We start from the raw sequence: 133,351 nt of genomic DNA, 5'->3' as shown, positions 1-133,351 counted from the left end.
TCGGTAGCGAATCACTAACGTCTACCCTAGGCGAGGAACTAAGGGAGACCTAAATCTAAAGAAACTCGCCCGAGCCGAACGACGAACCACTCGAGGAAAACTACTAGTTCGTTAATAAGATAATCCGAAGACTCGAGCTTTAGGCTACGGAGTACGAAGTAAAAGCGGCTTTATAATAACGAATCCTTATAGCTAAAAAATTAGTTATAGAAAATAAGAAAAAGCTCTAAGAACTAGTAGGACTATCGAAACGACCTCGAAACGATCGCGGTTCCTCTATAGAGAGTGAGTAAAGCTAGAAAGGAGAGATTAAGTAGGATATCGGTAAGTTCGAAGAGAACTTTAGTATTAAGTAGAGAGAAGACTAGTTAAATAACCTTAATATACTCTTTAGAGGAGCCCCGAAGAAGTATATCTTAGGAGCCTAGAAAGTCCTTATAGCTACTAACTTCCTCTACACTATATATAAAGGTAAGTAGGCGATTTATAAACGAAAGTACCCTAAAGATATATTAAACTAGGAGGCCTTCCGAGAATAGACGAAAATATTACTTCGAAATTTATATAATATTATTACTAATATCCTTATCCTATTCTAAGAGATAATAATAAGGTCTTACTAAGACTCTCGGAATTTCGAAAACTATCTCGAATCGCTAGAGAATCACCTACCGAAATAGACCGAAGAGTAAAAAGCCTAGACACTTTTTATAAAGCTATAGAAACCCCTCTAAGATATTATAATTATAAATAGTAACGGATCACTTCCTATAAACCGAGATAAGATATTAAAATTAGTATCTATCCTTTACTATATCCACTTTATATATTAGAAAAAGAAAGACTACTTACCCTAATAATGTAATAAGCGTAAATAGGGAAACTATTATAGTTCGATACCGAATTATCCCCGCACCGAAATATTAAGGGGTCGCGGAAAAGGATAGCCTTATAGAAGAAGCTAATTTAGAGGTAGAGCTAGAGGACGTAGATGTTGGAGCCTGGGTCATGTGACCTGGCTGGCTGCCTGTTTGTTCAGGCTAGTCATGCCTGTCTGTTTGTTTGTCTCCAGCTCTCTCTCTGTCTGTCTTCCTCTCTTCCTTCTTCCTCCCCCAGTCATCTGTCAGATAGCGAATACAGTCTTTCTCTGTCCCTGTTCTCGTTGCCGCCATCAGGTTCTGAGCCCTCGTTTTTTCCTAACTGAGACTCTATCAGTTTTTATCTCTGGTTGATAAAGCTGATGCTTTTGCTGCTTTGGTGACGTCATTTGTGCGATACCCCACGTGGAAATCTGATCTGATCTGTAGAGTTTTCACGGCCCCACTTTTTCTCGGAGATTAGCTCGCGACTGTCCGCTGGAAGTAGCTCCACCCTCGTCGTCGACCCACTTTTTGCTCGCGATTGTTCGCTGGTAGCACCCTTGACCTTTCTCGCTCGCGATTTGTCCGCTGGAAGCGAACCCTCGAAACCTCGAAACCTTGATACCCTGATTTTTCCTGCTCGCGAGTGTTCGCTGGAAGCAAACCTGATTTGAAGATGTCTGATACTGGATCTGGATCTGGATCCCGCGGGGAGAGCTCTCGTCGGCTCCCTACACCCTAACCCTAACCTATTACGCAAGGAACCCGCCTTAGTGAGAAAACTGATGTGAAATGCATGAAAGCCTGCACCTTACGCGTTGATAGATCGAACTTTGTGCGCTAGAAGCGCGAAATCACGAATAGACTACGGATGACCCGGATCGAGAATGTTGTGAATTTTAACCTGCCGAAACCAAAGGAAGACGACCCGGAGTACGATACCTAGTATTACTAGTCTGTCTACACCCTCGGCTAGATCTCGTCGACACTAGACAATAAAATCACGACTATCCTCGAAGGTTCAATTTAACAATTCCCGGAGTACGCCGATGACTTGATAAAGGAGATCACCCGGATTGTGAGCGGTGATAATAAGGTTTTGAACGTCGGTGCGGAGGTCTTGAAATTCGATAAATTGAAACGAGAGAATTACACTACGGCGAAGGACTATATTATAGCTTATTAGAGGCAATTCAATATTCTCGGACGTTACGGTGTCGTACCGCACCCTTTTGCTACACTTTACACCATACTTCACGCACTTCGTGAAGAGCTCCCGAGCGTGAATTTCACTTTTGATACTCTAAAACGCTAAGTCCCGACCGAAACCACGATAAATGACTTTAGTGAATACTGCAAAGAGCTGATTATTGAGTCGAACATAATTACGGAGGAGACAAGCCCTAGTCTAGCGAAGATAACCCGTTCTTCGTCACCCTCGTCTTCTTCACGCGGCGGACGTGGATAGCGCGGTCGTGGAGGCCGTATTGGACGTGGAAATGACTAGCGGAAGCCGAAGGAAGATAACAAAGTTGATAATAAAGGCGAAGTAAAGGATGAACCGGAAGAGAAGCAGCTTCGTGGAGCACCCCCGAAAGGAGCTGACATTGACGAATGGGCTAAGCGCCAGCGTTGTTAGTAGCCTTAGTATATCAACGGAACTGAGTGCACACACTGCCGTCTCGATGGACACCCTGCAAAGGTATGCTTCCACCTGATGGAAGAATTCGTTTTTGATGGATGGGAGCCGTTCCCGGAGGTCTGGTGCTACGCTATAGCACGAATGGAGAAGAAGGATGCAAAGGATAGAAAGAAGTGATACTGGATGTGATACTGGTGGTGAATTTGATACTGGAGATAGTAGTTTTCTTTTTGTTATAGGGGGGCGAGGAGAGTGTTTGTTAGTGGATGTCTAGCCTGAGGGGGGGTGTTAGAGCCTGGGTCATGTGACCTGGCTGGCTGCCTGTTTGTTCAGGCTAGTCATGCCTGTCTGTTTGTTTGTCTCTAGCTCTCTCTCTGTCTGTCTTCCTCTCTTCCTTCTTCCTCCCCCAGTTATCTGTCAGATAGCGAATACAGTCTTTCTCTGTCCCTGTTCTCGTTGCCGCCATCAGTAGATCCGATAGAAGATTACAAAATTTAATAAACTCTAATATAAACTCCTAGACTACTAAAAAAGGAAATAGTACCGTTTCGGTACCGGAAGGTACCTATTTTATCTATTAAGATAAGAATCACTAGATAAACGAGTACCTATAGAGAGGAACCCTAATCTAAGTATTAAGAGTAAATTAAACTAGATAGTAGGGAAAAGTAGAGGAGCTAGATTAATTCCCGATACCCTAGCTTAATACCCGCTAATCGGGACTATAGTACGCCTTTATATACCGATTACCTTAGGAGATAGTCGCGAAATATATATAGATCTAGACACTAGCGCGGAATATAATATAGTTAGTAAGGAATTTACTATTAAAAATAAATTACTAGCTATACCTTTCTCGTTCCTAACGCTAAAAGGCGTCGCTCTAGATAGACTCTATATCTATAGTATATTCTAGGTACTATTTATAATAAGAGATTCTCGAGGCACCGAAAAGATAGTAAAACGACCCTATATCGGTATCGATAGGGACTTAAGGCTAAAAGGAAGCCCTATCCTTTTATTAAAGACCTTTATTAATAAATTCGACGTTATCCTATAATCTAGTGTCGATAAATAGTGGTTCGGAGTTAAAGGGTTCGAACTCTAGAAACCTTATAAGTTTATAAAGTAATCTAAGAATATAGCTATTATTTACGCCCTAATTAAGATACTAAAGGAGGTATAGCTACCCGATAAAGGTACCGACGTACTAGTAAAGAATTAAGACCGAATCCCCTCTAAATTAGAGGAGTATTAAGACGTATTCGACTATAAAAAAGCGGGTATACTACCGAGGATAAAAGCTTCTAACTATACTATCGAGCTCGAAGAAGGTAAAACTCTACCTTATAGTCCGATTTACCCCCTTTTATAAACGGAGCTTAAAGAACTATAGGCTTATCTTATAGATAATATTAAAAAGGGATAGATTAGACTATCGAAAAGTCTAGCGGGAGCGCTAATCCTATTTATCCCGAAGAAAGATAGAGGACTATATTTATATATAGATTACTAGGGACTTAACTATATTTCGGTTAAGAATCGCTACCCTTTACCTCTAATATCGGAAATCCTTAACCGACTTTCGGGAGTAAAATACTTTAGTAAGGTCGACGTTAAAGACGCTTACTACCGGATTCGACTATAAGAAGGTGACGAATAGAAGATAGCCTTTCGAACCTAATATAGCCACTTCGAATATATAGTTATACTATTCGGACTATCTAATACGCCGGCCACTTTCTAAAGTTATATCTATATAGCGCTAGTAAGGCTAGTTAACGTTATTTATATAGTATATCTAGATAATATCCTAGTTTTTACTAAGGACTATAAGTCCTATTCGATAGCGCTTCGCTAGATTTTCGAAAGGCTATAGAAGGTAGAGCTATATATAAAGCTTTCGAAGTGTATATTCTACTAAAAGGAGGTCGAATTCCTAGGGTTTATTATAGATAGTTCGGGAGTGAAAATAGACTAGAGCTATATCCGCGTGATCTAGGAATAGTAAGAACTAAAGAGCTACTATAACGTCTAGGTTTTTCTAGGATTTTATAATTTCTACCGCCGATTTATTAAAGGATATTCTTAGATTTCTTTACCACTTATATCTATAATAAAAGGGAGTAATAATAGGAAAAAGCCGGGTTAAGTAACACTAAATAAGACCGAATTAGTAGCGTTTTAAAACTTAAAAGGGGCTTTCTAGTCGGCGTCCCTATTACGCTATTTCGACCTAGAGAAATATATTAGATTAGAAATAGATACGTCGAACTAAGGAATAGGAGGAGTGCTTTCCTAACCTAATAAATGTTGGGGTGGTCACGTGCTTATCACGTGACTCCCGCTCCCAGGACTTTCCTCATGTGTATGCAGATAGCTTCCCCCTCTCTCTTCTTCTTTTCTCCTCTCCAGAGTCCATTTATCTATTTCTCTGAGTTACATATTCCACCTACGTAGCTTCTTCCTTCCATCAGGTTATGAAGCCCTTTGCTCGAGGACTCCGAGCATCATTAAAATCATCAATTTTCATCAAGTCTAACTGAGCGAATCAGAATTTTCAAATTTTCATTATGGGTCGCGCTTCGGCCCGTCCCGCACCCCACTAAGGATCATCGAATCCGTCATTAAGGTAGTGAAGATCATCAATATCATTATAGGCCGCATTTCCTTATCAGAGATTTCTTATCAAGAGAGCTCTATATTCACAAACAGAGATTTTTCTATCGTGAAAACTCTGCATTTCTCAGCGAGAGTCAGCGAAAACGCGTCTCTCTATTTCTAACCAGAGACTCTTCTAATATCGTGAAGACTCTATATTCTAGCTAGTCAATATGACTGATTTCGAGGATAACAATACCGGTGAGGGCTTATCACGCTCTCTCCCCGCACCTCGCACCTAAACCCAACCTTCTTCCTCCGCCGGCGTAGCGAAACGAGCGATTCGGACCTAGGGCATAAACCTCCCGGAGGAGAAGGAAATCAAATTAAATAAAGGTATCAAGTTATTGTTAGATAGTAGCAATCTTACTAGATAGAAACGCCAGATCGAGAACGGACTTAGTATAGTCCGTATCGATAAAGTGGCTAATTATAAACTACCCCGACCGTAGGAGACAGACCCCGAGTACGACATTTAGGAATACTAGTCAAAAATTGCCTATAGATAGATTGAGAGTCTACTAGATTAAGAGATTATCACTATTCTTAAAGGAGGAGTGGAAGCCTTTCCACGTCGTATAGATATTATAATACGGGAAGTGGAGACTCTCGTTCGTAGTGTAGAAATCATAGATAATATTAGACGTAAAGTTATTAAGTTTTATAAGATCCGGAGATTAGATTTCTCTAGCGCTAATACCTATATCACGGCGTATTAGACGTAGTATAACTAACTAGGCCTATATAAGGTAGAGCCGCACCCTTTCAGTGCAATATTTATTATACTTTATAATCTCGAAGGAGAACTAGATTCGGTAAAGTTCACCTACTAGATAATAAAGGATACTATTCTAGAGAGTGTTATAAAGGACGACTTTAATAGCTTATATAAAAAGCTAATTATAGAAGCTTGTGATACACCTACTTTATTAAGCACCTCTACTATAGCAAATATAGCGCGGAAGATAGAGAACTAGCGCGGTAGAAGGGGACGCGGTTATAGTAGATACGGTCGCGGCGGCGGATATAATACTTCGTCGGATACTAAGATAGATATAAAGATAGATAGAGAGACGTTATCTTTCTTTAAAAACGGTCTAGCAAAAGGTAAGACTATCGACTAGTGGGCGGAATAATAAAGAAACTAATAACCGTAGTACGTTAATAGCTACAAATATCCCTACTATAGTATCGAAGGTTATCTAGTAAAGATATACTACCACCTTATAGAAGACCTTATTTTCGAAGGGTAGAAACCGGTAAAGAATATCTAGTGTTATAGTATTATAAAGCGGTTAGCAAATAATAAGAAGAACGAAAATAAGGCTAGTGTAGCTTAGGTAAACTCCGTACGCTCCGCGGATAAGATATAGATACTAGATAGTAGTACTTCTAAAACTATCACTAGTCACTATAAAGATTTCTATAAATACACTAAGTATAAAGCTAGAGAAACGCTATATAGCTATACTAATACTAATAGTAATATTCAATTCGTAATAGTATATAGTAAGGCCCTAGTCTAGATCAAGACTTCGACTAGGAAAGTGAGAACAATCCTTATCTCTACCTACTATAACCTATTAACTAAAGACAGACTACTTTCTACGAATGCTCTAGAAGCAGATTATAGGATTTATTATAACCCGATCACGTTAAAGCTTATACGTGCAAACCGGGAGGAAGTCGGCCTAGTAAAGAAGATTAGCGGACTTCTATAGATTAATAGCCCGCTTTTTTATAGTGTAAAGAGCGAAGCCGAAGATATAAAGAAAGAGAACATAAAAACAGAGATTTTAATAAAGGTCTAAAAGACGCATTTTTACGAGCCCAATTCTAGCTCTAAGTCTAACGATAAAGACGAAGACCTTAACAGAGTTAGTAAGGTAGTCTCTATATACGAAATATATAGACGTCTAGGACATATCGGCAAACCGTATATTAAAGCTTCTTTAGCGGATACTATTCTTCTTAATAAGGATAACTAGGTTAAGCTTTATAACTTTAATTATAAAGTATATTAGCTCGGGAAAGCGAAGAAACGGATCTTAAGAGATAAATAACGATATATTAAAAAGCCTAGCATAAAATTTTATACTAACACCTAGACTATAAATCCCCCTAGACCTAGTAGTAAGAAATATTAGGTTCCTATTATAGATAACTATACCTAATACACCGAGGGCCCCTATTTTCGCACTAAAGATAAGATTGCGGAATATATAATCAAATTCTATAAGCGGTAGAAGCTTCTCCGCGGCAGATACCTAGCTATCCAGCGTATTAATAGAGGAAGCGAATTCTATAAGTTCTAGATATAGGGGGAGAGTGAGGGAATGATTTTTAAACTTATACCCGCGTATATACCTAAGCCTAATAGTATAGCGGAGCGTATAGGAGGCTATATCAATCAAATATAGAGGACGATAAATATAGATATAAAGCTTCTAGACTCTCTCTAGCCTTTTCGTATAAATACCGCTATTTATATTTATAACCGCCTAATAAACCCTAAAATAGGCAAAACCCTAATCATTACCTAGTAGCAAGACCTTAGTATAGAAGAAACGAAGGTCAATCTAAAGCACCTTCGTCTATAGGGAGCAATTGTTTTTATCTATATTCTAAGAGAGACTCGTGTTTAGTTAGAGAAGTTAGGAGCATAAGCATTCTAGGGATATCTAATTAGTTACGAAAGAGAAAATAGCTATATCTTTAAGGTATAGAATCCTATTATAAAAGAGATTATACGCTCCTAGGACGTCACTTTCCTAGATAAACTAGATAAGAACACTAGATCGGATAACGACTAGAAGGGGGGTCTAGCGCCGACTAGAAAGCTAGTGAGATTCGGAAAAGATCGCATGGTTTGTATTGAGTTAGCTTTGCCAACGGCTAAGTACTATGGAATACGGTAACGATAGTGTACATAAGTGCAGAAACGGGTCCATATAGATCCGGCTAATAAGGCATAAGATATGTTTATATAAGGAAATGGGCTTCTAGGATCATATCCTCCCCCACCGAATAGGAAAACGGTCCTCCGTTTCCCGAAGGTCACGTGAGAGAGCTCAAAAACTCCCCCTAGATCCCGGAAAGGTATCGTCAACAGACGTACGTACAAAATCGAATTCGTTAAAGGCAGTGTAGGTGTGTAGGGGTATAAATAAAGGAAATACGTTAGTAAGTCTCTAAGAATAGTAGCAATAAAGGTCTTTAAGCCTTTATAAGACTCGGGGTCTTCGATAGGGGCCTAAAATAGGTAGCGAGGGTGTAAAATTAGCTTGCTAGCGGTTATTAAAGGGAAATCTAAGAGGCGTTTGGATAAAGGAGGGTGCTTCTAAGGTATAGACTCTACCTATTAGTGTCCGTGGGTTGCCTAAAGGACTCTCACTTCCGACTTTATAAATAAGAGGACCCTCCCACTTCGAGATAGTGTAGTATTTCCTATATAGCTTCACTTCTACTCTCTTCCCTTCTTTACCACCCTACTTTCACCCCCTTTTATCCCCCTTTCTTATCAATTTTTATCGATTCTTATCCGTATAAACGCTTTTATATCGAAGATACTTCGTCGAAGTCCTTATAAGCGCCCTAGCGAGTCCTCGGGGACTACTAGGAGTTTCACTACTACCGCGCGGGATTCTATTAAGCCCGTAGATACTAAGCCTAGGCGTATATCACTTATTTTTCGTAAGTACTATAACGCGGAGCCGGGACCCTAGGACGTAGAGCTAACTAAGGCCGCGCGTATCGAGCGGTAGGCGAGAGAGTTATATGTAACCCTAGGGAACACTAAGGTGACTAGGTCCGGTAAGGTCGATATTAATAAGGTAAGCCTCGTTCTCGTGAACCTTCTAGAGGAAGGACACCGAGGCGACGACTTCTATTAAGCTAGTTGGATAGCCGCCCGGAAGCAATTAGGTGTTTTCGATAAGTTTCCCCCTCCTCTAAGCTCTCCTAAAGCTCTCGGAGGTATAGGCGGCGATAGTGATAGTGATAGCGATAGTGATAGTGATAGCAATAGTGGCGCAGCCGGTGGTAATAGCGGTGCGGCTAGTGGTGACGGTAGCGTAGGAGGTGATAACGGTGGCGTAGGAGTAGGTGCGGTTACGGCCGGACCCGCGGGTATAGGTAGAGGTGCTAGAGGTGTGGTTGCTACTCCGGTTATTACTAACTATAGCGGCGATAGGAGTTAGTTATATATTCTACTTCCTATCCCGGCTACTACTACTCGTTCGTAGGCCTAAACCGACGCTAGTAAGTTTTTCCCTACTCTAACCGTGCCTATTTAGAGGCTAACTGCTTCGTTCTAGGTAAAGGAGTGGACGCTACTAGGATACCTCTCTTTATACTTCTTATAAAGAGTTCGTAGGACCAATTATAGTACTATATAGACCCTAAGCGCACTAGAGTTAATTAGCGCGTCACTAAGGACTATACGGTATCCTCGGTTATAAACGTATATATAGCCCTAGGCCAAATAATTGGCTATAAAGCCCCTCTAGGTGAAGCTTACGCGTCTTATAAGAAAGGTAACGGTCCGTTTTCCTTTTACCGGATCGTTTTCCTCGCCGGGTTAGGTTTCTAGTGGTCGTTATTATATACTTACTACTAATAGTCTAGTGCGGCTAATAAATATACCCTTCGTGAGTACCTTTTCGGGTGGTTTTATCTTCGCTTCTTTTCTAACGTCTTCTAGGCCCGATCGGCGATCTTACTAATAATCCCGACAATAACTATAAGACTCTATTCTAGGTATATAACCTCGTTCGCCGCTTCTAGCCTAATAGTATCCTACTTAAGGCCCCGAATATACTCGTTTATACCGATAGACCTTCTCGTGCGGGTAAGAAAAAGGCTAGTAAGGAGAAGGGACGAGCTATTAGTCCTAGTAAGGCTCCTATTGATCCTATTGCTACACCTCCCGCTAAGGATAAGGGTAAGGGTAAAGCTATCCCGGCTTCCGCTAGTCTAGCTAAAGCCGGTAGTGCTATTACCACTCCCTCTAAGTCTATAAAGAAACGTACGGCTAGTGACGCCCCTAGCGGTAAGGATAAGGGTGGTTAGAAGAAAAAGCGCACTAAGGATACGCCTAATCCTCCTAATACTATATATACCACGCCCCGCTCCGGTCCGGCTTTCGATAGTGTGATATACGCGACTCCCTTAGACTAGCCTAATATCTACTATACGGAGGATAAGCTATAGTTCTATAACGTTTACGAACGTCTCTAGGAAGTGCGTAAGCGCGTCCGGTATAATTATACCGCTATATAGGATCTAGGGCTTAAGAAGGGTTAGCTAAAGGAGGGTGATATTACTAAAGCGGAAGGTGACGGGTCCGAGGATAGTAGTTCGGACTCCGGTGATATTCTGAACCATTAAGGATAAGGTAGACGGATCCTTATAGTTAGTTTTCGGGCCTTATACCCTCTTTCTGCTTATATTAGTTCTCGTTAAGGCCTTATACCTCTATTCGCGCGGTTTAGCGATAGTTTCTATTAAGTCCTACCCCTTCTAGGCGGCTCCTTCGGCGTTCTTAAGGCCGGTAATACGATTCTAATTTCCTAATTCTAGCTTTATATAGACGTAAGCTCTTAGATCTCTCTAGACGGGGGTAGAATAATAACTACGAAGGGGTGCGAGGTTCGGCCCGAGCCTTATTTAGACTCGCGATAAGCGTCCTCTACCGATTTATACCCGTCGGATTCGTTTTATTTAAAATCCTTAGATTCGTAGTCGTTTACTTCCGAGTCCCACTCGTTAGCACCTAGCGGGCCCTACTCTAGTGCCTTATTAATAGTTTTCGTCTATCTCTTACGCGCGGCTACTCGCGTCTTTACGATAACACGTTTAGCTATAACTTCCTCCCCTAGGAATTCTATACGGGCTCCTACGCGCCTAAATTCCTACTATTCCTCCCTTATAAACGTAGAGAGGTCCGCGTACGTCGGTAGAGGGGGTTCTACCTTATCGAGGATTCTATAGAGTTCTTCCGGGCGGCTAATCTTTTAGCCGGCTCGTTATAGAGCCGACCGGCCGGCCGGCGATACCTATAGGCTAGGATTATCGCCGACGTTTACGTCCGTTAGTCTCACACCGTTAATAAGGTTCCGGAGAATATATCCGTTTAGTTCGGCGAGGGCGTAAGTCCCTAATAGATAGGCTTATATAACCTTATATAGCCCGAACCATATACTCTCGAACTTCTACTTTACTTCATTCCTTACTAGGACCTAATCGTCGATTTTGAAGCTAGTCTTAGTGACTATAGAGTCCCGGATCTTTTGTTTCCGGATAGTATAGACGAGTAGGAGCTCGTTTGCCTTCGAGCGGGCGTCTATAAGCTACTAGATTTGCTTATCCCGGTTAGTTCCTTCCTAGGCGTCCGGCGGCTCACCTCCGTCTACGATAATACGGGGATATATACTATAGACTAGGAAGTAGGGGCTCTTTCGAGTGATAGCGTGCTCCTATATATAGGCGGCGAATAGCGCTTTCGTAAGATATTCGTCCTAAAGTCTTATAGGCTTACCTATAAGGTATTTCGTGAGTATACGAGTAATAAGGCCGTTAAAATTTTCTACCTTACTATTAGTGCGGGGATAGTAGGGTGTTATCGTATAGTAATAGGCTCTTAGTTGACTTATAAAGTGTCGTACGGCTCCCGATAAAAGGTTAGCACTATTATCCGAGAGTAATTTATTAAATACACCGTAGTGTGTATATATATCGCGGAATAAAAATTCTATAAGCGTCTCCTTAGTTATATCTAGGACCGTATAGGCGACCGGCTAGCTAGTTATATAGTCGATCGCTATAATAATCTATCGGTTCCTATTCGGCGTCATTAGGAGGGGGCCGATAAGGTCGATTCCCTAACGCTCGAACGGGCGGATACCGCTTATCACTATATATTACGTAGCTTCCTATTCGAGGTCCTTATAGGAACCCTATAAAACCTAGCAATTTAGGTAGTTCTTTATAGACTCCTCTATATCCGCTCGGATCGATAGCCACTAACCCCGGGGCCTAATAATACCGTTAAGGCCCGGGAAGCCGAGGTAGCCGAACTTATAATAGGCCGTCCGGAGTAGCTCGGAGCGAAATAGGGGATCTAGGTATAGAGAGATAACGCCGTCTTCGTATATAAAAACGAGTTATTGGTTTTCCTCTATAGGAGCCCGCGCGAATATATTAGTGTTTTATAAGCTAAGTCGGTCGGTATATTTCTTCACTACCCTTCTAATAGCCAGGTCCTCCGGCTCCGTACTATCTTATAAGAGCTAGATTATAGCCGCGAGCTATTCTTCTTCGGGGATACTATACACTATCGTTATAAGCGTAAGGTATCTAACTCTAATAGGCCTCTCGAGGCTTATATTAGCTCGGGTGGTTCCGACTAGGTCTAGCCGGCGGCTAATAGTATCCGCTATAACATTCTCCGAGCCCTTTCGGTATCGAATAGATAGCCGATACTACTAGAATTCGGCGATCTACCGCGCGAGGCGCTTACTATACTCCCTTATAGTATTTAGGTATTATAGGGACGTATTATCGGTAATAATAATAGTCTCGAACCGGTCTCCGTCGATATACCTATCTTATATACGGATAGCTTCCTTAATAGCTAGTAACTCTTTCTTATATACGGGGTAGTTTAGCTCAGCGCTATATAGCTTCCGCCCGTCGTATACCACTAGGTAGAGTTTTCCGTTATCGTCCTCCTATATAAGGACTATACCGAGGGCCTATTCGGAGGTATCTATTTCGATAACGTATAGTCGGTTCCGGTCTAGTTATTTAAGGACCGGGGCGGAAGCAAAGAGGTCCTTTACCTTCCGAAAGGCGCTCTCGTAGGCTTCTATCTAGATAATAGGGCGGAAACCTTATTTACGAAGTGTACTATCACTTTCTTTTAGGAGCTTATAGAGTAGTATATATACCTTTAAAAAGTCGTGAACGAATCGACGGTAATAAGTGGCTAAGCCGAGGAACTAACGGACGTTATAGACAGTTTTTAGTCGCGGCTAGGCCTATACGGCTTCGACTTTAGCCGGGAGAGGCCGTATCGTTCTATTTCTAACGATATAACTATAAAACTCTAGTTCCTAGGTCGCGAATGTACACTTAGTCGGTGACACGTATAGTTATTACTTCTATAAGAGCGCTAGGACTTCTTCTATATATTTCCGGTGCTCGTTAAGCGTAGCTAAGAAGATAAGGATATCGTCGAGATATACCACTATATTATAGCTAAAGAGGGGCCGTAGCGTTTTATTAACAATAGATTAGAAGGTAGTAGGCGCGTTATATAGTCTAAATAGTATAGCGAGCTATTCGTATTTTCCCTAGATAGTATTAAATACTATTTTCTCGATAGAACCCTCCCCTATACGGATCTACTAATATCCGGCTATAAGATCGATCTTAGAGAGGATCCGTGCGTTCCCGATAATATCTAATAACTCCTAGATTCGCGGGAGGGGGTATCCGTTCTTTACTATTATATTATTTAGGGCTCGATAGTCGATATATATTCGCCACTTCCTATTCGGTTTCCGGGCGAAAACGACCAGGAAGCCCTATACGCTATTAGACTCGCGGATTAAGCCCTTTTTAATAAGATCTTCGACTTATCTAGCTTACTCGTCGAGCTTCTCGGAGGAGAGTCTATACGCGTTAATATTAATAGGTATATACGTTCCTATATCGATTTCGTACGCCACGTTACGTTCCGGGGGAAGTGCGGTAGGTAATTCCGCTCGGAAGAGATCCTTATATCTCGTAAGGATCCGCTAAATTCCGGGGTCGTCGCTCTTAGGCGGCCCCGGTTCTTCGTTCTTATATCCGCGATAAGTCGGACGGACCGTGAAAAGGTAGGCTTCACTCCCTGATTTCCGGAGGAGTCGGCGTATTTATTTAGCCGATATTATATTAAGGTATATACTTCCCCTTGTGATAACGCGGGCGTTATTTATAGGGTGAATAGCGTATATACGATAGTTATAATCCGTAAGGGTTATAACGGATATACGCTAGTCGATATATAGGTTTTCTACCTAGAGGAAATCTCGGCCGAGGATTATATCGTACTCGGTCGGGAGGATCTAGGCCTTAATCCGTCCTATCTAGTTCCCGACCTTAACTAGGAGGATAGTATAACCACTCGTTTCTAGCCGCTCGCTATTTACGATAGTGACTAGTACCGGGGTCCTAGGTTTTCGCACCCGGATCTGTCTATCTAACTTCCCGAGGACCTATAGGGAGACGAATATATCGCTTACTCCGCTATCTAGGAGCATACGGATAGATATTAGGTCGGCGTCTCCTATATAGATCTTTCCCTAGTAAAACGTTAGGGAGTTAGTGAGGACGTTTAGGGACACGGATAGATACGGGGGTCTTTCCCTCCGCCCCTACCGAGATAGCGGAGGGGGCTCCGTTTAGGCCCGTTTATAGGAGTTTATAGGGTAATAAGGGTCGAGAATATTATCTATATCGAATAATAGTAGCTCGGGAGCCTATTATAGGCGGCCGACGAGGGCTTCTACGTTATACAGCCGCACTAGTTTTTTATAGGTTAGCGGGATCGTTCGTATACCGCCTTTTACTTCCGTTTTGTCTCCTTAGTTTTCGGCTTCCGATAGAAACGGGCTAGGTACCCCCGTTTCCCGTAGTTATAATATTCTCGGGTCTCCTTAAATAGTAGTGGCCCCCGTGCGGTATAAGCCTCTATAGAGCTAACGACAGTATTAATATCTATAGCGTCTAGGTATCTCGCCGAAGACCCTTTATATCTCTAGGCGATAACCCGCCCTTACTCGTACTAGGCGAAACGGAAGATAACGTCCTTAATCGTTTTAGGCTAGTCTCGTTCCTTAGCCTATTTAGTATAGTAGGTAGCTTTTGTGCCTATAACGAATCGCTAGATTAATATTAGGTCCGGAATATCCTAATTAAAGTCGGATATAACCTACTAGAGATTCGCGGCGTACTCTTACACGGATTAGTTCCCTTATTTAAGCGTTTCGTAGCGCTTATAGAGTTTCTCTATAGATAGGTGCTCCGCGAATTCCTATTTAAGCCATTCCTTAAATATAGCCTATATTAGGAAGTTATCCGTACCGAGTAAGTTATATTATCGCTCGCGCTATTCTAGACGCTACCGGGCGACCTTTACGAGCTTCCTAGAGGTATATAGTATCTTTACCTCGTTAGGAGAGTCGTGACCGGTAAGCTTTGCTAGCTCCGAGAAGTATCGATCGTAGTCGCGCGTCTATTTACGGGCGGCGTCGTTAAGGATAGCGCTATCGTAGTTAGCAATTGCCCGTAAGTCGTTTAGGAACCTCTTATAGGTGTCCTTGTCTATAGCTTAAAAGATTGTGGCTATAGACGATAGAGGCTTTTCGGAGGTGTTTAGTAGCGGCTATTCTCCCCTAGAAGGGAGGTCTAACCTATAGGATAGGTTTACGGCTATACTAAGGGCCGCCGTAAGTCGTTCGGTTTTAGACCGTTCCGCCTAGAGGGCCTAAGCCCTATTCGTAGCCCGTTCGACTAAGGGATTGACCTACTAGGGGTCTATAGTGGAATATATATACACGAAGATATTTCGTTCCTCCACTTCTAGAAGGTTAAGGGCCGTATTAACCTCTACCGGGAGGTTAGCTATAAATTCCGCTTCGGTGTTTCCTTAAGAGGGCTACGCGGATATAATTGTTTCCTAGCGGGGACGATAGGGGGTTCTTTTCTTTCTTAGAGGAAGTAAATAATAAGTTCTATATTCCTCTTATTAGGTTAGGAGGCCGTCTATCTTTTAACGGCGCCTAGATACGGATCTTACTAGGTAGCGGGACCTCTATTCCCGCGCGGATCGGTATTTCCCTCGGACGGACGTTCACAGATTCGAGATTTCTCTCGGAGCGACGTGTTCGCTTAGGGGCTAAGATTCCGTCCGGCCGCGCGGGTCCTTATAAATCTATATTTCTCCGTGGATTGCGCGATTTTTGTTAATAGACCCACTCCGGGTCTAGGAGGGGACATTATCTCCCGTGTTTTTCCGTTCTTCCCTCTCGTTCTCGGAATCTAGTGTACCGAGAGAGCCGGAGGGGGAGGGCAGAGGAAAGGAGGGAGAAAACGAGGTTTTGTGAGCCTCCCTACCTAGTATCTAGGTCCGTAGAATCGTTGTCGGGATAGGACGAGAGGGGTTAGCACCGTTTTCGCCCTACTAGACGTATACAGTGCCGTCTCGTGCCTCCCTAGGCCAACCGTAGAAGGTGGCCTATACCGATATGCTACCAGATAAGATTCGGAAAAGATCGCATGGTTTATATTGAGTTAGCTTTGCCAACGGCTAAGTACTATAGAATACGGTAACGATAGTGTATATAAGTGCAGAAACGGGTCCATATAGATCCGGCCAATAAGGCATAAGATATGTTTACATAAGGAAATGGGCTTCTGGGATCACACTAGCACTAAAAGACCCTAATTCGGACAATAACGATACCGGAGCACTCTATAAAGAGGGAGGACCCTAGATTGAAAAGGGTAAATAGCTATTTAAAAGACCTAGGATTCAACTAAAATTGGTTCCGTAGGTTATTATTACTAATAGGAAGCCAGAACCTATCATTTAAGGTCTAATAAAGCTAACAATTTAGTAAAAGCAACCCTTAGTGGGACCGAACACACCGGGAAGAGTATAGACTATACCACTAACACCCAAAGTGTTAACTAGGATCTAGGAAGTCGAGGATATATCTCCAATTCGATAGCCTATCTTCTAAAAGCTAGCAAAGAGATAGCCGAAATAGCAGTCTAAATAGCAGGCTACACCGCACGATACATAGTAGGCTATACAACGTCCTACACTCCAACCCTAAGCACGGGAATTAATCAGAAAGTATATAGATCAGCTTAGTGTGGAAGTGTTAGTTCTTCCTCCACCACCACCTCAGCCTAGAAAGTAAGCTACAAAGCCTCTAGTGCTAGAAGTGATCCCGGAATCCACTATTCACTAGTCGATCGAGCGTGACAATAGTAAGGAAGCTTATAAGCCCATTTCACACACACTAGAGAGACAGACAGTTTCTTAGCAAGAAGAGAGATAGGCAGTTTCTCAATAGGAAGAGAGACAGATATTTTCTTACTAAGAGGAAGAGACACCAATTCAGCGAGATCTCACACCGCTAGCAGCAGTTATTAAATCACTAACACTATATTTGCCAGATACATTCAGAGAGGATACACTATAGCATAAGACTCCGAGACCAGTTTTATAACTAGTACTACAACCAGTACTACAACCAGTACTACAACCAGTTCTACACACTTAGGAAGAGATTTCTTATAAAGCTCTCTCTCACAGAGAGGAAGAGCCTTCTTAGTCAATTTCTCAACAACATAAAGAGATTTCTCAGGACCCTTTTTAATAACCAGAAGAGGAGTTTTCACAGCCGCGAGAAGAGATTTCTTATGATATTTCCACGATCGAGACCGATCAGAGTATAATTCAATAGGATCGTCAGCCGTCTATCATCACAATCAGTAGCGACGAGACAATTCTATAGTTTATTCCCCGCCGTTTAAGCCGCACAAGACGCTCACTAGAGCGCTATAGCTTCCCCGAGAACCCCCTACGTCCCCCGAGACCGAACCCTCTACCGAAACCGAAGACGAAGATAATACACATAAGACCGGACATTCCGTAGGGTAATAATAGTGCTAGCGAGGGATCTAGATAGGGATAGGATAAGTAGGATATATAGAGAGGAAGGCTAGCAGTGTCGAAGGTTCTTACTAAGTAAAGCACTCCTTTTATTTATAACGGTAAGCCGCTTTATATCAAAGACGTCGATATCCCTTAGTCCTATAAGTAAGCTCTAAAGTCTAAATTTGCAAATAGATAGTAAGCTACTATAGAGAGTTAGATTGATAATCTCTATATAAAAGACACTTTCGATATTATTCGAAGTCCGCTAGAAATCACTCCGCTTCTAAGCCAATAGGTGTATAATCTTAAAGTCACTAAAGACAATAAGGTGTATAGTTTTAAAGTAAGATAGGTAGTATATAGGAACTTCTAGATAAAGAAGGAAGACTCTATTTTCTACGTACCTATCGTCTAAAACACACTTATTAAGATCATTTTCACTATTATTACGTAATAGAATTATAAATAGAAGCAATTTGATATAGTTGTAGCATATCTAAATATATTATAAGATAATTAGGAAATAGTCTACATATTTTAACCCCTTAGTTTCGAGTACTATAAACCGGATATTAGAATTAAAGGCTAGGTTTATCAATTGAAATAGGCTCTATACGGACTTCGTGATTTAGTAGCTTTATAGAACAAAGAGCTAGATACTAGATTGAATAAGATTAATTTTTACGCACTCGACGACGATCCTTATATATATATAAAAGGTTAAGGCGTAATAGTATAGTTTTTACTAGTTTATATAGATGATTTTATTACTACCGCACTAATAGATACGGAAGTGTAGCAGATTTACCACTAGACAAAGGAGTAGTTCGAAATCAAAGATATAGGAGAGCCTTTACGCTTTCTCGGTAGCGCTATTTCTTAGGACTATAGTAAGAAGACTATTATAATATCTTAGAAAGCTTACACCCTAGAAGCGTTACGTCTTATAGAAATATAGTTATACACACTAACCCCTATCCCGCTATCACTAAGCCGGAAATAGGAGGTTAACAATAATAACCCGGAGACCCGTTTACACGATAAAGATTATATATTATACAGATCTCTTATTAGGAGACTAAACTAGCTCACTATAGAGATAAGACCGGATATTAAGTTTACGGTTATAAAATTATAACACCGCTCTATAGCACCTACCACTAATAATATATAAACTATCCGATAGGTCTATAGATACCTAAAAGGGACAATAGAGCTTTATATAACGCTCGGGAGAATCTAGGATATAACTTTCTTTATATATATAGACGCCTTATATAGAGACTAGCCTAATACGAAGTCTATAGAGGGGGCTATCTAGTTCTTCGGCGGTACACTAATCAGGTGGTATTTAAGGAAGCAGACAATTATAGCACTATTATCGATAGTAGTAGAGTGGTGCGCTCTTAATAGACCGGTAAGGGATACCTAATAGCTAATAAAAATCGCCACCGTATTAAACCTACCGAATGTAACAAAACCTATCGTTATCTTAACGGATAATATTAACACCTAGCTTCTTATAGGAAAGCGCTCTTATAAAAATAGTATAAGATGGCTTAACATACGCTAGTTCTTTATTAAGGACGCAATCTTTAGAGAGAAGATCAATCTGCTACGTGTTGACACGATACATAATATAGCGGACGGGTTCACAAAAGCTCTCGATAAGGAAGCATATAACAGATTCGTGTATATGCTAGGTCTTTAGTGATCTACATACAATTTACTAATAGAGAAAGGAGTGTAATAATACGTAGGAAAGGTAGTAAAGACTATATGTTAAAAAAAAAAAAAAAAAGAGAGGTTTTTGTATAGAGAGCAGGAATAGGGGTATCTAGGTCAGTCCTAAAGGGGGGTGTTAGGGTGGTCACGTGCTTATCACGTGACTCCCCGCTCCCAGGACTTTCCTCATATATATGCAGATAGCTTCCCCCTCTCTCTTCTTCTTTTCTCCTCTCCAGAGTCCATTTATCTATTTCTCTGAGTTGCATATTCCACCTGCGTAGCTTCTTCCTTCTATCAATAAAGAAGGGCGTTAGTATCCTATCGCTTTCTAGTCCTAAAAGTTCTTAGGGCCCGAATTTAACTATATAATACCGGATTAGGAGCTATTCGCTATCGTTTATTCCTTCTAATATTAGAGACACTATCTAGATAGTAGTAAGTATCCTATTAAGGTGCTATTAGATTATACTAATCTACGTATATTTATAACGTAGTAAAAGCTTAATAGCCGATAGGCGTATTAGTATATATTTCTTACACCTTTTAACTTTATTATAAAGTATAGACCTAGAAAGACAAACCCTATAGATAGGCTTTCTAGGATTCCTAACTCCGAGCGAGTAATTATAGGAGAGGAATTAACAATCCCGATTTAAAACCGAATTATAGACGATTAACCCCTAGACCTAAGAGAGACTAAGGAGAAAACGGCTCTAACTATCTAAAGGATTTTAGAAGCTAAGGATCTAAATATAGATTATAAGTATAATTTAGATAAATATAACTTAGAATTCTAGTTTAGACTTAGTTAAGAGACTATATAGGGAGATCCTAGGTCTAGTATAACTACTAAGATAATAGTAAATTACGTAAGTATAGAAATAGATAACTAGTCTAAATAGCGAGAATTATATAACGAATTAAATATTCTATTCGATATTATAGATACTATAATAGTAGTAATCTAGTCTATTAGTATAGATATTATAGATATTCTCGAATAAGTAGGAAAACTCTAATCGGATAACCTAGAGATAAACCGCCGAAAAGGTAATATATCGATCTCGAAACCTAGTAGTAAAGGCTAGTTAGTCGACGCTTTAGGATTACTATAGTACCGAGGACGTCTATATATACTAGGAAAGGAAGGTATCTATATAAAATTAATATAATTATATTATAATAACCCTACTATAGGCTACTTTAGTAGAGTAAGAACCGAAGAACTCCTAAAGAGAGAATACTACTAGGTAAATCTATAGGCGGATATATAGAGATATATTAAATCCTATATAATATATTAAACCGCCTAAACGCTAAAGTATCGTCCTTTCGGTAAGCTCGAATCTCTACCGATTCTATCCTAGCCCTTTACCGAATTATTAATAGACTTTATTATAGGGTTACCTTAATCGATCTAGAAAGGAAGGATAGTAGATACTATTCTAGTGATTATAGACTATTTCTCGAAATAGTGCCTCTTCTTCCTAGTTTCGATAACGATAGATATTTCGGAATTAGCCGAGCTTTTCTATTATAATATCGAACTAAGGTTTAGCCTACTAAATAGTATTATATCTAACTAGGGATCCGTTTTTATAAGTAGATTTTAGTTAAAACTATATTATATATCCTAGATAAAATTAAGGTACTCGATAGCGTTTTACCCCTAGACCGATAGTTAAATAGAGAGGATAAATTAGACACTCGAATACTATCTTCGGTGTTTTATTAACGAGTAATAGAAAATATAGCCTATACTCCTATATATAGCGGAATTTATATATAATAATAGAGTTAATATAATAATTAGAATTTTACCCTTCTAGGCCTTATTAGGCTATAATCCTAATTTCTAAATACGCGCTAAGGATAGTAGCGTAGAGAGGGAGGTACCGGTAGTAGTATCGCGAATTAAGAAGCTTTAAGAGCTCTACGAAAAGCTATAGGAAGTATAGCGAAAAGCCACTAAGATATAGGCGAATTATTATAATAAACGCTATTAAAAGATAATATTTAAAAAGAACGACCTTATAGCCCTCTCGATAAAAAACCTATAATTAAAAGAAGGTATAATAAAGAAGCTATTACTAAGATAGATAGGACCTTTTAGGATCTTTAAATATATCGGAAAGTAAGCGTATCGCCTACTACTCCCTAGCTAGTATATAGCGATTTATAACGTATTTCCTATATCTTTACTATAATTATAGTATTAATATAAAGGTAAATCTAAGCAATTACCTTTACTAGAGCTAGTAGATAACGATAAATAGGAAGTCGAGGAGATAAAGGATAACTAGCGGTTCGAAGATAAACTACACTATCTAGTAAAATAGTATAGCTAGCCCTTAGAATACAATTAATAGGTACCTAAGAGTGTAATAGTGAATATACTAAAAGTTATCGCGAGATATAAAAGGTCCTAGAGAAAGTAAAATTGATTAGAAGTAGCCGATTATATACTATATTAGTAGCGAAACGATATATATATAATCTTAAATCGACCCTATCTTACCCTATAGCTAACGGAGAGATATAAAAGAAATTCACTAAGTAAAATAAAAGAAATCTAGGTCTAAGACCTCTCCGAAACGATACCGATAAACTACCGCTATACCTATAGATCGAGGGGGAAACTCTCTAAGTGTAACTTAAGGAAAGGACTAACCGCGGGCCCTAGCTTAGAGGAGCCGACTAGGTCTTATATATCTTAGCGGAAGGTAACGACGCTAGTGTACTAAGACCTAGCCGACTCCTCCGCGACGCGTAGATAGGGGTAATAGGAACCCTCTATAGTAAGCTTAGCCTAGTTAGAAGCAAAATCTATAGAAAGGTCGCTAGAGACTACTAAGGAAAAGCGAGAAAACACCTACCTAGTATATATATCTTTAGTTAACTATATAAATTAGTAATAATAAAACGACCCTAAATTATAAGCGAAACTTACCTAGGATAGCTTAGTACCGGTAAGCGAATATATATAGCGATACGCTTTAGTAAAGCTATTAAAGGACGCGACTAAATATCGCACACTTACTATAACGCTATCGATAAGGTCCTAAGAAAAGAGGAACTTAGACGCGCCTTCCTCGCTAGAGCTAAAACCTCCCTCGGTATTTAACTAAAATTGTTCGATCTAAGATAAATATATAAGTAACTCCACTTAGTTTCTTTCGATCCCCTCGGGGACCTAGGTAACGTTAGTCTAAAACGGTTATAAAATAGGATAGTAACGTATATAATAATATACCGTTTTATAGGGCTTATAGAGACTATTATAATATTAATAATTTTTGCTATTATATATAGTAGCGAAGTATTTCACTAAGAAAGGCTAGAGAGCTATAGGATCTCTTTCGCGCTAATTATAAATAGAGACGCGTAAATAAGTAAGGCACTAGGTTCGGACCTAAAGAATAGGGTTATATAACTTATAAAGAGAATTAGGGACTAAAGGTATTATAATAATCTTAATACAAAATATAACCGAAATAATACCGTTACGAAATAGATATAGAAGTAATAAGATAATAGAAAGGAAGAGAAAGAAAGATAAAGAGCGGAGGATAAATAAGTCTAGTTACCTATATAATAGGATAAATTATCCTAAAAAGGAAGCTATAATCGAGGATATAATTAAAGTAGACTCGCTTCTACTATTTCTATTAAACGGGTAAAAAACTTAGAGATACTACTAAATCGGTACCTTCCTACTATAGAAACTACTATATAATAGTTAAGTTAAGCTCTATCGGGTAATCCTCTATTAGAATAGGTATATCTTAACCTATCTAGAAGTTAATACGGTTAGTAACTATATTAGTAAACCGCCGTTTCGCCGCTCTCTAACTTATATACCTAGGGTCTTTAGGATAAAGGCCGATAAGACGATATCGTCCCCTAGCCGCTATTAGCGCTTATAAATCTATATAGATAGTATCCGCCCGATATTCGGTAATAATACGTATATACCTTATACGCCTAGCCTTATAAAAGATTAGTAACGAATTATAAACGAAACGGGGTAGTAACTGTTGGGGTGGTCACGTGCTTATCACGTGACTCCCGCTCTCCAGGACTTCCTCATGTTTGTAGATAGCTTCCCTCTCTCTCTTCTTCTTTTCTCCTCTCCAGAGTCCATCCATTTATTTCTCTGAGTTGCATATTCCACTGCGTAGCTTCTTCCTTCCATCAGGTTATAAAGCCCTTTGCTCGAGGACTCCGAGCATCATCAAAATCATCAATTTTCATCAAGTTTAACTGAGCGAATCAGAATTTTCAAATTTTCATTGTGGGTCGCGCTTCGGCCCGTCCCGCACCCCACCAAATCGGATTATCGAATCTATCATCATCAAGGTAGTGAAGGTCATCGATATCATCATAGGCCGCATTTCTTTATCAGAGATTTCTTATCAAGAGAGCTCTACATTCACAAACAGAGATTTTTCTATCGTGAAAACTCTACATTTCTTAGCGAGAGTCAGCGAAGACGCGTCTCTCTACTTCGAACCGGAGATCTTTCCATCGAGAAGACTCTACATTTTTCTTAGCTAGTTAATATAACTAATTCCGAGGATAATAACGCCGGTAAGGGCTTATCACGCTCTCTCCCCGCACCTCGCACCTAAACCCAACCTCCTTCCTCTGTAGCGAAACGAGCGATTCGGACCTAGGGCATAAACCTCCCGGAGGAGAAGGAAATCAAATTGAACAAAGGTATCAAGTTGTTATTAGATAGTAGCAATCTTGCTAGATAGAAACGCCAGATCGAGAACGGACTTAGTATAGTCCGTATCGACAAAGTGGCCAATTACAAACTACCCCGACCGTAGGAGACAGATCCCGAGTACAACATTTAGGAATACTAGTCAAAAATCGCCTATAGATAGATTGAGAGTCTACTAGATCAAGAGATTATCACTATTCTTAAAGGAGGAGTGGAAGCCTTTCTACGTTATATAGATATTATAATACGCGAAGTGGAGACTCTCGTTCGTAGTGCAGAAATCATAGATAATATCAGACGTGAAGTCATTAAGTTTTATAAGATCCGGAGATCAGATTTCTCTAGCGCTAATACCTATATTACGGCGTATTAGACGTAGTATAACTAACTAGGCCTATATAAGGTAGAGCCGCACCCTTTCGGTGCAATGTTTATTATACTTTATAATCTCGAAGGAGAACTAGATTCGGTAAAGTTCACCTACTAGACAATAAAGGATACTATTCTAGAGAGCGTTATAAAGGACGACTTTAATAGCTTATACAAAAAGCTAATTGTAGAAGCTCGTGATATACCTACTTTATTAAGCGCCTCCACTATAGCAAATATAGCGCGGAAGATAGAGAACCCGCGCGGTGGACAAGGACGCGGTCGTAGCGGACGCGGCCGCGGCGGCGGATATAATACTTTATCGGACACTAAGATAGATATAAAGATAGAGGGAGAGTTATTCTTTAAAAACGGTCTAGTAAAAGGCAAGACTATCGACTAGTGGGTAGAGCAATAAAGAAACTAATAACCGTAGTACGTCAATAGCTACGAATGTCCCCACTATAGCATCGAAGGTTATCTAGCAAAGATATACTACCACCTTATAGAAGACCTCATTTTCGAAAGGTGGAAACCGGTAAAGAATGTCTAGTGTTATAGTATTGCAAAGCGGTTAGCAAACAATAAGAAGAACGAAGGTAAGGCTAGTGTAGCTCGGGTAAACTCCGCACGCTCCGTAGATAAGATATAGATACTAGATAGTGGTACTTCTAAAACCATTACTAGTCACTATAAAGATTTTTACAAATATACTAAATATAAAGCTAGAGAAACGCTATATAGCTATACTAATACTAATAGTAATATTCAATTCGTAATAGTATATAGTAAGGCCCTAGTCTAGATCAAGACTTCGACTAGGAAAGTGAGAACAATCCTTGTCTCTACCTACTATAACCTATTAACTAAAGATAGACTACTTTCTATAAATACTTTAGAAGTAGATTATAGGATTTATCATAACCCGATCACGTTAAAGCTTATACGTATAAACCGGGAGGAAGTCGGCCTAGTGAAGAAGGTTAGCGGACTTCTATAGATTAACGGCCCGCTTTTTTATAGTGTAAAGAGCGAAGCCGAAGATATAAAGAAAGAGAATATAAAAATAGAGATTTCAACTAAGGTCTAAAAGACGCATTTTTACGAGCCTAATTCTAGCTCTAAGTCTAACGATAAAGATAAAGACCTTAACAGAGTTAGTAAGGTAGTCTCTACGTACGAAATATATAGACGTCTAGGATATATCGGTAAACCGCATATCAAAGCTTCTTTAGCGGATACTATTCTTCTTAATAAGGATAACTAGGTTAAGCTTTACGACTTTGATTGTGAAGTATATTAGCTTAGGAAAGCGAAGAAGCGGATCTCGAGAGACAAATAACGATATATTAAAAAGCCTAGTATGAAATTTTATACTAATACCTAGACTATAAATCCCCCCGGACCCGGTAGAGAGAAATATTAGGTTCCTATTATAGATAACTATACCCGATATACCGAGGGCCCCTATTTTCGCACTAAAGATAAGATTGCGGAATATATAATCAAATTTTACAAGCGATAGAAGCTTCTCCGCGGTAGATACCTAGCTATCTAGCGTATTAACGGAGGAAGCGAATTCCACAAGTTCTAGATATAGGGGGAGAGTGAGGGAATGATTTTTAAACTCACACCCGCGTACACACCTAAGCCTAATAGTGTAGCGGAGCGTATAGGAGGCTATATCAACCAAATATAGAGGACGATAAATATAGATACTAAGCTTCTAGACTCTCTCTAGCCTTTTCGTGTAAATACCGCTATTTATATTTATAACCGCCTAGTAAACCCTAAAATAGGCAAAACCCTAATCATTACCTAGTAGCAAGATCTCGGTATAGGAGAAACGAAGGTCAATCTAAAGTACCTTCGTCTATAGGGAGTAATTGTTTTTATCTACATTCTAAGAGAGACTTATATTTAGTCAGAGAAGTTAGGAGCACGAGTATTCTAGGGATATCTAATTAGTTATAAAGGAGAAAACGGCCATATCTTTAAGGTATAGAATCCTATTATAAAGGAAATTATACGCTCCTAGGATATCACTTTCCTAGACAAACTAGATAAGAAAGGTCCAGATAACAATAAGAAGGGGGGTCTAGCACCGGCTAAAAAGCTAGCACTAAAAGACCCTAATTCGGATAATAACGACACCGGAGCACTTTACGAATAAGGAGGACTAGTAATAACCTAGATTAAAAAGGGAAAACAGCTATTTAAAAGACCTAGGATTCAACTAAGGCTAGTTCCGTAGGTTATTATTACTAATAGGAAGCCAGAACCTACTATTCAAGGTCTAATAAAGCTAATAATTCAGTAAAAGCAACCCTTAGTGGGACCGAACACACTAGGAAGAGTATAGACTATACCACTAACACCTAAAGTGTCAACTAGGATCTAGGAAGTCGAGGATATATCTCCAATTCGATAGCCTATCTTCTAAAAGCTAGTAAAGAGACAGCCGATATAATAGGCTAAATAGCGGTCTAAATAGTAGGCTACACCGCACAATACACTATAGGCTATATAACGTCCTACGCTCTAACCCTAAGCTCGGGAATTAATCAGAAAGCATATAGATTAGCTTAGTGTAGAAGTGTTAGTTCTTCCTCTACCACTACCTTAGCCTAGAAAGTAAGCTACAAAGCCTCTAGTACTAGAAGTGATCCCGGAATCCCCTATTCACTAGTCGATCGAGCGTAACGATAGTGAGGATACTTATAAGACCTTTATATATAAACCAATTAAATAGGCAGTTTCTCTATAAGAAGAGAGATAGGTAGTCTCTTAGTAGGAAGAGAGATAGGTATTTTCTTACCGAGAGGAAGAGACACTAATTTAGCGAGATCTCACACCGCTAGTAGTAGTTGTTAAATCACTAACACTATATTTACTAGGTGCATTTAGAGAGGATATACCGTAGTAGGAGACTCTAAAACTAGTTCTACACACTTAGCAAGAGATTTCTTATAAAGCTCTCTCTTATAGAGAGGAAGAGCCTTCTTAGTCCACTTTTTATCAATAATAGGAAGAGATTTCTTAGGAGCCTTTTTAATAATAAGAAGAGGAGATTTTATAGCTATAAGAAGAGATTTCTTATAATATTTCTACAATCGAGACCGATTAGAGCATGATTTAATAGGATCGTTAGCCGTCCGTTATCACAATTAGTAGCGACGAGACAATTCCGTAGTTTATTCCCCGCCGTTTAAGCCGCACGAGACGCTCACCGGAGCGCTATAGCTTCCCCGAGAACCCCCTACGTCCCCCGAGACCGAATCCTCTACCGAAACCGAAGACGAAGATAATACGCGTGAGACCGGACGTTCCGTAGGGTAATAATAGTGCTAGCGAGGGATCTAGATAGGGATAGGATAAGTAGGATATATAGAGAGGAAGGCTAGTAGTGTCGAAGGTTCTTACTAAGTAAAGCACTCCCTTTATTTATAATAGTAAGCCGCTTTATATCAAAGACGTCGATATCCCTTAGTCCTATAAGTAAGCTCTAAAGTCTAAATTTATAGACAGATAGCAAGCTACTATAGAGAGTCAGATTGATAATCTCTATATAAAAGACACTTTCGATATTATTCGAAGACCGCTAGGAATCACTCCGCTTCTAAGCCAATAGGTGTATAATCTTAAAGTCACTAAAGACAATAAGGTATATAGTTTTAAAGTAAGATAGGTAGTGTACGGGAACTTCTAGATAAAGAAGGAAGACTCTATTTTCTACGCACCTATCGTCTAAAACACACTTATTAAGATCATTTTCACTATTATTGCGTAACGGAATTACAAATAGAAGCAATTTGATATAGTTATAGTATATCTAAATATATCACGAGATAATCAGGAAATAGTCTATATATTTCAACCCCTTAGTTTCGAGTACTATAAACCGGATATTAGAATCAAAGGCTAGGTTTATCAATTAAAACAGGCTCTATACGGACTTCGTGATTTAGCAGCTTTATAGAATAAAGAGCTAGATACTAGATTAAATAAGATTGATTTTTACGCACTCGACGACGATCCTTATATATATATAAAAGGTCAAGGCGTAATAGTATAGTTTTTACTAGTTTATATAGATGATTTTATTACTACCGCACTAACAGATACGGAAGTGTAGCAGATTTACCACTAGACGAAGGAGCAGTTCGAAATCAAAGATATAGGAGAGCCTTCACGCTTTCTCGGTAGCGCTATTTCTCGGGACTATAGTAAGAAGACTATTACAATATCTTAGAAAGCTTATACCCTAGAAGCGCTACGTCTTATAGAAATATAGTCATACACACTAACCCCTATCCCGCTATCACTAAGCCGGAAATAGGAGGTTGACAATAATAACCCGGAGACCCGTTTACACGATAAAGATTATATATTATATAGATCTCTTATTAGGAGACTAAACTAGCTCACTATAGAGATAAGACCGGATATCAAGTTTACGGTCATAAAATTATAACACCGCTCTATAGCTCCTACCACCAATAATATATAAGCTATCCGATAGGTCTACAGATACCTAAAAGGGACAATAGAGCTTTATATAACGCTCGGAAGAATCTAGGATACGACTTTCTTTACATATACAGACGCCTTATATAGAGACTAGCCTAATACGAAGTCTATAGAGGGGGCTATCTAGTTCTTCGGCGGTGCACCAATCAGGTGGTATTTAAGGAAGCAGACAATTATAGCACTATCTTCGACAGTAGCGGAGTGGTGCGCTCTTAACAGACCGGCAAGGGATACCCAATAGCTGATAAAAATCGCCACCGCATTGAACCTACCGAATATAGCAAAACCCATCGTTATCTTAACGGATAACATCAACACCTAGCTTCTTATAGGAAAGCGCTCTTATAAAAACAGCACAAGATAGCTTGATATACGCTAGTTTTTCGTCAAGGACGCAATCTTCAGAGAGAAGATCAATCTGCTACGTGTTGATACGATACACAATATAGCGGACGGGTTCACAAAAGCTCTCGATAAGGAAGCATATAACAGATTTGTGCACATACTAGGCCTTTAGTGGTCTACATAGAATTTACCAATAGAGAAAGGAGTGTAATGATACGCAGGAAAGGCAGTAAAGACTGTATGTTTGAAAAAAAAAAAAAAAAAGAGAGGTTTTTGTATAGAGAGCAGGAATAGGGGTATCTAGGTCAGTCCTGAAGGGGGGTGTTGGGGTAGTCACGTGCTTATCACGTGACTCCCGCTCTCCAGGACTTCCTTATGTTTGTAGATAGCTTCCCTCTCTCTCTTCTTCTTTTCTCCTCTCCAGAGTCCATCCATTTATTTCTCTGAGTTGCATATTCCACTGCGTAGCTTCTTCCTTCCATCAGTAACTCACCTCTTAGACCTTCTTCGACCCCGAGAGACTATAAAAGGAATAATATACCCTAAGAGAACTATCTAAAGCGGAGGCTAAATTATAACTAGCCTCCGAGATATTGAGATATAGTTCTTCGGGCTAGTCTATAAAGTCTATAAAGAAAAAGCTTACCTAATCTAAATATACACTAGATCCCTTATATCTCGTAATATCCTAATAGGAAACTATAATAAATTAGTACCGTATTATAGCTAAATTATAAGGTCCTTACTATTTCGTAAATAGCGTTTTTACTATTATAATAGTTATAGAGGACCGAGATTCTCTTATTAAACTTATAGTAAGCTAGGTTAAATAGTGTATCTATATCTATCTTATATATACTTAGTATATAACGGAAATAACCTAAATAGAAGAGGTAACGAGGCCGAATGATTTTATAAGCGATATTAGTAAGAGGAGCTATAGCTATAGTACCGGATCACTACCGATATAGGAGAGACTCGGGGCGTTAGGGGAGATTTATATCTAGCCTAGATAAAGAAAACGTTCCCTTTAACGGCCTCGGGCTTACTATAGGAAGAGACACCTATATTAGAGAGGGTTTACCTAGACAAAGAAGAGCGGTCTCCTTTAATAGTCTCCGTCTAACCCTAGGTAGGGACACCTACGTTAGAGGAGGGGGAATAATTGTAAAGGATAAAGGTCCTTTCAATCATAAAATAGGGAATGATAGGATATGCGTAGTATATATCGTAATCAATGCGTGCGGGGTTCGCTAGGTGATCGGCCCTACTTCTTAGCGCACTAGGATTTTCTTTTAATCCTAGGGCCCCCGGGGGCCCCCCTGATTTGGGACAAGAGTTAGTCTTGTCATATAGAGGCAATACACTTTCATTCCTATCCCCGCCATTCGTATCTTACCCGGTTGACAGGCCTTACACCTGATAACTGTATATCTTTACAGTATTGTGCGGTATAGCAATAAAGAAATCTCTCCGGGCAGTTATCGAGCTATTCCTTTTATATATAATCTAGTAGTGGGGTAAAGAGGCTAGAGGGATTAGTGTATCGTGCTTTGAAATTGTTCTATTGTCGATCCTTTTCTTTAAATATGATAGTATATATAACACGGTTCTACCTATAGAGCATCTTCTTCCACCTCTTCTCGGCTTTTTTACGGTCTTCTTAGGCTTTAGCGGGAGTAAGGCGTGTACGGGGGTCCTCTCTAAGAGCTTCTCGATAGTCTCGACGTGCTTGCGTAACTTGATTAGCGAGAAGAGGGCGTGCTTTCTTTAAAATATTTATATTAATATACTAAATATAAATCATGTTTTTTATATCGGGAAAAACAGTCTCAATTGCAGTTATTAACGCTCGCTCTTTATTAGTTAGGATTGTACGCGGGGGTGGAAGGCTAAGAGATTCGTAGGCTTCGGTAAGGTAGGTAAGTATAATCTAGTAGTAAAGTATTAATTAGTATTAGGATCATATAGTATTAGGATTATATAGGTTATACCTACCTCGTATGAATCATCCTTTTTATCTCGTATAAAGGCAAAACCTAGGTGGAATGTCGATCTAGTAGTAGCGAAGCCCACGATATCTAGTAAAGGAAGACCGTACCGGTTAGTCTTATACGTGTAGTCTATAGAGATCACCTAAGGGTTCTTCTAAAGTATTATAATACTTGATTTATATATATAAAATAAAGCAGACGTATAGGATTGTTTATCTAGCTTATATTTGAAGATCTAGCTACTATCCTTCGGAAGTTCTATTAATAACGCTTAAAGGGGCGTACGGCCGGTAAGAAAGACCTCGTTTAGCTTCCGACGAGCGTTGTAAATATCCTAGGGAACTAGGATAGTATTAGGATTGGTCTTATATAGCTTAGTTAAGATCTGCTTGGTTGTATAGCCTTGGGAAAGCGTATGCGCTAGCTCGCTCTTCTTATAGGTAAGATCAAGAGCTCGCTAGATCGGATAGGTTAATGCTAGTGAGGGTTTATGGTTATAGGTCGGGTTCTCGATTGTTAGATGCTAAAGGCCTGTCTTAAGATATAGACGAAGAGTTATCTTGAATGGATATCTAAGCCTTAGTGTAGTAGTCCTCCGGCGTTTATATAGCTTATCTAGATTAAGATTATCGTTATGAAGTGGATGGCTATAGTTATAAATGAGTGGGATAGTCTTCTTTACCCCTTTCTTTGTAAACTTTGAACGGATACTTATAACCGTATAGCTATAGGGCTTCGTAAAGGTATTTACTACTTCCCTCGCTTCCTTATATGTACTATATTACCGGTTTAGCGGGGGGAGCGGGAATGTAAAGCTTGGCGTAGACTCGGTGACTAGGCCTGGCTCGGGATTAGTGCTTGGCACTGCGGGTAGAGACTCGGGGACGATCTCTGGCTCGGAATCCGAGGATAGTAGGTATTCAATGTATTCAAGGCCTAGCGAGGCTATATTGAGGATGAAAACTGATAAAAATAGATGAAATTAGAGGGATTTAGACGAAAATGAATGTTAAAAATGAGGTGGAAGAAGGTAGGTTAATATATGTAAACCAGAATTAGAGTATCAATTTGTTTTGATCCTATGTATAGAGTGCTATATGATAAAAGTGACTTAATTTTGTTAGGGGTTTACATATAAATTGTAGGTACCTGCTATATCACTACAATTGTATGGGGACTTTGACACGAAGGCGGTGTAAAAATTGGAAGGCGGTGTGGAGCGCGGTAGACAGGTGCAGAGGTCGAGGCAGGTGTATTACCATATTAGGAAGGCGGTACTGAAAAATCAGGCATTTTCAGGCAGGGGGGGGTCAAGTAAAGATGGGGGGGGGGGGGGGGGGGTCATATTACCAATCCCCTATTGATATACCGTGACCTGAAATATCGCATTTAGTATGGTGTTTTGGGGCTAACCGGTTGATCGTGTTAACCGGTTGGCCGTGGATTACGTTACTTATATTATCTACCCAGGTATCCATGGATGTATTGAACTTCATTAGATTCAGTACTCGAGGAAGCAAGTCTATCGAAACCGTCCCACACAGCGTAATCTATATTCCAAAAAAAAAAGTTCTAAAAAAAAAGCACAGAAGTTAAGATGTGTGGATAGACACATCCTGAGCTAAAGCAATGGTTCACTCGCATGTCTGGAAAGTGAAAGGGGGTGGTAACGCCAAGAAGTTGGTGTTTAAATCAGCCAATCATATTAGATTGCGAATCGACCATCTTTACCCGGAAAATATATCATCCCCCGACCTGCGGCCCGACCCACCAAGTACTGTCGGCCTGACCTGCGTCCTTGCCGCGATAACAAACTACCTCACTTAGAAACGGATTTCATCCCCATACTGTTGCTTTCAGCTCCATACCGATTCGTGACAAATAGTGCAAATGCTGGACCACGACTGTGCTCATACGCCTTAGCAGCGCTGCGCGATCATGTTAACTCCCTCAGGGCCTTTCCCCGAGCGGTCGCCGTCGCCGTCGCCAAGGGTGGAAGACTCATTTCCGTGGTCCTCGCGAAGTCCTCAACTGCCAGCGAGAAGGGTTTCGATAAGCCCCACGACAAGCCCCAGCTCGGTTGGTGGGTCGCTGGATAGCGCGGATCACAGGCGAAGGACTGCGGTAGCAGAGTCGGGTCAGAATGGTAGGCAAGCACATAGACACAATACATGAAGATATATTGACGATTATGGAAGCGATATCTACACTCCTGCAGACCTCGCTTCTCCCTTAGACCGCGATCCATTCGACTTCACAGAAACCGCCCACCTCCCGAGACATACCTCCTGTCATTCTCTCCACTGTCCCCCATGTGGAACCATCGGCCTTTAAAGACTACCTCAGTGAGGTTGGAAGCCTATTTGATACTTTCCAACGCACGAATCCAGAGTCCAAAGAGATGTTTCGTCAAGACAGCTCCAGTACCAAAGGCGACGAAGCTGCACCGTGGGGAAGGCGGAAGACGAGCGTTTCGAAGCGCGGCCAGCTTGCGCCTACACCGCTGTCAACAATTCCTTCTGTGTATTTCGATGAAAACTTTCGCCTCGAGAATCCGCGCGTTTTCGATGTTGTCAGTGAGCATACCGAGGTTGTAAGGCAGCCAATGTCCACCATCGGAGGTGATAACATTGCTGCAAATAGCGACCCGCAGCCTACTAGGAAGACGCTTGCTACCTATACCATCTTGCAAGAGAAGCTATCGTGGTACATGGACACTGTAGAGATTCATTTGGTATTTTCAATTTCGCAAGCGTCACCCTCTTTTTTCGCCGCGCTCGGCTCCCTTCGTGAACTCCAGGCCGAGGCAACCGACTCTGTCGCAAAGATCCAGAATCTGAGGAATGACCTCGCGCATTTGGACAAAGAGATGGTTGTGCGCGGTTTGGAAATCATCAGATTGAAGCGAAGACGGGTCAATCTGACAAAGCTGGGTGAGGCTACCAAACAACTTCAATGTGTTCTCAGCGGCGCGAGCCATTGCGAGGAACTCGTAAACTCTGGGCAGCTGGAGATGGCAATGCAACACGTCTCATACGTCGAACAGCTTGCATCCGGAACGCTGGATCCGAAAATTGGCGGCGAATTGCATTGGTTGCTGCCGAACCAATTCATCCGGCTTACTGATCTACGTCGACTGCACGCTCTCGGAGGACTGCTGCGAGACATCGACCAGCTTCACCTGCGGATTGGAAAAGGCTATGAAGCCCGATTGCTGGACGTCCTTCTGGGCGACCTGCGCCGACATGTGTCCGACGCACCACCCAGAAACACTCTGGCGCGCTGGACAAAAAGCGCACAGGGCGCGACAGATGCATCTTCATTGACTTGTCTGATGATGGCAGAAAAGCTGCGCGAAGAACTCACTCCTGTCCTGCAGGGCCTTGGCCACTCGCACTATCTAGCTGCAGCAAGTACCACGTTTCGTGAAGCTCTTATCCGAGAAATGAAGTCTCTTATCCGCCAGCACTTGCCGAGCTCTACTGACGAAGAAAGTGAATCGTCTGCATCCACGTGGGCAGGTGGTCGACGGCCGACCAAGCAGGAAATGTCGAGCGTTCTGTCTCGCAACTTGCGTGCTCTCAGTCCCGATGACGCCGAGGCGTTCTTCGTCAAGGTCTACTGCGGGATAGGCGAAGCATTACGGAGGCTTAGTGTGCAGGTCAAGGTTCTCCTCGATATCACAAGCGGCATGAAGACTTCAAACAACGTACTTACTTCCGTCCAAAGCCCGGGAAGCAAGGGCAACCCGACTTCCCGTTCGCCTAGCCTTTCGATGGGATGTAATTTGCAGGAAGAGATAACTCATGCCCTTGACATGTCGAGCCTCCTCGAACAGGCAGTGGACAAGGCACAATCAGAGATCACAAAGGTGCTGCGAGTCAGAACCGAGCAAACTGTTCACCTTGGATTGACAGATTTCCTAAGCTACTTCACGCTGAATCGCTTGTTTGTCAATGAATGCGAGGCAGTCTCTGGTCACTCTGGCGAGACCCTTAAAGGTGTCGTGAACAACCAAATCCACACCTTTATCCCGATTCTGCACGAAGTGGAAAAGCAAAAGCTGGTGCAAAAGATAGAGTCTGAGAAGTGGGAACGTATCGACTTCAAGCCGCAGGACGCATTGACCCTTGCGCACGTCGTCCAGTCCATGACCACTGATCCACCGGCATGGCTCAGTTACACGGATCTCAGTGCCGCAGTCCTGGAAACAGGCGAACTAAAGTTGCAGAAAACCCACACCCCTGCAGAACCGACGACTGCTCCTAAGCAAAATAAGAAAGAACCGGCACTAGCGGTCATCGAGGGTGAGAAGTTCACGCTTGTCGATTCGGCAGTACTAGCGCTTCGCGGTATAGAACAATACACAATCCTCTTGGCATCGGTCCCCGGCATGGTCAACGACATCTCGACGCTCCTAATCGACTACCTCAAACTGTACAACTCTCGCGCACAACAGCTTATTCTCGGTGCAGGCGCTAAGATAACAGCTGGGCTGACCAATATCAATACCAAGCACCTTGCCCTTGCCTCGCAGTCGCTGTCCTTCTTCATTGCTCTAATACCCTACGTGCGCGAATGTGTTCGTCGTCGACCGTCCATGACAGGGTCCGGCATAGCACAATATGACCGGTTGAAACGCCTGTTCCAAGACCACCAGTCCACTATCCACGACAAGCTCGTCGACATAATGAGTTCTCGCGCGACCGTTTGCATCAGAGAGATGAATAAGATCAAGTGGGACGACGAAGATGAGGTGCGGAGGAACGTCAGCCTATATATGGAGACGCTCACGAAAGAGGCGCTCACGCTACAACGAGTGCTGAGCAAGTACCTATCCGCATTGAACGTGAGCATGATTGTCGGACAGGTCTTAACGAACTATAAGGAGCAATGGAGCAAAGCTTTCGAAGGTGCGGCGATACAGACCGAGGCCGGAAAAGCGAGGTGAGTATCTTTCTCGAGAACATGTCGTTTCTGGCTAACCAATGTGTAGGCTTCTGCGAGATGCGGAGCTTCTCGAATCAAAGCTCGGCAAGATTGACGGCGGACAAGAGCTCGGCGTGCACATAATCAATATTGTCAAGGCGAAGAAGGTCGCATCCCAGCCATAGGCAAGCACGAGAGAGGGCAGGCCCGCGCAAGAGCGAAACGCCATATGCCTGAAAACGCATATGTATATTAAATTAGATTACTTACCACCGACTTTCCTCTTTGCTTGATCTGGCATTCATCTCTCAAGTTTGGCATAAAGACTCGACGCATTCCGTCCTGATAGGCCACGCCTCCGTGTCAGACAGCGAACCCATATCATGTTGACTTTGGATTGTATCATTCTACTACCTGCTGAATACTGATTTCAACAATCGATGGACGAAACCATCGCAGAGCCACGACGTCAGCTTGAAGAGGAGAGACGGGCGCGAGAAGAGGCAGAGCGCCTCCAGGGAGAGGCAGGACGACGACTTCAACCAAATACCCTGCTTCGCCTTCTTGATCGCTGCCATGAATCTCTGTCTCAAGCGATCCGTCCGAGTCGCGACGGATGTTACCCTCACGACTCAGGGTGACGCGACCGACCCAGTGAACCGACTTTACCCTAGGCGCATAGTCCCTTAGCCTAACTTCCCCTAGCTCCCAACAGCAAGTCTAGAGCAAACTTGATCGCACCGCTACATTTACCTCGCGCCCGCTATTCCCTTCCGATACTCAAATCGATTACGTCGCCACGAATATCTAGAACAGCCCAATCTATTTAGAGACGTCGCTTTGGAACTTTGAGCGAGATATTGTAGATAACTTCGTCGAAAAGGTTATTAATGCTTTACGAGACAATAGAGCTCTTCGCTATAAGTTTAGGATCCAAGGCCGAGTTACTTTCTACGAACGCGCGAACCAATCGGAAACTTTGTAGAGAACCATGGTGCTTTGCTCTACATGTCCAGAATAGATCCTAAGCTGCCTTAGCCGAATAAGTATTGATGCTGCTACTGCTAATTTTGGTCAAAATTTGTCGACTTGAAATGTTTTGGCCATGACCCTGGCACTAGTTCTAATACATTTCCGTCTTCCATCATTGGAGGCCGGAGCAAGGGCCAGTTTGTAAGCAACGGGTGTGGCTGCTGGGTTAAATTGAGCGTCGTGAACGACCAATGTCTCAACAATCCATCACTTGCAGGGTAATTATTGAGGCAGTCAGCACCTACTCAGCAGTATAACATCATCATAGGTTATTCAGGCTGTTTCCATGGCGCCTCTGAAAAGTATGAGAAGAGTCATAAGAGCGACACTACCCCGATTTCATCGCATGCTCCTTTCCCCGTCGAGAACCTCCAAACCTCTCCATCACAGTAAGCTCGTCAAGATAAATTTGCTTGATTTTTACTGAATTTGTCTCTCTAAGGTACAATCAACTCAGATCAACGTGGCGACACACTCTTTTCTTATACCTCTGGGCGCTGGCTATGGGACGAGGCAGCCCAGCTTCGTAAACGGTACCAGCCCTTCAATGTCGAGGAACTCAAACAAACAGCGGCCAGATCAGTTAATGCTGAATTCTGCGTCAAAATAGTCAAATTACCCGAAGGCTCATACAACAAAGCCTTTCTATTGACAATGGATAATGACGTCCAGGTCATTGCGAAAATCCCCAATCCTTACATCCCTCAGAAATCCGTTACCGCCAGTGAAGTTGCCACGCTTGACTTTCTTCGTAACGAGCTAGGTATACCTGTCCCGCGAGTCCTTGCTTGGAGCAGCAAGAAAGACCAGCCTGTGGGAGTCGAATACATCATCATGGAAAAAGCTGCTGGCAATGAATTGAGCAAAAGTTGGCCCACTATGGATATATCGGATAAGGTGGACATTGTGTCTCAGTTGGCCAATATTCAAGCCAAAATAGCCGCCGTCGATTTCGGTTGTTATGGAAGCTTGTTCTATAAAGGAGATGTTGAGGGTGGCATTGATGTCCCTGGAATAGCTGATCAGTTTTGCATCGGTCCGAGCTGTGATATACGATTTTGGGAGGAGGAGAGGAGATTCATGAACGCTTTTAGGGGCCCTTGTAAGCCAACACCGAATCATACTTTTGGGGTCCAACTAATAACCGAGCAAACTTAGGGTCGTCGTCTGGGGCATATGCGATAGAGATCGCCAGGCGAGAGAAAGAATGGATCACCCGGTTTGCAAATCCTCGTCATCCGGCAGACCCCCTGAGACAGTCAGATAGCCAAGAGTCTCCTGATTGTCACATTAAACTTCTCGACAAGTATCTGGGAGTTGTGCCTCATTTGATACCATCACATCCAGGTCAAAATCGGTCTGTGCTTTGGCACTCTGATTTACACTTTGGGAATATATTTGTAAAGGAAAATCAGATTGTCAGCATCATTGATTGGCAGGGCTGCTCAGGTCTTCCCGTTTTTCAGGCCTGCAGGATACCGAAATTCCTGAAAATTCATGGGCCCTTGCTTTTCGACCTTCCGTCAGCCACGGGCCTCACGCCAAAAGAAAAAGAGGAAAATTTACGGAGATACCAGCTTACACAACTTCAGAGGCTCTATATTTCCAAATTCTGCGAAATTGACAATGACGTCTTCTCTGCTCTGTCATTCCCTCAAGCTTTAACGCGGCAGCAGCTCATCCATTTTTCGGGGTACACATGGGATGACGATGGATTGTTTTTGTTTCGAGAGATGATGATTCGAACATGGCGCGAATGGATGGAATTAACTGGCCAGCCACAGTCCGCTTGTCCTGTGACATTCGGCGCGGATGAGCTTGCGTCTCATGTTGCCGAAGGGAAGAGCTGGGAAGATCGCAGGGAGCTCTTCGATACCCTTGGGGTCCCCATTGACGGCTGGGTACATCTTGAAGATTTCGAGGCAAAAGTGGAAACAATGCGTAATCTGGTGAGTTCGGTCATCGACGCTACGGATGACAAGGATGGCGCAAAAGACGCACTAAGGGCTTGGAAACTGTCGGAGTCCGGACCTGCCAGCCTATCGGGTAGTCTGATGGATATCTAGAGGGCGTTTCCTGAAGTGCATCCCTGTAGGATATCGATGACAGGACGGTGTATTAGGGCGCTAGGCCAGGAACGGCAAAACTAACCCAGAGGAAATTCACAGGTGCCAACATTACAATGCAAATATCCCCTATAAGATTGCCGAGCACCTAATACGCTCAGGCTATAACGAGGAGGTGGTGTAAGTGTTGCCACTTAACTAAGTCAGTGAACAGTTTTCTGTCTTCTCTTAGGTTTAGGATCAATGGTGCTCTGGAGAATTAGTCGGTTGATCCGAATGCGCATAAGAACGAGACCGCTCGCACTACTTCCCTCAAGGGAAATTTGCTGGCGACGATGGGCAAGATGCAGGAAGCATTTATTGCCTTTAAAGTTTCTTGTCGCTTGAGGAAGGATATCACCAAGGAGGATCGAGATTTGAAGAGCTTGACCACGAAGGACTTCGACGACATCGTTGCTTTTTGGGCCCGCTAATGAATCCTCCTCCTACTCCTCCTTTTCTTTTTCTTCTTGTTTTTATACGTGGGAACAGATTCCTGGCGTTCTATAAGCACCAAATTGAATTGGAACCGTTCCATTAATGTATTCGAAATGCCACATCGAGACCGTACTTCCCGTAATCAAAGTGTTCTAGACTAGGTATACTCTCAGCCCAGCCATCATCAATCTCTCCAAGTTGCCAGTCGTCTCCGACCTTGAATCTTCCCGACCTCCCAGCCAGGATATCCTTGTGCATCGGTTGGTACTCATACGCCACGTCTGGATGTGGAACCCAAACGACTCTCATCCCAGCGCGTCTTCCAGCCTCTACACCAGCGACGCTATCTTCGAAGACCAGACATTCACTAGGTAGGATAGGGCTTTCCCCAGGCTCAATCCCTGAGTTCAACGACTCCAACGCGAGCAAATAAATATCGGGCGCTGGCTTCCCTCGACCTTTTTTCACTCGTGGGTCATCACCTAGGACCCTTCTATCCGACCGGAAGAAGCTCAACAGTTGTTTCGATTCTAGTCCCGAAGTCTTCAACTCATAACTACGGGTCTTGGTGCTAGAAGCCAAAGCTAGCTGGATCTTATCCCCAGACGAAGCGTTCCGTGCACAGCTCAGATTTGACAGAATCTTCTCCGCCCCAGGTAGGGGCCTGCAATCTGGAAAGAGCAGTCGCATGCCTTCGCTTGATTCGCGGGCGAATTGCTCGCGAGAGATGGGCAACTTGGCCCAATTGTGGAATATGTCGCCGTTTGTTGAGTCCGCGACACCCATTAGCTGGGCTTGAATCGACCTAGTCAAAGGAGGCCTTCCGTACTTTTGTAACAATTGATTCGTGGATAGACTGATTATGTCTTCGGAGTTGATGAGAAGGCCGTCCATGTCGAAAATACAGGCACGCACTGCGGGGAAGCTGGTGTTTGTTAGCTTTGGGTTTTACAGAAGTCGTATGTTGGCATTCGACAATGCTTTCGCTAGATGTTGCATTTACATAGATGTCTATGTTGGGGGACTCACTCTGTTTTAGGGGGAGCCATGAGCACCGAGCGAAGGCAAACTTTGGTCCCGATTGGTGGCAGTGGGAGTGATATGAGGGATGGAGGTATGGGCTGGGGTTGGATCAGGATCGCAAAGCCTAACTCTCCTTCGCGCCAATCTCTAAAGGGTTTGGGGCGCAGCCCTGGAGGGGTTAAACACCTATGTATTATTTAGGTATCTTTTGTATGCCATTCCCATACAAAAGGTATATAGTCTCCGCGATGATACTTACATTAGCATGTGGATACGGACTAATATTTAAGGATCAGGAGGTGGTAATTCTAAGGCTTTGATAAAGTTTATTGCATGGTTGATATACTCTATGATAATTAAAGGGCCTAAACCAAGCGGACTCTTGTATTTGGTGCCCTAATGTAGAATGAAGGGCACCAGAATAGAACTATCGGCCTGGATGGACCCTATCGCTGCAGCACCGTTGTGAACCTTTTCTTTGAGGAACATTGCCGTTCCAGGCTTGGGTAGCCGGGAATGTAAGAGGTCTTTGGCGCCGTAACATATACAAGTCCAATGCACATTGGCCACCAGCTCTATTGGATTTTTATTCTTTCTTTTTTGTTTCAATTGCTGTTTTGAACATAAAACGGAATGCTGGGAATGGTTTACCTTTATCAAAATTCCCCGTTAGGTTATGAGTGGCTAACATGAATCTGCGTTTGATTGAGATCGGCAGGTGTATGGCATACAGTGAAGAATTCGTCGTTCGTACCATTTACTTATTCTCCATGTGAAACTATTTTTAGGCTTCGTATCATCTACCACATGCTGGCTTGTGACTTGAGATTTCTTGTCTATTCATGGTCTGAGACAAGAAATAGAATGACCAATTCCAAGCTGTGATTCTACCGGCCGGCAATTGGAACCAGCAATATCGTAGTTTATCACATCGCTATACGCACTGACAGACGCCAATAAAGCAGAGTTTCGAGTGGTGAATTATGTCTCACGTAAAAGCCAATGGAATTCGAGTTGATCCAGTCGCTCGTGTTCGCCCTCGTATTCATATGACGTCGGGAGAACATCGACCGCGGTGAAGATGGAAAGTCTGGGGTAGTGGCGAATAACCTGAGCTTGAGACATCATTATCAAACGCTGTCAATGGATTCGTATCAGGTCATCTGGTCCGGGAGTTCCAAGGGTTGTTCGAAAGTTGATGCTTTAGGCATTCACATGTCTTAGTGCGGTGTATATATAGACACCGATGGAGGTGCTTCATTCCATATCTCTGAGATATTTGGATCAATCGATCACGATTTATCCTCACGTAACCAAGAGCTAGATATCGATATCACGAAGATGCTTCTCTATAAGGCTCTTGCTCTTGTCCTCGCCCACCTCACCCTGAGCCGTAAGTATTTAACCAACACCTACATCAAACCCAGTCGTATTAACTACATCTCCCTCCCAAACAGAAGCAGCAGCTTGTCCAGCAGGAGGATGTGGCAGTGCTGATGCCTGTGTCCTCACCGAAACATGCACAACAGCAACCTTTGTCTCGCCCTCGACAACGACTATCACAACCTGTGTCCCAACACCCACCTGCGCGGGGGTCTACTGTAAGAACCGGGAGATCACATCTAAGCACAACATTGAAAGTACCGCTCTCTAACTAATGGTAGCATCCTGTGAATTCGGCAACCCGAACAGCCGATGCTGCTCGGGCTACTGCGCTGCGAACAAGTGTCGATCGACGGATGATGATTGGCCACTTTGTAGCGAGGATAATGGTCCCTGCGTTGTCGATGAACACTGCTGTTATGGAAATACCTGCGTAAATGGGATCTGTAGCCGGACTTGATACGGGATCGTTATATATCAGAATGCCTAGGCGAGTGTAGTCGGAATTATTGATAATCAATTAATCAATGACTTTAGTTTTTACACTAAAGGCCAGACAATTTATTTTGGGCTGCAGGACATTTGCCATGAAAACGTAATGTAGACATAGATTTGCCTAGACAAGCATAGCCACATACGTCCTCACATCGCCAACACTTGCTCAGCCCTCTCAGTAAATGCCTTCATAGCAGCCCGCCACAACTCCGGCCCAACACTAATCCTCGCAACGCCCAACTCCCGAATCTCCTTCACCCCCAGAAAGCCCTCTCTCAAAGTCATTTTCACGTTAACCATGCCACCTAAGGCATCAACCAACTTCCTCACCTCCGCACTGGAAACACCCCTCCCACTAGGCCCACCCCAAACAAAAACCGTAGTAGCACCAGCATTCAAAAACGCCCTCCCACGCTCGATAGCCTGCTCAACAGTCCCATTCTCCGTCAGCAATACATCAGTCCTAGCATTAACCACAAAATCAGGAACCCCCGCCTCCCTAGCCGCCTGAACAGCAACCCCTACCCGCGCCGCTGCCTCATCCACCGACCACAGCACACCAGTCGCGTCCATATCTTCGAGATTACACCCCACAGCGCCTAGCGCGATGACCTGTCTAATGGTATCTGCTAGTTCCGAGACATCGCCGTGACCATCTTGCACATCGACGGTTAATGGTTTGGTCGGGTTCGTGGCGCGAACGGAGGCGGCGATTGCGGCTATCGCGGTGAGGTTTTGGGCTTTCGTCAGCGCGTTATCGTCCACGCCGATCGTTGCAGCGATCGCGTAGGACGCTGTTGCGATGGCCGGTGCTGTTGGTAATGCGGCGATTATCGAGGCTGTTGCGGCGTCGTAGACATTTGTTAGGATTAGGGGGTTGCCGGGTTGGTGGAGGGCGCGGAAGTGTTTGGCGATGTCGTTTTGGGATGGCATTTTGGATTATTTTTGGATGATTGGGATATTGGATATTAGAGATTTGGGGATTTTATTCTAGATACATAGACGGAGTACTTGGTGTTATCTACTTTGAACATGGGGACTGTTTGAGTCATTGAATACGAGGTACTCCGTAGAGAATGAGGATTTTCGGAACCGACGGTTCTGCACGGATCTACGCAGATCGGAGGAGCAAGGCAGACAATGGGGACTATTTCCCCTTGTCTCAGACTAGACAGCTGGAGAATAAGCTGAATGGCGCAAGGGAGTTCCCCTCTCCGGATGAATTCCCTCCACTTGCTCAAGTTGAGGAGACCATGCAGGTCATTACGCTGCTCTACAGCTGCTTATGGATTCTCCATGTAACTCGATCTCATTCAGGTTTGCCACTGTGTGTATATGTATTCGATTTTGGATGGGGATCGACGTGAATTGACCGGTCCAACACCCAATAACTATGGGGCGAAACTGCAAAGGAACAGAAAGAGTAAAATAATAAAAAAGAAATACCAAAAAAAAGAAGGGTGTAATACAACATACACCCCGGAGCCTGATGGCTTGCTCTCCATTGCTCCATTGGGATGCATAAATGGACCTTCCATGCAGCTGTGAAACCGAAGATCCAATAAGCCAAAGGAACTGCCCAGGTGCTTCAGGTGGAATTTATCCTTTACCCTGGAGATATCATAGGGACAATGCACAGAGACATCCTATTTGAACTTCTTTTACTCCATACAATCGAACTACCATTCCTCCCAAATGGTCCAAAACAATAAAGGCTACATATGTAATCAAAATAGGAGCCCGATGACATGTGGCACGAGGAATTGGCCCCGTTCCCTAGCCTATCGAAAGGAGTAAGAGTCCGTAGTAAGTCCACTAGTCCGATGTAGGGCGAAACATTGAACGGTAACACACCTGGGACCTTTCGGGTTGGATATCCGTGCCTGGGTGCATATGAACGAGGGGCAAAGCTGTGGCATTCCTCATGAGTACCCGGGTGATTGTCATTGGGGGAGAGAGGGAGAGAGAGAGACTGGAATGTTGGGTTTATTTCGTTTCAGATGTTCTTTTTATAAACCCTTTATAAAACCTTTATTAGACCAAGACATAGGACATAGGACATAGGACATAGGTACTATGTACTTCTTGTACTCCTATCCGTACGGAGTTCTTCCACTTCAAATACAATTTAATATACATTTAATATAGATCAAAGTCAAACAAAAACCCGACCGCACCCGCTTCGGTAAACTGGACACTCGGGAAGCCCCGTTGCTGATGGAGACTCTTTTTTTCTTTTCTCCTCACGGTAATTTGGTATTGGTATTGGTATTGTATTTGTAATCTGAGCCTAGATTCTGCGGTTCGAAGGTTCCAATGTTGTGTGTACATGGGGGGTGTACGGCATTACAATATCTTAATTATCTTTCGGGGAAGCAAAAAACAAGAAAACAAGGAAGGGGAAAAAAAGAAAGAAAAAGAAAAGTGACTTGAAGGGAAGTAACTTTACAAATAGCACTTGGGATAGGACAAAGGCCCTGAGACCAGAATGACTTTCCGATACGGGGACGATACTCCAAGTCCACTTCAGGGACGAGAGAAAGTCTATACATATATGGGGAGAGATGAATAGGAGACAATAGAACAATAGATCATTTACCATTATACATTTCGTAGAATTTCTATTCAATTATCTGTTCAATATTTTATTATAAGAAATACCAGAATTATAAAGAACATTGGATGTATCTATGTTCTATGTACATTATAACAATACAATGAAATTACTATAATTAATTAATTAATAAAAAAAAGGAAAAACCCCCATCGGGAATCCCCTGTAATTTTACAAGGAATCGCCGTCAGCTCTCCCCACTCTACGGCTTCGCCTTGCTCTCTTTCTGCTTCTCTTTCTGCTCCTCTTCTCTCTTCTCTGTACCATTTGCATCTTACATTCTGCATTGCTTCCTCTGTATCCCTTATTTCTAACGATCTTATGGCGTATGGTTTTACCTCACTCCCTCGTGCAGTTGGCCGCCTGACCTGCAGCCCTCACGCTGCCATCCGACCCTGCTCACATCCTCGAATCCCTCGCTCTTCCTCCCGACCTTGACCTCTCCTCAACTCCCATAATGTCGACCGGACTGAATATTCCTCAGACCGGGCTGTCTCTCCACCTCGGAGATCAGTCCGGTGATCCTTCCGTTAAGCCAAATCAGATCATGCGGTTGAATTTGGTGCAGAGCACCCTCGATGATCTGATTCAGAGCCTACGGAAGGATCAACCGGCTCGAGTCCGGCTGGGAAAACACCCTTCACTTCACTATGGGGGAAAGTCTCAAACGTTCCATGCCTACCCCGAAACCCACCGATCTGAGATCTACCATAGCTCATCCGATAAAGAGTCACTGTATTTCACAGGGGTTTTAAGCCATAGTCTCGAGGTTGAAAAGGCTAAAAATGCTACCGCCGCCACCGATCAGGCGCTGGCAGAGTTGGAGGAGAAATTAAATGCTCACGAGAGAGGGAAGGAGTCGAAGAAGACTCACCTAATCTCACATCCAGATGAGCTGAAGGCTCTCCGAGGCAGCAAGTCAGGCTACAAAGGTCCCACCACCAAAGTCGAACTTGAGAAAGATCGTTTCCTCAAAACTGCTGCCAATCGTTCTCTCACTGCAAGTCCGATCTTGGGTGCCCCCAAGTCTCCCTCTCTCGCAATGACTCCAACCTCTGCTCCAATGATGGAGAACAAAGACCGTGCGAGGCTCGAAGCCCTCAAGGTTCCCTTCATTCACCTTCTCGCCGTTCGCGCCGTATCGGCCAAGTTCCTTGCCCGCCAAACCCGCTCCACCATCGAAGACTGCACCGCCCTCGGCGAGAAATTCGGCGTTTTGAACCGAATCAACCCCGAGAAATATGATCTCAAGGACAAAGTCTACAAGGATCTTGATTTGTTTGGCTTCAATTACACGGAGGAGGACCGAAAGGAAGCCATTGAGAATTCTATCTCTGCCTTTGATCGCATGCGCATCTCTCGATCCGACAAACTTTGGCAAACACTTCTTCCCAAGTCTGAACGGGGCAAGGGAAAGTGCCTGTCGCGTTTGAACCTTCGCACTGGCCCGCCCCAGAAACCTGCCCCACTCGCCAAATCCAACGGAGAGGACTCGGGCAAGGACAATGAGACCGACCGCGCCACAAAGGGTTCCAAGACTACTTCGACCGCGCAAAAGGCTCGCGACAAGGACCCGACCAAGCGACCCACCAAAACCAAGAATACCAACAGCACCCTCACCGGACGGGTTACGAAGAAGACTGGTGGGAAGGCACCGGTCAAAGTGGACAGCAAGATCAAGTCTGCGGAATTCGTCCACAGTTCGGACGATGATGACGATACCGACATGCCTGATATCCCCCCTGCTGCCCCCACTCCTACTCCCGCGCCTGCAGCCAAGCCGCAACCGAAGGAACACAAGCGGACTCCATCCAATTCGAATCCCCCAGCACCGAAAATCAAGGCACCGGCCAAGCCTCGCACCACTGAGACAGTTCCTGCTCCTGCTCCCAAGGCCAAACCTGAGGCATCGAAGCCTAAGCTTGAACCATCCAAACCGGTCAGCAAGGTCACGTCTTCCAAGCGTCCTCCCTCTCGACCCTCTACTTCACCGCAGAAGCCGTCTCCACTCGGCTCCTCACCTCCTGCCAATGTTTCCGATGCTACCAGTAGCAACCGCAGCCGGGCTGACAGCCAGAACCAATCCTCTGGTTCATCCTCGTCTTCGCCTCTCATCTCCCAGCTAGCCAAACCCGCCAAGGTGCGGCGTGCAGCCCCTGCTGCTACCAAATCTGGCAAAAGTACTCCCCAGCCCAACGGTATTACGAAGGCCACCCCGGCTACCACCAACTCATTGAAGCGCAAGGCCGAGCCCGATTCATTATCCGTTCCCCAGGCAGGACGTCCTAGTGCAAACTTGGAAGCCAAGCGGCGTCGAGCGGTCAGCTCCTCTAGCGGTGGCAGCACCGGCAGCGCGTCTCCACCAATGAGCTACGAGATTCTGAGACAGCAGCTGCGGGAGAAGTCTCAGAAATTCAAGAACTTTTACACCAAATACCGCAACTTGCATGACTCCCTTGCAGCACTTCCCAACCCGCCCCAGGTGGACCTTGACAAGCTGCAAAAGCAGCACATTCATCTGCAACGCATGAAGAAGGAAATCTGGGAGGAAGATCGGCAGCTTCGCGATGGCCTTCATTCTTAATTTAATCTCGTTATTCTCTTTTATCACATCTGCATGGTGACCGTGTCGAGTGCCGAATCAACCAACAGCGCGGCGTTTGCATGTATATCGGTCATATTATCCTTACCATAGCAATTCATATCCTTATGATTCAATTTTCTTGGTTCGTAGAGTAGCACTTGCTTTCGGATAGTCAGGCCACCAATCAACACAAACAAATAAGTCGAGAATCACATTGACTTCTGGAATCAATGAAATGAATCTCACAAGTCAATGAAATATCAATAAAAACTCAGTCTCATTTCATTTCATAGTCAGTAAACAATGGAACCGGTTTCCGGTCGATCTTCACTTTTACCCCAGATCAACTAAAACGCCATCGGACAGCTGCTAGTCCCAATAAGGTATGGTGGCCCTGTCTTGTAGGGCGGTGTAACACGTGGCAATGTCACGGGATTGGCGATTCAATATACACGTGACTGTAACAGTAGACGTCATTTGGTCGCTCAATAAACTATTCCGAGTTAGGCTTAGCGTCGAGGCCATTCGAACTTGCTGGTTCGGAGCATCATATATAGCGATCGATACACCCACGGCCAGTTATTTCTTCTATGTTGCAAAGTGCCAGCAGATAAACACTAAAAGGGAGATACTCAAGCGCCAATTTTAGGCTCCTTTGACAATGACTCCCCCGGCCCGAGGACGGGGGACTAACCAGCGCAGCCCAACTGTCTTGGTGGGATCGACTATCAAATCACCATGCGAATCAATATGAACTGACGCATATCTTCAACACAGGTTACAGATTCCCGAGACCAGCAACAGCCCCAAACGCCCCGACGCCGCCGCTCGCCCGCAACTCGATTCATCACCGTCGACAATGTCCTCCAATATGCCTCCGACGTTCCTTCAATGCAGCAGCGCGGGCCACCAGCAACCTCACGGTCACGCCGTCTTGCCTCTGCAGCTGGAGGCTTAATAACCAGCTCGGGCAGCAGCAGTTCAAGCGCAGTGGCAGGGTCCGGCGGAACGATGGGCCGACTCGCCGCGCAACCGCGGCTCCCGCCTCGAACGACAAAAGTCAGTGAGAAGCTGGTTCTTCTTCCTGATACGGGAGAGCTGGAGGAGGGTTCACCCGTAGAAGACGAAGAAGATGAATCCGAGGGTGCGGACCTCGTGGACGAGGAGCTTGTCGCGCGTCTGGCCAAGGAGAAGAATGTCGACCCGGAAAGAATCAGACACCAATTGCTTGTGTCGAAGCGACTTGGGGGTGATTTCGGCATCGATAATGATCTTGCCCCTATGCTGGCCGAGGAAGAAATCTTGAAGAAACGTCGTGTTGCGCCTGAGCGCGCGAAGAGTTATGCTGAGCGGTTGCCGAAGGCGCGGCGGACGGAGAAGCTTGCGCGTGTTACGGCGTACTGTACGGCTCAGGCGTATAAGATGGGATCTCTCGCTGCTTTTGTTAAGGAGCAGCATGGTGGGCGGACGAAGCTTTATGATGATTGTCTTTACACGGCATATCATCTTCCTCTTTTGCCTGGCCATGAGGGGTATCGTCTGCGGAGTAGCCCTGTGTTGAAATATCCCGGTGGGAAGTCGCTGTTGGACGAGGAGATTGAACGAAATGAACTTCGTGACTATCATGATGAATACATGCTGGAGACAGAGGAGCATTCAGTTGGTGGACACAATCGTCCAGAGGACGAGCACCATTATGAAGCATCGCCGCGACAGCATGAGGGCCATGATCACCGGGAAGAAAATCGCGAGGAATTCCTTAGTCGCATCGCTGAGGAAGTTCATGGCCACCTCCCCAATGACCACGACCATGAGCATGCTGCCAGCTCTGGTGAAAGTGTCGATGGGCTGCAGCGTATCCCACCACTCCCGCAACCAGACAGCAATGCAGGAACTCGGCAATCTTCGCCTGAACCTGCACTCCGTCGCCGAAGGCACAGCACAGACGACAGCCACGCTTTGATTCGAGACCGTTCCCCTCTACCGGCCCCTGCGCCTTCGTCTTCAACACCGCAAGCCCCGGCTCGGACGTTATACAATGTTGCTGAGATGTTCGTTTTCAGTTACGGTGTCGTTGTCTTCTGGAACTTCACCGAGCGGCAGGAGAAAGACCTGCTGGCAGATCTGGCCTTTGCGACGTCGTCTGCGACTGGTATCCCTATTCCGCTGGCAACGATGCCCCTTGACGAGGAAGACTTTGAGACAGAGGAGTTCCACTTCGAGTATTCGACCGAGATCTCGCGTCCCCGAGTCTACAACGATATGATCACTCTTCGCAGTGGCGACCACATGATCAAGCTCGCTATTAGCCATGCTATCTCACAGAGCACTAAACTGTGTTTCTTTGAGGAAGTCATGGCCCGGCAGATGGCGGACGCTAAGGACGTCCCCAGACGTCTTGCGGTTACAGGCCAATTGGGAATGAAGCGCGAAGAGGTCTTCCGGATATTGGGTCGGTTGTTTAAGAGTCGTGTTGAGGTCAACCTTTGTGAGTTCCCAACCCACCCTACAGGCCATCTTGCATGCTATACTACCGAGGAGAGACGTTGTTCCATACTAACATTTCCCACCAGCATCTAATATGCTCGATGTCCCCAACTTCTTCTGGGAGAGCGAACCAACCCTTTACCCACTCTACATCGCCGTGCGCGAGTATTTGGAGATCAAACCACGAATTCAGGTTCTCAACGAGAGATGTCGCGTATTCCTCGATCTTGCAGAGATATTGTCCGACTCGATCGCCGACAACCGCACCTCCCGTATGTTTGGCCTTCTCGCTCCCCTAGCCTCCCAGCTAACCCCATTCTAGACCAAACCTGGATCATCATTGTCCTCATCATCATTTCAATCATCGTTACAATCTCCGAGGTCTTCCTCCGCTTCGCCCTTCTCCATGCAAGCCAGGGTCCCGCTGGTACACCTGCTAGTATCTTGGCCCGTGTCATGGGCCGATCCGTTACCCCTTCTCCGTCGGAGTGGTACTCTGCCGCCAATGCGCCGCCAGGCTGCATCTGTCCCTCACTCGGCCCTGCGGGTGCTGGTTTGGATATGGGCGGAAGCGAATGGTGAGATTCTAATTCATTTTATTAAAAGCTGGATATTATGGCGTAATCGGTGTTAGGGGAGGGGTCGCTGGACAAATTACTTTCAGGTTGCATATCGCCTCGAAAATGACAGATTCTTAATACATTGACTTTCTAAAATTGATTCTCTACCTGCCACTTCGCATACTACGCTTTGGATTGAGCAAGGCGTGTCGTCTGTCTATGCAGCAATAGGAATTTTATATGGCCACTATCGCAATATCTTCCCTCATCTTTCCCCATTCGCTTTCAGAACATTTCCGGACGTGCGAGATACTCGACACTCTCAACCATGTCTTTTCTTCTAAGTCCTGACAGACTGGCTTTACTCATCTCCAACTGGGCTTCGATAGCCAACACGACAGAAGCCTAGTATAACCTCATCACTGGTACAGCCCGGGAGATGGGCTTGTCATCTCTATTGACTGGGTCTTCGGACAGTTGCTCTAGTTACTTCAGCAACAGGCACAGAAAAGGATCGCAGAATACCAAATTCCTTGAGTTTTACTGCGTGGGTACCAGAAGGACAGCCGATTATGGCTTGCTGAAGTCTCAAATTCGGTATTAGACGAGCTCTGCGGTGTCTCCAAACTTATTCACCTGCACCTAGCAAGCCAAGTACTAACCTATTGCATGTTAAGGAATGGGTGCGCGAGTGATGTCCCTGGCTTTGGCCGAAGTCAAGGCAACGAGAATGCGTCCCTTCTAGCCAATGTCGAGATAGGGACGGTGCTCGACGCTTCCAGGTCGCTCGCCGTTTCACGCCCGTTGGGACAGATTTGGGAGTGGATGAGAGCACAGCATACCCAAGTTTATAGAGTACTTTGATACTGGAATAAGAAAATAAGTAGAAGATGAATCCAAAATCCCCGTTAAGACGGACAGAGCCGAACCATGCTAAATATGAAACAGAGACACCAGATATCAGTACAAAAGGGCCGGGATTTCAAAGAGAAACCCAGCCCGGTTTCTCTCGCTGCCCAACATTCGTTTTATCGTATATCCTTCAAAATTTCCTTTCTAGCTGATTTTAAATTTAACCGGTAACCTTGAAGATGGACTCGGCGAGTCTCTGAACGTTGGCGGAGGTGATACCAGCGACGGAGATACGGCCATCCTTGGTAGCGTAGACGGAGTGCTAGAGAAGAATGTTAGGAATCAGACTGGCGAAACTGTGCGGATGTAAATCTTACCTCCTTAGCAAGGGCGTCCATCTGCTCGGGCTTCAGGCCAGTGTAGGCGAACATGCCGATCTGGATATCACGTCAGTGATTTAGAACATACCACATACCCAGAGAGTTGAGTTTGTGATCTTACCTGGCTGGTGATGTGGGACCAGTCGTGCTTGCTGCCGAGCTTCTCGAGGTTGGTGCGGAGGAGAGAGCGCATCTCGATGATGCGGCTAGCCATGCCCTCGACCTCAGAGAGCCACTGCTTGTTAAGAGCAGGGTCGTTCATGATGGTGGAGGCGATGCGGGCACCGTGGATGGGAGGGTTAGAGTAGAAGGGACGGATGAGGATCTTGATCTGGGAATCGACACGCTTCTTCTCCTCGGCGTTCTCGCAAACCAGGGAGAAAGCACCGACACGCTCACCGTACAGACCCATGTTCTTGGCGAAACTCTGGCAAAGAGCGATGTTGTGGCCCTCCTTGACGAAGTGACGTGGAGCAAAGGCATCCTGGTCGGCATTACCGCTGGCAAAGCCCTGGTAGGCCATGTCGAAGAAGGCGAAGTGGCCCTTCTGCTTCATGACATCGCTGATCTGGCGCCACTGGGCCTGGGTAGGGTCGACACCGGTGGGGTTGTGGGCGCAAGCGTGGAGCAGGATGATACTGCCCTCGGGGGCGGCCTTGATGTCGGCAATCAGACCCTCGAAGTCGAGGCCGATGGTGTCCTTGTTGTAGTAGCGGTACTGGGCGACCTCGAGACCGGAGTCGGAGAAGACAGCCTTGTGGTTAGCCCAGCTGGGGTTGGGGAGGTAGATCTTCTTCGCGCCGGGGTAGAACTGCTTGAGGAAAGCACCGCCAATGCGGAGGGCACCGGTACCGGAGATGGTCTGGGTGATGACGAGGCGGTTGTCCTTGATGGCGGAGGAGTCGGCGCCGTAGGCGAGCTCGGCGGCGGCGGTGGTGAAGGTGGGCACACCGGTGATGCCAGCGTACTCCTTGTCCAAGCGCGATGCGACGACCTTGTCCTCAGCGGCGCGGACGGAGGGCAGGACGTAAGGCTTGCCCTTGTCGTCACCTGAAACAGCGGGGATGGCGCGTCAGCAATCCAGTATCCAATCCATTGCACAACACGGCGATTGTTTGGGGCAATGCTTACGGTAGGCACCCACGCCGAGGTTGATCTTCTCCTTGAAGGAGTCGGCCTTGAAAGCTTCGGTGATGCCGAGAATGGCGTCCTATTGACCGAGCTACGTTAGAATTGGCCTTTCAAGCTGCCATTGTGGCAATTGCAAGCTCAAAGCTTACAGGAGGACCCTGGGGAACGTTGGACCAGGCCGAGGCGTGTCTAGCTCCGGTCACGACGGTGCGCATGTTGGCCTCGCGGGAGGCAGCCGACCGGCTGGCGACTCTGAGAGTGGAAAGCATAATGGCAGAGATGAAGAAAAATTGAAGGAACAAGACCTAGATCTCCTGGATTTGGGATTGGAAGGGGAAAGGGAAGAATCGGAGGTGAGAAAGAATATAAAGGATCGGAGACGTAGTCCCGATGTTTTTCGCCCTGACTCATGTGATAGCGGTACCGGATACCTGCCAATTGGTATGCAGGTCCGCCTCGGTTTAGGTACCAGGTACAACTGACCCCGGCGAGATGTACGAATGGGATTGGCTGCATGCTCCGGGTAAATTGCAGGGGATCTGCTGTGTCTACAGGGATTTAGTTGCTGGATTTAGCTGCTGGGTTTAATTGCTGGATTTGGTTACTGGATGTGGTGAATTGTTGATATTTTGTGTATAGCTTTTTGTTGAATTCATTCTGGAATGTAGACTGAGACAACATTGAAAACATTATATCTACATTTATGTACCCATTGATATCAACATATCAACATATTAACATCAACATACATCAGCCCATCTCCAAATGGGATTTCTCGGCAAGTCGAATCTCCCGGTGAACTGATCGAGGCTGTCTTAACTCCACACCGTTTCCCCTCACATAGTTGGAGAAAGGGATTTCTCCTATTTTTCCCCGTGTCAGAGCTGACACTATTCTTACTCCCCACAGGAACTCGGTTAAATACAATAATGTTAATCCCTTAAACTTGTGTATGTATTCTAATACAGAATATTGAAATCGGTACCTTCTCCTCACACAAGATAACTACACTAGTTATGGATCCGTTGATCAAGGCTTAATACACACTACGAGGGTTCCGACTTGGGGATACAACATACATATGTAGACTTCGGATATCGTAAATTTGGTATTTGGCTAGTGAAATAGTGAAAAAAAAAAAAAAGTATCAGCCCAAGCGAACACCAGCCTGGCGATTCTTGCGCGCAGCAGTGCCCACAGCAGTGTTCATGCCGGTGTTCTGGCTGCTGTCCAGCGTGCTCATAGACTCGCGCTTCTTTTCTTCATCGATCTTCTTCAAACGCTTCTCAGTCTTCATCTTTCCACTGCCCTTACCATGGAACTGGTGACTGAGCTGCTTAAAGGCTTCCTTCTGGTTCATGTTGCGACCGAACTCATCCACATACCGCAGTTGGACGTCGGGCTTGTATTCGCGGTTGAACACATCGGCCATATGACGAGCTTCCTGCTGGTCACGCTGCTTGTTCTCCCAGCGCGCGTATTCTTCACGTTCACGGGCCGACATGCGCTCAAGCTTGCCCGAGGCGCGGTCCCGCTCACGCTGCTGCCGCGCGCGTCGCTCGATTTCGGTCTCGCGGTTCAGCTTGTCGGCCAAGAAACGCTGGCGATCGCGCATCAGTGCGTTTTGGCTGGTGCTGTCGGTCTCTTTGACCAGACCGCGCGATTTCAACATCGATAGAGTAGCAGCAAGACCTTGGTCCAAAGTTGATTCCTCTTCCAGGCCTGTGCCGCTGAGTTGTTGTGGCTCGGCCGCAGATACTTCATCGCGCTTGATGCGCGCGGCGAGCTCCTCTTCGTCTTCGATATCGCCATAACGGTCCATATCAATCTCCACACCCTCGCCTTCGGGCTCTGCGCTGGGACTTTCAGGCTCCCTGGCCGCCGTTGTGACGCGTTTAGCTTCCTGCTCAAGGAGTGTAGGCTTGTGTAGATTTGACACAAACTCTGAGGTTTCGTCGATAACAAGGCCAGGCTCTTCGCCTTCATTATCAGGCGTTTCGATCTCCATTGGAGTCTGAGTCTCCTCTTCTCGAAGCTGCTTGGCAAGCTCCTCGGGGCTGATCTTCTTGCGCTTCTTGAAGGCTGCGCGCCGCTGCAACGCAAGAGAGGCTTGAAGATCATCGTCGTCCACGAAAGAAACATCTTCATTGATGGGCTTGCGGGGAGCAGGGACTGGGACTCCGCCATTTGAGTCGATATCCATGGCCGAGGATCCTTGCGCATCGGTCGAATCCGCAACCGGAGGGGCCTCCTCGTCATCCATGAAAGTCCTCTGTTTTGTAGCTTTGGCCTTCTTTTTCTTAGGTTTTTTTATTTTAACCTCGCTGATGTCCATGTAATCGGAGGATGGCACTTCGGGCTCAAAGTCGAGGCTGATAATGTTCTTCCGCAACTGGTTGGAAACTTCCTGTCGCTTTGCTTCGCGTTCTTCGGTCGAGCCTTGGGCGTCGAGTGTAAATCTCTTCCGTTTTTTGCCTTCGATCTCCTCATCATACTGTGAAAGAATACCCTGGTTCTCCGCCGTAGGATCATAGACGGGCTTTTTCTTCTTGAGCTCCAGCTTCTCTTCGGTTCTTTCCTTCTCGACTAAATCGAGGTTTTGGAGCTCGTCGTCCTCTTCCTCATCGTCCACCGCCGTGTCCTTCAGCGTCAGGATGTGATCTTCGCCACCCCCAAAAGCACCCGCAGAGTGTCCGACCTTGATACCAGCCAGATCCGCTGCAGTGTACTCAGTTTCGGCAAGGCGCTCCCGCTCTGCGAGTTCCTCGGCCAGTCTCTGCGCGCGTTCCTTCTCGATCTTTTTTTGGCGTTTTTTGGATTGAGCCAGCCAGGCCTTAGTATCAAGTTGGTCGTCATTCGCTTCGCCTAGTGTAGATCCTTGAAGTTGCACATTCCTTTGGGCGATATCACGCGCCCGCTTGATAGCAGCATTCTTTTCATCTCGTTTCCGTTTCGCTTCGGCGGCGTCCTGGACCTTCTTCCAGTTTTCGTAGCTCTCTGCCTGTCGTGACTCGAGGGTGCTTGCTGGGTCTTCTTCCTCGCCGGACTCGCTGTCGTCGTCTTCTCTGAATTCTGGGCCGGCACCGGGGACTGGGAGTGGCTTGAGGCCGAGAGCCACTCGGATCTTGTTATTTTGCTCGATGGATAGAGCGTCCGCCATTTTGACGGTGTCTGGAGGAGGAGGGAAAGAGATGGAAAGGTATTGGCCTTCAGCGCGACGCCGTCTGGTTTCCTGATAACCGCAATCGGGTCACGTGATTTAGCCACATAGAACTATACCTATCCAGGCCTAGTGCCATAAAATCTTAGCGGCCCCACTTGTGACATAAATAAGAGCCTTCCCTCTTTTTCTTTCCTCTTTTCTTCTTCACCAAACACCGGATCTGTGTCCAGATTTCCTGTCCACGGACTCCAGTCTGACTGGTTTCTGTGTGACGGTTGAGAGCTGGGCATTTCGACGAGCTTGGAGCCATCATTTTCGTGGATGGCCTTTACGGTTTCCGGTCGACAGATCTCAGAATAAGTGTCTGCGCCTTGTGATGCGGGTCTTGAGCTCCCACTGGTGAGCTCGGCTTGACAGCTTGGTGTCGGACGGCGTCATATTTCATATCTCTTTGCCGATTGGCCGTTGGCCGCTGAGGTTAGGGAATAACCATGACTTGCCAACATATCCTACAAATAGAACTCGTATATTGTAAACATCTTGGATTGAAGAAAGTCTTCGTTTTGCGGGACTACGTTGTCTAGGAAACGTGAAACACGTATTTTGGTATGCGCGCATATGCAATACTAGCGTGTCGTATGCCGCATGTCGAACGCGATGGATTCAGTAATGTTTGAATATGTTCGTCGAGGTCATGATCATCATTGCCTATCTAAACGCAAGTAAAGCACATGTATAAGGTGTGTAATTTACAGCAGCTTCAAGTGTCCCGTCACGCCGTCAACCACACTCTTGGGGCCCAAGACTCCCAGCACGGTCTTGCTGCCACTTGCGATTTGAGTGCGCCCAGCATCCTGGATAACGCGCGTGCAAAGCCCAAGGCTAATAGCCTGAGCCTGCATGACCAGCAACTCCTCCTCAGACTTGACCTGCAACGCGATCTTGGCCTGGCCACCGCGCTCCCATTTCTTGAGGATAGGCGAGTTGGGCGCGTATTCAAGGAAGTATTTGTAGCAAGCAAGGGTAGCGTGACCGCATTGGGCGGCGATTTTGCCTAAGAAAAAGAGATCGTAAGCGCTTGCAACACAAAATGCGAATAACTGAAACGTTCGTAGAGTACATACCTTTGGTCATGCCCAGGTCCATGCGAACGACGAGCACCAGCTTCACCTCCTCGTTGTTGTCCTTGAAGCTCGACAGCTCTTCGCCGTTGCCCTCATCCTCGGTCTCTTCATCTTCAGAGTCTGATTCGTCCTCCTCATCGGAGGAGTGGCTGTGGACCTTCACATCGTAGCTGTTTGGCCACCCTTCCTTCTCTTTGAAGAGGTTGAGCGACGAGCCTTGGCCAATGAAATATCCGGTCACGCCTGCAATGATGGCTGTTGCGATCACGTAGGCGGCCGTTGTGGGAGGCACCCGGTCTAATGGTGCTGGGGCGGCCATTTTGAGTTGGTTGGTTGGTGGTTGAAGATCTCAGTTGCGGATAAAACTTTGAGGGAAACTCGACCGCCCTGGATATCTTCACGTTTTGTTCCACTGCGCTCACCTTGGGCTCACTTTCTTTTTCATTAGCTTGATAAATTCCAAATGAACCGCATTTTTAGAGGTCCAAAATGTCTCTTTGTATGTTATTTATTTGAGTATTGCCGGGTGTGTGACCTCGTTGGGCCCGTTCTGGCTTTGCTACTTGTACCTACACTTGGTCTTCAACATGTCAACAACCTTCCAATTCGAACCTATTTATCCGTTGCCGACATACGCTGGAAATCGTCTGAGAATGTCATTATCGTATGCTTTTGTCTCGGGGCTTAACAATCATTCGCTCCAGTAAAAAAAACTTGCCTTTGATTCAGGTAGAATGTTCGCTTGGTCCCTCTGCGGTTCGTCTATTCCGTCTCAGGAACTGGGATAACCCCCTAAATCGGGGTTATGTACATCGAAGCCTAATCCTTGTTCTCATGATCAGCCTTCCAGTTCTCGTTTCCACCCAAGTACCGGAACACGATCCGTGAGTCCAAGTCCTTGCATCGCTCATCCTCACTGGCTTCCTTGTAGATCTGCAATCCCACGCTCCCAAGCACATTAGTCGATCCCACGCGATGGGCCATGTCCAAAGCCAGCGAAATATCCTTCTTCATAAGATGGACCTTGAACCCCTTCTTATAACCGTTCGAGGACGGCGCATCGGGATCAACCCCAGGCACCGGGTTGAAGCGATCACAGATGGTGTTTTGAGCATTGCCGGCAGCGTAAACCTGGGCCAGGACTCGCGGGTCTAGTCCGGACTTCATTCCCATGTCCATGGCCTCCGAGCAGGCAATCGCGATGATACCGGAGAGGTAGTTGTTGGAAAGCTTGGCTGCGATTCCGAGAGACGGACCACCGCATGGAATGAGTTTGTTCCCCATCAGACTAAACAATTGTCTGAGCTCCTCGATGTCCTTGGTGTTGTCTTCGGCACAGCCGAGGAAGAACGCAATCATTCCTCGCTCCGCTCCGATAACACCGCCACTGACCGGGGCGTCGTAGAATGAGGCGCGGGGAAAGTTCTTGCTAATGTGGTCTTTGATCTCTAGGAAGCTCGCGGTGTCGATGGTCGAGCAGTCGACTAGAAGCTTCTGTCCGACGTCGCTGGAGCAGATTCCATCCGTTCCCATATAAACTGCCTTGACGTGCTTTCCTTCGGGTAACATGGTGATGATGATGTCCTAGTGGATATTACATCGCGTTAGTATTTTCTCTTCGAAAAGCAAGAAGATTAATGTGATTCGAGATACATACTGATCTGTCGGCAACATCCTTCGGACCAGAGCATGCCACGACTCTATCCGGATATTTCGCGCAGATATCATCCACTAGAGCCGGGATGATATCAAACACGTGGACACTGGAATTGACTGGAAGCTTCTCGGCCAAGTTGGTTGCCATCGAGAAACCCATGTTTCCAAGGCCAATGAAACCAATGGCCTTTGCCTGCATCATCTTGAGATTCCTGCAAGTGCAAGATTGGACGACAAGAGGCAGGTAGATCTCAAGCCAGACGGACTGGACTCATAAGTTCGATGGAAGATGAAAAGAATGTAGGAATAACCAATGTCTGAGTTCTTTAGGGGAGAAGAGGAAAGAGAGATACAAAGAATCAAGAATCAAGACGAAAGACGAAAGACGAAAGACGAAAGAGCGTATTCCATAGACGCCTCAATTTCCACGCACAGGCAACAGCGGTTGCAGTTGACCCTGAAATTGTCAATTGATCCTACAATTGAATTGTTCTTCGTCCAATGTTGGGGTAGGTTCGACCTCTTTAACCTCAACTTGTTAATTCCCCCACAAGAGGCAACAAGAATCGTCTCAAATGAAACGACCTAACTTCGGACTACGTCTTGCTCTTTTTTTTTTTTTTTTTTTGTCAGCAATTGACGCCCAAGTTGTCATTTACGTCTACTAATACCAAACTCCATGTCCAAGTTCACGCTCTTCAGGCCGGTCGCCTTGCGCTGTGTCCTGGTGGATATCCTTCAAGACAGCAGTATCTTGATAGTTGATGCACCAGTCAATCTCCCTGAATATATCAATTTCCTCGCTCGCGCGGCCAGGTCAGCATACTTACTACCTAGGGGTGCGTGCCATAATCGACGTGTTATGAGCAAAGAGGGGGAGATTGGACACTGGCAGATAAATGTGGCCACAATGGTTGCACATTGGTTGCATTGATACAAACAAGGATCAAGCTGAAGAATCGATTGAGTCGATTTTGCAGCTTCAGTCTGAAGGTGTTGAGGTTATATTAGCTCAGGATGTCTTGGGAAAGAAGTCACAGAATCAAGCTCGCGTTTCGGGGCCAGCTCCACTGAGAGAGCGATCTCTAAGAGGAAGTATCGGAACTATCTCGAGCTTATGACATGTTATAGTTGAATTGGATGCAATATGCAAGCGCGTCTGGAGATCTATCCACATCTATGAAATTGCTTTTATCCCCTGGTTCAACGAACTCTCTATCCTCTTTTATTGAGTGTTATGATGTACAATACATCTGCATCATCCTCGGATTAACCCAGGACCGTATTTCATTCCTTCGCCCAATTCAGAGAATATACCTCAATCTGTGAAGCCATACTGCATGCGAAGACATTACCACACACTGGCACTGACGCTATGGAAATCGCCAAGAGGATAGACATTAAACGAGATTGGGGAACTGGAAGGAGAACGGGACTTGGGAGCGAAGCTCAAGCATGGAAAACACTTCATGACGGAATATGCGGACGGTAGCTTCCAATCTCAGAATGCATTAATTTAAGCAATCTTTCCTTGTTGTTTTCATGCCGTGTGAACTCCAACTCAAGCGTACCGTGCAACAGTTGTCTTCCCTTTCTTGCAATTTCGACGCCAAGGAAACAACACATTGAGCTGGGGTAGCTAGGCAGCTTATCGACGATAGATGTGTGTAGTTTTCCACATCTTGCACGTATGCCTTCTGTGACATCGTGATAGTCTTCTTGGCGCAATCCCGATCCAGAGCGCAGTTCAGATACTGCTTTGGTTCTCCGAGATCCTTCATATCGTAAAACTGACGAAGCTCATCAACAACCTGCTGGATATCTTCGTCGTGCGGAGCAGCAATGATAAAATCATCAACGTGTATCATCATAAACATGTAGTGGTAGTTAGTAACCAGGGATTAATAGATGTAAGTGGTCATACTGAGAAAGCCAGAACCATGACTAGGTTGGGTTTGATGGGCTTGCGAGCTTGTTATAGCCGGTTTATATCTAGGTACTACTTCCTAGTGGTCCTTGTCAAAGACAATGATGTTAAATCAAGTTGTTAAACCAATCAATACTAGTAGAGGACGAGGATACCCAAGGCCTTCGCCGGGATGCTGAGATTGGAGTCGTCGCCGAGCTTGGGGTAGTCTCTGTCACTTAGTGCCTTTGTAAGGACGGTTGGTATGTTTGACATTTGGTTGGCGAGAGAAGGCAAATGGAAACTATATATGAGGAATCACGACACTCTCAAATGGCTAAGCGTCCAGCCCTTTATATAAGTAGTATTAGTCGTGTAGTATTGGTTGAACAGGCCAAGAAAACGATAAAGTCGTAGAACAAGCGAGCTGCAAGAAAAGAACAAACTGTGAGTGTGAGTCTGGGGTACGTAAGTTGGTGCAATCGACTTCTCTCATGCCATTTGGTATTCAAGTCATGCAAAGTGTCACAGTGTTCGCATACAAACTGTTCTATTGACGTGCAGCATGGCTAGATCTAACCTCTAGAGATGAGTGCCAGAACCCAGCCATGGTGTCCCAAGCCGATTCTGCTATGCGGACAATTCTGGGGTAGACCCACGGTGCTGACGGCAGTTAAAAAGCGTTAGAATAATCACCTTTGCACCTTGGATATCAATTTTGACAAATGGAGCAGTTCAATGCTTTCATTTTGAACATGGGGGATAATATGGGGAGCATCCACATGGTCTTCCCCGGGTGACTCTGAATCGGGCGATGACTATAACCTCGAGTACGCTGGTTCAGGGTGAGGCAGCAGGCGCGTTATGAAGATAGCAGCATAGATTGGGTAGCAAAGGGGCCACAGCCTTGGGATCTTGGAAAGGTATACAAATCAATTATATTCTGGGCACAGAGGCAAGGTTGACCTCTGGATGTTATGAGTTACTAATGCATTCGGTGAATCTGTTACAAAAACCCGCTAGATTTCTGGGATACATTGATTAAAAAAGTAGCTGGAAAAAAGCCAAGATTGAAGAGGCCCCATCCCCAACAGATGTCTGCCCAACAAGAACACAAACCAACCCAAGTAGTATATTGGACGCGTCACAATAACTACCACTGATTATATACAACCCAAAACACCAACATGGACCAAAAGAGGCTGTTTAGTTTGCGCTACCAGCGGGGGCGGCAGCACGAGGGGCGTTTCCAGTGGGACCCACGCGACGGCTCCTAATTCCGGCGTTAGACTGATAACAAACAACAAGCATAAATCAATTCCAACTTACATCATGGTACGGCTGAAGAAACTGATACCGATCATGAACAGCCAACTGGGGACAGCACCAAGACCCCAGATGACGTATCCCATGGGGATGTTGAGCTGGTACTTGGCAACCCAGCCGTCAACGGGGTGGAGAGCGCCCTCATAGGCGGGGACCTTCTCGTAGCCCTTCTTGGCGTGGATCTCGTAGATTTTCTCGGGGGTGACGGTGGTGGAGTTCAGGTAGATGTTGTGGAGAGGAGTAGGGGCACGCTCCTCGCCAACAGACGGCTCCTTGGGGACCTGGTAGTACTGGACAGAGGGAGCGCTGGCGGACCAGGCGGCGCATAGAACCTGATTGGCCTCACAGTCCAAGTATCCGAGGTTAGGTGAGGTGGGGTCGGCGGAGAACAACAGAACGGATTCCTGGTAATTGCGAACATGTTAGGGTCTTCATACTTGGTAAAAAGACGCGTCCAGGACCAAGCATCAACCCACCTTGAAGGCCTTATCGGCAGTTCCGCAGCGACCGAAGCAGGTCTTGTTACCACCAGTGGTGTAGATCAACCAGTCCTCCGCCTGGGGTCCTGGGGTAAGGATGGACTTCCAGTTGTCCATGGACACGTTGGTGACGCTCTTCTCGGTAACCTTCTCGGCCAGCTTCTCCATCGGGGCAGCAACGGGGGCAGCTGTCGGCACGTAGGACTTGACCTGGTTGAACCATCCCTGCACGCGGTCGGCGAGGGGAATCTGCTCCTGGGCCATGGCCAGAGCAGGGAGGACGGTGACGAGCGAAGTGAAACGCATCTTGAGGGCTGAGGCGCGGAACAAGTTAGTGAGACAGGTTTCGGGAATGATGAATCAAGTCTAATACGATGGAACTTAATCGAGGCACTTACCAATGACCGAAAGGCGGATAAGAATTGGCACAGTCAGAGACAAGAGGAAGAATGGTGTCCAGAAGGAGTTGGGAAGACAGCTGGCCTGAGCGCGGGCCAACCACAACACTTTAATTTACTCCCACAACATCTCCCTCTTTGCACCGATGGCAGCACTCCCTATGCTACTTAGTTCAGGAAATGTCCCAGATTAGTTCCAGATGCATATCATAATGTCTTTTTATCTATATTGCAATCGACTAGATTTTTTTGAGTGCAAATCATCCTGGTCCATGTGGATTCTGACTTGCATGAAAGCTCCCGACCCCACAACTTTAGGTGCCGTTATGTCAACAATTGGTATCATGTACACTGAAGGCCGAGTTTTGCTGCCATTGCATGTCTTGAAGACTAGATATTACTTATGGCCAGAATGCGCTGGTGCTGGCCGTTATATACTTTCCAACCTTGTTGAATAGTACATATGTCCACGGGTATGGATAGAAGATCTAACTAATGCATGTATCGGATTCGATGGGATACTTTCTATGAAATTGATATGGAAAAGCGTCTCATCTCTTCATTCCTAGAATATGAATCCATCGTTATGGGCCCATTCCCTACCTATATATATAACCCATCTTTCTCTATGAATAATTTAGAATTAGAATGATAGCGATTTCGTCGGCGGGAGATGATTGGATGCGTTCGGAATGAAATATATGTACAATATAGATCGGAAGTGATGCCCAACTGAACGGCAGCGCTGATCTTGCATCTGTACATATGTATTGAGATTCTTGTCGAGACTGAAGAACGATTTAGGGTTATCGTTGAACCAGTTCTGAATAGATTATGTAGAGCTACAACGTCAATACAGGCCCTGCAGGACCGGTGGTGATATCGAATGGTTGAAGAGAAATAAACATCACTATCACACTTGGCGATCTTCATTGATCTACACAAAATTGGAAGACACACAATTGCATTTGGAATTTTAGTACCCGGAATTGCTCTCGTACTAGTGATTCAATATGGTTATTGAGGATTTTGGGATACAATGGTAAAATGCAAGTGTGTAAACTGTACTACCCATCCTGGGGCCTGCACCTGGGCATGAGTTGAATTCATTTGAAACATAAGACACTAACATTCAAGTGCTTCCAGAAGTTGGAGTAGTTAGGATAAGTAATGGTGCATCACTACCTGTCCACTGATAGACAAGTATTTTATAAACGCATATCTACCTATAGGACCTCGGGAGTCTTGGACCTGCTCCACGCAATGCTTAGTGAGCGTGTCCTTTGCACCTGAGTGGCAAGCTTAATAATAGGAAAAGGCTGGCCCCTGAGTAATAATAACCTGTTATATACTATTAATACGTGTAAAATTTGAATGATCCTTGTAATGCACCCGTTTCATAGCATGTCAACTTGTGTGTCGACATTATAATTTGAGATCTACGCAGATCATATCCCAGCGCTTGAGGCCTCGAGCCAACTAGAAGACCGGAAATGATGATGACATCACTTTTCCGTTTGCATAGGACTTTGTGGATAGTAAGAATAGAATGTTTTGAGTCTCTCATTTTGAAAACAAAGAATAGTATAGCTGTTATATAACAACTGCATATATCAGTAGAAAAACATCATTATCAGTTGGAAGTTGAGGTGGACTTATGAGTCAGAACCCCACAAGTGCCCAGGTGAGGTCCGATGTCGGTTCTTAGCCATTGAAGTAAATTGCATAACACATGCTGTTTCAATCAGAAATTTCAAATTTTGGGGAAGAAAGCAATTGGAAATGGACAAATTGAGTAGGAAATAATAGACATACCAAAATTTTACCTCGTATATTAGTAGAAATCCGGCAGGAGATTTGATCCTATCTCCAAAATATACTTCCCCCACCTCTCCACAATCAAAAATTTCTTTTTTGCCGTCCAAAGGGAGGGGCCCATTTACTCGGATTCACCGCCCACTACTTCACTGTGAATTTATGACTCTTCTCTTTTCATTTCTTACAAAGATCTTAAATACCTTGATTTTCCTTTTCGATCTTGACCTCGGATTATCCTTAACTTTTGCACTTCGTCCTCCTCATCTCGACTCTACACACTCAAACCCTCCCCCACCATCTGCACCATGTGTACCGGTGCCGACTCCGAGCCCAATGGTGCTCCTGCCACCGTCGCTGCCAGTATGTCAATTGAAAGTCACTGCGCCAGAATTTCCCTCTAACTTTTATTTAGACGGCGACCACTCTGGTTTCGTTGGCATTGAAACTCGCCAGAACCCCCACCCCTCCGCATCCCGCAACCCCTACGGCCACGACGCTGGCGTCACCGATTTCCTTAGCAATGTCTCACGCTTCCAGATTATTGAGTCTACTTTGCGTGAGGGAGAGCAGTTCGCCAACGCTTTCTTCGATACCGCCAAGAAGATCGAGATTGCCAAGGCTCTCGATGACTTCGGTGTGGACTACGTGAGTCATCGGCCAAACGAATAGTTCATATCCATAAACAGACATTAACGATAGTAATCACTTAGATCGAGCTCACTAGTCCCTGTGCTTCTGAGCAGTCACGTGCGGATTGCGAGGCCATTTGCAAGCTCGGCCTGAAGGCTAAGGTACGTTAGGGTTTTGATCGGGTCTCGTGACTATTGGTATCTAATAACCTGTTTAGATTCTCACTCACATTCGCTGCCATATGGATGATGCCCGTATTGCTGTCGAGACCGGTGTTGATGGAGTGTGAGTTGTGCATCTTGTCCTTGATTTTGTTGACTCAGAACTGACTTTGTCTAGCGATGTTGTTATCGGTACTTCTTCTTACCTCCGTGAGCACTCTCACGGCAAGGACATGACCTACATCAAGAACGCCGCCATTGAAGTTATTGAGTTCGTCAAGTCTAAGGGCATTGAGATCCGTTTCTCCAGCGAGGACTCTTTCCGTTCCGACCTGGTTGACCTTCTGTCCATCTACTCCGCTGTGGACAAGGTTGGTGTGAACCGTGTCGGTATTGCCGACACCGTTGGCTGTGCTTCCCCCCGTCAGGTCTACGAGCTCGTCCGTGTCCTGCGCGGTGTTGTTGGCTGTGACATCGAGACTCACTTCCACAACGACACTGGCTGTGCCATTGCCAACGCCTTCTGTGCCCTCGAGGCCGGTGCCACTCACATCGATACCTCCGTTCTCGGTATCGGTGAGCGTAACGGTATCACCCCTCTCGGTGGTCTGATGGCCCGCATGATGGTCGCCGACCGCGAGTACGTCAAGAGCAAGTACAAGCTCGAGAAGCTCAAGGAGATTGAGGACCTCGTCGCCGAGGCCGTTGAGGTCAACATTCCTTTCAACAACTACATCACCGGATTCTGCGCCTTCACCCACAAGGCTGGTATCCACGCCAAGGCTATCCTCAACAACCCCAGCACTTACGAGATTATCAACCCCGCCGACTTCGGCATGTCCCGTTACGTCCACTTCGCCTCCCGTTTGACCGGCTGGAACGCCATCAAGTCGCGTGCTCAGCAGCTCAAGCTTGAGATGACTGACACTCAATACAAGGAGTGCACTGCCAAGATCAAGGCCATGGCTGATATTCGTCCCATTGCCGTCGATGATGCTGACAGCATTATCCGTGCCTACCACCGTAACCTGAAGTCCGGCGAGAACAAGCCCCTCCTTGACCTGACTGCTGAGGAGCAGGCCGCATTTGCCGCCAAGGAGAAGGAACTCCTTGAGGCCCAGGCTGCCGGTCTTCCCGTATAGGCGATTTCCTTTCACCAATACATATATTGTGTCATGCTATCTCACAGTGGCTTGTGCAAAGACGTGGCAGATACCTGATGATTTGATGCTTTTTCATTTGTTTTGACATTTTTTTTCCATATAAGGGGTTGAAAAGTCTTCTTTTTTTTTTTTTTTACCATCTTGGTCTTTTGGGAGAGCAAAGACATTTGTGCTAGGAGACAAGAGTTCTCCTTAATTTGTACATTTAGCGCAGAAGGGGCAATGACTTATTCTGAAGACTGTTGTGCTTCTATATAGTAGTTGTAGATGTACCTAGGTAGTCTGGAGCAATTACGTCAGTGGAGAAAGACCAGAACATCGTCTACGAAGAGTCCATCTAGTAACTCGTAAGGAATTATTATCATATGGGATGGATACTATTTCAAGTCTATGAATACATAAATACATAAATTTTATACATATATTATGTATGGATCTCCAGACCTCTTGTCCTGTCATTATATGCAAAACGTTGAGCGCCTGCTTCATGTGGGAGCCGAGGCCCGCTAAGACTCAACCAGTCAGAACGTACTAACGTACTACTTGACGAAATGAAACCTCCCCATCGCCACTCCCGCCCATCATTATTGCAGGAATATTTCTAGGGGAACAATGAGCTCTTCAATGCTGCCAGTTGCCCTGCAGAATAAGCTGGTCGGCTACGGCCGGGTGTCCAGCGCCCACCTTTCTGCCTCGAACTTTGACCTGTAAGTTGAGTAATTCCCCCGTTCCCCGCGGAATCGGGCCCAGAACAAAAGGCAAAAGGCGATCACCACTGACACCTTTCCTCAACACAGTATCCGCAATATCGTATTTATCCTATTCATCCTTCGGTATACGCGCAAGACCTTCTACTCCATCCGTGGCTACGGCATCTTCGGCAGCATCCGCAACATCTATATCTCCCTCCGCCTGTTCTGCTACAGTATCTTCCTTCGCGTCCCTGGTGTCCGCGGCCAGGTTGATAAGCAAGTGAGCACTGCGATCACGAATCTCGAGTCGAAGCTGGTTAACTCTGGGCCGGATGTTACACGGTATCTTACACTGCCCAAGGAGGGCTGGTCGCCGGAGCAGGTCCGCGCTGAACTTGACAAATTGGCTGGACTTGAACATACCCGCTGGGAAGATGGTCGCGTTAGCGGCGCCGTTTACCATGGAGGTGCGGAGCTGTTGAAGCTACAGGCTGAGGCCTTTGGGCAGTTTGGTGTCGCGAACCCGATTCATCCGGACGTTTTCCCTGGTGTTCGGAAGATGGAGGCTGAGGTGGTTGCTATGGTATGCATATTATTCCTATGTCTAGAGTACGGTATTTGAAGGAGCATTCTAGCTGATGTCTGATCTAGGTTCTCGCTCTGTTCAATGCCCCCTCGGATGGTGCCGGTGTAACCACCAGCGGTGGCACCGAGTCTATTCTTATGGCTTGCTTGGCTGCCCGGCAAAAGGCTTTCCTGGAGCGCGGTGTTACTGAGCCCGAGATGTAAGTTGACGTAGGAATACTATATGGTATTGACTAGTAGGACTGATCAGTCATCGCAGGATTATTCCCGATACGGCACACGCGGCATTTATCAAAGCCTGCAACTACTTTAAGATCAAGCTGCACCGAGTGCCTTGCCCGGAGCCCGAGTTCAAGGTTGACGTGCACGCTGTTCGCCGTTTAATCAATCCCAATACCGTCCTTCTTGTCGGATCAGCACCTAACTTCCCCCACGGCATTGTTGACGATATCCCTGGTCTATCGCATCTTGCCACCAAGTACAAGATCCCTCTCCACGTTGACTGCTGCTTGGGATCTTTCGTCATTGCCCACCTCAAGAAGGCCGGCTTCCCCTCGCCCTACGAGGAAGAGGGTGGCTTTGACTTCCGCCAACCCGGTGTGACCAGCATCAGTGTCGACACCCACAAATACGGGTTCGCGCCGAAGGGTAACTCGGTCTTGATCTACCGCAACAAATCATACCGAAACAACCAGTATTTCATCTACCCCGATTGGTCCGGTGGAGTGTATGCCTCTCCTTCCGTGGCGGGCTCCCGCCCCGGCGCTCTGATCGCCGGTTGTTGGGCCAGTCTCATGAGCGTCGGCGAGGCTGGATACGTCAACAGCTGCACCGATATAATTAACGCGGCGCGGAAGTTCGAGACAGCCGTTCGGACTGACACGACCATCTCACTGCACATGGAGGTCATCGGTAACCCCATTGTTAGTGTGGTCGCCTTCCGCAGCAAGAACGGTGCCATTGACATTTATGATATCGCCGATGACCTGTCTGCTAAAGGCTGGCACCTGAACGCCCTGCAATCGCCGGCGGCCATCCACTGTGCCTTCACTATCCCCACTGCTAAGGCTGTCGACCAGCTCATTGCTGATCTGAGTGAAGTCATCGGCAAAGAGCTTGAAAAGGCTGAGCAGCGCAAGCGTGAAGGCAAATCCTACATCCTCAAGCGTGGTGATACCTCTGCTCTGTACGGTGTGGCTGGCAGCATTCCCGATAAGAGTGTCGTCAGCCGTCTGGCAGAAGGCTTCCTGGACACTTTGTACAAAGCATGAGTCTTGGCATGAAGATGTCGGTTTCTTGTTTGTATCTTATTTTTTCAGCCTGTCCGGACTGCTCCCAAGACATAGTCCTGGTGCGTTCTAGCTGTCCTTACCCAAACTGCTGGTGCAGTGGCGTTATCATTATCCAAGTTCTTTCGAATTGCACATAATTGTTTCAAGTGTTGGATTCCACTAGACGGTAATAATGCATATAATACAATAGTTTGCCAGAAAGACATTCGCCCGATAGATGTGGACGTAGAGTACATGACCAAAAGAGAAAACAAAGCAACCCGCTCCATGCAAGCAAAGCCAAAACAGAAAGAAGAGGACGCGATCGACCAATCGATCAATCATCCGTCCGAGTAGAAGGCATTTCAAAAGACCCAAACCTCATCTCAGTCTTCGAGACCGGTGAAAAGGAAACCCAGTCTGAAAAGCATGTCATTCCACGCGAAGTTCAATGAAAACAATCACTGACCACCGAGCTCCCCCCGCTGCTCAGCGCAGCTCTTTTCGATATAGTATCCAGGATCAGGCTTGCGCTCGAGATGCACCTCCTGTTTCGTGAGGCGGTACTGGCACTCCTCAACGTGAACAAGTTCCTTGACTTTCATGATTTGACCCGCGACGGAGGGCGAGACGCTGTGGAAGACTGTTGCCATACGCTTCTTCAAGCCAAGCGCCTTGAGAACGTCTGTTGAGCGGCGCGGGAGTCCAATTGCGGAGCGAATGAGGGTGATGCGGAAGTAGGACATGTTGGATTTGTGGAGATCGAGAGGATCTGATATTCGGATGTTGTTCTTTGGATGGTATGGTTTGGAGGTTGTCCGGAGTCGCGGAATCGGACTCGGAATAGGTGGGCTGGAGCGCGGTGGACGCAGGGATATCCGAATATCGGTAAATGAGGATCCGCAGCCGATATCTGCAGCGTAATTGATACTGTGATCTGGCGGAGAAACGTCGCAGACTTGGAGATTATCGCGAACCCGCAAATTCAATTAGAAGGCGGTAGGTCACGTGTGTATTCTGCCCCGATCCGATGACAGCAGCGACGACAATCTATCGGCCTGTGATAGTTGATATAGTATTTCGCATTTCAAAAGCGGAGACTATGGGCTGCGCTCTTCTCAGTGTGACAGTACCTGGATTCATTTCTTAGTTCGCTGCTGTTACTTCCCGCAAGCAACGCCCCATGCCCGCATTGTTGACAACTCACCCCTCGACCTAGCTTCGAGCGATTGAGCCGGAACAACGACACCACGAGATCCCTGATTACCTTACCATGACCATGGCACAAGCCAGTAACATTGAGACTACGGTCGCGCTGCCGCGACTTGAAGACCTCCTGCGGCACCCGGAGGATCTAGACAAGATCAGCGGGCTTAAAGCGGAATACCTGCGGAAGAAGGCGGCAGTTGATTCACGATTGCGTGAAGGTCTGCGAGACCAGCTGGAGGCCGTGCAACGCAGCATTGGTGCTCTAACTGAGGGCCAGCGACAAGTCTCGAAAACGAAAGACGAGCTTCAAGGGATCGACAAGCTGTGCGCCGAGTCGCAGGATAGCGTGGAGGACTTTGCGCAGATTGACCAACTCGCGCGGATCCAACGACATTTCGACGCTACGCTTATGATGAAACGGGGACTGGAGAATTTCGACGCGGATATCCAGGAAGTCGAGGATTTGCTCAAAGACGATGATGACGATATGGAGAACCAGCCTAATATTCTGCGTGCTCATATGCAGATCTCGCGGTTAAGGGATTTCCGCGATGAGGCTATGGATCAGATTCGAAAGGCGAAGGATCCGAGCTCTGAAGAGACTCTGGGAGAGTACTTTAACAGGTTGGATTCCGTTATTGAGTGGTTTGATGACCACCTTGGCACGGCTTGCATGAACCTCATCCCCTTGGTGCAGGCAGATAACAAGAGCATGGTTGTGCGTCTTGCTGTTGTTGTATTGAACGAGGAGAAAAATGACGATACCGTCCGAGCCTTGCAAGAGGCTCAGAAAGACCACAAGGACCTCGCAAGTCGTTTCAAGTCCATGAACATTGGTCCCAAGACTGTGCGGGGTTACAAAGACAAATTCATCCAAGCTATCGAGCTTTACGCCCAGGGGCAATTCGAAGAGACCCTCGAACAATTCCTTGCAGATCCGGAAAACCTGGAAAAGAAATTCCGATGGTACTTCAATGATCTATTCACGGTCAAGCAAGGCATGCAGAGCCTTGTCCCGAAAAAATGGAAGATATTCAAAACATATACCGATATCTATCATCAGATGATGCATGACTTCCTGCTCAGCTTGATCGACGATACCGAGCTTCCAGCCGATAACCTGCTCAGTATCATCCACTGGAGCGACAAGTACTATAAGAAAATGAAGAAGCTGGGCTGGGCATCAACAGAACTCCAACCCAACATTCTCGACGACCGCGAGCCAGAACTAGTCCGAAAGTGGCAGGCCGTCATCATCAACGCCGTCGAAGAATGGATGGACCGAATTTTCAACGCGGACAAAAAGTCCCTCGTGGAACGTGCCGCAGATGCCCTGGACAACAATGCAGAAGGCCACTTCCGCACCAAGACACTGGCTGACATGTGGCGCATGCTCCACGAACAAGTCATGGCATCAGGGGCATCAGACCGTGCAGACCTGGTAGAGGGCGTCATCGACGCTATGTTCCGTGCCTTGAAGAACCGGCAGACTGCATGGCAGGCACTTGTGGACGAAGAATGCGCAAAGCACCAAGTAGAAGGCGCGGACCAAGAAGGCGTACAGCTGTTACAAGACTGGCTGATCGGCATAGCCAACGACCAGATCTCCTGCATCGACGACAACGAGGAGGGCAACCAGTTCGGCTACCTGACGCGGTTCAAGTCCGATTTCGAGCCTATGGTCACACCAAAGTACATGGGCACCACGGCAACCATCGAGCTGGATTCCCTGCGCGATGGCTACGTGGATCTGAGCACGCACTGCCTGGCGCAGTTCGTGAGCCTTGTCTTCTGGGTCGATCTGGACACTGTGCTACCAGACTTCTACACGTCCCGCTGGTACGGCGAATTCGCCATGAAGCGTATTACCTCCACCTTTGAAGACTACATGGCAGACTACTCCTCCGTGCTGCACCCATCCCTGGCCGAGATCCTGGTCGAGGAACTATCGGACGAGCTGCTGGTCCGGTACCTGTCTGCAGTGCGCAACAAGGGTGTTAAATTCCGCCGTAACGTGGACCCCTTCACAGACAAGTTCAAGGACGACGTCCTTACTGTCTTTGCTTTCTTCGAGAATTACCCCGACTCATTCCAGGGTACTATCAAGCAGAAGTGGCGACTGGTTGATTGGCTTGTTCGTCTCCTTGCCACTGAAAAGGGCCCCGCGCTTGTGGAGGTTTACGAAGCATTCAAGCTTGAGTACTGGGATCTGCAGCTTTCGTGGGTTGAGGCTGTGCTGCGCACCCGTGATGATTTCGAGCGCAGCATACTTACCGCCATCAAGGCTAAGGCTGCGGAGTTATCTGTTGAACGGGGACAGGAGACCATCATGAGTCGGTTGAGATGATCCAGTGGTACTTGATTGGGGGACATTCTTTCAACCACACCTAAGATGCCATTTCATCTCAGCTCCTCAGCAGTTCACCGGCCTCATTTCATCCCATTGTCACGGGACCCGGGCTGGGGTAATCGCCCTCTGGCTTTCAATGTCCCGTCAGAATATCGCAGATATGCCCTAAGAAGAGGTCATAGAGCCTCTCTTCGCTGCGCTGCCGACGCAGGGCTACACTTCGACACAACTCACCTCACGATGAGCAATCCCCAGCATACGTACCATCCACAACCCAAGCAGGCTTGGGATCTAGTCTACTCATTAATATCACTAGCAATACAGAAATGGAAGCAAATATCCTAAACAATCTAGTATTCTCATAAATATGTCCAAAAAATGATCCTATTTACGTGTATTATTGCCAATTGATCATTTACCGTCAAATGCTGTTCAACAAGGGCCGAGAGTCAAGTCATGGATTTAGACTCCGTTCTGCAACGACCGTATATTCCCCGCCAAGGCGTTCATTCAAACCATGATCGTCGTTGACACCTGGATATAATTCTTTGGCGCCCATCTCGCAGATGCAGATAGTATCCAGAGGGATTTCCTTCGCCCAAACGAAAGGGTAGCCCCGCGGAAGAGAAGCGGCCGAATGGCTTCTGTGCTCGGAGGAAAGAATGTCGGCGTCAGGGATTGGTGACGATCCCGTATGGCGGTGGTCACTTTCGGTGTCCTCGGAAGATCCAGCATGTGCTGGGTGTGGGATAGTTCGATTGTCATCAGAGTAGTAATTACGATATTGTGAGATGAGGTTGCGGGCGTCGAATGTTAGGCGTTTGGGAGGATATTTGCCATTTGCATCTTTGTTCTGGCCCCGTCGTCCGTTGACGTAAATTGTGTTGACAAGAGTAGCATGCAGGAGCAGTGGTCGCGGTTTTGGTTCTCGAGTTATTACAGGTATGGATGGGTCCGGGATTTTCGACACGTCTGGGGACTCAGAGGGATTTTGGCTTTCTTGTTGGTTTAAAGATGCATCACTAGAAACGGTAGTAGATCCGGAGGCCTGAAGGCTGTCTTGGACAAAGCGGGGATTCTTTTGTCTTCCTGCTGGCCTTCTCTCGAGCTCATTCTGGATAAAGCCAGCCTCAATAAATTTGTCACGTAGCTTTACGCAAAATGGAAGTAAGCGGCCTGTAGGATCGACCGGAGAAGCATGTAGTATGGTTGCTGATTTGTCTTGGGGTAGGGCATGTAATGACTCGAGAGACACAGTCAAGGGCGACGACAGGGTGCTGTTCTGTTGTGTGTGAGCGGTGATTGGCTCCGCCTCGTTCATCACGTCCGCCAGATCAAGGGATTGGAAAAAAGCAAGAGCTTGATCGAGACGTTCTTTGCTGGTGAGACTCATTACTCCAAGCGTAAGGTGAATTGTGCCCAGTGGACGAAAGGCTGCGCTGGGAAGACCCAGGCGGAAGTTGTCCCCCTCCTTGGAGGACGATTGAGTAGCTGGCCCGGGTTCCGCGAGATGGGTTGTTTTGAAGGCTGCGAGCGATTCATCCAGCTGCGGCAGAGATTTGGTGTTTACCAGAGGGAGACAGAGGAAATGTGTCAATTGCGGCCGCTTTTGCCGCTTTTCCGGGCGTGGTTTGCGGTTCTGCTGCCTTGATACGTTTACGGTCTCCGTCATGATGCACCTGTATCCCCATGAACGTAAAAGCAGCATGGAAGTAAATCAATTTTCGCGCGATCCGGTCGCCGAAATCGTCTAGAGAGTTGCTGTTAGGAAGAAGTCAGAAGTCAGAAGTCAGATGTCAGATGTCAGAAGTAAGCTTTCCAAGGTCGAGAGACGCACGGACCATGGTCCACAACCTTGTGTCAACGTGAGAATTTATATCTCTCTTGGCCTTCAACACCGAAGAGATTATTCAATGCTTCCAGCATGATATGCATGTTGACGGTGCCTCTTAGTGCACCTGATCAGTTGCTGGGGTCTTTCTGGGGCTGGTCCTAGGTTGATGGTCGAGGGCGAAAGGTGAGGGCGATATGTGATGGAAGTTGCAGTCTAATCACCTGGGCACACAGTGATATGATTCATAATCTCTGCTAGCGGGAATGTGATGCTGATGACGGCAACATCTAAAGATTCGATTGTCAGTATGGGAGGACGAGAGCCAAATAGGAAAGCCCAAGGTGGTATAAACCCACGTTGGTCGATGACGCCGATCCACGTAAAAGAGAAATAGACGCATTTCCCTCACTTCTCATTCCACCCAACATGGCTCAATATATTCTCAAGATAAAATCCATATTCCATCGGCATCCGAACAAGAAACCAGACAATTTTCGAAAGATTCCACCAGAGATAGTGGATATACTCTTTACATTCCTTCAATTCGCCGACCAAGTTTGCCTCGCGCTAACCTGCACATATCTGTTCGCTTGCTACAAGTTATTCCTTCATGTGCGTAAAACGGGAGTTCCTGAGCTTCTATACCGCGAAACAGTTGTGGAATTGTGCTTAGTTCATCAACTTCAGCATGGCTGTTGGGGGCAATTCTGCTGGCGTTACAAACCCCACCCATCTTGCGGACGCGCATTTCTATGGATATGTGGATACAGGGGAAAGCGCTGTTCTGTTTGTGACCTAGTCGGCTAAATGTATCCTTCATGCCTAATGGAAAACCCTGCCCGACTACATCCCATCTAATTATCGCGGTGTTCTTTGCTCCGCGATACCATGCTGTCTTGCCCAGAACGTCCATGGGTGGGAATAAGCGTATCCAAGTGTCTCTGGCAAATGGCTGCAATTAGCATCGATCTGATGTTGTTTGAGCAGAGGGGAGAATGGAAATCGGGCATGTGAACAGAGAATCCACTGCCTTATTGCAGTTGATCGAATAGGAGGCAGTCAACATCTTCCGAAGGTGGAATTCTCAACCGAAGGGGTTCTATGTTGCTTCTTGATTGTGGAAGCGAGAAATCCTTAGCAAAATAGAAGCTAATTTAGCTATTCTCTCTTGATTCTTCCCCAACTTTATCCCGAAAAGCAATTATTAGGCGTAGCTCTACCTGTATAGGCTCAATTCTTTGAAGGTCAATGTGTTGTATGATGTTCAGTTTTGATTCTTCACATTGACTGCTGATACAATTCCGCTTCTGTAATTTGACTGTGGCCACCAGTCCATCCATCATCATCCCAGTCCATCCATCCTCCATCATATTCGACGATTCGTTCGGTGAGCAAGCGTTCACTCAGTGCCTTGTCGATCTGCGGAGTGTTGGAGGCTCTTCTGGTAATGGCCGTGTTGTTGCTCTTCGTTTTGTCTTTGTTTTTGAGACGGCCCCGGGGTGTTGCAGGACTGACTAAGCATTTCGGTTCTGCATTTGAAGGCAGATAGGTTCTTCCCGTAACAGACTTGTTAGATGCCCAGGCCTCAATGACCCGATGATGAATTCCACATGTTGCCGCCATCAAGCCTGATCAAGATTGATCAGAAGTTGAGTTGAGCTGTAGGCAGGGCGAGTGCCAAGGAAATTTGAGTCGATGGCAGATTTAGTGAGATTGGCAGTTGGTATGGACCTGGAAACCCAACAAGCGTCAGCAAAAGCTGGTAAGGTCCATCATCGCGGAACTCTATCTAACTATCTAAGGAGGCTGGGGGGTGGAGGTTGTCCGTTTGGGTTATATTCAACCTCCTTTCCATGTGTTGTCCGCTCAGGGACCTTACCTAAAGATGCAGGAGTGGCAATCGCTTTGTCTTGTATGTTGGAGAGACAGGTGCGGAGCACAGAGTGGCAAGCAGGCCCGACTAGACGGCACGGATGTGTTGATGTCTGGTAAAAACCAACAAGCGTCAGCAAAAGCTGGTGAGATCCCATCGCAGAACCTATCTAACTATCTATGGAGCGTGACGCTGGTGCGCTCAACCTCCTCCCCATGTATTGTCCGCTCAGGAACCTCACCTAAATATTCAGTTTGTTGGTGTGGGTGCATGCATACTGATGTATGCTGCATTGGAAATCCACTTGCGAGTGCGTTCAAGTGGGCAACAAGTTGGCAGGTCACGGTGAGTCAGCTGGTAGTGTGGATATGCCTGGTAAAATCCAACAAGCGTCAGCAAAAGCTGGTGAGATCCCATCGCAGAACCTATCTAACTACCTATGGAGGGTGACGCTGGTGCACTCAACCTCCTTCCCATGTATTGTTCGCTCAGGAACCTCACCTGAATGTGCAATGTTTGGATTGCCAGTGACGATTTCCTCGGTACCATGCATTGGAAAATCAATTGGAGTGGATTCGAGTCGGCAGAGGCTGCTGGATCAGCTATGGGAATCAGCCTTGAAAGGCGGCCGGAAGGGCAAGTAGCTCTCGGCGTCGACTTGGAGTGACCAAGTTGGGAAATTTGCTGACTCCGCTGTGGGTATGGAGGTGCCTGGTAAGAACCAACAAGTGTCAGCAAAAGCTGGTAAGGTCCATCATCGCGGAACTCTATCTGACTACCTAAGGAGGCTGGGGGGTGGAAGTTGTCCGTTTTGTATTCTACCTCCTTTCCATGTGTTGTCCGCTCAGAGACCTTACCTGAAGGTGTAGGTGTGCGGATGGAGGTATTTGTCTCTGCCTTTGACGGTGACGTTGGCGGTGATGCCATAGCCTGTAGTGCGGGCGTGGTCAACACTTATCGCAGGCAAGGCCCTGTTCGATATGGCAAAGTGGCAAAGAATGTCAAGATCACTAAAGGCAGAGGAGAGAAAAGTTTCCCTGCGTCAGCCAATGGACTGGTGAGGTCTCCCACTCGTTGCGAGCCAAAAGAACCGTGGGGTTGAAATAACGCTGGAGTTCTCACCTGGTATGAATCGACTGCCACAGGGCAAGAAGAACGGTGGCTATAGTCAAGGTAGTTCATCGAGGTGGTTGATTGAAATGGTTAGTTGATCAGACTGGCCTGCCGATTGTCCTGAAGCCGAAGCCCGCCACGGTCAGACTGGAAGTGCGTGATCGAGGCTGGTCGAGGTGGTTGATTGAGGTGGTTGATTGAGGTGGTTGATTGAGGTGGTTGATTGAGGTGGTTGATTGAGGTGGTTGATTGAGGTGGTTGATTGAGGTGGTTGATTGAGGTGGTTGATTGAGGTGGTTGATTGAGGTGGTTGATTGAGGTGGTGATCGAAGTGTATTGACTGCCCAGCCTGCCGATTGTCCTGAAGCCGAAGCCCGCCACGGTCAGACTGGAAGTGGTCGATCGAGGTAGTTGATCGAGATAGTGGATCGAGGTAGTGGATCGAGGTATTTGATCGAAGTGGTGGATCGAAGTGGGATAGTTGACTGACCAGCCTACCGATTGTCCTGAAGCCGAAGCCCGCCACGGTCAGGCTGGAAGTGGTCGATCGAGGTAGTGGATCAAGGTGGTTGGTCGAAGTGGTTGGTCGAAGTGGGATAGTTGACTGACCAGTCTGCCGATTGTCCTGAAGCCGGAAGGCCCGCCACGGTCAGGCTGGAAGTGCTTAATTGAGGTGGTTGGTTGACCAAACCAGCTGCCGATTGTCCTGAAGCCGAAGCCCGCCACGGTCAGACTGGAAGTGGTTTGTTGGAGTGGTTTGTGGAAGTGGTGGATTGAAGCGGTGGATTGAAGCGGTGGATTGAAGCGGTGGATTGAAGCGGTGGATCGAAGTGGATGGATGGATCGGATTACTTGACCAGTCTGCCGATTGTCCTGAAGCCGAAAGGCCCGCCACGGTCAGACTGGAAGTGGTTTATCGAGGTGGTTGATTGGGGGTGGTGATAGGGTGGGTGATCGAGGTGGGTGATTGACCAGCCTGCCGATTGTCCTGAAGCCGAAGCCCGCCACGGTCAGACTAGAAGTGGGTGATATCGAAGTGCATTGACTGCCCAGCCTGCCGATTGTCCTGAAGCCGGAAGGCCCGCCACGGTCAGGCTGGAAGTGGGTGATTGAGGCTGGTCGATTGAGGTGGTCGAGTGAGGTGGTGATCGAAGTGCATTGACTGCCCAGCCTGCCGATTGTCCTGAAGCCGGAAGGCCCGCCACGGTCAGACTGGAAGTGGTTTGTTGGAGTGGGTGATCGAAGTGGTGGATCGAAGTGGGATAGTTGACGGACCAGTCTGCCGATTGTCCTGAAGCCGAAAGGCCCGCCACGGTCAGACTGGAAGTGGGTGATATCGAGGTGGGTGATTGACCAGTCTGCCGATTGTCCTGAAGCCGAAAGGCCCGCCACGGTCAGACTGGAAGTGGGTGATATCGAGGTGGGTGATTGACCAGTCTGCCGATTGTCCTGAAGCCGAAAGGCCCGCCACGGTCAGACTGGAAGTGGGTGATTGAGGCTGGTCGATTGAGGTGGTCGATTGAGGTGGTCGAGTGAGGTGGTGATCGAAGTGCATTGACTGCCCAGCCTGCCGATTGTCCTGAAGCCGGAAGGCCCGCCACGGTCAGGCTGGAAGTGCTTCATCGAGGTGGTTGATTAAGGTGGTTGACTGAAGTAGTTGGTTGAATTGGCTTGATTGAAACAGTTAGGTGAAGTGAATTGTTTGACCAGCCTGCCGATTGTCCTGAAGCCGAAGCCCGCCACGGTAAGACTGCAAGTGTTTGATTGGCTGGATGGTTGACTGGAAGATTGACTGGATTGACTGGAGAATTGGCTGGAAGTGGAGATTGCTGACTGAAAGGATTGACTGGATGATTGACTGGGTTGGCTGGATTGACTGGATTGACTGGAGGATTGGCTGGAAGTGTAGATTGCTGACTGAAAGGATTGACTGGATGATTGACTGGGTTGGCTGGATTGACTGGAGGATTGACTGGAGAATTGGCTGGAAGTGGAGATTGTTGACTGAAAGGATTGACTGGATGATTGACGGGGTTGGCTGGATTGACTGGATTGACTGGAGAATTGACTCGAGAATTGGCTGGAAGTGGAGATTGTTGACTGAAAGGATTGACTGGATGATTGACGGGGTTGGCTGGATTGACTGGAGGATTGACTGGAGAATTGGCTGGAAGTGGAGATTGTTGATGAAAGGATTGACTGGGTGATTGACGGGGTTGGCTGGATTGCCTGAATTGACTGGATTGACTGGATTGACTGGAGAATTGACTCGAGAATTGGCTGGAAGTGGAGATTGTTGACTGAAAGGATTGACTGGATGATTGACGGGGTTGGCTGGATTGACTGGATGATTGACGGGGTTGGCTGGATTGACTGGATTGACTGGAGAATTGGCTGGAGAATTGGCTGGAAGTGGAGATTGTTGACTGAAAGGATTGACTGGATGATTGACTGGGTTGGCTGGATTGACTGGATTGACTGGATTGACTGGATTGACTGGATTGACTGGATTGACTGGATTGACTGGATTGACTGGATTGACTGGATTGACTGGATTGACTGGATTGACTGGATTGACTGGAGGATTGGCTGGGGGTTGGCTCAATGGTTGACTGGATGGATGACTTGGTGGATGGTGGACTGGATGGGTGAATGGACTGATTGGGCGGTTGATTGGATAGATCCCTAAAGGCAGAGGAGAAAAAAGTTTCCCTGCGTCAGTCAATGGACTGGTGAGGTCTTCCACTCGTTGATGCGAGCCAAAAGAACCGTGGGGTTGATAACGCTAGAGTTCTCACCTGAACCACGACGGGTCATCATGAGGCCTTTCATCCCATGAGCAGAGGGAAGACATCAAGCGGAGTCGGCATGAATCACAAGCATAGACTTGTGTTTTGGTCTCTGTAATTCATTAGCTGGGTAGCCGAACAGGTTCCAACATTGCTCATCGATGTGGGACATGAAGGAACGATAAGCATAGACACACGATGGGGTATTGAGAGGCGGGCATGATGGCATGATACAATGGTACCATGGGACGAAAGCAATATTACAACATGAGACGAACACATGGAGTGGTTGGGAAGGGGCACAATGGGAAACAGAGACAACAAGGCGAGACATAGGAAGGAAAGGGAAGGAAAGGGAAGGAAGGAAGCAACGGAAGGAAGGAACAAATAATGGAAGGAGCAAATGATGGAAGGAACATACCAGTGAACATCACCAAGGCGACGTGACCATGGTGTAGACGTGACCATGGTGTAGACGCGTCACATAGACGCAGAAGAAGAGAGGGTTGTAGAGAGAAGATGGCCATGAAGCCATGAATGATGAACAAAAGCCCAAGTCGCCATGGGGGGATGAAAGATTGATGAAAGATTGATGGGAAGTGGATGGGAAGTGGATGGACAGATGGAAGCAAGATGGATGTAGGAGGAAGAAAAAAATTGGAAGAGAAGAGGGGGGAGGAGGGTATTTATAGGTTGAAGCTGGGAGTGAAGCTGGGGGTTCCTTCTGTTTTGGGAAAAGTAGCTAATTACTAGTAGGGCTGTCTCAAATAGGGAAAGTACCACCCTCACTAAGTTAACATGTCGCATGTCTCCACTGGCTATACGCCCTGTCTAAGGAGATGCGACAGCGAAGTCCAAGAGTCAGTCTGGGAAGTCCATTGTCTCCCATTTGGATATATTGGTATCTACGTCGGTATATTGATATCCTGTACGGTATTATAAAGATATGCAGCCATCTATATCCATCTGCAGAGGCAAGACACACGTCCCCTTTAGACAAAGCATAAGCCTGAGATCACATGGACACGTTAGCCACGTAAACTCATCTCATACACGTCCGACGCCGAAGATATCGACGGACTAAATACATTGAACCGTACAAGCAAGGCTTACTAGATGGTGACGCAGGTGTCCACCGGACTACACGGCAGAGAATAACCTTCAAACGAGATGCTAGGAAAGACATGGGAATATTCTTAATGCTGTAATGCGTCTACCCAAGGTGATCTCTATCAAGCGAACTAGGTATTCAGATTACCAAAGTCCTATGTTGTCTTTAGTGAAGTCTGGATACGCAGCCGAGTACCTGTATATATAATACGTGGAGTATATGGAACGATGTGCCGTAGATGTAATCTCATTATAATGATATTCACCAAGTCAGGAAAAGGAATCCAACAGGTTGTAAACGCCGGTGATCGAATGGCCCCCGCGCCATGATGGAAATTCGGCAGACAGGTAGAGAAGAACATAGCATAGTACGTAGGGTATTCCATTCTATACTAGAAAGTACATGTAGGAGACAACGGAAGGCCCAAGACCTCCTGCCAATGACACTCATGAAGTCTCCTTCTTGCGACCCTCGACAACGCGCATAACATCCGTGACACTATCTTTGTCACCCTTCTTCTTCTTCTTGGGGCCACGCTTTCTCTTTTTCCCGCCTCGCTCGTTGTCGTCAAAGTCGAGCAGGGGACCATCGTCTTCCTCCTCTCCGTCTTCGTTGCGGCTTCCTCCGAATCCCATATCCATATCTGCAGCATCCATGGCGTCTTGCCGGCGTGCTTCTTCAATGAAGCGCTTGTTACGAAGGGCTGTATCAGAAGACTGATCTTCTTCACCATCTGCCGAGGGAGAGCGCTGTCGGAGGGCTGCAGCTCGTTTGAGGGCGGCAAGAATGGTTGGATCTCTTGTGAGGGGATTGGATCGATCGACAGACTCCTCTTCTAATGTAGTCGAGGTCCCAGTCGCAAAGTAGTTCTTGGGTTTCACAGGTGCTGTTTCAGACGCAGCAGGCTCCTTCTCTTCTTCACTGACAAAAGCCTTCTCAGGTTTTCTAGTAGCCGCACCTGCCACTTCGCCATCTTCATCAGACGATGACTCGTCTTCGAGTCCAGCGAGAGGATTGTAATCATCACCGACACCGGCAAATATGTTGTCGTCGTCATCCTCGGGTGCCTCTTGTGCAGCGGCACGGGCAGCAATATCAGCTGGAATGTCCATACCGAGGGGTTTGACACTTGCATCGGGCATCATAAGGTCTCCCGCGGCAGGCTCAGGCACTTCAACTGGCTTATCAAGCCACCTGGTCTTCCTCTTCGTGTTTCCTTGCGCATCGGTGATGAGGAGCACTTCGCGTCGACGACCGGTCTCATCACGCTCCACAAATCTCTTCTTCTCGGGCTTTCCATCGCTCAGCTTCTTGAATTTTGAGCCGAGTATGGACTCCGGCGGCGGAGCAGGTGCGGCAGCAGCCCGGCTTGCCCTCAATTCCCGCAGGATTTCATCGCGGGTCTTAGGCCTAGCAGGCGGCGGTGCCATGGTCCCCTTCTTCTTTTCTTTCTGTTGCTTAGGTACAGCGGAAATCTCCTCGAGCCCCTTCTCTTCCATCATACGCTCGAATTCCTCATCTGCGTCTTCTTTTTCGGGGGGTGGAGCAGGTTTTTCGGCCGTTCGCGACACGTCCTCACCAGCTCTGACCCTTCTCAGTAGATCCATATCCAGCCCTTTGACCATGTGTGTGCTTGCGAGGTCACCTCCGACTCCGAGGTCTCGGCGGAGTTTGTCGAAGGTAGCTTGGTCGATTTGTCCCAACTTAACCATATCCTCGAGTGCCTTGATACGTGCCTCCAGACCCGTGCTGTTCTCATTTTCGTCCTCCGCATTGCGCAATTTCGCACGATCCTGATAACCGGTGGGTAGCGAGGTACCCTTGGGCGCGGCGGAGGACTTGAATCGCTTCGAAGGTCGATCGCCCTCGCGACGTTGGTCAAATAGCTGACGAGCAAAGTCCACACCAGTAACTGAACGTCTAGAGCAAGGCCATGGTTGTTAGCTTCCTCCGAAATCATAGCAATCCGCAAATCTAGCGACGTACGGTGTCATGGGAATACTGGACCGCATTCGCGACCCCAGTGACCCGCCCGGAGTTGCGCCACCACGCGACGTATCGCGACCAGGCGCTGGGCTCTGGTCCTTTGGTTTTGATGATGACTGGTCGGCTAGTAGCCGGCGAAACTGCTCGTTATTCATGATTCGCGAGCTCAAGTTGCTTGGGATTGAAGTTAAGAAAGGCTCATGTTTAAGAAGTGAAGATCCGGCTTGGCACTGATAAGACTATCTCCGAACAAGCTTGGTCACATTTTCCCTAAGCAAGATCGGCATTTCAATATGAAGGCAACCTAGTACTTGCATCGCTATTCTCTAATTTGAATCTACTTGACAGATGGCACTGCTCGGTGTAGAACTGGATGGGTGGGAACTTGGCCTAGCGGTTGTTGGCGACATTGGCGCATGCCTCTTGGATCCCCGTCCATCCTCAGCTCGAGTGCCGTTTGATCTCAAGCTGCCGGACTCCGGGCGATGGCTTTTGTATTTTTTTATGATTCTTGTCCGATATGTACTACGAGTGAACTAGGTATATGGACCGTAAATGTGCAGGATATAGAAAGCATGTTGGGTATCAATATATATTCATCGCTACTAGGTGACTCAAATGTCTCTTGCCATCGAGTGAAGGGCGGGAAGACATATGCTAATAGATACAGGAGTCAGGTCACTCGCAAATTTTAATAATACAGTTAAAAAAAGAAAAAAAAAACCAAAACACCGAGAACATGACGAAGTCGGACTTAACCGCCTTGTTCTCCTTCCAGGGTCGAGGCTGATCTGAAGATTCGCTTCATCTCGTAATTCGTGGGGATGTATGAATCGGGCAGAAGCTCCACAGCGACCTCAAAATCAAGAAGCGTCAAAGTCCGACTTTTCCCTTGCATACAGAACATTGTGCATCCCTGGGTCGTCCAGACGAATGGAGATTGACCGAAATGCGTGGATTGCCTTCAAGCATTCACCTTCAACATAAGCCCGCTCGTTTGCGTTCAGGCTATGCCATATATCAAAAGTAGTTCTCCCTCACGACGTTCCAGTATACTCGCATAACCTGCTGGAAACAAACTTGAGCACAAGATATTTCCCCTTGCGATGCACTTGGGAAAAAGATGATGGCCGGCCGGACGGTTCTTGTGGAGGCGATCATACACAGCAGCTTCAGTGTCGAACCTATATCGTCTCTCTTCCCTCATTTAGGTGTTGCTTGTCGCAGCGGTGGCCGAGGAATTGCGGTCCTTCTTCCCCATTCCCGGTGTAGGGGGAGGGAAGAGTGTCCATTGAGTTGCCAGATACGTCGTCTCAAAGTGAAGAGAGGTCAAACTGAGATGAAACTGAATTTCCAGATACAAGAGTAGGTCAAACAGTAAAAGAAAAAATCAACAAGCAACACGGCGAACAAACAGAGGAATCAGTGTTGAGAAAACAACGTGCGTCGGGTGTTGAACAGTGCAGAGTTAGAGAATTGGAATAGGTATATCAACGTTGAGAGTGAAGGATCAATGTGGAGAAAGCAGAACCGGTAGATGAAGTTGGGAAAATAAAAGATCAGAGTTGAAAGTGAGAGACGAGTAGGGTAGGTACAGTGGGTAGACATTGTGTTAACTGGGGTTAGCACTAAGCCTATTTGGGAACTATAAAGGACCAACCTTGGAATATATGCAGCATAATAAAGTCATGTCGACTACCTCGGGGGAATCAGCAATGATGATTCACATCTAATCCAAATTCGAGTTGAATGTAGCCTGGTATTTTTGAATCATAACTACCAAGTGAACCTATTGATGAAAACCATGTTCGATATACAGTGAAACAGATGAAAACAGAGTAGTGATGCATAGTGACGAAAGGAAACGAGAAAGGCGATTAAAAGACGCGATGAGGATCGTTTCCAATTCGCCGCTAAAGATTCGAAAGTAAGAAATCTAAGCGCACGCACGCCAACAAGCGCAAAAGAAACCCAATTTTCGTTATTCTTTAGATAGTCTCCCAGCCTCCGTTGTTCATCTCGGACTCCAGCTTGCGGCTGATGGTTGCAGGGATCGAGTGTGACAACCAAACATCGCGCAGTAGCCGGTCGTACCGCTTCTGATTGAGGATAAGCTGGCGGTTGCGGCGGAGACCGGGGTCGACTTCGCCGTGACGGTCGAGGTAGGGCGCGTAATGCCATGATCCGTTCGTGTTGTGCAGATAGAGAACCGTGCATTTGCGAATATTGATGAAAAGACCAATGTTTTTGCCGCATCTATTATGGAAGACTGGTTAGCTGAAGAGTACATGCAAGGAGTGGGAGGGTATAATTACTTTTGACGATGTTGGTTGCAGCCGCCAAGCTTGTTTGTCATGCAGCAGACTGCCTGTGAGCAGAATATTTCTCCGCAGAATAAACAGATACTGGGGTCAGTGAGCTCCTTCTTCGAACTGGGGCAACGGCGACGGTTTGCCTCTTCAATAAGGCTATCAAAGTACTTGGGCAGGCCAACCAGCTCAAAGATAGCAGGGTGCGACAGACTGGGCCAGAGACGGTGGTCTTCGAAGCGGATGCCTGAGCGCGAGGCATTCCAGTGGAAGATCCATCCTGAAATGACTGCGTCGAAGGGGCTGTTCGTCTTTCGTGCGGGCTTGACAGACACGAGAATCTCGTCAAGAGAAGGTAGTTGAAGTGCTTTGGTTAGGCGCTCAAGCTCAGAGGACTCCACATCGGCGAATCCTGTGTTAGGGAACTCGACGCCGTGCTGAACATGAAGAAGGATAACTGCCTTGCGCAAGAATGCCAATCCATAGCTCGTAACAAGTCGCCGCACGGCAGTAATGATACCTGGGGTGGCAGTTTCCTCTCCATCTTTGACATAACCACTCTCAGCGGGGAAGGAGGAACCTTCAGCACGGCCAAGCGAGTTCGCCTTCAGTTCAGCAACGATCGAGTCGAAGAACTGTTTGGTCACTCCGAATTGCTCTTCAGATACATCGGCGGCCATAGTATGGTCCTCGGGGTGGGTGGCGAGTTCCTCTTTCAAACCCAGCGGCCAAAGGATGAAAGTGACAGCGACCTTAACAATCTCAGCCACGAAGCATATCCGGACAAGATGTCTGATATCAATATTAAGGACTGGAAGCAGGGACAATGATGACTCTGCGAAGAACACAAAGGTATCCACGGCGAGCAGAGGCTCAATGTTACGGACATCATTGAGCAAAGCTGTGCCACTCAAACAAGGGTGCCCGACAAGTAGCTGGCAGATCTTTTGACGATGCATCTCCTGGAACTCATTGGTCGGACTGCTTTTTGACGGCCTCGTGGTGTGAAGACACCCAACAGCAGCATATGTCAAGACCGTCTCTGATAGAACGCGCAGATGGGTAAGCGTCAACGAAGGAATTGTGTCGAGCAAAGTCGAGCCAGGCTCTGACTGGACACCACGCTGCGCGATCTCGACTGCAGCAATGCTGAAACCGAAGCTGCGAATTAGAGAATCGGTATGTACAAGATCTTCATTGCCATTCGCCTCAGAGGTGTTGTTGAACATCGAATTGATATGGTTCGCCGTGAGTGTGCTCTTGAGCCGCCTGTAGCTCTGAAGCAGTTCGGACACAGGGCTGTCCAAGGGACTCGACACCTGCTGAAGTGGGCTGGAAGGCGAGAGGTCTTCGGTGGGAGGGAAAACACCGGGCATAGGCATGCGCGCTGGCGTGATGTATTGTGCAGGGGCAGTTGCTGGGAAAAAGGGGGCTCTCAGTTGGTCAATATTACTGGAAAGCGAAGGGACCAGGGTCTTAGACAAGTAGTCGATAAAGACGTCGGTATACGGTTGGGGATAGGCCTTCTCCTTCTCCATAAGGACTGGGAAGTTTCGCTGTTGATTCAAGGTGTGCTTGAGGCCTGATTGAATCCACTGGTCGAATGATTCGGAGGGGCTGAGCGGGACAAGTGGAGACTCTTCCTTGCCCTTCCAGGTGATGGGAAGGAACGCATTCCCAAGAGCCTTGCAGAGAGGACAGACAAACTCTTTGAGATCAGTGTTCTCGGGATGGTGACGTGCAACCTGCTGAGAGTGTCGCCGCTGTGTCGCCGCAAAGTACTGCTCAAAACAGGAGTAATGCATTATGTGTCCACAGCCAGTAGTCACAGGCCCAGGAAGAGTACTCTTTGCGTTGAACCCTTTACTCAGTCCAATTTTTTCGCTAATAACTTCACCACCAGAGGAGTCAAGACGCTTGATGGTAGTATGGTTCTCTCCGGATACACCAAATGGTCGCAATTCTTCGGCGGATCTGTCCAGACTTGTGGGTGTTCTGAGCACCTCACGAATTCTATCGGAGTCCCTAATATCCGTCTGTCGCAGGATTGTGCTTTCATGAACCAAGGCAAAGGTACCGTAGAGCCTCGAATCGCTGGTCTCTTCCTGGCACAAGATACATGTTCCGCTAGGGTACTTCCATAGCTTCTTCTCTGGGGTGGCGTCTGTATCGGACTCGAGATCGCTGAAATCTTCTTCGCCCCAATCGATGTTACCCTGTCTGTCCAGGAATTGTTGCTGCTGTTGCTGGAACTGCGCCATCACCTTGGCTTGCCTCTCCAATGCTTGCTTCTTCCTGATCTCCTTGTCATTATCCGCATCAATTGCAGGAGAGTTGGTGTCAATTCGGTCAAAGGGGAATTTGAGAGACGCAGTTGCCGATGAATACGTGCGAGGGCGCTTTTGCCACAGACGTTTGAGTATGTGTCGGATTTTAGGGCCAGATGCAGCGAATTCAGTCGTGACGGAAATTCTCTCCAATAAACCAACAATAGTCAAATGGCCAGCCTTGATCTCTCGAGCCTTTGACAAAGCATTCCAGTTGAAGGAATTGGAATGCTCTTCTACCATATCAGTTTCCTCGGAATCATCTTCTAACACTGCTGCAAGGATAAGATGCAGAATCACTTGAAGGAAAGTCTCAACACGGGTCGGTGGAATAGTCGGTGTACACTCTTTTGATGAAATAACGTATTCCAAACATTGGTGAACAATCTGTGCAAACAGCATCGTTCCGGCGAATCGGGGGAGATCGGAGAACACGCCGGAGCTAACGGGTCGAAGTTTCGGCTCAAAAACAATGTCAGAGGCATTCTTGCCTGTCTTTTTCGCCATCCATTCCCTGTAGATGTTTTCTGCTTCGTCTCTTTGGTTCTTTGTATAGTGTGCGCTGTATGGATCAATAAGATCAAGATGTTCGGGCTTCAATTCGAAAGTACCAGAATCACTCAAGCCCTCGGGTGGGCGGAAGTTGGCGACATCTTCCAACACATCTTGGAACATGTCCGAGTCCAGAAGCTTGTCGCTAAGGCGGGTCGAAAGGTCAGAGAAAGACAGCGGCTTGAAGCACAAGACATGAGCGATGTCACGTTTGATGTTTTCGCGGGTGAGATGAGTGCTGTCATCAATGGCAGTCAGAGATGTTCGGTCCGTCAGGAGGATCACCAGTAGATGAACAAATTCCTCTGCCACATCCACGATCTGGGCATCTTCGTATCCAGGACGGGGCATGTAGTTCCGGGCCATCCAGTCAACCATGCCAAAGCGGTGCGCAATGGAAGCAAGAACTCTGCTGGGATCACAAGTGACTAGGGCAGTCTGGAGAAGGAAGATATCTCTGTAGTAGGCAAAGTCACGAGAAGAGACTCCACGGTACTGCGACATTTGATGCCGAAGGCTGAGACCATTGCGAACCCACATGCCAGCCTTCATTTGCGCCAGCCAAGCGCAAACTCGAAGTGGATAGTCAAACATGGCCAGGAGCAAGTCCTCCGGCCCAAGGGCAAGCAAAACATCATCAATACTACTAGGGTTTGCATTCTTAGCGGCATGGATCTCACTCCTCGCGTCATTGGCAGCGGCAAAGAGAACCTCGCGCATAGTCTCGCTGCTTATGTCTCTTCCGCATTCAACAAGCCATGACAACGTGTAGTGAAGGGCGTGGTGGAAACTGATAGATCCACGTTCCACCACGAATTCAACTACGCGATGACACGGGACTTGGCCAGAAGCGCCTACCTCGAAATCGAAAGGTGGCAGCAGCTTGAATCTTACTTCATCCTTTATTTCTGCCTGGTCGAACCGCTTGCGTTCTACTCCAGTTGAATGGATAATCGCAGTAGTAGTGGTGGTCTCGATTGCCCTCAGCAGGTTGCCACCGTTGTCAATTTCAGGGTTGCGGAAAGACTCGCAGAATTGGCGGCAAAGTCGGTTGATCTCCCGCATGAGAATCGACGCACTGATCCAAGCATCCGTCTCGTATTCAACGTGTTCACCAACAGCGCGGACATTAGGGCAAATACCCTGTGACAGCTTGACGAGGTCAAGGAATTGGGGAAGATATTGTTCCTCGGTCCGCACACGGTGCTGTACATACTCAGATTGGAGAAGATATCGCAGATCAAGGAAGAAGTGGTAGAGACGTCTGTTTGTAACCGAGCCAGCATCAAATGCCAGAGTGGCGTTGGGGTTGACGGATTGTGGTTCACCGACTTGTCTCGTGGTCAAGAAGGTATATAGGATAGACATCACTTTAGTGAGGAAGTTCCCTCGCACGACAATCTCTTCCGTGATGGAGGGAGTGGTGAGAAGCTGCAATGAAAGGTTGACAATCGAGTGGTCCGGCTCTCGGTCCGCGATGAGGTACAGTTGAGCCAGAGCCGTGTACAATGCAGACAAACGAAGACCCATAATGCGCTTGAACTGAGGAACATTGACAACAGTGCTAATGTAGAGATCACGCAAGTCGGTTCGTGTCTTCTTCCACAACCTCAAGTCATAGAGCACCATCCAGTCTAGGCGAGTACGCTGCCACAAGTCTTCATACGGAGGTACTTTTTCACCTGGACCGGGAATGGGCGGCCGAACTTGCCAGTGGCTGTCTGTGTTGGAAGGCCTTTGCCGGTGCGAACCAGGAGTCTTGGGGATGGGGATATAGCCAGTAGGGGCGGATTCAGGACCTGGACTCTGAGATGCAGACGGGTCTCGTTCTGCAGAGGGCCGTTCTGCGGTTTGAGCCGGTGCCGGTCGAGGAGGTGGCGGCTGAGTGCCCGTCAGTCCGGCGAGAATGCGTTCTGCTAGAGCAAGTTCGTCATCTGCACCTGCCAAGACCATATCATCATCTTCATCCTGGTCACGAGAGAGTTCGATGTCCATTTCATCGTCATCTTCATCATCCGCATCGTGTGCCTCGACGTAGTCTTCGTCTTCATCTTCGTCTATACCATCTTCATCAAGCATGTCGTCTTCGTCTTCGTTGGCGGTCAAGATCACCTGACCATGGTTAGGCAAATTGATCATGAGCGTACGACCTGGAAGACTTTCAGCCCGCTGGTGGTCGTCAATGCCCTTCATGCCAATATCTTCGTTATATCCCCCACTGCCCTTCTTCCAGGGCGTAAGCATCTCCTCACAGATGATTTGTCTGAAAATCTCATTGTCCTCGAGGATTTCACAGCCGGCAATATCAGCCAACCACTCCACTATCGTTGTGCACATTTGCTCGCGGAAAGTGTCGCGCGCAGAGCGCACCGTGACAGTAACCTTGATCTCCTCAATGATTTTAGAAACACCTAAGAGCCTGTTCAGGTCCTTCGAATACTTTATCACACTGCGGCCCATATCGTTTGTTTCATGAGCCCGCGCAAGGCCAAAGCTATCTCGTTCGCGACAAGCACGGGTGACCTGGTGAGAAACATCGCGAATTGTATGCTTCTCGTCATTCCACAGCATGACCGCGAATTCCGGTTCTTCTTCCTCTTCGTCGCCAGCGCCATACCAGTCCGGACGCAACCGAGAGGCCTCCTCATCTTGCCTGATGCCCTCGACAGTCTTCGGCAGCCGCAATTGCTCCGGGGAGCAAGAGATAACATCGCAGAAGTAGTCGAGTGCACGGGATATAGTCAAGCGGATTGAATCCACAAGTTCAGAAGGCAATGGCCGCTGCGCCCGTTTACCCTTGGCATTACCACTATCGGTATGGATTGCGCAAAACAGCGGAAGGCGCCATGCTTCGTCATCACCACAATCACAGCAGCCACAGTTTCCGGAGGAAAGCGAAATCTGATATTGATGTCCGGTGTGATCCGATGAGTCGAAACATCGACTGCACAACACGCACGTATCATCCGCGGCACAGGTCACGCATCGGTATGTGGCTTCCCCAGCACGGAAGATATGACCGCAGCGCTTGCCCCTCGCTGCCTCGCTGTATTCAGCTCCTTCCCGGGCACCTTGAGCCTCCGCCAGTTTCCATGGCCCGGCCGGAGTTCCTTCTGGGAACAGCTGTTGTAGCAGATCTGTGTTGTGTCCGACAAGCGATCGGAAAAGAAGCTCTAGCAGGTCCTTCTCGGCAGCGGGCCCATAGCGGAAATTGTGTTTCTTGGGCAAACGGAGAAGACCATCACCGAGCAGCTTCTCACATTCCCCGAGCATGAGCATGATTTGTCGTTGTGGCCGAGCTATCGTAGCGGCCGCTCGGGCTATCACAAGTGGGTGATGGAATGGAGCGCCGTTGTCGCGACAATGCGCTCAAGGTAGTAATGGTCCGACGCAGGTGGTTTCTTCGCGGGTATGCAGGCGGAAAAGAAATTTTCAAGGGAGAGTTCAGGCGATCGGTCCGGATCTCGTCGATAAGGTTCTCAGATGTAGTTCACGTTGCTCACACACTAATACTTTGTAGTGGGGGGAAGGTGAGAGCAACGGGTGAAGGTGGACCAATGCAGGCGAACAGATCAGCACAGAGACGGTGAAGTCATACGCGGTTAAAATTTGAATGTGGAGCTCAAGGTCCAAAAGGACAAAAAAAAAGGGATACAAGAAATCAAATTAGGGATCGTTTGTAGAGACCGGAAGGTAACATATTTCGCTATGACATCGATGGGACCGGTCTCTCAGTAAACGCCACATCCATGGCCTGACTACCCACAGGAAACACGCCACATTTTGAACATTTGAAGTTATAAAGACCAATACAGCCGCTTATGGGGCCTCTTCCCAGATGTATTTGATGATGAGACACTTTAATAATCTGATCTATTTGCCTCAAGCATGATCTTAGCTTTATATGCAAGAACACTCCGTGTGTTTTTGATGTATACGAAGGCGGTAAAACGCATAAATCATGCAGAGGACCAGAAGGATTGCAAGTCAAAATACAGATTTCCATCTATCACGTACAAGCCCACATATGGGATGAGAAACAACAGGCATGAGCTTCGCTGGCTTTTCCATGCCCCCTTACCCGCTGTAGGGTATACCCAACATCACTTTCGGCAAGTCTATTTACTCGTCGTCCTCCTCCTCCTTAACCATATAACGGTGCTTGATGTCCTTCCATTGGCGCTGTAGGGTGAGAGAGAAATAGTCAGCGTGGGTCCTAGCCTCGGGTATTGTAGACGGTCCATCGGGAAAGAGGTTCACATACGCCCTGGTTCCAGCTGTCCCAGACCTTGTTGGAGGTGATGTCGAAGGCACTGTTTTGACATTTCATGGTCAGTCTTCCGCATTAAGGGTGCGACATGTCTAGCATGCTCGGAGATTCGATATAACCCACAGCTCGAAAGCAAAGGCGCCGGCAAAAGCGGTGGTCAGGAGAACAGTGTTCTTGCGGATGAAGGTCCTAAACACAGAGAATAATGCCTCGGTTAGATTTCAATTGGACAATTTCGATCGCGATCGTAGGACCTAGGAAGGGGAGACATGCGAGTAGATAACGTTTGCGAGCTGTCATGCGAGAGGTCAGTCAGTACTGGACATAGCAGTGGAAATAGAGGATATGGGAGAGGGAGTATAGACATACGCCAGCCATTGTGAGGGATTGGGGTGTTTTCACACGACCTAAATCAAAGGATTGGACTGAAGGATGGGGCAACGAGAGGTGAAGTTGTGAGGTTGAAGTTGCGAAGGCTGAATCTGCGGGAATTGCCGGTACGCTGATTGGCCGAGCCTCCGGCCTTCCGCACTCAACTTTCGATGTTCGCGTTGTTTTTCTCTTTCGATCTTTAAAGCTATTGCTCTCTGCCTTGGAGCTTGACTCTGTCAAGTTGCTATCAGATATTTCTCATTTTACAATTTCATTACCCGAATTTGACCCTCCACACCACACCATGGCCTCCAACGTCGCCAGGTCCGGCATCACCACCAATGCTCAAACCGGCGAACGATACATTCCCTCCTCAGTCCGTGCCGACGGTTCTAAGCGCAAAGAGATCCGCGTGCGCCCTGGCTACAAGCCTCTCGAGGACGTCGAACTATACAAAAACCGGGCTGCGGCAGCATGGAAGAACCGCGGAAAAGGCGGGGTGCCGGGTGCGGAAACCTTGAGTAGTGAAGACGATAAAACCAAGATCGCAGCAAAACCTACAATCACCGCCACCACTGCCGCCAGCAACAAGAACGCCAAACGCCGCGAAGCCAAACGAAATGCGAAGGAAACTGACGAAGCCGGCCCCACCGCTGAGGGCAAGGGCGCAGAGTCAAACAATTGGCGTGCCCCGGCACCCGCACCTAAGGAAGAAAAGCCTACTGAAGAGCCGATTGATCTCGAAGCTGAGAAGGAGAAGAAAGCACGCGGTCTGAAGAAGAAACTCCGCCAGGCGCGGGATCTTCGCGACAAGAAGCAGCAGGGAGAGGCCCTGTTGCCTGAGCAGTTGGAGAAGGTCATCAAGATTCAGGAACTTGTGCGGCAGCTGGATGTGTTGGGCTTTGATTCCAATGGTGATAAGAAGAATGGTGAAAGCAATGAGATTCCTTGAGTGCCTTTTTGAACCTTAAACGCGGGGTAAGATCAGATTCAATACCCCATGCCCATGTGTTGAGTATGTGCCCATATGCATATAATCATCACCAGGGCTACCTGCAACCACCATGGGAGTCCGTCGGGGGCTATCAGGCTATCCTACATCATTGTGACACGTGATGGGAAGTGTGATGTGGGATACCTTCATGGCAGGATAGATTGCCGCCAATCGGTTCCAGCCTTCCAGTCACCCATCGCTTCGACTGCGAGAGATTCAGGCTGCTGCCACATCTATCCGGTTCCCTCAATCGGGAGTCCTGGTGCTCCCCCGCCCTTGATCCTGAATTGAGATCTGAGAACTGAGGAGAGTAACAGACTTCATAAATGGATTAAATCCAACATTCTGTTGACCGAACATGGGCTGGAATTGGATTAGACATTAGGAAGTGAACACCTTAAACGTTTGGTATCCTGCTAATGCCGTCGATCTCCAACTTTCAACAAGAAAAATATATATTACAATAATACATTTAATATACATGGCTTAGACCTTCGTGTACATTCCCAGACACAAGTAGAAAACCACATGATCCAGTCACATGGTATCAGATTTCGGAGTCAACAAGACGAACAGGAGACGTCACAATGCCACCCCGGAGGTTCCAACGTTCATAATCAAAGGAAGTCCATGGACGCCACGGACTAGGCTCATCATTGAGCGGGATTCTTCCAATGCCGTAGGTGGCAGATAGGATACCCTGTTTGACACAGTCGCCCACACTTACGCCATTATACCAGTTTCCCGCGAGAATGAGCCGCTTGCTGTACTCCTTGCGAACTGTGTGCGAGAGCTTATACATACGGTCCAGATGGCCGACTGTGTACTGAGGAATAGCATCCTTCTGGAGACGACTCCGCGCGACAGTCGGAGTATCGGTGATATTCATGTGTCTCTTGAGCATGTCGCGGGCCATTTTCACTGCAGTGTCGTGGTCTGGATACTCTTCGAAACCATCCCAGTAATGTCCACCTAGCATGACGGTGAGTTTCGTTCCAGGTGCAGAATCTTGGCTGACTTCAGATGATGAAGGGTCCGCTCCGTTCCCTACACTAGAGGACGAGGCGAAGATGACACCAAGTCCACATTCTGGGTTCTGCTTGTAGGGGATCGAACGCGGTATGAGGTATCCAAAGCCATCCTCCACGGGTAGAAGGTTGGGATTTGGGTAATAGAGATTAACGACCATTACCGTCACGGCGTAGTTCTGTTTGCGTAATAGAGATGGGGTTAAGCCGACGGGGATCATCTCGGCATGTGACTGTTCGGGTTTGCGCATGATGTTCGCAAGTGAAACTGGAGGGATAGTGGAGATGACATATCGATAGTCAAATGTCTTGATTTGATTGTGCCTGTGTGACCAATATTCCATCTATTGACAGTCAGCATCAATCTCAGGGTCCAGGGAGTTCAGGGACATAGCATGGCAATGCAGAATAATTCACATACAGCAATGGCAGCAGTAGACTCTTTACTCAAAGCTTTGATCTCTGTGTTCAATCGGAGGTCGACTTTGCCGGATGCTTTCAATGAAGCAATCAGTGCTTGAATAAGCTGGCCGACTCCCCTCTTAAAGGTGAAGGTACTAGCTCCAGCCGCAAGGACTTCTAAATCATGCTGACGGCGCACTAATTCGGGGCCTGCGGGCATGGCGTCTATGGCCATGAAATCATCCATATTCCGAGTTCTCGTTTTAGAGATTGACCTGGAGATAAGAGATGCCGTAACTCCACCAGAAACCAACCCACCGATGCCCCCAATGCCTCCCTCAAGGTTGCGAATGCTACCCAATAGTGCTTGGGCACTCAATCGATCGATATCACCAGCATAGATTCCATGGTACACAGCAGAGACTAGATTATCTGCAACATTGGGGCCAAAACGACGTCTGATGAAGTCGGCAACAGATTCATCCTTCGCCCATTCGGTTGGGTGCCGGGGCGGAGTGAAGACATCCTTCGCTATCCCCGAGAGAAATTTGTTAAATAGCGGCTCTTGCATAGTATCCATAAAGATTTGCAAGTTTTCCCCAAAAGAGAGTTCAGGCTTTGGCGCCGGCATACGAACGAGACGGTCCGGGTAGTAAATGTAACGATTTCGGGCCGCGGGGCTCGTGTTGGGGGTAACAATGAGGTCGTCGTACAAGCCTAGATTTGTAGCCTTTTAATAGGGTCAGCATATGAAAGCTTTTCGATTCTGAGTATGCGCACACGAGCAATACTCACCAGGTAAAGCAGAGGGAGTGATCCTGGCAGCGAGCTCTTTAAGGTCCGCGGCCCATACTCAAACACGACATTGCCACCATCAACAGGAACTGTTTCAGAATTTATCCAACCACCGAGCCGGTCCGTTTTCTCGAACAAGATGACCTGTTTGCATGTAGGGTCTTGCGCGAGTTGCCAGGCGGCTGTGAGTCCAGTGATGCCACCACCAAGAACGGCGGCAGTGTATGCGCGTTTCTGATCATTGAGATGAATCAATTGCGTTCGTCTTGGTCTTACTGCTCTAGAGACACATGGTAGCAACATCTCTGCTGATCTGAGCAACGTTGGTGGTGGGATAATTAAAGCTAAACCCGAAGGTCCTCGGGAGCTTCCGTCCTTACTTAAGCTACGCGGGCAGCCTCCAGGGCTGGTCTGCCTACAGCAATCCTACGCTTGCACAGTGGTTCGTGAGACATTCGCGAATTCATCTTCGCTTCGGTATTATTCTTTTGAAGGTCAACGGGGGAATCTATGAACAGACCAGATAATAGTATCTGAAACAAAAGCAAATGCATAAAGAGTATCAACGCCATTCCCTCCAGCCATTCCTCGTTCATTGATCAAGATCGGATTGTACATAGTATTCTTCGCTTCAGAAACAGACTGTTGTGGGACGTGTGTTTTTTTTTCGACTTTTCTTCATTGTCAGTCATGTCAGGCGGAGTCACGCAGTCAGCTCCTGGCTTTGGCTCTGAGTGTTCTCCTCGGTCTCCGGTTTGATTAACTCTTGCGGTCCATCCACATCCGTGACAAACTTGCGCTCGCTGACATGCTCCCCAGAGTGCGGAGTCCACACCTTGTCGGTGTAAGCACCGCGCTGGCCCTCGGTGTGCTTATAGGGGCACTTGGGGTTCAGGCAGGGATTAAACTTGCAGGCGGTCTCGACATGTGTAAACTTGCATCCTTCAGTCTTGCAGTCGGCTCCATTGCGGCAGACTGGCATACTCGGGTGCTTGAAGGGACAGGTGGGGTTGGTACAGTGAGGAAAGAACCGACACATGGCCTCTGCCTGGTGAGCGGATCGCACTGCTGGTGAAGGGTGGCGCCCGGTGCATTTCTTGTTCTTGCAAGCAGCACCGAATGAGCAAGTGTCGGAAGGATCGATTGAAGTACCTTCGGGGGCGGCAGGTGATTGATGGGCAAACGGGCAATCCTGTCGCGAGCATCGTTGGTTGAAGCGACACACAGTGTCGGGGTTGCTTTCATCTTGTTCACCACCCGTTGTGCTGTCCATGTCCACATCTGCTCCTTCTGCCGCTCTCGGTTTGTTGTATCCGCGCTTTCCTCCACGCTGGCCACCTCGCTCGACCCGATTGAAGAGCGAACGACCCTGAGGGCCATTCTGGGAACCAGTCTGGAAAGCGGGGTTGACAGCGGGTGGCATGAAGCCAGGCATGAATTGCGACATCATGCGAGCTTGTTCCTCCAACATCGACATAAGCTGCATCTGGTTTTCGGGGGTCATCTGCATCATGGGGTTGCCTTGCATTCCCATGGCACGGCCACCGCGACCATTTTGTTGTCCGCCTCTCATTTGACCCCGGCCGTTGTGACCGATGCGCCCGTTTCCTTGTCCCCGCACACGGTGCAGAGCTGCATCCGAGCCACGGTCTAGGTTTCGATTGATTTGGTTCAACATCCTTCCCTTGCCGCCTCTGCCGTTGCGCATCGCTTTCGGTCCTGTGGGGCTATTGAGGAGCACTGTCAGCATGTTATAGGCATTAGCAGAAAGGCATGGTAAAACCTACATCTCGTTTCCGGCCTCCGCCATCTCGGCATCCTGGCCGTTGGCCTCTCCGAACGGATTGGGCGTCGTTTGAGCTGAGTTGTCGAATTCCATGGCCGAAGGGTTCAGCTGGCCCATGGTGGTGTCGTTCGAGGCTGGAGCAGCCCCGTTGATTTGTTGGTTGAGCAACTCGACTTGAGTGAAAAGCCATTGTGAAAACTCGAGGGCCGCAGTGTCACCTTCCTGGAGGCCAAGAAAATCATTTGAAAGCTCGGTGGCTATTTGCTCTTCAGTCTTGCCGTTGACCAGCATGAGAACGATGTATTCGATCAGTGGTGACTCTTGGCCATCACTCCAACCCATCTCCACCAATTTCGGCTGGATGACATTTGCGACTGCTCGCGCAAGAGGCGTTTCCAAGGTGATTTGAGGCAGCATGGCGAAGGCGATTGTAGAGTCAGGGAAAAGTGAAAGGTTGGTGAGAAATTCACAAAGAGGGAGCAGTGCTGATAAAAGAACTTGCGCCACCCGATAAAGGCGTTTCGGATCTTATCGGCGCGACTAACAATGAAGATGCGATTAAAACGGTAGGCGATGGCAGTTGAGGTTAGAGGTGAGTTTTAATAGACCAGTAACAGGTTCTGGTAGAGAAAGCAAAACTTTAGCAAGCAGATTGAAGTGAAGCTAAAGACCCGACGACCAAAACGGATGTTTGATCACGTGGCTGTGGCTGGCCGGCGGTGAGGTGGGGCAGAACATACAATGCAAATAACCACAAGGTTGATTTTGCTATTAATGAAGAGAAGGTCTTGCTTTGATCGAACTGTGTTGCAATAGTCAGATGAAAGAGAGAAGAAATCTGACTTGTTGAAAATCATAAGGAATGGACCTTGCAACTACTGAAGTTTGGGTTTATATATTCACAATGGCTATTGTTCCGCCACCAAGATGTTGAGTTGGTTGTTGTGAATGGGGCTAAATGGGTTCTATATACAAAGAGAGTATCCAGACAAAGAGACTCACGGTCAAGTGACGTCTAAGAAAGGAATAGCAATTGTCCCAAGGCTTCTAGGTCCGTAGCCTGAGGCATGGATATATTATACCTGAAATATCAGGCATATGACACTGCCTCAGGCCTTGATGAAAAGCATGTACGCATAACTATGTAGTTTAGCGGCGTAGGGACGTTTATGTGGTTGCAGGCCACCTATCCACAAAGCGCTGTCGATCTCCCCGCTCGGAATCATATGCCATCAACCCCTGTCTGCCGAGGTGTCATGTCTTCACCATGGGGCATCTTCCCCAGATCGTCGGTGGCCCCACAATAATTATACGGTGTGAAACCGAGACCACAACTGAACGCTGTGGGGATCTGTGCCTAGGCCAACCCCATATTGCAATATCAAATCAACGAGGGATCAATGAACAAAGGATGAAGTCACATAATGCGGGGTTCGCAAGCACGGCTCCTTTAGGCCATCCTCTACACCTATTTGGGGCATGAGGAACACACATCATTGGATACTAAATGTTCAGAGGTATTCTCTGAAAACTAGTGTGGTTGTGTCCCCAGATTGATAAACGCTGCAACCCGTATGGTTCATACTGTTTGACAAGTTCGTCTTCATGACTAGCCTTCCCTGCCGTATGTTATCCAACATACCAGTCCTTTTTCTCTTATTCTGAACGCGCCCTCCAAGACAGAAGCCAGACTAAACCTAACTTGGTATAGTCTAACGGCGCTATGATTGAAGACCTCCTGGCCGGGACGACATTCAGTCGGGCCTCAGTATTGCTTCTAGGACTATTCGTTGCATTCTGCGTGTTCCGGAAGTTCCAAGCTTCAGCACAAATCGCCCGTCTCGGTGTCAGAGCTCCCAAAATTGGGTTCCGGCTCCCATACGCTCTCGATTTTATTTTCCAAGGTTACCAAGCCAATCAAGTGAACCGCGATATAGAGTTCTGGGATACAAAAGTCGGCCAAGCAGGGGGCCTAAACAATGTGAAGACAGCCGAATTGGACGCTGGCATTTCCACCCGTATGGTCATCACCAAGGACCCAGAAAATATCAAGGCAGTCCTCACCGGTCAGTTCGCCGACTACGGTAAGGGTGAAACCTTTCACCAGGAGTGGAAGGAGTTCCTTGGCGACAGCATCTTTACCACAGACGGCGAACTATGGTCTCGCTCCCGTCAGCTCATCCGTCCCATGTTCGTGCGTGATCGCATTGTCGACACGGAAATCTTCGAGAAGCATGTTCAGAAACTCATCCCGCTTCTTGGCGGCAGCCACTCACCCAGCAGCAGCAAGGTAGTGGACGTCGGATCACTCTTCTTCCGGTATACCCTCGATGCAGCAACGGACTACCTGCTCGGCCAGGGCACAGACAGTCTTGATAACCCGGCAACACGCTTCGCTGAAGCGTTTAGATATGTGCAACAGCGCCAAGCGGAGTACTTCCGTTTCGGGTGAGTGATGAGACTCGATCCTGTGCGACGCAAGCACAAGCTTTCATTGGAGCTCGCAGAACCTAATCTAACAAACCCTAAACAGAGTCTTTAGCTACTTCATGTCACGCACGGAATTCCGCAAGAACCTCAAGATCATGGACGAGTTTATTCAGCCATACATCCAGACCGTTCTCGCCCACTCACCCGACGAACTCAATGAGAAGCTCTCAAAGCACGAGACCTTCCTCGATGCCCTAGCCAGCTTTACCCGTGATCCCCGCGTCCTCCGTGACCAACTTGTCGCCGTCCTCCTCGCAGGCCGCGACACAACAGCCGCCACACTATCATTCTGCCTCTTCGAGCTGTCGCGGAACCCAGAAGTTGTCGCCAAGTTGCGCGACGAGATCCGCAATAGACTTAGCGTCGGCGCCAACGCCCAGAAACCCAGCTACACGGATCTCAAGGAGATGAAGTATCTCAACGCAGTGTTGCACGAGACGATGCGTTTGTATCCAGTCGTGCCCTTCAACGTACGCTATTCTTTGCACGATACGACGCTTCCACGTGGCGGTGGGCCGGATGGGCTAGCGCCTGTGGGTGTGCGTGCAAACTCGCGGGTTGTCTACTCGACGATGTTGATGCAGCGGGATCCTGATCTGTATGACGGCCCTGGATCGAAGAACTACTTCGATCCTGGGAAGTGGATTCCTGAGAGGTGGGTTTCCGGCTGGCAGCCCCGACCGTGGCATTTCATTCCGTTTAATGGTGGACCGCGGATCTGTATTGGGCAGCAATTTGCTATTATTGAGATGGGGTACACAGTTATTCGGATTTTGCAGGCTTATGAGCGCATTATTGCGCTGCCGGTGGGTGGGAAAGACAAAGTTGAAGATCCGGTGCTTCGGTTTGAAGTTACTCTCAGTCCTGGCTCCGAGTTGAATTGCGTTTTCCTCAAGGAGGGCGAAGAGGCTGTGCGTAGTGGCGCTAAGGCAAGAGTTGCTTGAGGTATGGTTGATTCTTCGAACTACAGTATGATATGATATCTTTTGAGACATGAGTTTATGCCCTACTGTTAGCTTTTCGAACAAGGTGGAATTCATATTCTTGCATTCTTAGTATCCCGTAGGTAGATCTAAGTGGAAATATACCCTCGCAAAAAATCCCTAAGAGCCCTACAATAAGGCACCATTATAAATTTCTGACGCATCCATGCAGTTTGTAGTAGATTTTAATTTGCTTTGCAGATCTTCCCAGGCTTTGTGCTTTTGTCTCCTTTGTCCCATGAAGCTATTTAGATAGGCTCCGTGGCACCAGATAGAGATCATCATCAGCATATATGCTATTGAGTCTTCTGTTGATCACCTCTTTCTTCTCTTCGTAGATCTGTGGACACTGACTCCATCAATTCCAAATCCTGACATAACTACGTGTATAGGAAGAATGCCTTCAATAACAAGTCGTTGTCAGTACTAGTCCTGGCAACAGCAGACACGGTTTTACTCGTCATATAAATTCATTCAGAACACCCAAACGAACGAAGATGTATGTACAGAATCGATTTCTCTTACTATAGCACTTTTTGGCCAACGACAACATATACGGCGGTTTGGCCGAGTGGTCTAAGGCGATTGACTAGAACGTTCTTGAGATCAAGTTAAATCTTGAAATCAAGTATCCTTAATCAATTCCGTTCGCGGGCGCATGTTCGAATCATGCAGCCGTCGTAAGCTTTTTGCTTCACTAGCCTAGTGTGGCGAGACATCTATAGAACTAAGAAGATTGGAATAGGAAGAAGGCGGATCTGATTTTTACCATACCTACTAACTACCTTCCTACCTATGTATCTATGTATAATTATGTTTGATTTAGATATTTAATAACTATAGCACGACATAGTTATGAGTTGTTACCTAGATAGTTAAATTCTATGCCCTAACAAAAGGGAAAATTTGCGTTTAGGCGTTAACCGATTCGGGGTTAGTGTGTTTACTTGGCACTTGGCAAAACCACATCAGGAAATCCACACTATGCCTTTGTCACATATATTAAGGGTGTGTCTAGCAAGCAAAAATTTGACGACGGCTGCATGATTCGAACATGCGCCCGCGAACGGAATTGATTAAGGATACTTGATTTCATTTAGCTTGATCTCAAGAACGTTCTAGTCAATCGCCTTAGACCACTCGGCCAAACCGCCGTAATGAGAAAAGGTTTTCTAGATTTTGCATCGCGAGGAAGACTGTACAGGTCATCTTCTTGGGAAATAAGAATACAATTAGTAGGAGTTTGACTGTCGCTTCCGTAGCTTCCTCAGTCTTTGCAAAATCTCCACTTTCCGCAGCTCCATGAACAAATCCTCTTCATCTGCATCATCCAAATCACATAGCACACTCCCCAGACCCGTCCGTACAGTTGGGTATGTGGCTTCGATCTCCTTTACTGAGACATGAGCTCTCTCTTTGACAGCGGCAATGTATGTTGAGCTTTTAACCACATCTGAGATCAAAGAAGTATCCGAGATCTGCAATCCTTTAGACGGAGGTAGACCAGAATCCTTCGCCGGTGCATATGTGCCGTTTTTGGGACTAGCGACCTCTTTTTGCTCTTTTTGCTCTGTGCTCTTAGATCCCACCCAGCCTCTACTCATCTGCACAGCCTTTTCCCATTGTCCGAATTTAGCAACACTCTCTTGTCGCGGGACTTGGGGCTCGAAGACCACACCGCCAGAACGATTGATGTCGCGTAGCTCGGCAAAGTTGTGCCACAGTCCAGCAGCAAGGCCTGCTGCAATTGCTGCGCCGAGAGCTGTAGTTTCACGCATCTTGGGGCGGTAGACCGGGATAGATATCAGGTCTGCTTGAGTCTATATTTTAGATGAGATTAATTCTTGTCCAAAATTCATCGAGGTATAAGGTAAGAAGGCGTCGATAGGTTCTTACCTGCATTGCCAAGTCTGAGTTGCTCATACCCCCATCTACAGCCAGTTCGGAGAGTGCATGGCCGCTGTCTTTCTCCATTGCGTCTAGGATGGCTTTAGTCTGGAAGCAGGTTGCCTCTAGAGTAGCACGTGCGATATGGCCCTTTTGGGTGTATTGGGTGATCCCAACTGCACACTGTCAGATAGAATACAACAGTCAGGTGATGAGAAGAGAAACTCACAGATTGTACCTTTTGCGTCATCAATCCAATAAGGTGCGAAAAGTCCACTGAAGGCAGTGACAAATACACATCCACCACTGTCTTCCACCGAGTAGGCAAGTTCATTGACCTCCTTAGACTCCTGGAAGAAATTCAAGTTGTTCTGCAAGAATTTGATCCCAGACCCAGCTACAGCAATGCTTCCCTCCTGTGCATAGATAGGCTTCCCACCAAAGTGGTAAGCCACCGTAGCCAGTAATCCATGTGTCGAGAACACGGGCTTGTCACCAACATTGTACAGAAGAAAGCAACCAGTGCCATAAGTGTTTTTCGCCATTCCAGGCGAGAACCCTTTCTGCCCAACCAACGCCGCAGACTGATCACCCAGACATCCCATAATCGGAACCCGTGCCAACGCCCCAGAAGCAACAACCCCATACGCCGTCGCATCAGACGAGGGCACAATCCTAGGCAAATGAACCTTCCCCCTAATCCCAAAAAAGTCCAGAAGCGTCTGATCGTACTGCAACGTCTCCAGGTTCACAAACATGGTCCGCGAAGCGTTTGTCGAATCCGAGACAAAGACGTTGGCAGCCACGCCACCGTTCAAACGGTAGACCAGCCAAGCATCGACGGTACCAAACGCCAGCGTGCCGCGGTCAAATGCATCCTTCACTCTGGGGACATGCGCCAACATCCAGAGCAGCTTCGTAGCCGACGAGTAGGTTGACAGCGGCAGACCGCAGAGAGTCTGGAGCTGCGCAGCCCCTGGTTTCTGTTTCAGTTCTGCAACGATCGCCTGGGAGCGTGTGTCTGTCCATACAATGGCATTGTACAGGGGCTCGCCGGTCTCGTGGTCCCAGACTATGGTTGTTTCGCGCTGGTTGGTTATTCCGACGCTCTGGATGCTGCTTCGGGTGTGGCCTTGTGTTTCGAAGTTCCGGACGGCTTCCTCGATGCAGGTCTCTACTGAGGTTACGATCTCGAGAGGGTCATGCTCGTGCCAACTAGAAGTGATTAATTTGGGTTAATTCTGCATCCTAGGTGGGCTTTCTGGCTATTGGACTGGACTGGGACTTACCCCGGGTTCGGGTAGATTTGGCTGAACTCGACTTGATGTGATGCTACTGGGTCGCCGTCGCGGTTGAAGATCAAAAACCTGGTGCTCGTTGTGCCTTGATCGATCGATCCCACAAAGGTATCTGAGGGCTGCATGGTTATGGATAGAGGAATCTACGGAGGAAAACAAATCGAGTTTGGCTATTTGCGCATGACATGAGATGTCAAACCTTGCGATACAAAGGAAGAACTCGAGATACAGCAGACCCCAAATACATAAGTAAAAGACTTTCCTGGATAATAACTTCACGGTCACACAGCGGGGTGCTCATGGAATGAGGGGAAGACACCGAGAGAAGGGATTGGTGGGATTATCCCTTGGCCAGACGTGAGATGAGAAGTGAGAACGGGCTGTGCGGCGACATGTATTGGCCCTTCGTATAGACTCTTCTTGGGGTTCTTGGAACTTGAAGTGGAATTAGCCAAGTGTCAGTGCACTTTGGACTCATTAGGGAAACGATATCCCCATCCCCAGGAAAATGGTTCCCTCGTTCCGACTTCCCCCAAACCCCAGTATGACCTCCGTGCATATTGTGGAGAGAGATCAGCAGACGATTGACGACTCGGTTGATTTGGCGAAGTGTCAGATTCAACTTGGTGGGGAATTGCGCACTGACTCGGTCTTTATTCCATTGTCATATTAAACCACACGAACATCTATAGATGGCCCAAATTGCAACGGTTAGGCCGGCATTGAAATTTTATCTGCAAGCCTATATTGGCTTTTTTTTCCCACGGTGAATACTGCGGTGCTAACAAGTGATAACTAGGGGACATCTCTATCTACGACACTCGCAGAGTCAAATCCGGACAACCCCGGTCTCGGTGATACTACCTCTAAGCATATGGTCACACAGTTAACGGTCAATTGTGTCACTACGGACGAGAAATGGAAAAAAGCAAGAAAATACTACCCTCAGTATCATCATTATCGGGAAAGACCAATCTCTTTCCGCTCTCGCCTCCTTTTGGAGAAGCCTGCCGCTTCCAGGTGACACAGTTTGGACTTTCTAGAAAATTACAATTGGGCCTGCGTGAGGTCTGGCACCCGACGAGTTGATGAGTAACAGAAGGCAGACAAGCTTCTACTACAGTCATGACAGAGGCAAATACCGGTAAGCGGGAACTATACACAACATTGCGGTGTCCAAAAAGTACCCTAAAGAACACCCAACAACACCCAACCGGGATCGGACAGTGACTTCCGGCTGCCCAGGCCAAACGGCCCTTCCTACAAACGACCCCTGAAATAAACTATGAGCAGAGGTGCGCTGTCAGAAAATTCTACTCTGCGTGAAAGGGAAACAAAAAAAAAAAAAAGAAAAGAAAACACGGCAACAAAAGGCACAATGGCCAGCCCAGCCAGTTCAATAAAAGGGATATGTGCACTTGATGATTCCGAGTCTATCCGGATTTGACTTCAGCTGATATCTTTCCTGCAAGCTTGAACGCCCTCTGGAGCTCTGGAGCTTGGAACCAGGAGGACAAGAGACACACAGACACACTCTCTTCCAGGACAAGACCCTGCATCAGCCAATGGAACCACCGTCTTGTACGAAGGACAGCACAGATTGAGAGCAAAGGGTTGGTTACACGGTCGTTCCTGGTTCTTCGTTGTTGCTATACCGGAAGAACTACCTTATCATTCTTGTGTTGGCGAGATTCCCCCCGGTTGGTCGTACTATATCAACTCGAAGCCCCAACCCTGGCTCCCGGGGCTTAGGTTCTCCCTTCGATGGCCACCTGGAAAGAGCTTGAGCTTGATTCAATGTCAAAAGTACACCGTGAAACTCTCTCCTCCGATACTCATGACAGCGGCTGTGGCTCGCTGTGTCTGACGGACAAGAACGAAACGGCTATCCACCATATCAACCCTGAAGTCGAAAGCCCTTATACTCGCCCCCTGGTGTGGTTTAAAGTGCGGGAGTACTGCCATGAAGCGTTCTCAGAGTTCTTTGGGACGATGATCCTGATTTTATTTGGGGACGGGGTCGTTGCTCAGGTCCTACTCAGTCATGGTCAGAAGGGTGACTACCAATCTATTTCTTGGGGATGGGGGTAAGGCTCTTCTCCTTTATCGATCACAATTCCATACGCTGTTCTAACCGATCTCATTTAACAGACTGGGCGTCATGCTCGGAGTATACGCCAGCGGGGCATCAGGAGGCCACATCAACCCCGCCGTGACATTTGCAAACTGCGTCCTCCGCGGCTTCCCCTGGCGCAAATTCCCGGTGTACGCACTAGCCCAGGTCCTCGGTGCAATGTGCGGTGCGGCCATTGTGTACGGCAACTATAAGTCAGCCATCAACGTCTACGAGGGCGGGCCAAATATCCGCACAGTCCCCGGCTACTCGATGACGGCAACAGGCGGCATCTTCTGCACCTACCCAGCAGAATTCATGACAAAAGCAGGTCAATTCTTCTCGGAGTTCCTTGCCAGTGCGGTCTTGATGTTCATGATATTTGCTCTGAAAGATGACGGCAATCTAGGCGCCGGGGCGCTGACACCTCTGGCGCTATTCTTCGTTGTCTTTGGAATTGGCGCGTGCTTTGGATGGGAGACTGGATATGCTATTAACTTGGCACGGGACTTTGGGCCTCGGCTGACCTCCTACATGATTGGATATGGGCATGAAGTATGGGCTGCGGGGGACTACTACTTCTGGGTATGTTTGTCTGAACATCACATGGACCAAACTTTGGGGACTTGCCCGGCTTACGGATGTTTTCCTATTAGATTCCCATGGTTGCACCAATATTAGGTTGCACATTCGGGGGGTTGCTATACGATCTATTCCTGTATACTGGGATGGATAGCCCAATCAACACGCCCTGGATGGGAATCAAGACGCTGTGTGGGCCCTTCGGTCGAAGGCGAGTCGCATTGCAGAGTCCAGTCTGAAACAATCCTATCCTTGCTCATTATATCCGCAATGTAGGCGTGGAGTGGTGAGTACTGTACTTGATTTGTGTTGCTTTATCTTATTTATGATCTGTCTATGACAACTACGTGTGTAAAAAGGGGTGGAACTTAGCGATGACTGTTATGATCTGTATTTTGCACTATTTAGCCAGTTTCTGCAGCGTTCTTTTAGCATCATGGAATCTACTTTAAGTTCTTCAACACAGTCCATGGACTTCAGTATTTTCTCTCCTATTTAAGCCAGATGTCTTGTCCGGGCCAAGTATTCGTCGGCTACGTCTATAAGTCATGGGGTCTATAAGAGATATAACAGCCAGTCATTGGCACAACCATTGTATTGTGTACATTTCTCTACACGAAGAAAAATGCATCCAATGTATGAAGGGCATGCAGGGCGTCATCCCTCTCTATCTCGACTGCATGATTCCAGAAGGGAACACAGCATCTGCAGCTAACTTACTTTTCAACTGGCTGTTCTAGTAACTCAATCATCGCACGCATCCAACATAGATAGAGCCCTAAAGGGAGTATGGTTAAAACCATGTCCTGAACTTGGTTAGCTCTCGATGGCCTATTGGTGCAACTACGGGGTATTGATTGGTGACTGGCATGTCTATAACACCTTAACTATTCCGGAAATTATAATAAACTTCTATTACTACTCGATCCGGCTTTAGACGATATTCTAGTATTCCGATAAATAGAACGGTTTATAAGGAATAAGTATCTCCCCCGATAAGCCTCTCCTATACTCTACGCTACTCCTATAGGTTAAAATAATTAGAGTCATTAACTACTAGATTTTTTCGATAAGTTACTCGCCCTTATAGCTTACGGTATGCACAATCTCTGGGGGCCGAACATAGTACGCTTCCCAGTCATCGACTGTCGCGCCCTCAAAGGAGGGGTCTTCCAAGACCGTTGGGGTGAATGTGTCGAGGAGATCAAGGCCATTATAAAACTCAAGGTATCCTGGGGCGGCGCTCACGAAGTGATCCATAAAATTCTGCCGGTCAGTATTGTTTTGGTATGTGCATCGATAGATCACAAAGCCCCATTTTTTGAATCCGTCCTCGTCAAGGGGCTTCTCACGCCGGTCCGCCGCATACCGACCGGCATCCATTGTGGGATCATGTTTCGAGGGGACCATTGTTGAAAGTGTGGTAGGAGTATCCCCGAAATGTGGTGGTATAAACGCGGGCTTCGCGAGACGCGAAAAAGCGGCTAATGGGAGCAGAAGAGCGGACAATACTCGGGCGGCTGGAAAGGGCAGATTTGCTGTAGAAGCGGGTGGACACAGAGCGTGGAAAACGTGTAGTTCGAAGGAATTTTCTTGTAATCATATCTAGGTACATATGTAGGTGTGAAGGCCCCTGTTTTGTCATGAGGCGACGAGAGGTACGAGTGGGAAAAAAGGCGGGGTGATTTGCTCTCCAAGTTGAGCAATGTCATGCAAGGAAGAAATATACTAGAATGAAACGAAAAAGAAAAAGAACGAATATTGTCGCGGTGAAAAGAAGGACAGGGTCAGAACGGACTGGAGCATCAATGCACCCGACTTGGAGAAACCCTTTTACGGGAGATGCAGACACCCCCTCAATCCATGAACATCAGATATCTTTGGCATTTCTCCCCTCCAGATTTTCCTCCCGAATCTCATTACGTGATTTATCTCTTCCAGACGCGGTGACGCTTTCTCTGGGCTTTTATTGGACCTGTACATGTGAAGAGGTAGCAAGCCCCTGGCAGTTCCGAGCCTTGAAGGTCCACTATACAACCTGAGCCATTGTCAATGTTCTCGTTCTCACAAATGGACACTAACCCGAAGCCTTTTCGTGATCTGCTCGACCATCATCGTGATCTTTTTGTAGATCCACTCTTATGGACTTATCGCCACCTTAAACTAGTGGGTTGTCGATTTGAGGACGCCGACACGGCCAGCACAGAATCAACCCAGGACGACTGCAAGACCGACGATGACGAAAGGCCTTGCCCAAAGGTACCCAGCGATGCTGAGCAGCTTGCAACATACCCCATTGCTGCCGTAAAGTATCGCTGCCTTGTCAACATTCTTGTCGGGAAGGGACGCCCATTTAAAACACTTCGGTAAGATATCGCGTGAAATACAATGTCTAACAAGTACACAAAAAGTGACTGATAATTTCGCTGAGCAGCAAAGGACCTCAATTCTACTTCACAGACAAACCTGTCCATCGGCCAAGACATACTGTGTTCTATCGCCAAGGACAGTCGGACGCACATTTTGGCAAAGGCTTGTTTCCGTTGGTTAGCTACCTGCACTATACAAGTGTCAACGGAGGCCGTAGAGACAAATTCGAGCCTTGTCCAGGCCCCAAGGGAACTCTCAATTGGATCGGTCAACGTATCCTCGAAAAACGACTGGCTCAAATCCAACCGAAGGAATGGACAGAGGATCCATATTTCGTGTGTATCTTGCTAGCTCTTGCACAACTCCAAGAGCGCAAGGTTGAGTTTCCGAAGCCAGCAACTTACACGGTATGTCTATCTTCAATCAGGCTTGTTCTTCTTTCCTCGGGAACTCTAACTTTTCGGCATCTAGTCGCGTCTTCTTGTAACCAACCTGTGCGACAAGGAATACATCCATCTTTACGAGGCTGAAATCTCCGCTGAACTTCTTGGGGCGCTCAGAAGCCCGACAACTGCCACCAAATATACAAAATGGCCTACTATTCGACGAAGGAAACTCCCATACAAGCCTTACAACACCTTTGCGGACCGCATCACGGCTGAGCTAGTGGCTCCTAGTCTCCTGTGCTCGCCTGAGATCTCGAGTCTGTCTGATGAAGTGAATGGTGTCGTTAGATGCGGCACGAAACGACCGTCCGAGCCAGAAAGCAATAAGACATACAAGACGGAACGAATAACATAAACCAGTGATAGTCCATCAAATCAGACTATGGCCCGCAAGTCCAGGTCAGCAAGTCTAGGAAGATTGTATGCTTTCAACCAGGCTGCCGGATGATATTGACCCTCATATTTGTACTACCACGATGCCACGCTTGATCTTCTCTTTCTGCACCACTATTTGTCGAATACATTTTAATTCATCTAGATATGATACTATGGAGCTAACCTTCTATGTACATAGTACTAAATATGTAGGTGGTATTGAACCGGATCAATTCAAACCCCGATATACCGAGTCTAGTCTGTACCCATGTCCTCTAAAACCAGAAACAGAAGATATTTTGCTGCAGATCGTGATAGGAGTAATACTAGGCTCTGTTCTTCTTCCCAACACCCAAAACACAACCTCGATTCCAGCAACATCTATCCCAAGCCTTGCCCAGCCTACAGAGCCTTTCAGGATCCACAATGGACTTGGAAAAACGCCCCGACCACTCGCAGATATTGAATCAACAAATACGGGCGAAGGATGACCCTCGCCCCCGTCAAGTCCCATGGCTGGAGCGCTTTCTGGAAAGGATTGGGTTCTTTAATCACAAGTACAATATCATGTACGAGCCCTATATAACTCTTATTTTGCATTACCGGTCGCTAATTTCATACTGGCTAGGTATATGTTATGCGTTGGCCTATGTCCGTATCTATTTGAATACCTCGTCTGCCGTCAATACTGTGATAGAGAGGATTGCCGCTTTTACCGCAATACCGCGTCACGCTGTACAGACATCTTGCTATTTCTTTACCTTCTCCGCATTCAGTACTTAACCTGGTCTCGGGATAGGCGAGAAGACGGGCGACGAGGATTGCCGCTGTGGGCTGTGGTCCTATACATTGCTATGACAGGCAGAAGATTGCTATTTACCCCTGTTTCATAGTTGAGTAAGGAAATGTATGCATTTATTATTCCTTAACCATTAGCTGGGAAACATGTCATCGCCCGTATGAGAAGTGAAAGAAGCCGAAAGAACCGAAATGGCAGTGTTGCGTCCAACTAGACCTAGCGAAAGGGGACAAATGAATCGCCAAATTATATCTTGGTATTTAGCAGATTCATGAAATAATATGTAGTGGGAGTTTGAGATTAAACGGAGCTGAGGCGCATTAGATATTGAAATCTAGTCCTTCCAAAAGCTCCTGTTGAACAGTGTGAAATGAAAAGCTTAGATGCTGTGTACATGGCTAAAACAACACAAGACTGTAGTGGTGTTATCGACTCAGAACTGGTACTATATACTTCAAACGGTGGAAGATGATGTGGATTTTGGAAGGTAATCTCACCTTGTAAAGTCCATAAGACATACCAGCTCTCACAATCAGAAGTAGTGACCAAGTTCATATACATGCTTGCAGGATCTACGGATAGTGCTACAAGGCAGGTAACTCTCTACAGAAAAACATGCACAATTCAGAACCGATATCAATGCTGCTAGGAGTATGATGCAGATACACACAGCGAAGGCACGCAACGAACATGGACACCTATCTCACATAAATGGAAACAACAGATCCGATTCGACTAACCCGCAAGGCTAGGATAGAAAATGCAATGCACACCTTTACCGCTTGCCCTTCTTACGGGGAGCGACAACCTTGAACGCAGAGCTGGCAGCCTCTTCCTCGCGTTGAGCAGCAGCTGCAACGGTAGCAGCGGAGCCCTTCTTGGCAACCTCGCTCCAGCCACCGCCGTTCTTCTGCTCTCCGAAAGCACTGGGCGAGACAGGGTCCACAATGCCCTTATCGGCAAGCTTGCGGCGGCGGATGAATTCCTCCGCGAAGCGGCGGCCGTCCAGAGTCTGGGAGTTGGCGTAGACGGAGTCGGAGATGATCTCGGCCTCGGCGGGCAGGAAGAGCAATTGCTGAACGAAATCGTCGACTAGAGGCGGGATGTTAGTACGGAAACTATGTGAATTAAATTGAAGACAACGAAACTTACCATTGATGCTGCTGTTCAACCCTTTGCTCAGAGCCAGAGTAGCCCACTTGGTGAACTCCTCAACAGCCTGGTTGGGGTTGGACTGCGGGGTGCTGCCGCTGGTCACGGTACGGGTAGTGGCGACAGGGCGGGGCTTGGAGATAAGAGGCGAAACTGGGACGGTTCCGCTGGCTGTGCGGGGTCCCAGGGGCGGCGCAGTTGGTGCGCCCTTGACCTTGCCACTGGCACCGACGGTGGTCCAGGCGCTGGATCCCTGGCTAGCGGGGGCGGAGGGAGCAGGGCCCTTGCTAGCAAGATCGGCATAGCGCTTTCCGGCAGAGGAGGGCACGGGAGGGCTTGGGGTCGCAGCCATGGCGGCGGCGGCAGCAGCAGCCGCGCGGTTCTTGCGGGCTTCCTCTTCCTTCTGGATCTGAGCAAGAGTCTTCTTGGCGCCAGTAGCGGCCGGTGTGGGCTGGGTCTTGGTGGCCCAAGGGGAGCCGGTCGAGGCAGGGGTGGCCGGAGATCCAGCGCTAGCCCAGTTCGCTGACGAGGGAAGGCCAGGGGCTGCCTGTGCCTGTGCTTGGCTGAGACGCTCTTGCTCCGCGAGGAATTGAGCACGGCGTGCCGCAGCGGCGACTTCCTCACGTTGGGCGGCCGTACGAGCCTCGGCTTCCTGGATCTCCTTGAGAGAGGGGCCCTTGGGCAAGTCATTTGCCTCCTTGGCCCATGGTGCGACAGAGGTAGGCGCAGCGTCGACGGGAGTCTGAGTCTGGGAGCGGGAGCCAGTGGCCAGAGACTCGGCGACGTTTTGGCGGTTACGCTGGGCGGTGGGTGCAGGGAGAGGCGACGCGGAGGGTGGGGGAGGGAAAGGCTGGGGCATGGCGTGATCAACCTTGTTTCCCCAGACCGATTCAGAAGGGCCATGGCTCTGTTCCTGTTCCTGCTGCTGGCGTTGAGCAGAAGCAGCCTTGTGAACTTGCTGGGACAGAGTAAGAGGCTCAGAACCAGTAACAGAGTCGGTCAACTGTTGAGCTGCCTCCTCCATCTCGGCTGCAACCTCGGCTTCGAGTTGCTGAGATGCAGCGGCAGGGTGGGTAGGCAGACCTTCGGCGGTGCGCATGCCCATCTCCCCTTCTTGGGCACGAAGAGCATGGAATTGGCGAAGACGCTCCTCGCGAGCGTGCTGATCAAATGGATCATCTTCATGGGCCTTGTCGAAGTCTTCCTGCTCTTGCTGAAGCTGAGCACGATCCTGAAGCATTTGACTAACCTGCTGGGACTGCAAGAAGTTATCAGGCTGACGGCCGGAGAATGAACCAGCACTACCAAAGGCAAACGGATCCTGGCGGCCGACGTTCAGGCGATCAAGTAGAGCGGGGAGTTGATCCTGGCTGCCGAAATCCGTTCCCAGCATTCCAGGTCCTACGTTCAAACCGCCCTGTCTCGGTGCAACACCATCGAAGAATCCAGGGACGCCTTGGGACTGCTGCTGCATGGGAGCCTGGATCGGAGATGGCTGGTAGCCAACGGGTGAAGTAATGCTTGAGAAGCTAGGCTGGCTTTGAAGGCTATGCGCGCTAGACTGATGCTGCAGCGGTGGGTTCATGGAGGATGAGGGAGCACCAGGAGGAGCCATTTGCTTCATAATGGCCTGCTGCTGGGCCAGGTGCTCCTTCTGTCGAGCCATCAGGTACTGTTCTTCCTGCTTGCGTCGCTCGAGCGCATTCTGCTGCTCGGCTGTTAAGGTAGTGCCAAAGCTTGGGAAACTACCCGGGAAGGGAGGCTGAGCAGATCCAGCGGTCGTGTTAGTCCACTGGGCGACAGTCGGTTCTGGGCCATGTGGAAGGCCAATCTGGGGCACAAGGAATGGCTCGCGTGAGTTCCCAATGCGTCTCACTAGCTGAGCTAGCGGCTCAAACTCGGTGTCCTCAAGCTTCTTGATTTGCAAGTCTGGGCTGAAGAAGCCTGCCTTGAACCAATCGTGCATTTCGAGTCCAGTCCACGGGCCTTGGATATTGCCTTGCGGATCCCGGTAGATCCAACGCATCCTATCCGGCATGACCATGGTACGCTGCTGAGAAGCAGGGATGCCTGCGCCAGGGGTTTGACTAGAAGGAATATCATGACCAGCCAGGTTTGGAATAGAGCCAACGGCCGAGACGGGTGTTTGCGAAGCAGGCGTTGAGCCAGGATGGCTTGCCTGACCCGCCTTGTCCCCTTGCGAGGGGTCGAGTCCATCTAGGCCCACAGAATCGGGTCTGCCTTGCTCGTCCTGCATGGAAGAGAAGAGGGCACCGAGTTTGCTTGATCGGCCGATGCTTCCAGAACCAGTCATACCGGCATGGGGGCTGAATAGACCACCTCCACCGAGAGTTGACAAGCTAGGAGACTGAAGATCGCCCATAGAGCCAAAGATCGGGTCACCGAAACCGCCAACAAATGCGGAACGCTCACGAGTGGGCGTGCCGACGGCAGCACCAGATGACCAAGCCGAGGCTCCACCCAGGGAAGACAGACCACCCAGACCACCGAGACCAGAGAAAGTGCGGTTGGCATTGACACTGGAGTTCTGGCTGCGGTCCACAGTGGGAAGATCGATTCCTGAGCCAACCCGTCTCATCGAGCCGAAGGGGTTGGAAGGATCCCGAAGTCCGCTGATTCCGGGATGCTGGGCGGGCTGGATATCCGATCCGTCAGTGTCGACATCTTCGGGTTCCGCACGTTCGCCATGACGGTCACCATGCGGGCTCTGGTAGGGATTAGTGTTGGTTGGACTATTTGGCTCGTGGCCCTGGAGGAGGCTGGGAGTGGGGTTCCGCGAGTTCTCCTGGCTTTGCATCAACTCTCGGAATCCAGGAATGCTCGAGGTCATGCCGAATGCGCCAAATCCAAGATCAGATTGAGCGGGACCTTCAACATCCTGAGAACCGCCAAGAGCGGCGCTGCCACTGCGAGGCTCGTCGAACGGATTAGTTTCGCTTCGGTTGACACGAGTCTTGACGGCATCTCCCCAGGGCGACTGCGAACGCCCGTCACTGTCGTTTTCAGCAAGACGTTCAAGGTTACCTGTGGGCTTTTCCTTGGCGGAGCTAGCAATATCTTCAGAGCTATCCTTGGACAGCAAACCCTTGAATCTGCTCTCTCCGCGGAGACTTCCGTATCCTGGTTTCTTTTCAGCCGTGGGAGTGCCAGATCCAGAGCCAGAACCAAGAGAGAAAGCTCCAAAGGCACCCATCGGAGAGAAATTGGCATTATGGGAGGCCGAACCCCAGGGGGAGTTTGGTCCACTAACGCCCGTATTGATAGGATTGGTGGAGCTGCGCTTCAGAGAGCCAAAGGGAGAGGCAGGGTCCTCCTTGCCCTCCTTGGCCTTCTCATCCACCTTCGGGTTGGGTTCTCGGAAATCAGTTTTGCGACGCAACAGGGCAGGTGGAGGAGTAGAGGTATTGGCCTCATCGCGGAAAAATCGGGAGTTGGGACCGGTAGGAGACATGGGGTTGCCAATCGATTCTCCCGTTTCCCGGCGTCGGGGACCCGGGCGACCGGCGGTTGGGGAGGAGGTGGTATAGTTATTCATATGGCCCTGAGGATAAGAGATCGAAGATTTGCGACCTCCAGCTCCCGGGATGATGTTTTCCTTCGCGGCGTTTGTGGGAGGTGGCTTCAGAGGGGAGTTGACAGAAGCGGAGAACATCTATTAAGCTTTTTAGTAAGAGCACTCACTCAGACCTGAAAGCACAGAACACAAACCTCTTTCTCATCCTCCGTCATACCCGTGATTCCGAGGGGTTCCACCTGGCCACCGTGATCCCAGCAAACCTCGGGCCCCGCAGAGTTGTTCTTGTGGTCATCCCGCTTCCCCCATGCTCCATTCACAGGAGCTGACACAGTGTGAGGGTCCCAGTCGGCCACGAAGTATTCCTCCACGTGCTTACTCAAGGTACCCTCCTCCCGCTGTGTTTTATACAGCTCTAGAAGTTGATCCTTGGAGTACCGGGCGTCCCCATTCCGTGCAATGTTAGAAGTATTTGAGCTCAGGTGTGGAGGGATGTACGCGCCGCCGGCCGTGGATGTCGAGGCAGATGCAGGCTGGCTACTATCCCGGTGGTGAGATGGGGTGGTAGCAACAGAAGGACGGCGGAAGGTCTGCGTAGCTCCGTTCATGCGGTTTCGGGACCTAATGGGCATTAAAGGTTAGCATCGGATATCTCGAGCTCAAAACATTGACGGCCACAACAGCACGGAACGATATTGGACCAGGTCTGTCAAAACACAGCTAATGGAGGGGTTTGGGGAAGGTGAAACAGTGTCTGCATACCATTCTCCGCTAGTCGAACCATCCCCCCTCCGGTTGGGGTCCTGGGTGTTACCAGCAGCGGCCGAAGCGAAACTCGATGGAAGTGGTGTAGGCATTGTGGTAAAGAGGCTTTTATGGTCGGATGTTGATCCCCCACGTAAAAACCGATTCTGAGATAGTTATCGCGAGACCTGTGGCGGGCTTGCAAGAGAATGTGTGATGCGAACGGATAAGTTGCAAGACACGAGATTGGAAAATTGGTGTAGAGTTGAAGGATGACAGCTAGGAGCTAGTCAATCGAAGAAGCGGGGAGCTGTGAGAAAAGTAATGCAGATATGCGAGCGCCAGACTAACAAGGTCGAGAAAAGAGAGAGATCGAGTTTCGATTTCGCTTGGGAAGTTTCCTGGAGCAAAAATGATTAAGCGGTGGGCGTGGCAATACGCGTGCCTTGTTGTAAATACACGGTATTGTATTGCCGGTGGTCGCGTGATTTGCCGTCAAAGAGTGGGGCGTTCAGTGTATTGGTGGAACAACCAATTACATACCGCCAAGAGCAAGTATCCGATACACGCACAACACTGTGTCTTCATACTCTGCCAGGTGTATCTTCTACCTTGCTTTAGACACCTTTATAGCAAAGAAAAGAGACGCTGTACGAAAAGATGATAATGGTGACTACAAATAACCAGGGTGAGATTTGAACCAGAATACTACTTTCCTCCAACTCAAAAATACTATAGACAACTAGCAAGGACGTATGCAGTTAGGTGGCTTGACGCAAACAGAGAGATGTGGCAACAACAGGCTAGACGTGTATTGCCCACAAAAGCCACGCTCCTCTTTTGATTGGAAGTTCAACTGCTTTTCAGACAGTTTGACAGTGAGGGATTGGCTTGTTTTGGCTTGTGTTGGCTTCCTTTGGCTTCTTTTGACTTGATTTTGTCTAAGCACACAAAGGAGAGTGTCTAGACGTTCCACAAATGCAATAGAGGGGGTTGAGATGCATCCAATACCATCCCTTTCTAGCCAACCTCTTGCAATACTGGGCAAACATGCCCTGTCTTAAAAAGGTTCAACGGTCTTATATCTTTACATTCAGGCTGGAATCCGGTTGGGTTAAGAATCCCATTATCCAGTTGTGCCTGCCAATAGGGCTGGATCATTGTGTCGCCCTTTGTAGACCTCTACTGTCCCTGTTTGTCCTTTGATGCTTCATTCTATACCAGACAATGCTTTCTGAGATTTGCTCACTTCAAGAGTCACACAGAGACAACGCAAGACGACACAATGAATGCTTTAGCCCAAATTGATACGATGGGCTCATTCTTAGAGCTTCACAGATGTTGTCAAGACCCTATAAAATGGGCATCCCCGTCTCCGGCAATTCCCTTTTCACAGTTCTTTCTCTCCAAGACAATCCACGTCATCCTATGAACTATAAGCTTTCTTGCACAACAAAGGTCGTTTCTCTCTTGTGTCTTCCGGTCCCCAAGCCCTCATCGCCTTTGATCAAAGAATATGGGGCGGTCCATGTTCAGCGGTCGATCCAAGCCCGTCGATCCACAATTCGGCTGGTACTTCGCTGGTGAGCCAATGGACAAGAGACACTCTCGAAGCAGGGGAATCAGGCTAGTTCGCTACGGACCTGAGATGGAACCTTGTGCCCACAGTCGGTGTCCATCACCATCTCCCATTACAGAAAATACACCTTGCACCTGCACCAACACATGCGAGCTTCGCTCCCACGGGACACGCTCCCAATCCCAAAGCGACTCTTACTCCTCTGTTTCCGAGTCAGTCATAGTATGCTGCGGAGGATGTCACGCTATCAGACGCGAGCCCGGGCCCTCTCCTCAGGTGGAGAAAGTGATATGCTTGTGTGAATGCCACTCGCGAGAGACACTCCCGATCACACCAAGAAGCAGTGGATATTCCAGCTCAGAATCAGCCACGAAACGCTACGGTAGCCGTCACTCAACAAGACACGAGCGTCGTTCCAACGACACACGTCCCACCACACCGAACAGCAGTGATTTTTCCGACTATGAACTGCCCAAAAGACGCCGCGGTCACCGCATCTCAACACGCGAACCAGAGCGCCATCTCCAGTTGGAGAAATTCCACGGCGAGGCTCACACACCCCCTCCCAGCACAACTGCGACGTCAGGCCAGAGATACCACTCCCCGCGTGCGTCGCTCGCGACAGCACCACGCGCCGGCCCGGTAATCCAGCGCCACTGCCGCAAGGCGTCTTACTGCGAAAGGCACCCGGAGCTGTGCAGAGCTACGATTCCTGTGCCTTCGCCGGTGCCGAGACCAACGCCAACCCCAACGCGCTCTCCCCGGTCGATTGAAAAGCCCCAGCACAAGCCGCGGGCCAAGCCAGAGCCGAAACGCACCTACACTCAGGCTGCTTCGCCTTCCAAGCGGACGCCTCCCGCAAAGCCAGTGCCTTCCCCCAAGCCTATGTGTCCCAGGCATGGTGCCCAGCATTGTGGCTGTGTCTACATGGATGGGTACCGTGCTGATGACTCCAGCTATTATGCTCCTTATGACGATGACACTGTTTCCGAGACCTCCATCCAGGCCATGCCTGACCATGACAGGGTGGACGAGACACGTTGTACTTTTCATCACCGCTGCCGTCCAAAGTTCGAGTGTGGGGTTGGCTGGGTCTGCGGGAGGAAGTGAACAGGGCTTTATTCAGTGGGTGGTTGTGTTTGATTTCAATAGAAGGACGATCCATGCTGTTTTCTCTTACTACTTTCTCTTTTTCTGGTATGTGGTCTGTTTGAGTATCAATCCCAGATATGGAGAGCTTCGCTGGAATGCTGTCGTTTCCGTGTCAGAGGTCCAGAAAATCTGTCTGCTCTTTTTCCTCTGTCCAACTTACGGTCTTGGGTGTTCGGAATGCTCGTTTATTCTAGCTTGACAATTCTATATCATATGGTTCAAATTTGACTTTCCTTTTACATTATTGTAGTGTTTTAGGATAGCCGAGATCAAAGCACCCATAGTACCTAGGTATGTGGCCAATAACTCTATCAAAGCATGACATGAATAGACTGCTTCCGCGTGACCCATGTTTTTCTGTATCTTGAGCTCTATATAAGCCCCTATACACAAGCACATTTATAAGGTGTCGAAAATATCAAATATACAGGGTATACTCATTGTGTCCTTCTAGTTGTCATCGCTAAGCAACGTCCCGAAGACATCGCCTCTGTCGGTATACACCCATGCACTAGAATCCCTCGGCTCTGCAAAACCCTAGGAAGTACTAGCCACTGGATATCCCTACGTGATGATTTCTTTGGGCCCTCCATTTTCCATTCTCCTTCGATAACCTCTTCATCCCTTTCTTGGCAGGCGAGACTTTACAGCTGGCTCTGGGGCCATGGCCGATAAGAGTCGCCACTACTCACATGCTAAGCTCAGATACGACGTATAGTAAGGCTATGATATATATTCACGTAAAACACGAAACTAGCAACAGATAGCAGGTTTCAACCATCCTACACAAGGTCTCCGCTTATGCAACACAAGGACATTATAGAACTATGAAATGTCACTATAGAACAGCACCAGCAGCTACCCGAAGACACCATATGCGTTCTGGTGTTAGGCAAACATAATATGTACGAACCTGGTTATTTTTGGTTACGACTTGTTTCAATTCGAGCTTCGCAGGCTGAAATATATCAGGATATATAGTCACAGGTTCCAATGTCCATTAATTTGTCAGCATGTAGTCTCGGACACCTGGATCGACATTGGAACCTTGAAACCTCGGCTATCGATAAGCATTTTAAGCATCCCCGCACGCCCCGACTTTCATCAAAAGGCAATTTATTTTTTTGATATCTGCCAATATTCATCCAACATAATGTCCAAGGCGATTTACATATCCCCAATTGACGGCAAGCCTGGCAAGCCAGGCCAAGTCTACTACCCGCTCTCCCTGCGCACCGTGCCCAAGCCTTCCCCGCAAGGGGGTGAGCTACTGGTGAAACTGACCGCCGCGGCGCTCAACCATCGCGATCTCTTCCTCCGCCAACACCTCTACCCCGGCGTGACTTTCGATGTACCTTTGCTCGCAGACGGAGTCGGTACTGTTGTCGGTACTGGCCCGAATGTCCCAGGCCCAGAACAATGGCAAGGCAAGCGGGTAATCTTGAACCCCGGTGTTGGTTGGAAGGATTCGCCTGATGGACCGGAAGACCCTGCTGGATACCGGATTATGGGAGGCACCAAAGTTTATGATAAGGGGACATTGCAGGAATATATCAGTATTGAGTACTCGGAGGTCGAGGAGGCCCCTGAGCATCTCTCTGACGCTGAGGCTGCGGCTCTACCCCTGACGGGCTTGACGGGATGGAGAGCTTTGATTAGCAAGGCTGGTGAGAAGAACTCTGGGGATGGTGCTGCTGTCTTGATTACTGGCATCGGTGGTGGTGTGGCTCTGATGGTACTGCGGTTTGCTGTTGCCAGGGGTGCGCATGTCTTTGTGACGAGCTCGAGCCAGGAGAAAATACAGAAGGCCGTCGAGCTAGGTGCGACCGGTGGTATCAGTTATAAAGAAGAGGGCTGGGAAAAGAAGCTGTTGGGTATGCTCCCAGCTGGAAAGAGAAGCTTCGATGCCATCATTGATGGTGCCGGTGGTGATTCTGTTGAGAAATCCGTCAAGTTGCTCAAGGTGAGTGCCACAACGGGACATATATTCAATTACTGGATGAAAGTACTCACATTTCCAGGCTGGCGGTGTCCTCTCTGTCTATGGAATGACTGTGTCTCCTAAGATGCCATTTACGATGCCTGCTGTCCTCAAGAACATCGACGTCCGCGGTTCCACGATGGGCTCCCGAAAGGAGTTCAAGGAGATGATTGAGTTCGTCAACGCTAAGAAAATCCACCCTGTCGTGTCACGAGTTCTGCAGACCGAGTTAGATGACTTGTCCGCAATCGATGGGCTGTTCGAGGACATGAAAAAGGGCACGCAGTTCGGTAAACTGGTGATTGAGTTCGGCAAGTCTGCGGGCAGCAAGCTGTGAACATATTCTTGCTACGATTCCCATGAAGTTATATGCCTGTATGGCTGTCTATAAACATATGATACATATCAATTGAGATATTTTGCAGCAACTACGAGTGTTCTTCGTTCCTTCCCCCTGTGTCGCTTCATTTGACGCATCACCACATCACGACGTATTTGCATATCCAGCATACCATCGCTACTTTTATCACTCATACTCTCTTATTAGAAGCGCAATCGAGTAACAAAATCTCAGATCCGCTCATTATACAACGAATTATTCCATTCATTTCCGATTCCACCATGAACTCCAAGAGGGACCGTATCTCCCGACGAGTCTCTCACTCCGTTTCTCGAAATGGCCATGTGCCTCTTGTGTCGGACTCTCGTCGTATCCTAGAAGATTCGTGGGATGAAGGTAGTTTTCAGGTATTGTCATATCGGGGAAACATCGATCTGTGGAATACCCAGTTGGTACTAACAGTCAGTACAGTCCTTTGACGCCACTCACTATGCCCTGCAAACCCTCAACAAACACATCGAACGAAGACTCGCAAAGCTGCAAGCCAATACAGTCCGCCTGAAGCGTGAGTTGTGGCTGCTCCAGCGACACATCAAAGAATTCCGCCATCCTCTTTTCGAAAACTGGGAAGCCGACTTGCTCACCCGGCTTATCGAGGTTGCTCACGCGCATCAGCATAAGAAGCTACCAGGCGGCGTTGTGATCGGAGAGTCCTCGTTTGCCGAACGAGAAAATCTCAACCATGCATACAGCATCGCGGCGAAGGGAATCCGCATGCCGACTCTTCGTAAGCTTGGTCTGTCGGAGAAGTATCATCAGGCTCTACAGCGATATTCAGAGGTGAGTACTCGCTGTGGTCTTGATGTAACATAGCTTGGCCTAGCCCCGGTCTAATATGAATCAGGTCGCTCCTTATCGAAGTCCGAATCCCTTCCAGACCGAGTTCGCATTCGCCAAATGGCTGGTCGAGGTGCGGGAAGACAGACCAGAACTGTATGCATTTTGGTCCAAGCTTTTCCCCGTCTGCTACGACCGCACCGTCCAAGAAAGCGCCTCCATCTTCTAGAGGATTCCAAAAATCACTTCACCGTCCTGTCCCGTCACGTTTTCTATCTTTGGCTGTTCTGCGGTCAAAGCATCCATAGAGAGGTTGTTCAGTGGATACAATATTGCTTCGTTGTTTAGAGATGTTCTATTTCTAGAAGTTTGTGGGTCGTTGCTTTGGTGTGCCGACCTCGTTCTGCCCCGTGCGGTTGTGATCATCGTGTCTCATCTCAGCTTTCCACACTTTCCACATAGATACCAAGTCTATTCTTATCGATGGCTTGTCGGAATGCAACGCCTGCCTTTTTGGTCCTATGCTCCCGATGCATGGTATGATTTTAAGAAATAGCCCTAATCGTTCCACGAGCTAGTAGATGATGTCTTAGCCTCCTTCGACGATCGACGGCGTACACACGACCTTTCAGAGAACAAACTACCACCGTTGCATCCAATCCTAGACCACATAACCACCACACCTGGGCAGCTAGTACGGTGTACACCGGTCACTCTACAAGAAAGTCCACAAACCAAACAATCTAAACGTCAACCGCGCTAACCACTCCGGTGCGTCTGGCACCTCCTCCTCCCGTCATTCTGATCAAACAGTTGGACGATCCAACCGTCAAACAATCAATATTAAAAGCGATATGCAATATGAAACGAACTCCCACGTGCGCGACCTCGAAAACCCTATTCCAGCAATCGTGCCGCATGGAGCATGAGGCAATCCATGCCGAATTCCGTCACCAGTAGCAATAACACGATAATGTTTTCCGCTCGCTAATAATAGCTCCTTTTTTTTACGGAGTACTATACTAAGCTCGATGCTAAAATGCTAAGTGCGAACTAAAAAGTGAGACAGCCCTAAAGCGGTATGTATATTCCGCCATGCTTCCTTAGCGAGGCTAGCGCAACGCTCGCAGTAACAGATTGATCAACCTCTTGGACCGCTTTTCAGGGTCTATCAGCTCCCCCCGATTCGGATATGTTCCGAAGGGTCCTGTTAAAGTTTTGATGGGTTAGGATTACTAGTCTTCTTTTTTATGGGTTGAGAGCGTTTTTCGACATGGGTATATAGGCTTTGACCTGTACGTTCCAAGGTTATTCCGACGTTCTTCCGGTCGCGTTGCTACTGTGCCCTTTAGCTTGCTATGATCTCACACAACATACTCCGTACTTTGTACGGAGGAGATATGTTCATTTTGACTACGTATGGATAATTTGGGACAGATCACTATGCTGGTCTATTTTTTATTTTGTGCCCTTTTTTATCCAATCCAGTGGATACACGTCAGTGGAGCGATGAAGTAATAAGATAGAGACTTGTTCACGTCTATATCCAATATAAAAATGTACCAACCTTCCAAGGTCGGTGGAATGCAGTATATTACATAATGTACCGTGGGCACCTGGGCAGCCACATGGAGCCCCAGAGAACCTTGGAATGTGGCTACCAAGATAGGTAGATTAGCCTTAGCAAAGGTTAATGGCTCTTAAGCGCAGACGTTATACCTACACTGGCATACTATCGTCAGATAAAATTGCTGCCTAGCTTGGCATTTACTTGATCTGTACGTACAGAACGTCAATCCACGTTTTCTGATCAAGTGGAGACAGCGCAACATGGAAAGAAAAGTGGAAAGCAATGGATAAACCCATAGACCGTGCACTTTACTTCCAAGGTTAAGTTGTAACTGAGCTATCTGAGTAGCGCCGGATCTGACATAACCAAATATGTACCTAGGTAGCGTCTTGGGACTACCAAAGGGAGTGAGTGATTGGCTCGAGCTATCAAGATGTGAAGCAGCAAACTCAATTCGATATTGTTTTGGACTGAGGGTCCTGCCAAAATTAATCCCAGGTAGTACTGCTAAAATTGCTAAAAGGTCGAAAGGTCGAAACCTCGGGGGAACCTTGGAATGGACCCGAGATCCCGGCCAGGTTAAAATTCTATGCATCTTTACATGCTCTGGTTGGTTGAACTAGGAAATTCTCCACTTTCACGGAGATATTTCTACTATGTATATGATATGCCGATACTAGATACGCAGTATAGTAGTCTACATATGACCCCGATAGCGTCTACGTTATATACGATTTGGTTCCTTTTCGATCCTTGGCTTATATTTAGGTTCAGACATTAACATAAGCGCATACGTATATCGAAGTATAAATAAAGTGTTTCTCATAGGGGCATGATCGTTCGTCGGTTCCATCAACCTGAAACTGTACTTCGACTTCGATGGTGACGATCCATGAATTGACGGGGGTGTTCGCGTCGATCCTTTTTGGTGGGAATTGTTACAATAGCGTTTAGCGCGGTGGATTGATCCAGTGGTTTTTTTTCCCATGTGGTGTTGTGTACGGAGTAGTGCGGTGGTGATATATACATTGCTCTACAATACAACCAACATATATTTTACCTCTACGCCAACCAATTTGTGCCAGCCTCTTCATTTAGAAAAACTTAAAACAATACTAAGAGAAATTGTACGTACCCCGTACTCCGTAAGAAGTACTATTATTCCAATTCAAAAGAGAAATGTAGTGTCGCAAATATTAAAAAGCTATAACCTCGCCTCCCATATCTACCCGACCCCGCCTAAGCTTCTACCAATTGGATCGCCACGGGGATCTTTGTTGCAGCCCCTGACTCGTCTATATCACCTGAAAAGTTCCACGTTAGAAGATCGGCCACTTCCTTCAGAAGCTAAATGAATGTTAATATTACAATCTTTTTACCTAACGAAGCTCGATACGGAGCCAAAATCACGAAAAAAAAGAAGAAAAGCAAAACTCAAAGGACACGGGATCTCGCATCAAATCCACATCAGCTAAGATCTACACTTAAAGCGCCCCCAGATAAAGGTACCTCCCATATTCCCTACAATCGATACGCAATGAACACGAGCAACGAGAATAAGCCAAGTGGGTACAAGATCAACAGTGTTAGCGTGGCGCAGTCTCTTCCCTAGTGATGCGACTATAAATGAAAAACGAGGTTAACGGTTTCAGGTACGGAACTAAAAGTTGGTTCCGGCACCGTCAGTACGGCTAATATGCCAGCGGGATTTGTCCACGCTATCCTCTAATCTCTAATCCGTAGCAGGCTTGATATAATTATGATGACAATGAAACACCAGTGGAGAAACAATATGAGCTCGCATGGACTTGCGGTCAAGACTGACAACAGGGATCAGGCTCACCTTTGAGATCGGGATTTGTCACGGTAGATTTTTGCACCCAGGTAGACAAAGAGACAGAGAGTCGGCTAACATACCTCTCCATATGGATCACCAATGCTTCTTCCCGTAGCATCTGAATCGAGCCCACTCATCTTGAGCTCGTATGTCTCAGTGTGGAGGGAAGAATTGGAAGGACTGCCAAGCGTGTCTTAGTTATCAACTTCCGCGGGCTCTTTAGGATAGTCGTGAGACGCTAAGTATATTAGGGGAAAGCGCGGAACCCCATTATCGCTCAGTTCGTGGAAGCGCGGGCGGTATGGATACATTGTAGACTCCGTATTCCATTTGTACTCCGTATGGAGTGTGTGTTCTTCTCATAACCACGTTTCTCTTGAGTAAGTGCCAAGAACAGTTAAAGCTAGCAATGACGGTTCCCACCGTGATATAATTCTCTGCCTGTGAGTGGCCATCGAGGATGGCGCTAATGGCGAGGATTCATGCCTCCCTCTGGATGCCTCCCTCTGGGATTAAAGGATCGTCGACGAATGGGGCTACCCTGTGGGAGAAGATCTTCGTTGCAGGGGGCGAAAAAGAAAAGAAAGGGTCCTTGAAGACATGCAGCTGATTCTGAGTCGTGATTCGCGATCTTTGGTCAACCATTCGTCATGGCGAGATAGACACCCGATTGCACTCTGTCGTCCAGCTGCACCTGGGTACGATAGACGATCCCAACACTGCAAGACGGGTCCTTCAAATCTCTTCACTTAGATTAAAGATACCCAACTCCGATAGTATTTTTCTTTTCAAAGGAGATGTAGATGTACTCCTTAGGTGAGCAAGTCGAACCACCCAAGACCCAAAGCGGGTCCACGTCACATTCCTCCGAGCTGTCGTGCAGACTAAACCTTGATGTGAACAAGGGTAAGCCAGTGACCTTCCACCCAACAACGACATCGGTTAAAAAAAAATTCGAGGATCGTTGCCGTTTGTCTCCCCCTTCGTGAACAGGACCAGGAGGAGCTGAAATAAAATGTAAGGGTGGTGAACCCAGGCAAAAAGAGAGAGCCATCAATGTCTCTGACGATGTTTCACTCCGAGGGTTTGTTTCCTTCCCTAAGGTCCGCGCACCAATCCCCATCCCACTATGCAGCAAGGTTGACATCTTCTTGTTCTCCCTTGGACTTCGCCCTCGAAAGGATTGACGATAAAGACGAAGATCCTTACCCAATAATCCAATAATCCTCCTTAACCCGTGCTCGGGATGCACTGTTGCCCCCCCACACACGCAAGACAGAACAGACACATACAGGCACGAGTGGCGCCATCACGTACATAATATTGACGGATAGGGAGTAGACACACAGGCAATAGTGCAATTGTACCTGCATATTGCAAATGTTAGATCCCTAGAAAGGGTAAGATCGTAGAGCTAACCTGCAACCCTTTACTCCGTAACTGGTACGGAGTAGGTAGACAAGGGACTAGGGTTGAACGTCGATCCAAAGCATGGGTAACATGTCGTTCGCACGAAATAATCTAAAAAAACATTTAATTAACGTTTAGTAGGCGCGGGGGTTTTGCCAATAGGCAGAAGGATAAACGGTAAAAGATACTCCGTACTCCGTACATAAAACCAGGAACCGGAGAGCCCGAAGCCCTTGGTGGGGTACTGACCCCGTTCAATAGTGTACCATGATGGGAGTTGGATTGGACCCCCTGCCAATAGTATTGTCGAGTACAGTATTGACGGCTTCAAACAAGGTTGCAAGTCCGAAGTCCTGGGGAATATGATGATCCACCTTTTTCTTTGGAAGCTTCGAAGGATGTGGAAGGTCCCTTGACAAAATTGAAAATTATTCGCAGCTTGAAACACTAGTTAGGAGATGGAGTTGATCAATGGGGGTTAACAGCTGCGTTTTTTTGGGAATATTATTTAATTTTTGTAGCTTTTTCATCGGGGTTTTTCCTTTTTGGGAGTTCGGGGGGTTGGGTTTTTGATGTGGGGACGGGCATTACTCCCGAAGATTGGCCGATTATATGCAAACGCCAATTGGGATTTCCTTGGGGAAATGTTTCCCGTTACAAACTAATAAGATTATCTGGTTTTCCAAATATTCTAAAGGGATAAATGGGATTTCATATAGATTGGACCCTTGGATTAGATGCTCCTTACTCCGTACTCTGTTAGATAGTATAGTTTAATTTTCAGGGTGGTTGGGTGGGTGGTTGGGAGTTAAGGAACATGAACATTGACATTGACACATTTAGATTGACCTGCATGTAGGGAAAATTATTAACTATCTCCTAACGAATGGCAAGGAAGAAGGAAGGCATCAAACAATAATCTATCAAACCAAAATTGTCTGAAGAAGCCGTTTTGGACCGTTTTGGACTCGATCGCGGATCCGATTGAAGCTTCTTGGGGAGATTGCTGATCATTGCGCTCCACTGTGCATTGTACGGTTCCGACGCCCTATTACTCAATTTCGAGAGCTGACTTGACTATTTTGGTTCGGTTCACAAATAGTATACCCTAAAAACTGCTCATAGTGTCCACACCTGTACGAAGTACATATATCGTACACCGTACTCCGTACCTCGGAACGTCTTCAACGTGGCAAAATCGCGGAGTCAAAGTCCCTTATCGATAGCAGAGCGCTTTGATAAATACTTTTTAATCCCCCCCTTTTATCCCTTTGCTACATCGTGGGTGGCTGGAGCTGCACGAAATAATACTCGGGAATTGTGCATCCGAACCGTTAATGTTTCCTGTTTGGTTTAGCGTGTTTTTTGTTTTTCTCTTATTTTTATTTTCATAATTCTTTTTTTATGAAGGAGTCAAGGATATCTACATCAAGAAATAAACTTCTTTCCAATAATGCTTCCCGAATATCTTGAACCCTTGTACTCCGTACGGAGTAGCTATGATCTCATAGCGGACCTTTGAAAAAAACGTATACAAGAATTGCTGAAAGAAACCCTTACGGACATTTTGGATTCTATTTTCGACATGTGCGTCTGCGTCTGCGCCTGCATCTGCATCTGCGTCTGTAACAATAACATGGTTGACGTTCTTACGGAACTGCAGACCTTGACGCGCTGCGTCGGGTAATTTTCTTGTAGAACAATAATGATCTCCTGCGCATTGGGGATTTGCACGATCAACAGGGCCTGGGGAGCCCATGGCCCGGGAGCCGTTGGAATATGAATTGCGTCCATGTAGTACATGACCAGGCGTAGTGCATGTCCGCCTAATGGATTATAATCACCAACCTGCATCTACATAGATATGTAGTCATATTTCGTATGCTGATAGCGAATATGGATATGATCTAAATATATACGGAAGTTAAGATGGATAAGGTGACAGTGCAGAGTGCCCCAGCTGATGGAACGGTCCTGTTACCTCGAGGGAGCACGGATGCTCGGGCTCAAAGTGATACCCGATCGGGTCTAGAGGGGTGGACAGGAGGGCCAGAAGAGCCAATCACAGGACAGGACCCTTGCATAGTCAGGCCACCGAGTCACCTGAAAATGCAAGGTGTGCTAAACTTAGACCCTTCGTGTTTGGTTTTTCTTTTTCTTTTTTTTTTTTTTGGAAATCTGAGCTTCGGTTTCCAAGGTTGGCCCTTCGTACTCGTTTATTTACTTTCGATTCGATTCTGTTCGGGTCCGATGACGGCAAGCTTAAGAGAGTTTCCAAGATTGGCCAATACATTCGGAAATAGTTTTGGCTTTGCCGATCAGGAAATATCTGGGGATTTACTTTCAATCAGCTGTGGTACGGGGAGTCTTATGGAGTACACATCATGCTCCGTATATGTACATCAGCCTCGTGTCGGGTCGGGGAAAGGAAAATGTGAATTATCAAATTGACCGGCATGACGACACGATGTGTATGTACTCCGTACGATCATGACCCTATGTACGGAGTACGGAGTAGGGAAGATCGTAAGTGGAGCGAGCATCTGGAGAAAAAGAGCGAAGGGTCTTGTTTTGCCAGTTTGGTTCGGCACGGATGACCCAAGGGTCGGCGTAAGGAGCCGCTGACAAAGGGATCAACTTCAGATCGTATCACTGTATGTTGTACAATATAAGGAAAAAGTGTCATTGGGTTAAAAAAAGGATCAGAAAGGGTTCCGAACTTGAATGGAAAAGTACCCGAAGCTGATGTAGGGGAGCTAAATATACCAAAGAAAAAGAAAAAGGAAAAAAAAAAAAAGAAAAACATAACAGGGTTGCCGGTGAAGCTTTCTGATTGGCAGGGATAATAGTAGGAGAGGAGCCCTTCGGAGAGAGTCCTCGTTATAGACACAATCCCTGATTGGATGGACCTTGACCTTGTCAACATGGATCTCGTTCAGGGTTACAGTACTCTACGCCCCTTTTGGGGGGGAAAAAAAGGAAAAAGAAAACAATGAAAGAGGCTATGCTTGTCAAGTCACCTGGGGAAGAACCAGCACATACACAAACAGCGCACAAAGGTAACCATCGGGCTGAATTCTATATGGAAATAAGGCGATTCTTGTTCTGCAGACATAAAATATCTTTTTCTTTTTTTTTTCTGCCTTCCACATGCTGGATGATTCCCCACTTTTCTTTCTTTTGCTAGCGGCGCAGGTCGCCAGATTGGTGTTTATCCCGAGAACCTCACCACGTTCCTTTTTCTGTCCCCGATGTTATGCGCAGATATTCTCATTTTTGGTTACCTGTTCCAAGGTTCTTGAAATAGAAGGTTAGAAATGTAGTCAAGAAGATATTTTTGTTAACATCTTATTAACATCATACTATCTAAGGAAAAAAAGGATATAGGATAGGTGGATCTGACTGGTCGGACACCTCGAAAAGCATAACAAGTCGGCTTCTAGTGGCTTCCGACACACTGGTTAACTCGTTTGTAAATGTCTCCCTTTATGATATCGAGACTCGAGACTCGAAGATAATTATATAGATTGTGTGACCATGGTAAAGAATCAAGGAGTACCTACATAAGTACTTGATACAATATAACCTTGGTTATCTTATTGTATCTATGTCATAGGTAATAATACCCAAAATACCCAATTGATGCCAAGTTGACCCCCTCTGTGCATCCCCCGCCAGGATTTCCCACTAGTCTTTTAGTCCGACTACTTTGAGAGATCAATTTAATTGAATTTATTATTATTATTCATAATTAAAAAATATCATAAAAAATATGATAAAATATGATAAAAAAAAATAATATACTATAATATAATATACAAACCCAAAAAAAGTTCTCCCCCCACAGGGCCTTATACAGTTTAGGTCGTAAATTGTACTCTTGACCTGCTCTCTTCTGACTGCTAATAATAATACTCCATAGAATCCTCAATGCTTTTAACCCTGCTGGTCCCATCTTCCTTGCATCCCACTTTCCATCCCCCTTGGAAATTTATTATGACTTTCTAAGTCACACATTCGCTCACCACGTTCGCTCTTACGCTCGCTTACCTGCTGCTACGAGAACCACGTTCGCTACGTTTATTGGAATTATAACTCGCCCTTTAATCTTTAATTCTTTTTTTCTTTTCCTTGCTGAAACCCTGGAATATTCGCCAATTCTATTTTATATTCGAAACGATTTGGTGGAAGGGTCGATAAAGTGTCATTTGCCCCGACACTGCGTTTGCGCGATATCTCTGTAGATCCCGTTTGCTCCGCGGTCTCAGTTGAACCTCCAACCTTTTGCGCAAAAGGGAAAAAAGGGAAAGGAAAAAAAAAGGATTCTCTTCGGGCTTTTGTACTTGCGACAGGCTATACTACCCGGGTACTGGATACTGGATATTGGACACAACTGGATTACAGAAATTCAACCATTCGCTTTCTTGTCTCGGAAGACACTCCGGAATTCTAGTGGAATCGCCTCCGTTTGGAAAGGTCTCAGAGTCATTAGGGAATATTGGATACAGGAAAGGAACTATTCAGGCAGATCGGTTCATCAGCTTAAGGTTAGTATCAATGTGCACCCCTCCCTTTGCCCACGGTCTCACTTGTTCCCCTCGTGCCTTGCATACTTCCTCTTTCGGTTCTTGATCTTTCGTGTTATGCTCCTTGCAGGAATTTGTATTCTCTGGAGTATACCAACGACTGGAAATGACGATAGTTGTCAAAGCCGTCGGATAGCTTCCCCGTCCCGCTATTGTCCAGTGTTTGTTGACATTAGTCTCTTCTTCAGGTTTAACGAGACTCGGATCTTGCATATTATCTTGGA

At 47.2% G+C, this 133,351-nt stretch overlaps 38 protein-coding genes across 38 annotated transcripts; 18 read left to right on the top strand and 20 right to left on the bottom strand.

Annotated features, from left to right (window-relative positions):
- Window positions 1-33,205: 33,205 nt before the first annotated feature.
- N7525_005062 (uncharacterized protein) lies at window positions 33,206-33,675 on the top strand (the record flags this gene model as incomplete). The annotated part of the gene is made up of 2 exons (XM_061213267.1): window positions 33,206-33,259; window positions 33,286-33,675. The coding sequence occupies 2 exons, from the start codon at window positions 33,206-33,208 to the stop codon at window positions 33,673-33,675; spliced, it is 444 nt and encodes a 147-aa protein (XP_061070288.1).
- Window positions 33,676-33,977: 302 nt separating this feature from the next.
- On the top strand, window positions 33,978-36,690 carry N7525_005061 (vacuolar protein sorting-associated protein 54; the record flags this gene model as incomplete). Its single annotated transcript, XM_061213266.1, has 2 exons — window positions 33,978-36,523; window positions 36,573-36,690. The coding sequence occupies 2 exons, from the start codon at window positions 33,978-33,980 to the stop codon at window positions 36,688-36,690; spliced, it is 2,664 nt and encodes an 887-aa protein (XP_061070287.1).
- Window positions 36,691-36,945: 255 nt separating this feature from the next.
- N7525_005060 (uncharacterized protein) lies at window positions 36,946-37,146 on the top strand (the record flags this gene model as incomplete). The annotated part of the gene is made up of 1 exon (XM_061213265.1): window positions 36,946-37,146. The coding sequence occupies one exon, from the start codon at window positions 36,946-36,948 to the stop codon at window positions 37,144-37,146; it is 201 nt and encodes a 66-aa protein (XP_061070286.1).
- Window positions 37,147-37,883: 737 nt separating this feature from the next.
- On the top strand, window positions 37,884-39,603 carry N7525_005059 (phosphotransferase enzyme family protein; the record flags this gene model as incomplete). Its single annotated transcript, XM_002565189.2, has 3 exons — window positions 37,884-37,926; window positions 37,995-38,639; window positions 38,696-39,603. 3 exons carry the CDS (start codon window positions 37,884-37,886, stop codon window positions 39,601-39,603), a joined length of 1,596 nt encoding a protein of 531 aa, XP_002565235.2.
- Window positions 39,604-40,179: 576 nt separating this feature from the next.
- Window positions 40,180-41,129, bottom strand: N7525_005058 (putative HAD superfamily hydrolase; the record flags this gene model as incomplete). The annotated part of the gene is made up of 2 exons (XM_061213264.1): window positions 40,180-41,005; window positions 41,110-41,129. 2 exons carry the CDS (start codon window positions 41,127-41,129, stop codon window positions 40,180-40,182), a joined length of 846 nt encoding a protein of 281 aa, XP_061070285.1.
- Window positions 41,130-42,444: 1,315 nt separating this feature from the next.
- N7525_005057 (uncharacterized protein) lies at window positions 42,445-42,757 on the top strand (the record flags this gene model as incomplete). The annotated part of the gene is made up of 2 exons (XM_061213263.1): window positions 42,445-42,496; window positions 42,561-42,757. 2 exons carry the CDS (start codon window positions 42,445-42,447, stop codon window positions 42,755-42,757), a joined length of 249 nt encoding a protein of 82 aa, XP_061070284.1.
- A 371-nt stretch (window positions 42,758-43,128) lies between these two features.
- On the bottom strand, window positions 43,129-43,914 carry N7525_005056 (isocitrate lyase/PEP mutase family protein; the record flags this gene model as incomplete). The annotated part of the gene is made up of 1 exon (XM_002565191.1): window positions 43,129-43,914. One exon carries the CDS (start codon window positions 43,912-43,914, stop codon window positions 43,129-43,131), a length of 786 nt encoding a protein of 261 aa, XP_002565237.1.
- A 2,138-nt stretch (window positions 43,915-46,052) lies between these two features.
- Window positions 46,053-48,179, top strand: N7525_005055 (uncharacterized protein; the record flags this gene model as incomplete). Its single annotated transcript, XM_002565192.1, has 1 exon — window positions 46,053-48,179. One exon carries the CDS (start codon window positions 46,053-46,055, stop codon window positions 48,177-48,179), a length of 2,127 nt encoding a protein of 708 aa, XP_002565238.1.
- Window positions 48,180-48,840: 661 nt separating this feature from the next.
- N7525_005054 (RMD1 family protein) lies at window positions 48,841-51,248 on the top strand (the record flags this gene model as incomplete). Its single annotated transcript, XM_061213262.1, has 4 exons — window positions 48,841-48,894; window positions 48,957-50,667; window positions 50,753-50,938; window positions 50,989-51,248. 4 exons carry the CDS (start codon window positions 48,841-48,843, stop codon window positions 51,246-51,248), a joined length of 2,211 nt encoding a protein of 736 aa, XP_061070283.1.
- Window positions 51,249-52,298: 1,050 nt separating this feature from the next.
- On the bottom strand, window positions 52,299-53,858 carry N7525_005053 (uncharacterized protein; the record flags this gene model as incomplete). The annotated part of the gene is made up of 5 exons (XM_002565194.2): window positions 52,299-52,400; window positions 52,456-52,515; window positions 52,580-53,508; window positions 53,590-53,668; window positions 53,739-53,858. 5 exons carry the CDS (start codon window positions 53,856-53,858, stop codon window positions 52,299-52,301), a joined length of 1,290 nt encoding a protein of 429 aa, XP_002565240.1.
- An 878-nt stretch (window positions 53,859-54,736) lies between these two features.
- N7525_005052 (U4/U6-U5 snRNP complex subunit SNU66) lies at window positions 54,737-56,749 on the bottom strand (the record flags this gene model as incomplete). The annotated part of the gene is made up of 1 exon (XM_002565195.1): window positions 54,737-56,749. One exon carries the CDS (start codon window positions 56,747-56,749, stop codon window positions 54,737-54,739), a length of 2,013 nt encoding a protein of 670 aa, XP_002565241.1.
- A 752-nt stretch (window positions 56,750-57,501) lies between these two features.
- Window positions 57,502-58,195, bottom strand: N7525_005051 (aminoacyl-tRNA hydrolase PTH2; the record flags this gene model as incomplete). The annotated part of the gene is made up of 2 exons (XM_002565196.1): window positions 57,502-57,806; window positions 57,877-58,195. 2 exons carry the CDS (start codon window positions 58,193-58,195, stop codon window positions 57,502-57,504), a joined length of 624 nt encoding a protein of 207 aa, XP_002565242.1.
- Window positions 58,196-58,695: 500 nt separating this feature from the next.
- On the bottom strand, window positions 58,696-59,734 carry N7525_005050 (putative 3-hydroxyisobutyrate dehydrogenase; the record flags this gene model as incomplete). The annotated part of the gene is made up of 2 exons (XM_002565197.1): window positions 58,696-59,460; window positions 59,534-59,734. The coding sequence occupies 2 exons, from the start codon at window positions 59,732-59,734 to the stop codon at window positions 58,696-58,698; spliced, it is 966 nt and encodes a 321-aa protein (XP_002565243.1).
- Window positions 59,735-62,644: 2,910 nt separating this feature from the next.
- On the bottom strand, window positions 62,645-63,549 carry N7525_005049 (uncharacterized protein; the record flags this gene model as incomplete). The annotated part of the gene is made up of 3 exons (XM_002565198.1): window positions 62,645-62,711; window positions 62,768-63,168; window positions 63,241-63,549. The coding sequence occupies 3 exons, from the start codon at window positions 63,547-63,549 to the stop codon at window positions 62,645-62,647; spliced, it is 777 nt and encodes a 258-aa protein (XP_002565244.1).
- Window positions 63,550-65,764: 2,215 nt separating this feature from the next.
- Window positions 65,765-67,392, top strand: hcsA (homocitrate synthase; the record flags this gene model as incomplete). Its single annotated transcript, XM_061213261.1, has 5 exons — window positions 65,765-65,819; window positions 65,872-66,104; window positions 66,170-66,250; window positions 66,307-66,374; window positions 66,429-67,392. The coding sequence occupies 5 exons, from the start codon at window positions 65,765-65,767 to the stop codon at window positions 67,390-67,392; spliced, it is 1,401 nt and encodes a 466-aa protein (XP_061070282.1).
- A 633-nt stretch (window positions 67,393-68,025) lies between these two features.
- N7525_005047 (sphinganine-1-phosphate aldolase DPL1) lies at window positions 68,026-69,961 on the top strand (the record flags this gene model as incomplete). The annotated part of the gene is made up of 4 exons (XM_002565200.1): window positions 68,026-68,120; window positions 68,211-68,688; window positions 68,757-68,890; window positions 68,950-69,961. 4 exons carry the CDS (start codon window positions 68,026-68,028, stop codon window positions 69,959-69,961), a joined length of 1,719 nt encoding a protein of 572 aa, XP_002565246.1.
- A 461-nt stretch (window positions 69,962-70,422) lies between these two features.
- N7525_005046 (mitochondrial 54S ribosomal protein uL30m) lies at window positions 70,423-70,707 on the bottom strand (the record flags this gene model as incomplete). Its single annotated transcript, XM_002565201.1, has 1 exon — window positions 70,423-70,707. The coding sequence occupies one exon, from the start codon at window positions 70,705-70,707 to the stop codon at window positions 70,423-70,425; it is 285 nt and encodes a 94-aa protein (XP_002565247.1).
- Window positions 70,708-71,234: 527 nt separating this feature from the next.
- N7525_005045 (SNARE-binding exocyst subunit SEC6) lies at window positions 71,235-73,517 on the top strand (the record flags this gene model as incomplete). Its single annotated transcript, XM_002565202.1, has 1 exon — window positions 71,235-73,517. The coding sequence occupies one exon, from the start codon at window positions 71,235-71,237 to the stop codon at window positions 73,515-73,517; it is 2,283 nt and encodes a 760-aa protein (XP_002565248.1).
- Window positions 73,518-73,974: 457 nt separating this feature from the next.
- N7525_005044 (uncharacterized protein) lies at window positions 73,975-75,192 on the bottom strand (the record flags this gene model as incomplete). Its single annotated transcript, XM_002565203.1, has 1 exon — window positions 73,975-75,192. One exon carries the CDS (start codon window positions 75,190-75,192, stop codon window positions 73,975-73,977), a length of 1,218 nt encoding a protein of 405 aa, XP_002565249.1.
- Window positions 75,193-76,632: 1,440 nt separating this feature from the next.
- N7525_005043 (uncharacterized protein) lies at window positions 76,633-76,977 on the bottom strand (the record flags this gene model as incomplete). The annotated part of the gene is made up of 1 exon (XM_002565204.1): window positions 76,633-76,977. The coding sequence occupies one exon, from the start codon at window positions 76,975-76,977 to the stop codon at window positions 76,633-76,635; it is 345 nt and encodes a 114-aa protein (XP_002565250.1).
- Window positions 76,978-77,049: 72 nt separating this feature from the next.
- On the top strand, window positions 77,050-77,677 carry N7525_005042 (uncharacterized protein; the record flags this gene model as incomplete). The annotated part of the gene is made up of 2 exons (XM_061213260.1): window positions 77,050-77,116; window positions 77,157-77,677. The coding sequence occupies 2 exons, from the start codon at window positions 77,050-77,052 to the stop codon at window positions 77,675-77,677; spliced, it is 588 nt and encodes a 195-aa protein (XP_061070281.1).
- A 1,560-nt stretch (window positions 77,678-79,237) lies between these two features.
- N7525_005041 (uncharacterized protein) lies at window positions 79,238-81,157 on the bottom strand (the record flags this gene model as incomplete). The annotated part of the gene is made up of 4 exons (XM_061213259.1): window positions 79,238-79,739; window positions 79,820-79,919; window positions 80,048-80,569; window positions 81,139-81,157. 4 exons carry the CDS (start codon window positions 81,155-81,157, stop codon window positions 79,238-79,240), a joined length of 1,143 nt encoding a protein of 380 aa, XP_061070280.1.
- A 1,529-nt stretch (window positions 81,158-82,686) lies between these two features.
- On the bottom strand, window positions 82,687-84,381 carry N7525_005040 (uncharacterized protein; the record flags this gene model as incomplete). The annotated part of the gene is made up of 2 exons (XM_002565206.2): window positions 82,687-84,160; window positions 84,227-84,381. The coding sequence occupies 2 exons, from the start codon at window positions 84,379-84,381 to the stop codon at window positions 82,687-82,689; spliced, it is 1,629 nt and encodes a 542-aa protein (XP_002565252.2).
- A 1,833-nt stretch (window positions 84,382-86,214) lies between these two features.
- On the bottom strand, window positions 86,215-92,693 carry N7525_005039 (putative ubiquitin-protein ligase E3 component (UBR1); the record flags this gene model as incomplete). Its single annotated transcript, XM_002565208.1, has 2 exons — window positions 86,215-86,482; window positions 86,542-92,693. The coding sequence occupies 2 exons, from the start codon at window positions 92,691-92,693 to the stop codon at window positions 86,215-86,217; spliced, it is 6,420 nt and encodes a 2,139-aa protein (XP_002565254.1).
- Window positions 92,694-93,536: 843 nt separating this feature from the next.
- Window positions 93,537-94,062, bottom strand: N7525_005038 (cytochrome b-c1 complex subunit 9; the record flags this gene model as incomplete). Its single annotated transcript, XM_061213258.1, has 5 exons — window positions 93,537-93,596; window positions 93,679-93,727; window positions 93,808-93,873; window positions 93,958-93,977; window positions 94,054-94,062. The coding sequence occupies 5 exons, from the start codon at window positions 94,060-94,062 to the stop codon at window positions 93,537-93,539; spliced, it is 204 nt and encodes a 67-aa protein (XP_061070279.1).
- A 298-nt stretch (window positions 94,063-94,360) lies between these two features.
- On the top strand, window positions 94,361-95,008 carry N7525_005037 (putative RNA binding protein Pym; the record flags this gene model as incomplete). The annotated part of the gene is made up of 1 exon (XM_002565209.2): window positions 94,361-95,008. One exon carries the CDS (start codon window positions 94,361-94,363, stop codon window positions 95,006-95,008), a length of 648 nt encoding a protein of 215 aa, XP_002565255.2.
- Window positions 95,009-95,597: 589 nt separating this feature from the next.
- On the bottom strand, window positions 95,598-97,578 carry hem14 (oxygen-dependent protoporphyrinogen oxidase; the record flags this gene model as incomplete). The annotated part of the gene is made up of 3 exons (XM_061213257.1): window positions 95,598-96,422; window positions 96,500-97,210; window positions 97,276-97,578. The coding sequence occupies 3 exons, from the start codon at window positions 97,576-97,578 to the stop codon at window positions 95,598-95,600; spliced, it is 1,839 nt and encodes a 612-aa protein (XP_061070278.1).
- A 400-nt stretch (window positions 97,579-97,978) lies between these two features.
- On the bottom strand, window positions 97,979-99,478 carry N7525_005035 (mRNA-binding protein NAB2; the record flags this gene model as incomplete). Its single annotated transcript, XM_002565211.1, has 2 exons — window positions 97,979-99,002; window positions 99,063-99,478. 2 exons carry the CDS (start codon window positions 99,476-99,478, stop codon window positions 97,979-97,981), a joined length of 1,440 nt encoding a protein of 479 aa, XP_002565257.1.
- Window positions 99,479-100,784: 1,306 nt separating this feature from the next.
- N7525_005034 (cytochrome P450) lies at window positions 100,785-102,495 on the top strand (the record flags this gene model as incomplete). Its single annotated transcript, XM_061213256.1, has 2 exons — window positions 100,785-101,509; window positions 101,595-102,495. The coding sequence occupies 2 exons, from the start codon at window positions 100,785-100,787 to the stop codon at window positions 102,493-102,495; spliced, it is 1,626 nt and encodes a 541-aa protein (XP_061070277.1).
- Window positions 102,496-103,766: 1,271 nt separating this feature from the next.
- Window positions 103,767-105,844, bottom strand: N7525_005033 (glycerol kinase; the record flags this gene model as incomplete). Its single annotated transcript, XM_002565213.1, has 4 exons — window positions 103,767-104,354; window positions 104,431-104,597; window positions 104,651-105,636; window positions 105,711-105,844. 4 exons carry the CDS (start codon window positions 105,842-105,844, stop codon window positions 103,767-103,769), a joined length of 1,875 nt encoding a protein of 624 aa, XP_002565259.1.
- Window positions 105,845-107,483: 1,639 nt separating this feature from the next.
- N7525_005032 (MIP/aquaporin family protein) lies at window positions 107,484-108,653 on the top strand (the record flags this gene model as incomplete). The annotated part of the gene is made up of 3 exons (XM_002565214.1): window positions 107,484-107,806; window positions 107,871-108,417; window positions 108,489-108,653. 3 exons carry the CDS (start codon window positions 107,484-107,486, stop codon window positions 108,651-108,653), a joined length of 1,035 nt encoding a protein of 344 aa, XP_002565260.1.
- Window positions 108,654-109,432: 779 nt separating this feature from the next.
- N7525_005031 (uncharacterized protein) lies at window positions 109,433-109,824 on the bottom strand (the record flags this gene model as incomplete). The annotated part of the gene is made up of 2 exons (XM_002565215.2): window positions 109,433-109,438; window positions 109,510-109,824. The coding sequence occupies 2 exons, from the start codon at window positions 109,822-109,824 to the stop codon at window positions 109,433-109,435; spliced, it is 321 nt and encodes a 106-aa protein (XP_002565261.2).
- Window positions 109,825-110,484: 660 nt separating this feature from the next.
- On the top strand, window positions 110,485-111,585 carry N7525_005030 (uncharacterized protein; the record flags this gene model as incomplete). The annotated part of the gene is made up of 3 exons (XM_061213255.1): window positions 110,485-110,780; window positions 110,849-111,191; window positions 111,256-111,585. 3 exons carry the CDS (start codon window positions 110,485-110,487, stop codon window positions 111,583-111,585), a joined length of 969 nt encoding a protein of 322 aa, XP_061070276.1.
- A 1,594-nt stretch (window positions 111,586-113,179) lies between these two features.
- On the bottom strand, window positions 113,180-117,948 carry N7525_005029 (GYF domain-containing protein; the record flags this gene model as incomplete). Its single annotated transcript, XM_002565217.2, has 4 exons — window positions 113,180-113,496; window positions 113,557-117,229; window positions 117,286-117,712; window positions 117,854-117,948. 4 exons carry the CDS (start codon window positions 117,946-117,948, stop codon window positions 113,180-113,182), a joined length of 4,512 nt encoding a protein of 1,503 aa, XP_002565263.2.
- Window positions 117,949-118,114: 166 nt separating this feature from the next.
- On the bottom strand, window positions 118,115-118,410 carry N7525_005028 (uncharacterized protein; the record flags this gene model as incomplete). Its single annotated transcript, XM_061213254.1, has 2 exons — window positions 118,115-118,236; window positions 118,275-118,410. Coding segments are annotated over 2 exons (258 nt in total), but the record flags the coding sequence as incomplete, so codon positions are not given.
- Window positions 118,411-119,351: 941 nt separating this feature from the next.
- Window positions 119,352-120,524, top strand: N7525_005027 (uncharacterized protein; the record flags this gene model as incomplete). The annotated part of the gene is made up of 1 exon (XM_002565218.1): window positions 119,352-120,524. One exon carries the CDS (start codon window positions 119,352-119,354, stop codon window positions 120,522-120,524), a length of 1,173 nt encoding a protein of 390 aa, XP_002565264.1.
- Window positions 120,525-121,719: 1,195 nt separating this feature from the next.
- N7525_005026 (putative alcohol dehydrogenase) lies at window positions 121,720-122,884 on the top strand (the record flags this gene model as incomplete). The annotated part of the gene is made up of 2 exons (XM_002565219.1): window positions 121,720-122,529; window positions 122,588-122,884. 2 exons carry the CDS (start codon window positions 121,720-121,722, stop codon window positions 122,882-122,884), a joined length of 1,107 nt encoding a protein of 368 aa, XP_002565265.1.
- Window positions 122,885-123,168: 284 nt separating this feature from the next.
- Window positions 123,169-123,953, top strand: N7525_005025 (uncharacterized protein; the record flags this gene model as incomplete). Its single annotated transcript, XM_002565220.1, has 3 exons — window positions 123,169-123,294; window positions 123,359-123,727; window positions 123,792-123,953. The coding sequence occupies 3 exons, from the start codon at window positions 123,169-123,171 to the stop codon at window positions 123,951-123,953; spliced, it is 657 nt and encodes a 218-aa protein (XP_002565266.1).
- Between the last annotated feature and the right edge of the window lie 9,398 nt (window positions 123,954-133,351).

The sequence above is a fragment of the Penicillium rubens genome (genome assembly GCF_028828025.1).
Source record: "Penicillium rubens strain IBT 27055 chromosome Unknown utg000002l_segment0_segment0, whole genome shotgun sequence".
Lineage (NCBI taxonomy): Eukaryota > Fungi > Ascomycota > Eurotiomycetes > Eurotiales > Aspergillaceae > Penicillium > Penicillium rubens.
Note: the sequence above shows the minus strand (reverse complement) of the source record. Positions and strands in the feature narration are given on the sequence as shown.